A 144,179-nucleotide genomic window follows, 5' to 3' on the forward strand; every position below is an offset into this window, starting at 1 on the left:
GTCCAGATCCGGTCCATGAAATAATAGACTCCGTCTCCCTTGATCTCTAGGTTCTTTTCCATTCCTCTCAAGGCTTCACCCGGCATGTTCTCTGGTTTTAAGGCTTCCAGCTGAGCCTCCTTGATTTGAGCGGATAAATGGGAATGGATAGTCATGGTCAGTGCCTTCACTCTACGACCTCAGTACTCTTTTCAGCTGAGGGCATCTACCACCACATTGGCCTTGCCGGGATGGTAGCGGATTTCGCACTCGTAATCACTGAGTAGCTCAACCCATCGCCGCTGCCTCATGTTTAGCTCCTTCTGGTCGAAGATATGCTGCAAACTTTTATGGTCAGTGAAGATAGTGCACTTGGTTCCATAGAGATAATGTCTCCAGATCTTTAACGCAAAGACCACTGCTCCCAACTCTAAATCGTGAGTTGTGTAATTGACCTCGTGCGTTTTCAACTGTCTCGAGGCGTAGGCGATGACCTTTCCTCGTTGCATGAGCACACAGCCTAGGCCCTGATTAGATGCATCACAGTAGACAACGAAGTCCTCCGTCCCGTCAGGCAGGGACAAGATAGGTGCGCTGCATAGGGCCCACTTCAACGTTTGGAACGCAGTGTCTTGCTTCTCACTCCAACAAAAGGGTATGCCTTTCTGAGTCAGAGTGGTTAAGGGTTTGGCAATTCTGGAGAAATTCTGGATAAATCTGCGATAATAGCCAGCGAGACCCAAGAATTGTCGGATTTCTGTGGGCGTCTTCGGTGCAGACCAATTCTCTATCGCTTTGATCTTGGAAGGGTCCACGTGTATGCCTTCTTTGCTAACCACGTGACCAAGGAAATTCACCTTCCTGATTTGAAAATTTTGCATATAGCTTCTCTTCCCTTAAGGTTTCCAGCACCTGCCTCAAATGCTGTTTATGATCGTTCTCACTCTGCGAATAGACAAGTATATCGTCGATGAACACAATCACGAACTTGTCTAAGAAAGGGCGGCACACTCGATTCATCAGGTCCATGAATACTGCCGGTGCGTTGGTCAGACCAAAGGGCATTACTACAAACTCGTAGTGTCCATAGCGAGTTCGGAATGCTGTCTTGGGCACATCATTCTCGTGAACTCGCAACTGATGGTACCCTGATCTTAGATTGATCTTTGAGAAATAACTGGCTCCCTGAAGTTGATCGAAGAGATCGTCGATTCTGGGTAAGGGATATCGGTTCTTGATGGTCAGCTTATCCAGCTCTCGGTAGTCAATGCACATCCGAAAGGATCCATCCTTCTTTTTCACAAATAAGATCGGAGCTCCCAAGGGTGAGGAACTCGGCCTTATGAATCCTTTGCTGATCAGCTCATTGAGCTGGCTGGATAATTCCTGCATTTCCGCTGGCGCTAAACGGTAAGGAGACTTAGCTACAAGAGTAGCTCCGGGGATCAAGTCGATGCGAAACTCGACTTGACGCTCGGGAGGAATTCCTGGGAGATCTTCAGGGAAGACATCAGGAAAGTTGCAGACTTCGGAGATGCTCTTGAGATCTTTACCCTCTTGTGTCTCATTAATGACATGAGCTAGAAACGCATGGCATTCCTTCCGCAGGTACTTCTGAGCTTTGACGCACGAGATGATACGAAGGTTTGAACTGAGTTTATCACCATAAATCATAAGGGCTTTGCCAGAGGGAAGGTTGAGGCGAATAGCTTTTTCGAAACAAAGGATATCAGCATGATTGGGGCTCAACCAATCCATACCGATAATGACATCGAAACTCTTAATAGATACAGGCATAAGATCGATAGGAAAGGAATGATTTCCTAAGGTAAGAGTACAGCCTATGAATATATCGTTCGCGCTCTCTTTCTTTCCATTAGCCATCTCGACGGTGAACGTTTCGTTTAAAGGTTGGGATTTACATTTGATTAGATGTTTGAATGCATGGCTAACAAAACTCCTCTTCGCACCAGAATCGAAAAGAATGCATGCATGAAAGTTGTCAAGGAGGAACGTACCCGTAACAACGGTAGGATCAGCGACCGCTTCCTCCTGGCCCATTGCCAGCACCCTTCCTGCATTGCCACCCGTTGTTGCCTTGGGACAATCTCTCTTGAAGTGCCCCACCTCTCCACAGCCATAACAGGCGTGGCCAACACCCACCCCAGGAGCCTGATTGGTTGGTTGGACTGGTCCTTTGCAAAATCGAGTTGTGTGTCCCTTCTTGCCACAGCTGGTGCACGACATCTACCGGCACTGTCCCTGATGATGGTAGTTGCACTTGTTGCACAGAGATAGTTTTCCAGCGTAGCGACTGGGGTTTGTTGGAGTAACGGGGACTGCAGCAGGAGTAGTAGCAAGAGTAGTAGCAGCGTGGACTGCCACTATTTGTTGCTTCTTGGAGGGCTCCTAAGAGGACTGGCCCTTGCGCTTGTTTCGAAATTTCTTCCTCCCACTACTCTCCTTCTGTGGTGCAGGAGCAGCTGTCACCTCGTCAAGATCGACTCCATGATCGATCAGAGTTTGAGCCAGATCCTTGGCGCTCTCAAATGTGGTCGGCCTCGTAGCCAAGACATTTCCTTTGGTTGGTTGTGTCAGCCCCCGGATGTACCTCTCGATTTTCTTGCTTTCCGGGGTGACCATTCCCGGACAGAGGAGTGCCAAGTCACAGAACCTAGCAGTGTACGCGGTGATTTCAGAACCCTTCATCTTCAAGTTCCAAAGTTCGTGCTCCAACTTTTGCACTTCTCCCCTCGCGCAGTATTCTGCAAGCATGAGTTCCTTAAGTCTTTCCCAACCCATGGCATTAGTCACCAGTAGGGTTAGGGTTTTGACTCGACCATTCCACCAGGTCAAGGCTCTGTCGGTGAAGGTGCAGGCGGCGAACTTCACCTTGTTTTCTACGGAACAGGCACAAATTTTGAAGATGGATTCGATCTTCTCGAACCATCGAGTCAGAGCGATGACTCCTCCGTTTCATCGAAGGACTTGGTTTTTGCAGTCATGAAGTCCTTGTAGGAACCCTCCTTTTGATGTCCCTAACTTCCGTCTTGTCTTTGCGGATCGGTTCCACCTCCAGCCCCACCAGAGTTTACTTGTGCCATTGCTGCGGTTACAGCGGCGGTAACTGCTATCTGGAACATGACGGTGTCGAACTGGGGAGGTGGTGGTGGTGGCGGAGTGTTGTCCCTTCTGTTAGGTCTTGGTCGAGGAGGCATCTTTTTCTAGAAACAATCAGGAAGAAGAGGATGTAAGTCCTCAAGATATATGAAACGAGATATATTTCATCCTGATGATAAAAGTGTTCTACCAAGCGATAAGCACAGGAAGGTTACTAATGCAAGTAAGTTATCGCTTAGGAAAGAAGAGGTAGCAACACTTGGAGTGATTCTATATATTGAGTTTGGCTCTAGCTAAAATACTCCTATAGTATTTTATGTGAGATGTTTTTGGTAAGTTTTTAGGCTTGCTGCAACACTATAGTCACTCCCAAGCACATGTTGGTCATGTCTCGAATGAATATAGTTTATCAGGCTATATTGACCCTAGACATGATTACATAACTGCCCAGGTTTAACCGCAATGTCCAACATCCAAATACTTTTGTTTTGTTCTACTTACGACACGGATTCTGATACTCGGGTATACTTATATAAAATACTTGTATTTTTGAAAGTATACTTTTTAGTTTAGAGCACTTAGGCCCCTTAATATTTATAGTTGTATACCATGTAAGGTTCGGTATACTTAGTTCGCTATAAACAAGGGCTCTGATACCAATCTGTCACACCCCGAAACCGTGATGGCGGAATCGTTCCGGGGTGGAGGACGTCATGTGTAGTACCACAACATTTGTATAGCAAGCATAGTAAACACAACCAAACATTGAATACAATCATGAAAAGTGTTTACATCGATTTGAAACTTGTTTTAAATACATCTAAAGTATGTAAAATATAGAAAAACATGACTCTTATTGCTCCGGCTCCTCTAATCCAAGAAGTACCTGTCTACGGATTCCCTGAGAATATAAGCAGTTTTGAAAGTATATAAGCATAAAGCTGGTGAGTTCATAAGCATTTAGTTTTGGTGGAAAAATGTTCCTTGAATCCTTTTGAAAAGTGTTCCTCAAGAAAATCCTATATTTTCTTATGAAAAGCGTGTTTGAAAACCCATTCATTCCATGACTTCCAGGTTCGTACAGAACATGTACAATCCAATGAGTCGTGGAATGAATATGAATATCCGTTGGTTGTAAAACAATCCGTTTTGAATAGCCGGTTTATCCCGGGAAAATCCTATATTTTCCCTGAAGGTTGAAGGTTGATTATCCGTTTAAACTGATGTTTGCAAGTATCTACCATACTCGTGTATATAAAAGCAGTTTTCTTTTAAAAACCCTAGTTACACCCAGAGAAGTATATTAGTCTTAAAAATTAAATAAAAGAAAACCGTGATGAACTAAGTCCTGAAGATATTATTAGTAATACCCTCCAGTAATTAAATCGGTTATTACTTTGAGGTTAGTTCACTTGATTCATTATTACAAAAGTAAATATCTGTTATCTAGGTTTTGAGTTTTATAACCATAACTGACTGGATATAGCCCGCAACAGCCTGTATCCTTAATGACTTTGTCACACGCAGACCTGCCGGTCCGACTGTAGCTAGCACTGAGGTGCGGGATTTTCAGTCCCGTATAGATCTATACACAACAGTCACGATCTCCCTACAAGAGACTCTGGTCACAAGTGCTAGTCCTACACTCTGATTCTGTGGGAGTGTTACCAAGGACGTGTCTCAAACTTAGCCTAACCAATTTACAAGTAATAATACAGAAAATCCTGTTTATGATTTGCATGAATCCTTTATAAAATAATACATTTTACTACATGATTCACAAGTTCATTGTTCTAGTTTTGAAAACTGTTTCTACGTGTTGATTTCTTAATCGGTTGGTAAAACCGTTTTCCGTGTTTAAAAGCATACTGAAAATATAATTATCTTAAACAAAATAATATATTTGAGCACAAGTTTCCTTGTACTTTTGCTTGTATTCCCCCCCTGAAAAGATGAAAAACTCGGAAAAAGCGTAGGGGTATGAACTCACTATTTGACGGATGATTTGAGCGGATGATCGGTTACGAGTGTTGAGTGTCAATTGAGGTTTGGCACTCAAGTGGATCCTAGTAACATATAATAGCACATATATGTATTAGATTTAGGTATTCCATGACAAAACATGACGCGAAACCACCCTAAAGACTTGGAAATGCTTGTCGGGACCTCATGTGATCTAACAAAGGAGGTGTATGGTCATTAGGGTATGTGTGCGGCCAGGGTGTGCGGCCAGGTTGTGCGGCCAGGCTGTGTGTGCGGTTGCACACAGGAGTGTGTGGCCGTACAGAGGGTGTGTGCGGCCGTACACAGGAGTGTGCGGCCGTACACTCCTCATTTGTGCCCGAAATGTCGATTTTTAGATGTTCTAGTGCTAATACCAAGTCCTACTAGTGAATGAAGGCCAAACTCTTCACTTTGGAGAGCTTTAAGGTGTGTACGGCCACCTCATGAAGGTGTGCGGCCGTACACCTTCATGTGATGAAGAACATGATGAAATTTGATGGTTAAGGGCTTAGATCAATGGGTCCTTCATGTATGATAAGCTAGGTGATGGAAAACTGACGTTTTTGAGGCCTTGAGAGCGTTCTTGGATGAAGTTTTTAGAGAGAGAAAGTAGAGTGCAGCCAAATGAAAGGAATGAGTGAAAGGGGTCACCCTATATAAATAGGGATGAGTGTGCGGTTGAAGGATGGGTGTGCGGCCACACACTCGTGTGTGCGGCCATACACTCGGGTGTGCGACCACACACTCATGTGTGCGGCCACACACTCGGGTGTGCGGCCACACACTCATGTGTGCGGCCATACACTCGGGTGTGCGGCCACACACTCAAGTGTGCGGCCATACACTCGGGTGTGCGGCCACACACTCATGTGTGCGACCATACACTCGGGTGTGCGGCCACACACTCATGTGTACGGCCATACACTCGGGTGTGCGGCCACACACTCATGTGTGCGGCCATACACTCGGGTGTGCGGCCACACACTCATGTGTGTGGCCACACACTCCTTTTGATGGAGTGTTTGGCCTTTTTGCAACCCTAAATCTTAAGCCAACCCATCCCAAATTCAAACTTTGGTTGTACAAGGCTTTAGATCATCCAAACAGGCTCAAAACAATGCTAAAAGATTGCTGAAACGAGTTTAACATTGATAGAATTTGACTAAGGTACAAGGTAGAAGTTTCGGGTTGTCACACGTTATCATCAAAAGAGCAAGTCCCCTCGTAAGACAATATATTTTGATCGAGGAAGTCCCCATCAGGAAGAGTAAGGATGCTCGAGCGATAACATAGTGCCTTTTTACCCATGATCATCAAACAAGAAAAATAAGAAGAAAGGAACAAGAAATTTACCTTCAAGATAATCGATAACTGTTGAAAGAGAGCTAAAAGACGTAACAGAAGATCGTTAGCGATTAACCCCTATTTATGCGGATCGCAGAGGATAGAGAAGAGATTTGACAACATAATCACATCTTTTGGACGGATACAATTCTATCTGTTAGAGTTTGAACGTCAAATCTTTTATTTCTAATTAATTAAATTATACACTTTAAATACTTGAAATTAATTCAAATATTTTGCAGGTATAATTTAGGGGCAATTGTTAGGGCCAAGATCCTCAATCTTATCCAAGATCCCAGATCTTAAAGATATTTAAGGATCGTTAAACCTATACACGATCTCAGATCTAAAAGGAGTCTTAGGATGTTGAACATACGTCAAGATCCTGAACATCACCATTCTATTTCCTAAAAAGATTAACAACTATATTTCTTGTTTATTCCTCACATGTGCAAAAATGGTCAACATAGGAATCATCCACAACGAAAAATCACTCCAACCAGGCTTAAAACCCAGGAATACCAAGTCAAAACACATTGCAAATACTAGTTCAACAGGATCCTGGAAATCTTGGATTTATAGTTACTTAACCTAGACTATAAATACACTTGTAAAACTCACACAACAGGCACAGTTAGCTGACACCTTACTCATCTAGACTTACTTTATCATTTGTAATTGTATTATCAAGCTCATCTCTATAATTTATGTTCAAATCAATAAGATCATACAAGGAAGGTGATCATTATCACCTCCCACGGTTTTATGTCGGAGATCCTAGCAAGGTTCAAGGGATTTCTTTGTAAACCACATGTGTTATTTTGATCTCAATTCCATATTCACATTAATAACAACACCACAACTGATGGGTTTTGAGCACTACAAAATTCCTATGGTGTACATGCAACCCTAATCCTTTCGATCTAGGTTTTTCTCAAGTTATAATTGCAAATAATCATGAAAAACATAAACCCTAATCTAGCATACAATTTTCGAAATTGATAACATAAAACAAAGTTAGATGAATACCTTTTCCTTGTAGCTTGTAGATCTTGACATTCAAGAGCTCAGTGCCTCAAATGTTGCACCTCTACTGAGTCACAAACACCAAGTAGCAATGGAGGATTATGAGAGAGAGGTGAGAGGCTCCTAAAATCGGCTAGGATATTCTCTTGGAAGCAAGTGGCCGATTTCGGGAGTCCTAAGGGTTCCTTATATAGCTGAGCTGCTAGGGTTTCTGACTGGAACTCTAATTCTCTGCTTAGGCCTTAAGCAACCCATTAGATCCTTCCAGAACCCTCTTTGGACGAAATCTAGGTGGGCTACACATAGAATTTCGTCCATCCCTTCTTAGGGATCCACAATCCCAACTTTGCAACTATTAGATAATTGCAATATCAGTCCCCTTAATTCAATTAGTCTCTTTTAAACACCAAATTAATTCCAAATTAATTTCTGATCAATACTAATTAAATAATATGATTTCTCAATTAATATATTATTCTTGTAATATATTAATAAATCACAATTAATTTATTTCTCCATAATTCATCCTATCAAATTGTTATGGTGAAGGCAACCCAAAAGGACCATGCTACTATCGGGTAAAGTACATACCAATTATAGTTATGGGCTTAGACACCTAATCCAATAGTCTCCCACTTGGATAAGTCTAATAACTATAACTGCAAGTATGACTTCAAAATCCGATTAGCAATCGTAGCTCTCAAAAGCCGCTGTCGAACTCTGACCTAGTTAATAACGCGTCCTTTAGATAAGGGATCATGTAGTCCTCCGTTCTTAAGATATCGGGTGGACAAAGACATGGAATAAAGTCATACTCATTGTCCAATAGTTTGTTTGCCGATTTCTGATTTGTTTGACATAAAACTTAATTGAACACATCAATTCATCCCTGACCGGGCCCGACACATAAGTCAACACAAAATCATTGAGGGGCCCAAGATATCGCTTTTAATCCTCTTAGGATAAAAGGAACAGATAAACTTTGACTTATATGCTTGTACTATTTACTTATTAAATCGTACACAACAATACGTTTTATAACATCAAGTTACTGATGCATTTACGCACTATCAATGCACAACCAACTTGTAAACAACAACTCATATATCTCGGTTCAAAGACTATACAATATTATCGTCTCACAATCACTCGTGATAAATTCCATGAAGTGATTCATATGAGTGTGGGTTTAATCCAATACTCAAATCTTATTTCTGGAGCACTCATGAACGTTGCAGCAAACTTTTGCTATGTTTAAACACTTAGACAATCTACAAACCAATTCATGACAGTCTAACCTCATGGCCTACTTCCAAAGTATGATCGACTGTGGAAAATTTGAATAATCCTATTATTCTGGAAGTCAAAACATCCAAAATTTAAACAATAGTAAACAATTGACACAAGATACTAACTTTACTCATAAATAAAACTCCTTTATTCAATCATCAAATGTCAATTACATTTTATCTATTACAAGTTTCTAAATAACTATCTAATCACTAAAACTAATCTCTTCCTTCAGACCAATGCTCCTCACATGCTGTAAGTGCTTAACCCTGCTCAAACACTTTGTGAGGGGATCTGTTGGGCTCTCTTCTGACGATACCCTCTTTACTACGAGGAATCCCTCTTCTACCCGATGTCTGATGAAGTGGTATTTTCTGTCGATGTGCATGGATCTACCATGATCCCTCCGTTCCTTGGTCAGGGCAACCACTCCTTCGTTATCGCAAAAAATCTCCATAGGCTCCTTTATGCTTCTTTATGGCTGGTACAACTCCAAGGTCTCCAATGAAGTTCTTCAACCATATTTCCTCCTTCGATGCTTCGCTTGCTGCTATGTACTCTGATTCGCACGTTGAATCAGCTACAATCTCCTACTTGGAACTTTTCCAAGTCACTGCTCCTCCATTCAGGGTAAATACCCAGCCCGACTGAGAGCGGAAGTTATCTTTGTCGGTCTGAAAACTAGCATCACTATACCCTATCACTCTCAAGTCTTCTCTTCCACCAAGTACGAGGACCCAGTCCTTCATCCTTCGTAGATACTTAAGAATTTTCTTTACTTCCATCCAGTGAGCTCTACCAGGGTTCCCTTGATATCGGCTGACCATGCTCAAAGTAAAAGCCACATCAGGGCGAGTACACATCATAGCGTACATGATCGAGCCAACGGCGGAAGCATATGGTACTCAACTCATTTCCGCTATCTCAACATCGGTACTCGGGCTTTGAGTCTTAATTAATTTGGTATTGCTCTGGATTGGTAACTCCTCTTTCTTGGAATTCTCCATGCTAAAACGTTTCAACACTTTATCCAAGTAAGTACTTTGACTAAGTCCTATTAGTCTCTTGCTCCTATTTCTCAATATCCGTATCCCTACAATATAAGCAGCTTCTCCTAGATCCTTCATAGCAAAACACTTCCCAAGCCTGGTCTTAACCTCCTGCAAGGTCGGGATATCGTTTCCTATGAGCAGTATGTCATCCACATATAAAACTAAGAAGCTAACTATACTCCCACTAGCTTTGACATATACGCATGACTCATCGTCGCTTCTCGAAAAACCAAACTCTTTGACTTTCTCATCGAAACAAAGATTCCATCTGTGAGATGCTTGTTTCAATCCATAAAGGGATTTCTCAAGCTTACACACTCTATTAGGGTACTTCGCATCTATAAAACCCTCTGGCTGATTCATAAAAACATCCTCAGCCAACTTTCCATTAAGGAAAGCGGGCCTGCCATGGCTGATTCATGTAAACACCCTCTGACTGAATCTCGCTATCCATTGCCTCCTTCCATTTTGCAGACTGCGGGCCTGCCATGGCTTCCTTGTAGATGTTAGGTTCATCCATATTTATTAGTGTACTATCACTAATAAACGTATCACCCTCAGCAGTTATATGGAAGCCATATAATATGGGTGGAACACTAACTCTACTGGAACGTCTTAGAGGTAAGGAATCGTCAATTGGTTCAACAGGAGTTTCCTCCTCGGGTTGAGCGCTAGTGTTTGAGGTTCCTTCATCACTTTATTCTTTAAGCTCTTCAAGATAAATTTTCCTCCCATTGTCCCCTTGGCATATGAGTTCTCTTTCTCAGGAAAACCCCTCTCCTCGCAACGAAGACAACATTGTCACTCGGTCTGTAGAAGAGATATCCAAAGGATTTCTGTGGATAGCCGATGAAAATACATCGCTCACTACGAGGTTCAAGCTTGTCGTGAGTCTCTCGTCTTACGAAATCCTCGCAACTTTGATATGTGCCAACGAGGGAACATTCCCTTTCCACATATCGTGAGGTGTTTTGGAAACCTTCTTAGTTGGGACTAGATTAAGGATATGGGCGACAGTCTCTAAGGCATACCCCCAAAATGAGATAGGTAACGAAGCTCGACTCATCATGGAACGAACCAAGTCCAACAAGGTTCAATTGCGCCTCTCAGCCACACCATTCAGCTGCGGTGTCCTAGGCGGCGTCAATTGTGAAAAAATTCCACATTCCTTAAAATAGTCGTGGAACTCGATACTAAGATACTCACCACCTCGATCCGATCGGAGCATCTTTATCTTCCTTCCCAATTGATTCTCCACTTCTTACTTATAGTCTTTGAAATTTTCAAAAGTTTCTTACTTATGCTTGATTAAGTAGATATACACATATCTGCAATAATCATCGGTAAAAGTCATGTAGAAGCGATTCGCTTCCCTTGTGGTGGATCTAAAGGGCCCACACACATCGGTGTGTATGAGATCCAATAATCCCTCACCTCTTTCACAAGTACCAGCGAAAGGTGATTTAGTCATCTTTCCAAGTAAACAAGATTCGCACGTGTCATCCGACTTTAAGTCAAATGACTCCAACACTCCATCCTTTTGGAGTTGGGCTATGCGCTTATTATTGACATGTCCAAGACAACAATGCCACAAGCATGCATTGTAGAAACCATTGGACAAATCAATATACAATACATTATCTCCTAAGTTGTCTACAACCATCACAATTTCATATATACCATTACAAGGCAATGCTTCAAAATTAAATTTACCATTAAGGAAAGCATTAATAGAACCAATTTCATTATCAGACGAAAATCTAAAACTTGTTTATACAAACCGTGAAAAGAAATAATGTTTCTCACCATTTCCGACGAGTAGCAACAATCGTTCAAATCTAACCCTAACCCATTACTAAGCAATAAAGAATAAACTCCAATCTTGGTGACAGGCGACGCTTTCCTATTCCCCATGATCAAGTTCATCTTCCCGTGCTCCACATCCCTACTTCTTCTTAGACCTTGAAAATCAAAACAAATGTGAAAACCACATCTTGTGTTAAGGACCCAAGAACTAGCATGTGATGAGTTATTAAATTGAATATTGTAAATACCTGCGAAGGTGGGCTTTATCTTCCCATCCTTGATATCTTGCATATACTTCGAGCAGCTTCGTTTCCAATGCCCTTTATCGTGACAGTAGAAGCACTCTGCATCTTTCGGATTAGACGAAGGAGCAGCAGAACCACCTTTGGTTCCACTTGAAGAAGAATCATCATGAGACTTTCCATTGTGGCTCTTAGAAGGGGCTTTCCTCTTCTTCCTCTTCCATTGTCTAATTGCCAAGACAGGGGCAGCAGCAGTAGGAGTTGATGCGACAACTTTGCCTTTCAAGCCGGTTTCAGCAGTTCTTAACAACCCTTGAATTTTGCTCAAGGTCACCTCATCCTTGTTCATATGATAAGTCATCTTGAACTGTTCATAACAAGGAGGTAAAGAGTGGAGGATAATATCAATGGCCAGCTCTTCATCGAAGTTGACATTTAACTTGAGCAAACGATCAACGTATCTCTGCATTCTTTGCAAGTGGGTCGTGATGGACTCTCCATCCTTCATTTTGGTTGTTATTAATGAGACAACAATCTCGTACCTTTCTTGACGCGCACTTTTATGGTACTTTTCCATCAAATCTTGGTACATGTCATAAGGCCAATAGTCCTCATAGAACTTTTGAAGCTCTGGAGTCATAGTGGCTACCATGATGCATGACACCTTTGTCGCCTCTTTGCATCGAGCCCTGTACTCGGTGATTTCTTCGAGAGTAGCAGTAGTTTTATTGATCTCGACGAGTTCTGTGTCGAGAATCTCTTCCTTGTCCTCGTACCTTAGGGACATAGGAATGTTGCGAATCCAATCGTTAAAGTTGGATCCATCAAATGTGACCCTCCCACAAATGCCCAAGAGAGAAAGTGGGGTCGAGGAGTTGGTGTTGGAGGAGTGTGAGCCTGACATCTGAAAAAGAAAAGAGACAAAGTTTAGATTAGATAAGAATCCTTAATATAACACCCGAATGAAATATTAAGGCTAGGACCCAACACAATATTCTACAATTCGGAAGAGGGATGCCATAATCCAAATGCAAAATGTTTGAAGGTAGGTAAATGACGATTTACCAATTTCCACCATGAAAAACGAAAATGAATATTAGGTTTTAAATGAATTGAAAAATCTATATTCTTTGAGATTCATTGAACTTTTCAATGGCATGTTTAATCTCGATTATGCCCTTCAAGTTTGTGACTGGGATACCGAGGATCACAAACAAAGTGTGAATAACTATGCAAATGTGCTTGGTACTCTCGATGTCATTTATCACCTAATCAATGTGCCGGTTAACCACACACGTTCCATTGATCTATGATTAACATCGAGGTACCCTTTGCCACCCTTGTTAATCCAAGATAGTGTGTCGGTTAATCACACACGCTCCACTAATGACTTGGCAAGGTGCAAAGTTCAATTTCATGGAATAGCATCATTTTCACATTTTACCTAAAGTAACTAAGATTTGGAATTTATGAAAATGTTTAGTTACTTTATTATAATCATTATACTTATTAATGAGGAATTAAATGTCCTATCCTACCCATTCGGCTAACGACCATCTACTAGTCAAGAGTGTGGTGGGTAAGAGTGGATACCCAATGGCGGTCATTTTATAGGTCACTTCCTTAAACACCCATTATAGACCAGCTTCGTGAATGAGGCCTACTAACGGTAAGACTGACTCATAGTATACATATATATATATATATATATATATATATATATATATATATATATATATATATATATATATATATATATATATATATATATATAAGTATTAAGCTTTTAATATTATAAGAGTATAAGGGTTGTATTTTAAACTTTTTAAAACACTAGGGTTTTAGAATTTATTATTTCAAACTTAAAAACTTTTTAATTGAATTTTAAATTCCAAAACTTGAGGGCAAGTTTTGAAACTTTTCAAAACCTTCTTGATCAAATTTAAAATAATTAAAATAATCATATAATTTTATCATTATCTGAATTTGACATAATCCAATTTTATCTGGCAAGATTAATACAATTTAAAATTTACAAATAATTAGTTTATCATATAATCTAGTGATTATCTTAAATTTTGACCATTATCTTCCAATTGGATTACGATATCCATTACCATACTTGAAAAATCAGATTTTGACAGTAAAAACAATTTGTGGCAATTATCCAAATCTAATTTAGGCTTAAATTCCGAAAATCATGCATCCCGACGAGTCAACTCGTCGAGTCCCAATATAGACTCGTCGAGTTCATCTGTCAGGCGCCAGAAATTGATTCTTTTCAGCTTTGAAGAATTAACCATGGCATCAAATATAACAGAAAAATAGCCTAAGCTCTGATACCACTGATGGGTTTTGAGCACTACAACATTCATATGGTGTACATGCAACTCTAATGCTTTGGATCTACGTTTTTCTCAAGTTATACATGCAAATAATCATCCAAAGCATAAACCCTAATCTAGCATACAATTTTTGAAATTGATAACATAAAACAAAGTTAGATGAATACCTTTTCCTTGTAGCTTGTAGATCTTGACCTTCAAGAGCTTAGTGCCTCAAATGTTGCACCTCTAGTGAGTCACAAACACCAAGTACCAATGGAGGATTATGAGAGAGAGGTGAGAGGCTCCTAAAATCGGCTAGGGTATTCTCTTGGAAGTAAGTGGCCGATTTTGGGAGTCCTAGGGGTTGTTTATATAGCTGAGCTGCTAGGGTTTCTAACTAGAACTCTAATTCTCTGCTTAGGCCTTAAGCAACCCATTAGATCCTTCCAGAACCCCCCTTTGGACGAATTCTATGTGGGCTATACATAGAATTTCGTCCATCCCTTCTTAGGAATCCACAAGCCCAACTTTTCAACTATTAGATAATTGCAATATCAGCCCCCTTAATTCAATTAGTCTCTTTTGAACACCATATTAATTCCAATTTAATTTCTTATCAATACTAATTAAATAATATGATTTCTCAATTAATATATTATTCTTATAATATATTAATAACTCACAATTAACCTCTTTCTCCATAATTCATCTTATCAAATTGCTATGGTGAAGGCAACCCAAAAGGACCATGCTACTATCGGGTCAAGTACATACCAATTATAGTTATGGGCTTAGACACCTAATCCAACAACAACCTCTCATGCAATTTGGTTAATATCTATCTAGTCAATTTTTGACCAAAACACAACCCATTGTGGAATATCTCCAAAATGGTACCATACCGAAGGAAGAAAAAAGCGACAAGTCATTCAAAATGAGGGTCTCACATTTTGTGATGATCCAAGATAAGCTACACAGGAAATCCATGGTAGGTCCATACCTTAGATGCCTAGAAGATCACGAGGTTACGAAAGTCCTAAAAGACATATATGAAGGAGATTTTGATAACCATACTGGGGCAGATCCTTGTACTCCAAGGTGTTGAGGATGGAATACTACAAGCCAACCATGAAGAAATATTCCTTCTTGTATGCTCAAAGATGTGATGCTTGTCAATAACATAGCAACATCCTACACTGACTAAAGGAACCTTTACATCCTATCATCTCCCCTTGGTCATTTATGAAGTGGGGGATGGATATAGTAGGAAAATTACCTAAGGCACCTGGAGGAAAAGTATTCATGCTAGTAATGACAAACTATTTCTCGAAGTGGATCGAGGCTGAGGCTTTTCTTCAAGTAAGAGATAAGGAGGTCGTGTCGTTTATCATACTTAATATCCTGACTACGTTTGGGATCCCTGCTGAAATTATATGTGACAACGGATCCTAATTCATAAGCAAGAGGACTAGGGGCTTTTGCAAAAGTTGGGGAATCAAAATGATAATGTCCACCTCTGTTCACCCTCAAGCCAATGGTCAAGCAGAATCTTGCAACAAAATCATAGTCAATAACTTGAAGAAAAGGCTAGATGAAAAGAAATAGAGATGGGCAGAGGAGCTTCCTTTTGTCCTATAGGCAGATAGGACCACTTCCAAAGTGGCCACAAGCCAAACTCCATACTCTTTGGTTTTCAGAGCAGAAGTGATGATCCCCATTGAATTGGTGATCCCAACGACAATATATCTATTTCAATATCAAGAGAACAATGATAGGATCCTAGCCCAGGATCTTGATACTATTGATGAACTCAAGGATCTTGCCAAGATCCGCATCGCTACCCATCAACAAAGAATCATCAAAGCATACAACAAGAATATCAAAGTCAGAAGATTCCAGATAGGAGATTTGGTCTTAAGGAAAGCATTCCAAAATACCAAGGATCCTAGTGCTGGTAAATTGGCACCTAAATGTGAAGGACTGTATCTCATAGATGTTGAAGCAGGAAAGGGGGCATATTGGCTAGCTACCCTCGATGGAAATGTCTTGCCAAGATCCTAGAATGTTATACATCTTAAAGCTTATTTCATGTAAGTTAGATTAGTCGTTTTCCAACAAACTCAAGGGAAACATACTCTTTACCTTTTACCCTTTATTTTCATTATTATTATTATTTACTCTCTTGAAAACCATTAGTAACTTCAACATTGGAGGGGCGTTAGCCCATCCTGTTTTGGTCAAAAAATAAACAATCAATAATCAACCAAATTGTATGAGAGGCTGTGATTTTCATGGTAAATCATGTTGGATTAATGTCTAAGTCCATAACTATAATTGGTAAGACTTGACCCGACCCGGCATGGTCCATTTGGGTTGCATGGCATCATGCATTTGGATACACTATAATGAGAGAAATAACACTTAAGGTTGGTTAATACATTATAAGTTCTAATATATTAATAAGGTTATTTAATTAGTATTGATCAAGAATTAATTTGGAATTAATTAAGTGATCAAAAGGAGACTAATTAAATATATGGGTTGATTGTGTAAATCATTCATTCTTATATATGTGGGCTTGTGATCCAAGATTCCTTATGTTGGACTAAGTCTATGGGGTGACCCATGGATACTCCATGGAGGTTAAAATCCATGGAGCATAAGGAATGGGTAAAGTTATGAGTTACATGGTGTAACCCTAATAGCCACCATATAAAAGAATCCCATGGCTCAAGAAATCGTGCACTAGTGTGTGAGTGTAAGGGCTAGACGATTTCAAGGAGTGTTCAAGTTTCTCTCAAGTTATTCCAAGTGCATTTGGTGTTGTTTGAACCATTTGAGGTGTCACACTTGGGGCACTAGGCACTCATGCTTCATGAAGACATTCTACATCAAAGAGGTATGTATTCTATCTTGTTATATTTATTATTTTGTATGCTAGATTAGGATAATACCTTGGATATTCATAATTGTATGTATAATAGAGAAAACATAGATTCAAGGTATTTAGGGTTGCATGTACACTTAGGAGTGTTAGAATGCTCATAACCCAACAGTGGTATCAGAGCCTGATTTTTTTTCTTGTTATACTTGCAAAAGTAGCTGAAAAATCGAGTTGGATGCATATATTCGATTGTTTTGGCTGGAATTGGACTAGGAACATTACCCTAAGATGTTTTTGGACTTATAAACTTGTTTTTGATGTGGTAATGTTCATGCTAATCCAATTTCTAAGATAATTGTCATAATTTCAAGATTTGTATTAGTTTGTATGTTCATGCTAATTTCTTGAAGATTGATGATTTGAATTATCTTGTTCTTATGAGGTTCTTAGATTAATAGAAAAGTTGTGTGAAATAGTTGTTTTCAATCCATTTTAATCTAAGAGTTGATTCCAAAGTGTGTTTTTGTAACTTGTCCTCAAGTTATATGAAAAGTCACATTTAAGAATCATAAAACTCATAAAAGTTGGCAAAGGTTACAAAATGAAGAGTCTAGTTCTAATTAAATGGTTTTATGACTCCATAACTTGTCCTCAAGTTATGGAGGTTCAAGAGTCTCTTCATTAAATTAAAAAAAAAGTGTAACCTTAATTAGTTCCATAAGTTACAATAAAAAAAAGTTATTTTTTTATTAATTAGTTTAAAGTCTTCCATAACTTGTCCTCAAGTTATGGAACTTGAAGAGTTTTTTTTAATTAAAACTACTTTAAACTCATAAGTTATGGAATTAATTAGTTTTGAATAGTTTCAAAACTTGCCCTCGAGTTTTGGAATTTGAAAAGTTTTCACTTATGAATACTTTAATTCCAAGTTAGCCCTTAGAATTTTAAAAGTTAAAATTCAACCCTTATACTTTATAATATTATAAGTTAATAATATTTATATATATGTATAAGAGTAAAGTCAGTCTTACCGTTAGTAGGCCTCATTCACGAAGCCGGTCTATAAGGGGGGTATAAGGTTACTGTATATAAAATGGCAGTTTAATGGGTGTCCACTCTCACCCACCGCTTCCTTGACTGGTGGAGGTTCGTTAGCCGAATGGGTAGGACAAGGACTATAATTCTCCTTTCATTAAAAGTATTAATGATAAATACTAAGTAACTAAACTCTTATTAATACCCAATCTTAGTTACTTAGGAAAATGTGAATTTGGTGCTAACCCATGAAATTACACTTTGCACTTTGCTTAAGTCGTTAGTGGAGCATGTGTGGTTAACCGGCACACTAACCTGGACTTAACAAGGTAGGCAAAGGGTAACTTAATATTTATCATAGTATCGGTGGAGCGTGTGTGGTTAACCGACACACTGATTAAGGAGTAAATATTAAGGGTACCAAGTATATTTGCATGGTTATTCACACCTTGTTTTGTGATCCTCGGCATCCCAGTCACAAAACCTGAAGGGCACACTCGACATTGAAACATGCCTTTGAACAGTTCAATGAATCTCAAAGATCTAGGACTTTCAAATCCAATTAAAACCTAATAAATTATTTTGTTTTTCATGGTGGAAATTGGTGAATCGTCATTCACCTACCTTCAAATATTTTATAGCTTGGATTACGGCATCCCTCTTCTAAGTTATAAAATAGTTTGTTGGGTCCTAGCCTTAATATTTCATATTGGGTGTCATATTAAGGACTTTAAATCAACTATCTTGAATATCTCCCAAAAAGATGTCTGGTCTAGACATTTATGATCTTCCCAAATCTCTTGAAACAAGCTTTCCTAAATGAAGATGATGTCCCATGGATATCATACTTCTTTCACCTCCTCCAATTATTCTCCCTAACCCACAAGTTCCTAAAAAGTTTAAGGTCACTCAAGCCCTATTAGCAAGGCAAGGTCTAGGTGTGATCACATCTTGGAGATGTAGTCACATATTGACAAGCCGGGAGAGTTAGGTGTCAAAGTCTTGAAAAAGTTAGTGACTCAACTACTTTCTAAGTCACATAGTGAGTTCTTTTGGGAATCCTATGAAACAGACTAAGACAAGACCCTTAATGATCTTATCTATTTGCTAAGATCAACTTCCTAAAACGCTATGGACATTGACAATGATGCCATTGGATATCCAGTAAAGCTCTCTCTTCCCAATGGAAAGGGATCGGCCATAGTCAACTCGGTTGACCCAATGGTAAAGAGAGAGGCGAAGTCTGAGATAGTCCCATTATCAAGGGTCCATAGGTAACTATTGCCAAAGGAATGGGCATTGGTTACGAAGCTGCCAAATTTACCTAAGGATGTTAAAGTCAATAAGTTTGGCTCTACTTCAGGTAAAGTCCATTGTCTAACTCTATTAAGTACATGCTGATTCTGATCGCGAAGATGGATTTCAATCGCATGGTTCGGTGATCAGAATTTTGGGCTATTACTTAAGAGTTATGATATTTATATTGCTTAGGAATAGATAACAACAAGGTTTTCATATAGATTGTAAGGATAAGTTTTTCCGCAAAGTTTTAAAATAAAAGAAAAAGGTTTTGATTTTATTTATTTTAAGTATCCTTACAATGGCATTTGTGAAAAGTTGTTGCTTATAAGATTCCATTGATAGCAATATTGGAAAAATGGATTTGATTCTTTCGGTTGTGGTAGTGTCTAATATTACCAAATAAGGAAAGATTCTCATCACCCAAGGTTCAATTGGACCGAAACTTGGAATCATGCAAGTTGTATAGTATGATGAATGAGAACTTTCAACTTGGAAAATTAAGACTAATTCCTTATGTGAATAAGGAAAGGACTAAGGGATCGAGTACACATTCTTGTGCACTGGTTAAGTCCACCACAAAAGATCAAGAAGACTATTCGTCATGATTTACTTAAGTTCAGTAAATATGGTTATACTTATAAGTTTAAGTATAAGTCTGTAGCATTGGAGAAGTTTCAATGTGAGACAGAACGAATAAGAAGAATCAAAGTATGGCAGAAAGATAAAAGTTTCTCAAATCTGAAAAGATGGGAGAGTACTTTAGTATCATGTTTATGATCATCTTAATGATTAAGATACCATATCACAATTGGTCCTCTAAAGTCAAGAAGAGGAGTCATGAATTGTTGAAATGGTTAAATCAAAAAGATGAGTCATACTTCGTTCCAAAACAATTCTTAGAGTCATACTCCAAGATTGTAACTTGAGTGACATATCTTAAAGAGGGCTTGTTAACACTAGTCAAATGTAAGAGTAAAAGGTTATCTACTCTTGTACATTTGAAATTGGTAAGTTGTGATGTTTTGGATAAAACAGAGACCAACTTAGGCCAATTGTGTAAAGTGTTAGTCTTGATAAAGAATCCGCACTATCTCTTGAATATTTGACAAGGGAGTCTTATATGTCAAGAGGACAGTGGGAGTCTTAAAGCTCTTGAAAGTTTCAAGACTTAATCAAGAATAAAACCTAAAGTCCTTCACTAGCACACGACTTGAGGTTTATAACCTATCGTGTTGAAATTTTTGTACCTATTCAAGTTGGCTTTGCATAGGAGTTCTGAGAGTTCTCAATTGGTTGCATAACTACTTGGAAGCAATGGCAGGCACCTGAGCTGCCAAATGGCAAGAATTTAAGATTGCACAAGTTTAATCAATATGAGTTTGGATTTGTCACTAACCTTGTCTTGTGATTATGGTTTTGACAAATTCACATGGATAAGAACACATACACTATTAAATCTAAGTGTCATAAGGTTTCTCTCCGATTCATGAAAATGATGGTAGGAAACACTTTCACTAAGTAGATTTTAGCTAGATAGCAATTGTGATATTTGCATTCTCAAAGTCGTTAGTGGAGCGTGTGTGGTTTACCGGCACACTAACATGGACTTGTGAGAAGTGGAAAAGGTCTAAACAATTGAGACTATGATTACGGCATCCCTTTTCATAGTTCTAAAATTGTTTAGACACACATGTGAGCTATCTAAGAGAGGTGTATGATTTTGATAAAGTTTTATCAAAACAATCTAGTATCAGAAATCTGAACTTTGGTAAGAAAGTCAGCTGATTTCTGAGTACATGTCAAAGCTAGTGGGAGCATAAGTGTTATGCTAATAATCATCATGTTAGTGGGAGCATGATAATTATGACAAAGGTTGCAAGTTAGCAATGTTAATTATAGAAAACAAAAGTTTCAATTCGTGAGGTTGCAGGGGTTGAAAAAGTTGTTTTGCTATAATTAAGGGAGAGGAAATTATACTTCATTTCAATTCTAAAAGCTTAGATTGAGATTTTAATCGTATTTAATCAAGGATATATATATGACTTTCATGTTGGAATGGCTCAACATAAGGAAATTCTATATATGGGTCCATTATTTGCGTTCTAAAATTCGATTATGATTACGGCATCCCTTTTCATAATCTGAATTTTGAGAACTTGGCAAATTGAAATGGAAATATTATAGCAAAAGACTGGTTTAGTCTTTATGTGAGACATCATGAATCGTGTCTCATATGCTTCGGATATAGGATCGATTACATGTGCTATATTCATCCTTTCTAAAATTTTCCAAATGCCTGGGGCATTATGAAGGGAAAAGGTCTAGAATTGGATATGACTAAAATGATTAAGCAATTGTCGAGGACAATCTAAGGTTTACCAAAGATTGGTTGCTTAATGACAGTTGGAAGTATAATGTTAATTCTGGAAGGACCATATTGACATAATCTGTAAGGAGGCAACTCTTGTTCAGAAGTGATAGTCAAAATGGAATATGGAAATGTTTCAAAGTTAGAAATTAGTCAATCTGTGTAAGATTAGGAAACTTAATGAAAGAAGGATGTTTCCAAGGAGCTGATCTCCTTTGGAATGCTCTGTAATGATTGTTGTCAAGTCTTTCTGACTTCGTGCATAATCATTAAGAGGATCAATGCATATAAGTTTAGAATCTAACAGATTTCAGTAAATGGCATGAATTTGGAATTCTTGCATTTGCAGTAAGGATTTGGGACTGTGAAAAGAGGATCATTGGAGTGATGTTTAATTGATGTATTTTACAAAGTAAAGATCATAGACAAAAATAGTATGCATACTTGGTGTATGGCATGACTAGTGTTTAGAAAACATAGTGTACATGCTTGGAGCATGGGAGAACTATTGTTTTAAATTCAAGTATAAAGTTGATAAAACCGAAACAATGAATAATGAGTAATCAGTATGGTGATAAATAAAAGTGTTTATTTATATTCATAGGGTTTGATACCATATTTGATTCATTTATTCTTGTGTTTCACTTTGCATGTTTTGACTTCCAGAATAACTAAGTCGCTCTTCCTGAATGATTAAGTTATTCAAACCATCCACAGTCGGTCATATGTTGGAAGTAGATATGAATCAAGACTGTCATGGGTTGGTTTGTAGAGGTCCAAGTTGGTGGACAAAGTGGTGCTACAACACTCATGAGTGCTCATAAGTTCTGAGTATTGGATTCAACCCGCGCTCATTTGAATCACTTCATGGATTTTATCACGAGTGATCATGAGACGATAATATCTTATATTCTTCAAACCTAGAGATATGAGTTGTTACTATGAGTTGGTTATACATTGATTGCACGAAAACGCATTTGTAACTCGATGTTATAAAACGTGCCTTTGTGTATGATTCAACAAGTAGTAGAACAAGCCATATGAGTCGAAGTTTATCCATTCCTTTTACCTTCGGGATAAAAGCGATATATGTGGGCCCCTCGATGATTTAAAGATGATACATGTGAGTGCTTGGTCAAGCCAGGACTGATTTGATTTGTTCAATCAGTCAGTCATCATGAATCGAAAATCGGGAAACAACAAATGGACAGAGAGAATGATTATAATCCATGTCTCAGTCCATATGATATCTAGAATGGAGGAATATATGATCCCTTATCTAATGGACAAGTCATTGACAAAGGTCAGAGTTCATCGACAAGGTCAGAGTTCGACAGAAGCTTTTGAGAGCTACGATTGCTGATCGGTTCCTGAAGTCATACGCAATAATAGTTTTAGACTTATCCAAGTGGGAGACTGTTGGATTAATGTCTAAGTTCATAACTATAATTGGTAAGACTTGACCCGACCCGGCATGGTCCATTTGGGTTGCATGGCATCATGCATTTGGATAGACTATAATGAGAGAAATAACACTTAAGGTTGGTTAATATATTATAAGTTCTAATATATTAATAAGGTTATTTAATTAGTATTGATCAATAATTAATTTGGAATTAATTAAGTGATCAAAAGGAGACTAATTAAATATATGGGTTGATTGTGTAAATCATTCATTCTTATATATGTGGGCTTGTGATCCAAGATTCCTTATGTTGGACTAAGTCCATGGGGTGACCCATGGATACTCCATGGAGGTTAAAATCCATGGAGGATAAGGAATGGGTAAAGTTATGAGTTACATGGTGTAACCCTAATAGCCACCATATAAAAGAATCCCATGGCTCAAGAAATCGTGCACTAGTGTGTGAGTGTGAGGGCTAGACGATTTCAAGGAGTGTTCAAGTTTCTCTCAAGTTATTCCAAGTGCATTTGGTGTTGTGTGAACCATTTGAGGTGTCACACTTGGGGCACTAGGCACTCAAGCTTCATGAAGACATTCTACATCAAAGAGGTATGTATTCTATCTTGTTATATTTATTATTTTGTATGCTAGATTAGGATAATACCTTGGATGTTCATAATTGTATGTATAATAGAGAAAACATAGATCCAAGGTATTTAGGGTTGCATGTACACTTAGGAGTGTTAGAATGCTCATAACCCAACAAATCAAATACAAGGTGATAATCAAAGTGACACAGGTGACTTACAAGGAAAGCCCTTGATCCCTCCTAGGATCTCCGTCACAAAACCTTGGGAGGTGATAATGATCACATGCCTTGATGATTTTATTGATTAAAAATGTTGATTATAGAGATAAATGTGTAAATGTAAGTACAAGTATCGTGGATGAGCTAATTGTGTGTGTAGTGTGATGAATACAGATGTTTTTATAATCTAATGCTAATAACAAGAAGTCATATAATTTTGGGATCCTCCGAGAATCAGCATATGAATGTTGTTTGACTTGGTATTCCGGGTCTTTTTCCTGGTCAAAAGGATTCTTCATTGAGAATAAGTCTTTATTTGACTATTTTTTCACATGTGAGAAAAATATAGAAGAATATAACTGTTATAAATGTTAGGAAAATAAACGATAAGATTCAGGATCCTGAAGTATGTTTAAGGATCCTGAGGCTTGAGGATCCTGAATGTGATTCTAGGATCCTGACCCTAACAATTGCCCTCAAGTTATTCCTGCAAAATATTGAGCTTAGTTATCCAATATTTAAAGGTATAATTTAAAGCAAAATAAAAAAGAGATAAGATTTTGAAGTTTAACGGATAGGGTAATTTAAATTTGAACGGATAAATTTCTAGCCGTTGGAATAATTCAAATCACCCTTTTACCTCTCCATGATTATTTTATAAATAGGTCGTTCGGCTTTTCAATTTTATCTTACTCTTTCAGCTCTTATATCCGACGTTCATCACGTAATATCGAAGGTACTCTTCTTTCATCATTTTCTATTCATCCCTATTCAGTTCTGATCATGGGCAAGTAAGCAACTCGATCTCGTGCAAGCATCATTGCTATACCTGGTGATGATTTCACGAATCAGAAGATCTTGTCTTATGAGGAAACTTATACCTTCACCGACGATGACATCGAGATCTTGAAGTCGTCCGGAACTTTCCTTTCCGGTACCGTTTTTAGGACTTTCCATGCTAGGATTCAGCGTGATTCCGTTTCTTCTACTTTGGTTTGTCTTCCCGAGTACCCTTTCACCCTAGGACTCTCTTACCCCTTCTCCGGAATCATTTCTGAATTTTTCGAGATCACAAAAATCTCATACATTCAAGTCATGCCAACGATTTGGAAGACCCTCTATTGGATTGATCATTTGAATCATTCCAGGAATCTTTTTGTTCACATAAATGAGCAAGCCTACATTTATGATCTTATGACTTTTGGAACTCCCGTTTCCTGTTGAAGGTTAAATTTAATAGATTTCTCCTTGTTTTGTAGTCCAGACATAATGATGGTGCTCGGAAAGGAATATACTTTTTCGTGAAATGCGCTCCATTCCTGATGGAAATCTCTTACCTCAGTCCTGGGTTAAAAAGGGTAGGATTTCATATTTTTATATTGAGGATCCCGACATTTACGTTTCTTATGTTGTTTGATTTTTTGTAGCTTTCAAGTTTGATGAGTTGGCTCCTCCCGCTGGAGATACAGAAAACATGATCAAAATCTTTTTCACTTTGTCTGAATCAGACAGGTCATTTAAAATCATCCAATTCAATCATCAAAAAAAAATTTCTACCACTGTCTCCATGTAGAAGGTAAGGATCCTATATTTTCTTTTTTCTTTTTTCGTATGGAGGATCCTGACTTTTTATGATCTTTGTTGTTCTGCTTAGGATCCAAGAGTACCTGTTCTGGTGCCCACTTCACCCTTGCTGACTTGGATACGGCGATGTCCAATGGTCAACTAGTGGTGAAGAAAGAGAAGACGTTGCCCTCCATTCCCATCATGATAGCCCCCATAGATTTGACTGTGAAAACTCCGGGATCCAAGAAGAGAAAGAATATAGGTTCCACTGAGTTGAGCTTGGAGAATCTTGGGGCGGAAGATGCACTCCAGAAATTGGTTTCCTTCTCTCAGGTTGTAAGAAGAAATATCCTTCTTCCCTTTACATTTTTACTTTTTTCTATTTCTTATGTCTTTCTTGTTTCCGGTCTCCGACCACGTCTCTGTTGGGTTGAGGATCCGGGATGAAAGATCCGAACAAGCCCTCAAAGAACAAGATAAAATGTGGAAAGCAACCAATGAGGGCCTCCTGAAAAGGGTGAAAATTTTGAGAAATGAGAAGGAAGAAAAGGAAGAGGAGCACGTCGCGAAGATGGAGGAGGTGATCCTCGAGGAAAAGGCTAGCGCCGCCGTGGCCGTCTGGGAAGCCAAGATAAAACTAGCTGAAGACGTGGCCAACGCAAGATCCTGGATCCTGGAAGGGTGGCATGCTGCTCTTGCCCAACTAACTGGTGAACATGTTAAAACCAGTCAGGATCCTGAAGGGCAACAACCAAAGGCGGGCGAGTAGGAGAAGACCCCATGCAATGATGGCCAGTCTACGGTCTACGCCTACAAAGAATTAGTTTAAATAGTTTTTGGTTTTAAGGGGTGTAATACAATTTAATTTTTTGTGGGCATACGACCCTTATAATCCATGGTTATGCTTGCTTTTATATATCTTTCTTTACTTGTATGATTGTCTTGTGATTGTAGTACTAGGATTTACTAGGATCCTTATAATCAGGATCTTAAAGAGTTCAGGATTTGTAAGAAATCTCAGGATCTGAATAACTTGAAAATAATTAGTAACCCATTTAGGATCTCAAAACAGTTGAGATCCATTTAGGATGATAAATCTTCAATCATCGCATAAGAAAGATAACTTTTGAGGAATGAGGTTAGATAGAACATGATTATCTTTAGGCTTGGTGACCTTTAGGATTCACTTTCTTTTAACTTAAGAGAAGTGTAAAGTTACAATTCTCTTAGTTCCATAAGATCCTAAAGTTCGTATATGGAAGGATCCTTGCATTAAGAGTTCAACAGGGAGGATCCTTGATTGTCTTCAACTTAGTAAACTTTAGAGAGGATCCCACCTTAGGAATCAATTGGAAATGACTCCAACTTGGAAAATAACTAAGGGAACTTTTGTCTTGCAACATGATAGTGCTACAAGTCTTGCATATTTTTTTGGTAGTATCCCATCTTCAAGAAATATGTTAGTATCATAATTCTTGAAAAACCTTAGGGGAAATTCCCAATCTTAGCAAATTAATAGGAAAGAATGGGAATTTTGCATCAATTCACTTTTGCCTAAAGTAACTAATAATGAGAATTTTGTAAAAACATTTAGTTACTTTTATAACTTTATTATACTTTTAATGAGGAAAGGGTTTGCCCTATCCTACCCGTTCGGCTAACGACCCTCCACCAATCAAGGAAGCGGTGGATGAAAGTGGACACCCATTAAACGGCCATTTTATAGACCATAACCTTATACCCCCCTTATAGATCGGCTTCGTGAATGAGGCCTACTAACGGTAAGACTAGCATTTAAGTTATATATATATATATATATATATATATATATATATATATATATATATATATATATATATTAATCGTATAATATTATAAAGTATAAGGTTGAATTTTAAACTTGTAAAATTCTAGGGTTTGAAATTTAAATAGTTTAAATTAAACTTTTAATCAAAATTTAAATTTCAAAACTTGAGGGCAAGTTTTGAACTTTTCAAAACACAAAGGATCAAATAGAAAATAATTTAAATTAAACATTTAATTTAATGATTATCTAAATTTGACCTAATCAATTTTATTTGCAAGATAATTCAACAATTAATTTAAATAATCAAATATTATCAAATAAGGAATTTATTATTCAAACAATTGGTAATTGTCTTTTGATTTGGTAAGGATAATCATAAAACAGTAATAAAATTCGGATTTTATTAGTCAAAAACGATTTAGGTAAGTATCCTTAAGCAAAACAGCAAGAAATCCCAAAAATCTCTCTGTCTGACAGCTAAACTCGTCGAGTTTTCATTGGAACTCGTCGAGTTCATCCAACTCGTCGAGTTCTCAATGGAACTCGTCGAGTTCATCAGACAGAAAGCCCAAAAAACGATTTTAAGTTATAAATGAACATAGAAGGCATCGATATAATAGAAACCAAACAAAGCTCTGATACCACTGATGGGTTTGAGCCAAAAGAACATCCTATGTGCTCATGCAAACCCTAATGCTTGGATCTAGGTTTCTCTATTGTACATTCAATTCATCTAAGACTTTCTAATCCTAGATCTAGTGTATATAATCGAAATTAACATCACAAATCAGATCTAGATGTTTACGTTGTTGTTGATTGAAGATCTTGAAGCCTTGAGAACTTTAGCACCTCAAGTGTTGTGGCTCTAGTGAATCACAAACACCAATAGCAATTGGAGAAAACAAGAGAGAGAGAGAGAGAGAGAGAGGAGAGGAGAATTTCGACTCTAGGACTTCTAGGGTTCAAGTGGCCAAAATTCCCATGCCTAGGGGTCCTTTATATAGGTGTAGGAATTAGGGTTTCAATAGTTATCCTTATCTAATTACTTAGCCACCAAGCATCCCACGGATAATTCTAGAATCCCTATCATGGACGAATTCTTAAGGCTTTATCCCTAGAATTCGTCCACCCTATCTATTAGGGTTTCCTTGCCCAACTTTGTAACTATCACATAATTACAGTTCAGCCCCTTAAGTTCAATTAACTTCTTTTGATCACAAAATTAATTCTTAATTAATTATTGACCAATGTTAATTAAACAAATATGATTTCTCTTTTAATATATTAGTCTTATAATATATTAATAAATCATAATCGCCTCTTTCTATATTATTTCTCCAGTCAAGTTGCTTTGGTGAAGGCAACCCAAAAGGACCATGCACAACCGGGTCAAGTACATACCAAATATAGTCATGGACTTAGACAGTAATCCAACATATACTAGGGCCGAAAACGAAGCCGAAAATTGAGGCTGTGAAATGCGAATCGAAAAACTTCCGAACCGAAATCTGTCGCACCGCAAACCCTCGCACCACGCTCCACCGAGAACCCTCGTAGACGCTCCACCACAAACGCTGACCGCAAACTTGTTTTCTACCGCAAACTCCTCGGAAACCCTAGACCGAGACTGAGATTAGCCGTCGGGGTCTCGGAGATTACGACCAAAAACACGATTTTTTCAACTTTTAACGCAAAAACTCGATCAAAAACTCAAAATTATGAAGAACACAAAGAACAAACATCCAATATTTCATCCAAAACAAATCAAAAACGCCAAAACCTTCAAGAAAAAGTCCAAAAACGTTCAATATCTTGCCAAATTAATTGATACGATCCAAACATTGATACCACTTGTAAGTCCCTAGTTCGCTTTGATGTATCAATCTGATCCACTTGATGGTGCGGAATCCCAATCAAGTGGACGATGCAAGATAGAATAGAGAAGAAGAAGAAGAAGAAGAACAAGTTGAATCCGCAATGCACACAATGAATTGATTGATAATTCTGTACACAAGATTCACACACACACACACACACATTCTCTCTACTTTCTCTCTGTAGAACACCCTCTCAACAATGGTAGCCCCTTCCTTGAACCACCCCACCTCTATTGTAATTACCTATATATATATATATATATATATATATATATATATATATATATATATATATATATATATATATGGACCGAAAACCCAAGCCCAAAACCCAATAACTAGACCGAAATCACATGTGATTTTGGTCCAACCAACCTAAAACCCAAGACTATTTTTGGCCCTAAACCGAAAACTATAAATGCCTAGAAAAACAAAGTATAAACCATAAATTTAGACCCAACAACATGCATCTTTCTGAGGATCCTGAGATGATCTGTTTAGGGCTGCAACTCTTCCTGTTAGTTTTTGAATATCTTTTGTCGAGGATGGTGATCTAAGATCGAGGATGGCCATGATTTGCTCCGGGCTTGCTTCAATTCCTCTTTTGGTCGCCATGTATCCAAGGAACTTGCCTGAAAGTGACACTTGGAGGGATTCAGCTTCATGTTATATTCGTCTAGTATGTTGAAGGCTTTTTCAAGATCCTTAAGATGATCTTCAGCTTTCTTAGATTTGACCACCATGTCATCGATGTAGACTTCCATGGTGTCCCCCAGTTTCTCTTTGGACATCTTGTTGACTAGCCTTTGGTATGTTGCACCTGCATTTTTAAGACCAATTCGCATGGCAATATAACAATAGATACCTGTTGGAGTTATGAATGTCGTATCTTCTTGGTCAGATGGTTCCATCTGGATTTGTTGGAATCCTGCTGAAGTATCCATAAATCTTAACAACTCGTGGCCAGCTGTAGCATCTATCATGGAGTCAATATGTGGTAGAGGGGAAGGATTCTTAGGACAAACCTTATTGAGATCTATGTAATCTACACAGACACATGTCATTTACAATTATTCTTTTGTACCACGACCACATTAGCTAGCCACCTTGTGAATTTCACCTCCTTGATCATTCCTGTTTTAAGAAGTTTTTCTACTTCTTCTTGTATAATTTGGTTTCTCTCCGGTGCTAACTTCCTTCTCTTTTGATGTATTGGTCTGAAAGATGGATCAATGTTAAGTTTATGTGTTATTATATTTTTTTTCTATACCTGTCATGTCCTCATGCTTCCATGAAAATGTCTTGCTTCTAGCTTTAGGGAATGTTATTAGATCTTGTTCGATTTGTTCAGGCATTGAGGATCCTATGAGAAATTTGGCTTCAGAATCCTCAAGGTTCAGGGGCACTTCCTTTACATCTTTCTCTCTTGTTTCTAGCACATCTCGTGCCCCTTCTTTAATTTCTATGTTTGTCGTGGTATTGTTGAAGATTTCATCGAAGTCTTGTAGCATTCTTTGGATTCTTGTTGATCTCCTGTGATCTTCACTGTTCCCCATGGGGTAGGCATCTTCACACATTGATGATATGTCAATGGGACAACCTTCATTTCGTGGATCCATGGTGTACCCAACATAAAATTATAAGAGGATAACATATCAATTACACAAAAACGTTGTATAGAGTTTATCTCCTCTATGTAGATAGGTAGCTTTATCTCGCCGACTGTGTGTTTGGTTTCACCGCTGAATCCAATCAGCACTGAGGATGTTCTAACTATTTCGGACTCCGGCATGTTCATTCTTTTTAATGCGTCCAAGAGTATAATGTTGACTGAGGATCCTCCATCGACAAGGATCCTTCTGACGAAATGGTTGGTGTTGTAAAGAGTGATCACCAATCTGTCATGGTGAGGATCCTGGATGTCTTGCCTATCTTCTTCGTCGAAGGTGATCTCTTTTTCGTTTGTGATTCATGTATTATTTCGTGGACCTTCTTCTTTTTCTATTTTTAACACCTTGGCGTGCCTTTTTGCTGTAGAATAAGAGGTACCACAAATGTCAGATCCTCCAGAGATCACATTAATTACCTTGGCATCAGTAGGAGGGGATCCTGGTTTGTTGAGGATCTTCTGAGGATTCTGATCTTTCTCTTTGGATCTTTCCTTTCTTCTTCCAAGGATTTCTTTAAGGTATCCATTTCCTAATAGGTAGTTGATCATCTTCTTAAGAGCTATGCACTCCTCTGTGATATGACCAAAGTCTTCATGGTACACACACCATTTGGATTTGTCTTTCCAGGTGGTGGGTTTTTCTCCCTTTCTTGGCCATATTGCTTTGTCTCCAAGATCCTGAGTAGCAAATATTTTACCTGAAATATCCACAGAAAAGCAATAGCCAGTAATCTTCGAAAAGTATTCTTCCTCTCCTTCATCTTAAGGGCATTAACCCTATGTTGATCAGATTTGGAATATGGTTTTGACTTATAGGATCTTTGGGCCGAGGAGTCGGCCTTCCTGTTGGGGTGGTCGTATGAGTTTGGTGGGTTGCTCCTCTTTTGAATCTCCTTGTCTTCTTCGAGCCTTATGAACCTTAGTGCTCCGCTCCTAACTTCGTCCATCCTTTTGCATGGAGTCATTACGAGGTCTTCGTAGAAAGGAGAGTCCTTCTTTAAGCCCATTTTAAAGGCTTCAACTGCAGTCACCATGTCAATGGTGGGGTTACTCAGAGCTTCCCTGCCAAACCTATTCACAAAAGTCCTAAGGGAATGCTTAGGATCCTGAACCACTCGATAAAGATCACTAGTGATCTTTTCGAATGTTCTGCTACAAGAAAATTGATTGTTAAATAAATTAACTAAGTGAGAAAACGAAGTAATAGAGTAAGGAGGAACGTTCAACAGCTATTTAAGAGTTGATCCTGTGAGGTTTGAACCAAACTCCGAACGTATTTCAGAAAGTAGTATGCTTTATTATGCACTGAACATCGTCCCCATGCTTACCCTGCTCCATTATTTTTACGTGATAATGTCTAGCGGCGATTGACTATATTTTTCCATCCGTCATGGATCGATAGACGTTGCGATGGGCTTCCAACTTTAATCGAGAGGTGGAAAGAGAAATTTTTATTCGTTCATTCATCTGCGTTTCCAGGACCCATGGCTTATGTTATCTCTGCCGATAAGGTTGTTGATCCTACCTTGGATCTGACTACTGAGGAACAAAAGATCGTTGATATTCTTTCAGAGAATTTCGTAAAGTGGGAAGATCCTGATGAAACCATGTTGGGAAAGGATGGTCTGATTTCTTATTGGAATTGAATTAGGAAGAGGTCAATAAAGACCCTAGGGGTAAAACAATTTCCCTTCTAGATCGCTTATATAAAACCGGGTTGTTGGGTCCAGTCAAGTAGTGGAGGATACTTTTACCCCTAATTCCCATGCCCGATCCGAGTCTAGTATGGATTGTTTTGTAAATGCATCTGGTCTTGACCCCGCTATTAATGTTCCTCCTTCTTCGGCTAAGAAATTTGTGAAAACGGAGCGCGGTATCAGAAAACCCCCTTCTTTTCTCCCAAAGCTAGTTTGAAAAGTTTATGTTTAAAAGAAAACTAGGTTTAGGCGGTGAGAAGACTCTTTATTTGGAAGGTTGTTAGGTCATAAATTGTGGTTTATACTTTGTTTTTCATAAGCTATTAGAGTTATCGGTTTAGGACCGAAAACACCATGTTTTGGTGTTGTTTGGACAGAAATCACATGTGATTTCGGTTAGGCTTTATATTGTTTCGTTTGGGTTTTGGGTTGCGCCTTGGTTATTAGGTCTAGGTATAAATAGTGTCATTTGAGCCTTGTAAATAGTGTGGGACGTTTTGGGGGTTTCCATATGCTTAGAACGTGATTTGCAGAGAAACAAGAGAGAACCAAGTGTAATCAAGAATCTTATGTACCCGACTATTTAATAATAATGTGCATCGAAGATTAACCATTGTGTTCTTATTCTATATTTCGTCTTGTATAATTCACTTGATTGGGATTCCGCACCATTAAGTGAATCCGATTGATACATCGTAGCATTTTGGGTCTTACAAAGGTGTGATGAGTTGAACTGATGCTATGATTGACCTTTCCTCTCTAAAGCAAAAAAGAACCGTACGTGCTACCGATGTTAAGATATGAGTTCCTAAGGTTTCGAATTCGGAGTTCTTCGTGGAGGTTACAGACCTTACTCTTTCCTTACAATCATCTGAGACAGTTAAACTTCACGATTATCCTGTTACCTCTAACCCCGAGCTAAAACATGTCGAGGATACACTCCCTACTTTTGATGTTGAAAACTCATAGGAAAACAAAAACGATCAGTGTTGTTCCTGAAAATCAACCCGTTGTGGATTCGGCTCTTATATCTATGAAAGAACACCCGTTGGTTGTTCCTTCTGCCACTGCCGTTTTTCAGCAGAAGCTCTTTTGTTCTGGAATTGGACAATTTCAAGCGGCGACCACAAAAATCACAATTATCATTGTGGATCCTTTTTCCAATCGATTTTGGTGCTCCAGGTAGCTCCAATACTACACCCATAAAGACGATTAATACTAATTTATTTTGGCTATGATACCGTCCTTGATCCCCTGTTAAATGTTGCTAGGAAATCTTCTAAGGTAATTGGTGATCTTTCTCTTTTTTTGTTTTTTTGTTTTGTCTTGATGTGGATTCTCGATAATACTGATTGCTATAAGTTTTTGACAACTATAGTTATTCCTTCTATTGGGAAGGAAGCCCCTATTCCTACTTTGGTTACTATGGAGGCTTATTTTCCTCAATTTCAACGTCCTTTTTCCACGATAATTTTTCCAAGGGGCCCTGAGTGACGAAGAAAGTCTTGATAGGGATCGCTCCTGCTTGATGGTAGGTATTCATCTGGTCAATGAAGTCGCATGTCGTACCCAAAACAGTGCTAGCTAGTCTTCTTGCAAGTTAAGAACTGAAGTTTGAAGAAGCTCTGCAAGCTATGAAAGGTGCACGTTCCAGTTATGAGCATTTGGTAAAAGAATCGGTGGAGTTGCGTGAAGAAGTGGTAGGTCTTTCTGAGAGGAATAGATGTTTGGTGGATGATATGAGTGAGCGTATTCGCTGTCAAACGGAATTGAAGAATCTTAATCAAGATTTGCAGATGAAGGTTGACGATGCTATCATTCGTCGCTTAAAGCTGAGCAAAATCTTGGAGGAGAGATCCCAACAATTGGAGGCTTTAAAATCACACTTTACCGAGAAGGTGTCCCAATTGGAAGTTTCCTGTTCGGACAAGGACGTACACATCAAACTTCTGGAGGAAGAAATTTGCTTCCTACAAAACTGTTATGACTGAGAAAGATGCCCAAATTAAGGCGATGGGTGAGCTACATATGACGACTAAGTAGGATGTGCTCTTCGACCAAACATTGTCTGATCAGAATTTTGCTGACCTTCAATGGGTTGTGCAGAAGGGTATTCCTTCTTTCATCCGGTTTCAAAAGATTTTGGTAACGTGAATGATTCCCTTCAGACTGTGGCCATCCACTTGGGATTGCATCAGGCATGTGTTGAAATGAAGGAGAGGTATTTCGAGGAGCTGGCTGAAAAGAGCGTCCCTAACTCTTACCTTGATGTACAGAAGTGCATATAGGATCGTTTTCCCAAAATGATCAATTACAAGTATTTGCTACTTAAGATTCATGAAGGGAATGAGTTGCCATTGGTGTGCTGAAGGAGAAATTAGAGGCTTTGGATCCGACTCACTTGTCTGGTGATGTGAGTAGATGAGAATCACAGATGGACTAATGAAGATTATTAAACCTAAGAACATAAACAATTCGTTAGACGATGACCGGAAAACGTTTCTAGGCCAACGCTCCGATGCCAAAGTCAGAGATCGATCGAGGTATATGATGAGATTAGTATGTTAAAAATGGTGTATATGTGTCGCGTACCTTATGAATCGGGTGGATATTGTATTTATAGTCGAGACGCATGAACAATGATTTCTTCCTTTACCCGGGCCAATGCTTCGATGCCAAAGTTAGAGATCGATTGAGGTATATGATGAGATTAGTATGTTAAAAATGGTGTGTATGTGTCGCGTACCTTATGAATCGGGTGGATATCGTATTTATAGTCGAGACGCATGAACAATGATTTCTTCCTTTACGGAGCAGGTGTGAAGTCTTATCGCAGTAATGGCTTCGTAGGCCGAAGGTACACCGGTGTGTCTTTTTTATTCGTTTAACAACTGTTCTTTGAGAGTTAAAGGATCTGTCAAACATCACTCACAATACAACCTGTTCCAATGTTCTGTGGTACTTAATGGCGATTTTCCGTACTTAATCGTTATCTCTGAGTGTCAGATTGCTCTTAATCGGTATGTGCCACCTTGGTTCGGGTATTGTCAATTGGCAGCTTATGGTTCGGCCATTTTTATGGTTCGGTTAGGTGAGGGTATATGCATGATCTTGGGCTATATACCCTATTAGGTGGTTTCAAGACCCAAATCTATCTGTTGTATAATTGTTTTTCTTCTCCGGCTAGTTTCTTGCTTTCCTGGTTTTCTTAATATAAATTGTGTCGTTCAAAAAATAATTAAACACTTTTCGTTAAAAAGATTAGAGTTGGTTTAGAAGTGATTGCAGCTGGTACGTATGTGACACTATAATAAGCTACAACCACAACACTAATTATCACAATCCCTGAATCTTTTAGTTTCATTATTAAATTGCAAGAAAACAAAGGCTTATGGAGATAAGTATCGAAGTCACTTTCCTCTTTCTTGTGATCATCAATCACATGTATTACATTAATTTGGCTTGAATATTATCTGATTGCTCCAAACCATTAATAAAACAAAAAATAATAATCAAACAATTAAGGTCCAGGTGGTAAGAATATATTGGTGGAGGGTTGCTTTCTCTGCCCGCCGGCCTTTCTTCATGAGTTCAAGTGTTTTTATGCTCCATATCTTTTATCATTTAACTCCTTCGTACTTTCCCTACAAGACAATTCTCTCATGTTTTGAAAAAAAACATAGTTTCTTTTTATTTGCACCCACTATCCATTCAACTCTTCAAAAATTGAATAGAGTGCTAACTAGGAGAGATAACTCATAATTTCTTTAAACCTTACAATTTTACACTATAAATCTCAATCTCATGATGCCTTCAATGAGCATAAAACTCCACCTTTTCTCTCTGTTTAATATTATACTAGGTGTGAGACCTGTGTATTACACGAGTTTATTAAAAGGACCAAAAATAACGGTGTGAGCAAAAAAAAAATCATTCACGTAAGTTTTGGTAACCACAAAGACCATTTTCATAAAAAAAAATAAGTAACGACTGAGTTTATGACATTTGTTAAACCGCATGGACTATTTATGTAATTTGATTTTAATTAATGTATACTAATAAAATTAATTAATATGAATTCACAAATGGAATGTACTATCTACATTAATATACATATACATTAATTAATATATTAATAGAAAGAGGAATTCATAAATAGAAAGTTATTATGTACATTAATTAATATATTTATAAAATTAATTAATATGAGGTGACATTTAATAGGTGGAATTTTAATAAAAAAAACTATAAAAATGACAAGTGGATATTAAATAAATCAAAAAAATCTAGGAAACGACAAGTGTCAAAATGAAGGAGAAGAAGACATGTGGCAAAATCATTCTTATTTATTAGGGTAGATTCACTTACTAGATGTAAAACCCGTGTATTATACGGGTTGATTAAAGAAAATAAAATATTAAAATGTAAATAATAAGTATTTTTTAAACTAAAATTTTAAAATAAGGAATGAAGAAACATATTAATTGCAATTTATTATAATACTTATTACATTTGATACTTTACATATATAAGTATAAGATTATGTAGCTTTTTAATTTTAAAAATTGAAAGAAACCATAAATTGACATGTGGATATTATTTATTTAAAAAATATCACAAAATGACAAGAGTCAAAACTCATTAGAGATTGACATGTAGCAAAATTATCTTCATTTATTATAGTAGAAGATATTCTATTCAACCCTTATATTGAACCACCATTGTGAATGCCCTTATCTATATGATCAAACATTTTTTTATAAGTGTTCAACTCACTAGTCAACAAGTTGACCATAAATTTTGTTTGACGTTATTAACACAAACTTATATGAATTATAACATTTTAAAGTAACGGATCGAATTTTCATATGCTGTTTATTATTTTCATACAAGTGGGTATTGAGAGTCGAAGACAAGATTAATGGAAGTAAGAGATACAATGCCAAAGTGGTAAAGGAGTTCCAAGTTTCCAAGAGAAGGAGGGTGTCGACTATAAGGATATATTCTTTCAAGTTGTGAAAATTACTGCAAACGGGCTTAGGGCGAAGAATAGAAGTTTAACTGAAAGCTCTAATCTGGAAATCGTCCCCGAGAAGTGAAACTTGCTTAGAAATCTGAAGTGCAACACATTGTGGTTGAAGCGCCCGGAGAAGTCCATTATACTGAATCTTCGAAATAGCGTCTACGGAGTCTCTAGATAGTCTTTACAACGACACAATTCTAGTCAGAGCTTCGGTAATAAATTACTACCTTTGTAAACATGTTTTGACTTTATGGCAACTTGTCATAGGCCCATTGACCAACCCATAATATTAGGTCAACTACATTATTAATACATTTATTATAACTATAGATGTAATCATAAGATCATAAATATCTTATTGTAAGTTGTTATAAAAACCGATCCGGTTTGAGAAAAAAATATGGTTCGTGAGCATATAGTTGCATTGCTATGGTAGATTTTTGCACATTTAGTACCTAAATGCAACATTGACCAAAAAAAATCATGAAATTGGTCCCAAATTAAAAATAACTAGTATGTAAGTCATCTCGTGTGTTGGGACGGAAAAACCCTTTGCAATTACTAAAAACAAAAACTATAAAAAATATATATAAGGAATCAAAAATGTAACTTTAAATTATAATAAGGGACCAAAATTACAAGTTATAAAATACCAATAATTTAAATTTAAAATTATATAGGATAAAAACTGCTAAATCAATTTTTTTTTAAATGACAGCTCATATGTAAAAATATGCTAAGAACAGAAGAAAATCGTTATGTCCAAATAAATGATTATTTTGCATCTTATATTATGTATTTTAAAAGTTGTAATACGATCTGAATTTAGCTATTTATGGTCCGAAAATAGTAAAAACAAATGAACATTAATTTATGTACTATACGGTAACAATTTAAATTTCAAACCCAGCCTCTAAAAGAACACCCCTTTCTCTATTTTCATAAGTTTTCATAATGGTTTTATATGTATAAAACATCCATATGCCATATCTATACGCTAGATGTCTAGGCAAACTGAAAAGTCCTAACATTCCAATCAGGTTAATAAATGACCGCCGTCTATAGAAACTTCTTTTTTTTCTTGTTTTCGTAGACGTATACAAAATAACTTGAGTCTCAAAGTGTATTATATGTTGTTATTTTATTAAGTAATCATAATTTATAATTTTATATATGAACCTTCTTTGATCAAAATTTATTTTACCAAGAATGCCCAATAAATAGACATAAAAAATGAAATATACAGTTGGTTCTATGCGAAGAATGGAATCATTAAACCCAATATAAGACAAAGGTTTTCTCTCGATGCATATGTAGACACATACGTTAGAGTCGTATACACAAGAAGTGTTCAAAACTAAACCCCACAAAGATAGGGTCGGAATGCTCCTAAAAGGATAAGGAAATGGCCCCAAGAATTATCGCCCACAATAATACCAATGCATTGTCTTAATTAATTTTGCTATCTCCCATGTGTAAACATCATATGCTACAACACATAAATTGTATTTATATGTCTACTTCACATTCGTTCTTATCAATTAGATAGTTGAGTGTTCAAATTTGATAAAAAATATATTGATTGATTTATAAGTAGTTAATAAAAGTTATTATTTTAATTAAATATACCATAAAGGTATTAGATTGGAATAATGTATTAGAGTTTGTGCATTAATTTAATATGTATTTATTTGCGAAATACAAATGTTTTAAGTCGATTGGGAGGTATAGTGGGGGTTGTTCCTACGGATTTAGTCTTCGAAACCAAAAAATGCTCCCAAGGGAGTCGGGTGGCGCACGACGAATAAGGGCGGAGACTGGACGGAAGTTAGTCGGAGAAAGCAAGATTCGGCCATCATATCCTACTATATCACCAATATTCCAATAGGAACGAAAAGCGTTGCCATCTATGAAGCTTTGAAGGAGTTCAGAAAGAGTGAAGATGTATACATCCCATGCAGAAAAGACAAAGGCGGTTCTTACTTTGGGTTCGTTAAATTTAAAGGTGTAAGAAATGTCAGGGAATTGGAACAAGCCATGCACACGTGAGATGTGGGCACTATATCCTCAAAGTAAACCTATCTAAATATGGCAAGGAAATCACAAACGCAGAAACTTGACAAACAACAATAGGATGAATTATCGACCCCCTCACCAGTCTTATCCTCCTCAACCCAACCCCAACAACGTGAATCCAGCGAAGAAGGATATTAAAATTTATGCAGAAGCAGCGAGAAAGAGCAGAAATACCCCACAAAATAACACTCCAGTGTCCTTTATAGCAAACCTCAAACCGGTCCCGACTATGGTTGGATGGAACAGCTCAACTTTAATCGGTGAAGCCCAACATCCTTACTAAGATCACAAAACTAATCGAGGCAGATGGGAACAGATCTATGAAGTTATTCTACACCGGAGGTATGAAGGTTGTGTTGAGATTTGACATTGTGATTGATGCTACGAAGGGGGTATCAAATGAGTCAACCGATGAAAGAAATTGAATGGATAAAAATCATATGGGTTCCCATATATTTGAGGGCTGAGGAAAACTATACCACAATCGCAAGCAATTTCAGTAAGGTTCTACAAGTTGACGGACATAATTGGGGTAACATAAATCTTTCTTATGGCACAACTTGTATTCTTCCAACTGAAATCACTCGGATCAATGGGTCACTGACATGTAATTACAACAATGAATCCTACAAGGCGAGAATCATTGAGTATGACTATAAATAGCCCCCACTCTACCACATATCTACAACACCACAATATGATAATGTTCCAGATGTAGATGTCGATTCCACTCAAAACAACTCCGATTCTGGGTCAGGTGATGACGAGGACTCTGAGGGGATCTCTAACACCTGGGAGAACAATCTTGTAGAGGACGAATTGGAGGAGGGAGAAATCGAACAAGATGAAGTCAACAAGAACCATATGATTACCGAAAAATTTCACCGGATAAAACAATAGCGATATCGCCGGCGGCAAGGGTTGAACCGGAGATCGGTAGGGCATGGAGATTCGAACCAAAAGCAGAAGTCGTATCGTCTCCTCGTAACTTGGATATCAGTAATGACATGGTTATTCCCAAAATCAACCTGAATGGAAGTAATGGTATAAAATTTGGGTGCGCAACCCCCCTTCCTCGGTGACCAAGACGTTAGGTTTAAATCAAAATGGGTTGCAATCAGACAAAATGGGATGGACTCATAATACCCCTTTCACTAGTAAATCCCCAATTACAGTTGTGCATGCCCACACAAACAATCCACCAAATTTTGAACTTGGTGAATCTCTAGGTAAGAGACACAAGTTAGATAGAGTCATTGTTGGATTAGTGTCTAAGCCCGTAACTATGTTGGTATGTACTTGGCCCGGTTGTGCATGATCCTTTTGGGTTGCCTTCAGCAAAGCAACTTGATAGGATGATTTATGAAGAGAAAGGTTATTATGATTTATTAATATATTATATGAATAATATATTAAAAGAGAAATCATATTGTTTAATTAATATTAGTCAAGAATTAACAAGAATTAATTTTGTGGCTAAAAGAGATTAATTAAATAAAGGGGACTGATACTGTAATTATAAGATAATTGCATAAATTGAGCTAATGGACTCCTTTGAAGTTGGAGTGGACGAAATCTATGGGGAAACCCATTAGAATTCGTCCAAGGCTTCTAAGGAAGGAGTCCATGGGCTGCTTAGGCCCTAAGCAGTCAGATTACGGTTTCCTAGTTCAAAACCCTAATAGCCTAACTATATAAGGAACCCCTAAGCCCCAAAAAACGTGTGGAAGTAATCCCTAAGGGTTCTTAGACGTTTTGGTGCCTCTCATCCTCTCTCCTCTTCATCATTCTTATGCTCTTGGTGTTTGTGAGCCATTAGAGGTGTGACACTTGTGACACTTAGCTTCTTGAAGATCAAAGAACTCTTGCAACCATTGAAAGGTAAGATCTAAACCCTAATTCATATCTCAATTCGATTATTGTATGCTAGATCTAGGGTTTATAAGCTTTGGATGATTATTGCATATTCATTAGACAAACTAGATCCAAAAGTTATAGGGTTTTGCATGTACACCCTAGGATTGATGTAGTGCTCAAAACCCATCAGTGGTATCAGAGTCTAGGCTGTTTGTTTGATGTATTTGATGCTTGTGTGATCATTCTTGGCATGAAAATCGGATTTTTTGTCCTCTGCATGACTGACTCGGCGAGTCAGTGGATGAACTTGGCGAGTCAGCCTGACTCAGCGAGTCCAGGGGTCAGACAGAGGATATTTCGGGATTTTTTCGGATTTTGGCTGATTTTGATGATAGATAATTACCATAAACGTTTTTTATTGATAAATTCCGACTTTTAATGATATTATGTGATTATCCTTGCCAAAATAGAAGATAATTGTCATTTAATTGAATTATTATTTCCTTATATGATAAAAATTGATTATTTGAATTATTTGATGAATTGTCTTACAAGAAATTGGATTAGGTCAAATTTAGATAACCACCAATTAATTGTTTAATTGTTATTATTTGCAATTTGATCTAGAATGTTCTTGATAATGTTTTGAAAAGTTTCAAAACTTGCCCTCAAGTTTTGGAATTTAAATTTTTTATTAAAAAGTTTAATTTCGAAATATTTAAATTCTAAACCCTAATGTTTTGAAAAGTTCAAAACTTGCCCTCAAGTTTTGGAATTTAAAATTTTGATCAAAAGTTTAATTTTTGAAATATTAAATTCTAAAACCCTAGTTTTTGAAAAGTTCAAATTACACCCTTATGGTTTTATTAAGTTAATTAAGTGTATAATTAAAAGAAAGTTAATAAATCGATAATGATTTGGTTTAGATTTAATTAAATTAGAAGTATAATTTATTAAATTAGACCAGATAGTATTTTAAAAGTGTAAAATACACCCTTATACTATATATAAAATTAAAAGTCTAATATTATATATGTATAAGTAAAGACTCAGTCTTACCGTTAGTAGGCCTCATTCACGAAGCTCGTCTCTAAGGGGTGTTTAAGGAAATTGCCTATAAAATGGTGATTCAATGAGTATCTACTCTTACCCACCGCACTCTTGACTAGTGGATGGTCGTTAGCCGAACGGGTAGGATAGGGCACAACCTTCCATTATAAGTATAATGAAATACGAAATAACTAAATGCTTTTATAAATTCCCAAATCTTAGTTAATTTAGGAAAAAGTGAATTTGATGCAATTCCATGGAATTACACTTTGTACCCATGCCGAGACAATTAGTGGAGCGTGCGTAACGCCCGTGTTTCTGGGCTAGGCATTAATGTTGATGTAATAGTCTAGGTTAACCTTTGTAACTCATTTTGAAATAATAAGAATGTATTATTTGAGTATTATATGATTTATGCCTAATTGTTGTAACTTAATTGAATTAAGGATAATTTGAGCGTTAAAAATAAAATGTTAGATAAACCCGATATCGATACATGAAGTTGTAGTGGTCGTGACAAGGTTTCCGAATTAATAAAGAATGTCGAAATCCGAGTTATAACGAAGAAGTTATGACATGTCGAAGTTTCGCGACAGAACCGACACGACACGCTATGACGTAAAATACGAATTTAAGATAGAGCGATATCTAGCCTTAGTGATCTAAACGGAAGTCGAAGATTTCGTTAAACCGAGAGCGTGCATAAAAAGAACGTCTAAATCTGACTTCGTATGAGGAAGTTATGATTTTTCTAAGTTCCAGCTTAACAGTATGCAGCCCGAACTTCGAATATGAGATCGAGTGATTTCTAGTCGAAACAATCTAAACGAGAATTGAATATCTCGTCGTTAGTAGTCCAACGGTAAAAAGACAGACGAAAACGGATGTCAGATGAAGAAGATATGATTTTCTAACGGAGTTTTCCTGTCTCGGCCTACTAAAAATAATATAATAAAAATAAAGTCAAAATTAACCAACGGAGTCTAAATGAAAGTTGTAGAGCATGATATCACCTACGTGTGGATATAAAAAACGTTGAAAACGGAGCTTGTATGTGAAAGATATGAATTTCTGAAGTTCGGAACACAAACTTCGAGGTCTTTCGGAATTCACGACGTGAGCAGGGTCCTCACGACGTGAGCAGGCAAGTTGCAATGACGCACTGGATGATGATCGAGCTCACGACGTGAGTATTAGAGGCTCACGACGTGAGCATAGCATTTTTGCCCTATAAATAGAAATCAAAGAGGCAGCGGGGTTTGGTTGTTCCTTTCTCACTCTCTCTCCCATATTTCCTCGTTTTGCGTGCAAGAAATACCCCCGAAGCCCCGGTATCATCCCGAGAACCGAAGCGAGTCCCGAAGACCAATGATCCCGAGAAGAAAAGAGTTTCCGAGCCGAAGCTCTGCCCGCGAGAAGCCCGGTGTGTGTGAAGATCTTCCGGTTTCACCGAAGAATACTACTCTTAGAGTCGTAGTGCTATCCGATCATCTTCTGATCAAGTGAGTGTATATTCGTTTTCTTCTAACACATATATTCGTTTTATTTGAACTAGTTGTTGAATGGATGTTTTGTACAGGTTTTAAGCTGTATATAAATGTATATATTTTATCTACTAATATGTTGGGTAGAACATGGGTAGACAGTTGGTGTGTGATGAAATAAAATGATGAGAGGCCTCGTTGTTGTTGCTGATTCAGTCATCTAGGGGAGTTTAGATGACGACCACAGACTTTTCTAGACAGTCCAGTGGAACGCTAGCAGGCTCATAACCTGTAGGTGTTAATGAACTTGGGTGTTCATTTGCTGTACTCCATCCCCCTCATGGTTGCCTTTAGGACATCTATTGTTAAGGAAACCCCTTTGCAGTAACGTCCATCCCGATGAAAATCCTAGATTAGGTCCCTTGTAATAGTTGTTGTTTTAGTGACATAAAGTGAGGATAACGGGAATGGGTAATCGGGTTATTGTTGGTTGATGAACTAAATATATTTATTTATTGTGGGTTGAAAACCCTATATGCTCAACAGGCTCCCAAGCCTGACCCACTCAGTTTCTTTGTATTACAGGAAGTGGCGCGAGAGCATAAGTTGGAGAACTTGTGAAGATGTTTTTGTTTATAGACCAGTAGTTGTATAAAACCGTGTAAGGTCTATGTTTTATTGTTTATGATTTTGTGTCTGTATCGGAACATGACATCCCGAGTTTTGATATATAATGAAAATACATTTCTTTAAGAAATGCTTTGATAAACTTTTTTTTATCATGTATTGTTTTGGGGACAAAATTCCGCAACTCTTTTAAATCAATGGATTTACTCTGAAATTATTTTAAAAGCATAAATGAAACCGGTCTTTTCTGGCCGTGATTTTGGGGATGTCACAGTTGGTATCAGAGTATTAGTTTAAGCGAACTAGGAATTTGTAGGATTTCTAGACTTAAACTTAGAATGCTAAGTGAAGATTGTGAGATGAGTGTCTGCAATATTTTAGACACGAGCACTGGTTTATTTTAGGAAAGTTGCCTAAAATGCTTTTATGTGCTAAATGTTATATGTTTTCCATATATGATATTATTTGTTCGGATCTATGGTTTGTTGCCAACCGGATCTGGAAACCTTATGTGTTTAGGGTCTAAGCGTATGACGACGGTATTAGAACTAGCATGTAAACGTTTCGGAGTGATAAGAATGGTTTAAATATCTATCGTGAATAAAGATATAAATTCACCTTATTCGGTGTATAGATCAAGAATGGCAAGAACAAGAAGTGGCGTTGGAAACGCGAACGAAAACAGGAATCAACCACCTATAATCGAGCAAATACCTGTTGTAGCTGCTGCACCTGAGACGGTGACAATGGCTGGTGTACAATTGATGATTCAGACGATGTTGGATCGTCAGATGGAAGAAACTAGACGTCTGCTTCAGCAAAATCGCGAAGAACTTTCAATTCAAGTTGAAGAGCCCGAACTGAATGGAGGGCCGTCGGAAGGAGGTAACTTCAGTGGGACTGTTGGTCAAGCCAACCCACCAATTGTTAGGCAGAATAACCATGATGGAGGGAATGATGGCCTTGGATGCAAGTACAAAGATTTTCTGACTTGCAAACCATCGACCTTCACTGGAAAGGAAGATCTGATCGGAGTTATGGATTGGATCTCGGAAATGGAGTTGGCCTTTATGACATGCAGTTGCAAAGGAAAACTACAAACCATATATGCAGTACGTCAGTTCAGGGGTGGCGTTGTTCGTTGGTGGAACACTCTGGGAAAGACCCTAAGCCCTAATGAGCCACTGCAACTGACTTGGGCAGAGTTCTTGGTGCAATTCAAGCACAAGTTCTGCTCGGCCCAAAATCTGCTAGAGTTGGAGAACAAGTTTCTGACATTAACAAAAGGCAGCATGTCAGTTGATGAATACACCAATGCATTTACAGACAAGATGGAGTTTGCTTTGCGCATCGTCCCAGATGAGCTAAAAAAAGTTGACCGGTACGCGAAGGGACTCCTATGGGAGTACGCGGTGCCAGTGTGTCAGGCACCTACTCTAGAGGCAGCTATTTGGGCTGCCAAGTCTGTTGAGGACATGATCAAGGGAAGAACCTCCAGCAAAGTTGAAGTTGGTGAAAAGAGAAAGTTCGAAGGAACTTCAGGTTCCAGCAAGAAAAACAAATTTTCGAAGTCTGATTCGAAAAGGTTTGGAGGAGGAAAAGGAGGCGAATCGAAATGGTGTGAGAAGTGCAAGAAAAAGCAGTCGGGGAAATGTAGCGAAGATGTGACCTGCTACAAGTGTGGAAAGACGGGGCATTATGCCAATGACTGTCCATCCAACAAAAGAGTGTGCTTTGGGTGTAATGAAGAGGGGCACATTTTGAAAGACTGTCCGAGAAAGAAGGAGGCAGCAAAACCCAATATTCCCCCAAAGCCTAAAGCAAGAGCTTTCCAGATGACATTGGAAGCTGCTAAAGAAGAAGCTGATGTCGCTTCAGGTACCTTTCTCGTAAACAATTTGCCTGCCCAAGTTTTATTTGATTATGGAGCCAACTACTCCTTTATTTCGCATGAATTTGGTAGAAAACTAGCTTTGCCTGTTGATAGACTAGATAATGCTTTATTAGTCGAAGTTGCTAGTGGCAAGTTTGTACCTGTTAGCCATCGTATGAAAAACATCTTAATCGACCTGAATGGGAATAAGTTCCACGAGGAATTATTGCCTATCGAACTTAACGGTTTTGACATCGTGTTTGGAATGGATTGGCTTAGCGCCAATGATGCCGAAATAATGTGCAAGAAGAAGATTGTAAAAGTAAACCCGCATGGGAAAGAGTCATTTATGGTGTATGGGGACAAACTCAGGGTAAATTCTGGAATCATTTCTCTAATGAAAGCCAGAAAGTGTTTGGCCAAAGGATGTACATCATATTTGGCATTCGTGATTGACGCAAAGAAGGAGAAAAAGGAGATGAAGAGCATTCCTGTCGTGTGTGATTATCCGGAAGTATTTCCCGAAGATCTTCCTGGATTACCGCCTGACCGACAAGTAGAATTATGTATTGACTTGTTACCAGGAACGACGCCAATAGCAAAAGCACCTTACCGATTAGCACCAACGGAGATGAAGGAGCTGATGATGCAACTTCAGGAGTTATTGGACAAAGGTTTCATAAGACCTAGTTCATCACCCTGGGGAGCTCCGGTGTTATTCGTGAAAAAGAAAGACGGGAGTATGAGAATGTGCATTGACTATATAGAGCTGAATAAGGCAACGATAAAGAATAGATATCCGTTGTCGAGGATTGATGACCTGTTCGATCAACTACAAGGTTCAAGTTATTTTTCAAAGATCGACCTAGGGTCAGGATATCATCAGCTGAAGGTGAGAGAGCAGGGTATCGAGAAGACTGCATTCAGAACACGATATGGACACTACGAGTTTTTGGTTATGTCGTTTGGACTAACCAATGCTCCAGCAGCATTCATGGATTTAATGAACAGAGTTTGCAATCTGTTCCTTGATAAATTTGTGATAGTGTTCATAAATGACATTCTGATTTACTCGAAAAGCCAAGAGGAGCATGGCCAACACTTGCGAGAAGTGTTAGAAGTATTGAAGAAGGAGAAAATGTATGCTAAGTTCTCCAAATGTGATTTTTAGATTCGAGAAGTCCAATTCTTGGGTCACGTGGTCAACCAAGAAGGAATAATGGTTGATGCAGCAAAGATTGAAGCTATGATGAAGTGGGAACAACCAAAAAGTCCCACGGAGGTCCGAAGCTTTTTAGGATTAGCCGAATACTACCGAAGGTTTATCCAAGGCTTTTCTTCGATCGCTACTCCATTAACAGCTTTGACTCACAAAGGAGTTACTTATGCATGGAGTGATAAGCACAAAGAAGCATTCGAGTTGCTAAAGAAGAAGCTATGTGAGGCACCGATTCTTTCTTTACCCGATGGAGTTGAAGACTTCGCTGCCTATAGCGATGCGTCTGGTGTTGGGTTGGGTTGTGTTTTGACCCAAAGAGAAAAGGTGATAGCATATGCGTCTCGACAGCTGAAAGAGCATGAAAAGAACTACCCCACTCATGATTTGGAGTTGGCAGTGGTAGTATTTGCTCTGAAAATATGGAGGCATTACCTCTATGGCTCGAAGTGCAAACTTTTCACTGATCATAAGAGTCTCCAATATCTTTAATCAGAAGGAATTAAATATGAGGCAACGACGCTGGCAAGAATTACTTAAGGACTACGACTCTGAGATACTTTACCACCCCGGTAAAGCAAATGTTGTTGCAGATGCTCTCAGTCGGAAAGTCAATCTTGAGAGAAAAAGGCCAAGAGCGTTGAGAATAGAAGTTGTCTCGACCATTGTGGAAAGTATAAAGAAAGCTCAAGAGGAAGCTTCTGAAAAGAATGACCGGAAGGAGGAACGTTTGGGCAAAACGTTGGTGTTTGGTACAAACAGCTACGGACTGAAGGTATTCCAAGATCGTATTTGGGTACCTAAGTCAGGAGGAATAAGAGATCTTCTGATGGAAGAATCTCACAAAACCATGTACTTAATTCATCCTGGTAGCACTAAAATGTATAGGGACCTAAAACCCTATTACTGGTGGGCGACGATGAAGCTCGACATTGCGAAGTATGTGGCGGAGTGTGTGACATGTGCGAGAGTCAAGGCACAACATCAGAAACCATACGGGAGTTTAGAACCCTTATCTGTGCCTATGGGTAAGTGGGAAGACATCACTATGGATTTTATCACTAAACTGCCCAGAACGAAGAATGGTCACGACATGATTTGGGTGGTCGTTGATCGCTTCACTAAGAGTGTGCACTTCATAGCAGCCAATGAGAAATGGTCTATGGATAAGCTTGTGAATTCTTACGTAAAGAAAATTGTGAGGCTTCACGGTATTCCGTTAACGATTGTGTCAGATCGTGACAGCCGTTTCACCTCAAGATTTTGGAAAAGTCTACAAGAGGAATTGGGTACCAAGTTGTGTTTAAGTACAACTTACCATCCACAGACTGATGGTCAGAGCGAACGAACGATACAAACACTTGAAGATATGCTGAGAGCATGTACCCTGGAATTCCAAGGTAACTCGGATGAACATTTACCTTTGGTAGAATTTTCCTACAATAATAGTTTCCACTTGAGCATAAAGATGGCACCTTATCAAGCTTTGTACGGATAGAAGTGTCGTACGCCGTCTTGTTGGCTTGAGGCTGGGAAAAAGCAGTTTATGGGACCGGAAATAGTCCATCAAACTGTTGAAAAGTTGAAAATAATTAGGGAGAGAATGTTTGCAGCTCAGGATCGTCAAAAGAGCTATGCTGACAACAAGCGAAGACCGATGACTTTTGAAGTTGGAGATTCGGTTTTGCTTAAAGTCTCGCCGTGGAAGGGACTTATAAGGTTTGGTAAAAGGGGAAAGTTAAGTCCAAGGTTTATTGGACCGTTTAAAGTTCTTCAAAGGATTGGGAACCAAGCTTACAAGCTCGAATTACCCGAAGAACTGAATAGAATTCATAACACTTTCCATGTGTGTTATTTGAGGAAGTTCACGGGAGAAGTTCCCGATATAATTCCAATTTCTGAGTTAAGAATTGATGAGAACAAAAGGTTAATTGAAGAACCAGAGGCAATCATTGACCGAAAGACTAAGAAGTTGTGACGCAAGATCGTCGAATTAGTGCTTGTCCGTTGGAAACATACGAATGGGCCAAATCTCACCTGGGAAACGGAGAGTGACATGATGAGTCGCTATTCACATTTGTTTGTTGATGTGTGATTCCGGGGACGAAATCATTCTAAGGTGGAGAGAATTGTAACGCCCGTGTTTCTGGGCTAGGCATTAATGTTGATGTAATAGTCTAGGTTAACCTTTGTAACTCATTTTGAAATAATAAGAATGTATTATTTGAGTATTATGTGATTTATGCCTAATTGTTGTAACATAATTGAATTAAGGATAATTTGTGCGTTAAAAAAAAATGTTAGATAAACCCGATATCGATACATGAAGTTGTAGTGGTCGTCACAAGGTTTCCGAATTAATAAAGAATGCCGAAATCCGAGTTATAACGAAGAAGTTATGACCTGTCGAAGTTTCGCGACAGAACCGACACGACACGCTATGACGTAAAATACGAATTTAAGATAGAGCGATATCTAGCTTTAGTGATCTAAACGGAAGTCGAAGAGTTTGTTAAACCGAGAGCGTGCATAAAAAGAACGTCTAAATCTGACTTCGTATGAGGAAGTTATGATTTTTCTAAGTTCTAGCTTAGCAGTATGCAGCCCGAAGTTCGAATATGAGATCGAATGATTTCTAGTCGAAACAATCTAAAGGAAAATTGAATATCTCGTCGTTAGTAGTCCAACGGTAAAAAGACAGACGAAAACGGACGTCAGATGAAGAAGATATGATTTTCTAACGGAGTTTTCCTGTCTCGGCCTACTAAGAATAATATAATAAAAATAAAATCAAAATTAGCCAACGGAGTCTAAACGAAAGTTGTAGACCATGATATCACCTACGCGTGGATATAAAGAACGTCGAAAACAGAGCTCGTATGCGAAAGATATGAATTTCTGAAGTTCGGAACACAAACTTCGAGGTCTGTCGGAACTCACGACGTGAGCAGGGTCCTCACGACGTGAGCAGGCAAGTTGCAATTGACGCACTGGATGATGTTCGAGCTCACGACGTGAGTATAAGAGGCTCACGACGTGAGCATAGCATTTTTGCCCTATAAATAGAAATCAAAGGGGCAGCCGGGTTTGGTTGTTCCTTTCTCACTCTCTCTCCCACATTTCCTCGTTTTGCGTGCAAGAAATACCCCCGAAGCCCCGGTATCATCCTGAGAACCGAAGCGAGTCCCGAAGCCCGAAGATCCCGAGAAGAAAAGAGTTTCCGAACCGAAGCTCTGCCCGTGAGAAGCCCGGTGTGTGTGAAGATCTCCCGGTTTCACCGAAGAATACTACTCTTAGAGCCGTAGTGATGTCCGATCATCTTCTGATCAAGTGAGTGTATATTCGTTTTCTTCTAACACATAGATATGAAGTATTCTTTATAAAACACGTGCTATGTGTTTATATATTATTTGTTTATTTGAACTAGTTGTTGAATGGATGTTTTGTACAGGTTTTAAGCTGTATATAAATGTATATATTTTATCTACTAATATGTTGGGTAGAACATGGGTAGACAGTTGGTGTGTGATGAAATAAAATGATGAGAGGCCTCGTTGTTGTTGCTGATTCAGTCATCTAGAGGAGTTTAGATGACGACCACAGACTTTTCTAGACAGTCCAGTGGAACGCTAGCAGGCTCATAACCTGTAGGTGTTAATGAACTTGGGTGTTCATTTGCTGTACTCCATCCCCCTCATGGTTGCCTTTAGGACATCTATTTTTAAGGAAACCCCTTTGCAGTAATGTCCGTCCCGATGAAAATCCTAGATTAGGTCCCTTGTAATAGTTGTTGTTTTAGGGACATAAAGTGAGGATAACGGGAATGGGTAATCGGGTTATTGTTGGTTGATGAACTAAATATATTTATTTATTGTGGGTTGAAAACCCTATATGCTCACCAGGCTCCCAAGCCTGACCCACTCAGTTTCTTTGTATTCCAGGAAGTGGTGCGAGAGCATAAGTTGGAGAACTTGTGAAGATGTTTTTGTTTATAGACCAGTAGTTGTATAAAACTGTGTAAGGTCTATGTTTTATTGTTTATGCTTTTGTGTCTGTATCGGAACATGACATCCCGAGTTTTGATATATTGTTTTGGGGACAAAATTCCGCAACTCTTTTAAATCAATGGATTTACTCTGAAATTATTTTAAAAGCATAAATGAAACCGGTCTTTTCTGGCCGTGATTTTAGGGATGTCACAGCGTGTGTGGTAAACTGGCACACTAAGTTGGGATTGACATTGGTAGCGAAGGGTGACTCGATGTTTGTCATAGATCAATGGAGCGTGTTGGCTAACTGACACATTGATTAGGTGAGAATGACATTGAGTGCACCACGTACATTCACATGGTTATTCACACCTTATTTGTGATCCTCGGCATCCCAGTCACAAATAAAGGGCATAATCGAGATTAAACATGCCATTGAAAAGTTCAATGAATCTCAAAAGATCTAGGAGTTTCAATTCATTTAAAACTTAAACCTTCAAATTTCGTTTTTCATGGTGGAAATTGGTAAATCGTCATTTACCTACCTTCAAATGTTCTGCAATTTGGATTACGGCATCCCTCTTCCAAGTTGTAGAATATTGTGTTGGGTCCTAGACTTAATATCTCATTTGGGTGTTTTATTAAGGACCCAATCAACTAACTTGAATTTCTCCCGTTTTGTAGATGTCAATGTCTGACAACTATGGTCTTCCTGAATCCGTTGGAAAAAGTTTTCCACATGAAGATGACTTTCCACGACTGGATTGTGGAAATGGAAATCATGCTTCACTTCCTCCACCACCTCCTATAATTCTCCCTGACCCACGTGTTCGAAGACTTGAAAAGTTCAAGGTCACTCAAGCCCTATTGGCGAAAAGACACGAAGATGGAACGTCGGTATGCGCTCATGTCTTGGATATGAATTTGCATATTGATAGATTGGGGATGTTAGGTGTCGATGTCTCGGGGAATTTGGCTGTCGAATTGGTTCTTCAGTCGCTTCCCGAATCATATGGTAAGTTCGTTAGTGAGTACTATATGATGGACCACGACGTGACCCTCATTGATTTGACTTATTTCCTTATTGCTGCTGAATCAGAAATGATTTGGCGTACAGGTCGATCAAATTTGTCTCGTAAATCAATGTCTCAACCTTCTATGGACAATGGCAACATTGGAAATCCAGAAAGGTTTTCTCTACGCAAGAGAAAGGCTAAGTCTGAGATAGTCCCTTGTGCCATTCCCAAAGAATTTGTGTGTTTCTACTGCCAAGAGAAGGGGCATTGGTCACGAAGCTGCCCTAACTACCTGAGAGATCTAAGAGATGGGAGAGTCAAGATGTATGACTCTGCTTCAGGTAAAATCCACTATCTAACTCTATTAAGTTCCTTTTTAGATTCTTAATACATGATGTGATATGATTACATTTGGTGTTTTGTAGGATCGAAGAAAAGAAATGAAGACTAAAAGAAAGAAGTAAGCTGAATCTGGTCATGAAGAAATGGATTTTGATCGCATGATTCAAAGATCGTATTTTTTAGCTGCTACTTTATAGTTAGGACAGATTGCTAAATAATATTTACATAGTTTTCATTTGTAATCGCATTGTAAGGACAAGATTTTTCCGCAATAAAATAAATTTTGATTTTGTCTTATTTATGTTTCCTTGCGATGGATTTTATGAAAATTGGTGTTTGAATGTTTCTATTGTTAGCAATATTGTGAATGGATTTGATTCTTAGTTGTGTTATTTGTGGTAATGTCAGAAATTTACCAAATAAGGAAAGATTCTCATCGCCCAAGTTTCAATTGGACAGAAACTTGGAATCATGCAACTGGTATTGTATGATGAATCAGAAACTTCGTATTTGGGAAATTAAGACTAATTCCTTGTTCACATAAGTATGTGAGTCAAGTGAAGGACTAGGAGATATGGTACACAATGTTGTGTACTGGTTAAGTCCACCACAAAGAACGATAAAATGTTCGTCATGATTTGCTAAAAGATTAGTAAATGTGATTATACTTAAAGGATTAAGTATGATTCTGAATCATTGGAAAAGGTTTCATTGAATAGAAGAACGAATAAGAAGAATCAATTAGGCAGAAAGATAAAAGTTTCTTCAATCTGAAAAGATAGGAGAGTACTTAAGTATCTATTTTATGATTAACTTATTGATTGTGAAACCATATCACAATTGATCCTCTAAGTAAATCTTAGTGTCCTCCAAGTAAATCTTAGTGCACTAGTATGGCTAAGAAGAGGAATCGGAAATTGTTGAAATGGTTAAATCAATAGGTGAATCATACTTCGTTCCAAAATCAAGTCTTAGAGTCATACTCCAAGATTGTGACTTGAGTGACATATCTTAAGAAGTTTTAACACACTCATCAAATGTAGAGTAGAAAATTGTTTTTCTTACTCTTGCACGTTTGAAAATTGGTAAGTTGTGATGTCTTGGGTAAGACAAAGACCAACTAAGACCAATTGTGTGTAGTGTTTTCCTTGATAAGGACCTACACTAACTCTTGAATATTTGTTTTGTCAAGAAATGTTTCTTGACAAGAGAATCCTATATGTCAAGTGGTCAGTGGGAGTCTAAATGATCTTGAAAAGTTTCAAGAACTAATCAAGGGTAAACCTATTGTTAAACACTAGCACACGACTTGAGGTTTGTAACCTGTCGTGTTGACACAATTTTGTTTCTGTGCCATTCCAGTTTAAGTCAACTATGCATATGAGTTCTATGAGTTCTCAATTGATTGCATAGAGGCAATGCATCCTGATCAATGGAAAGTACATTGATAGGTAGGGGTGAGCTGCTCGAAGACTTGGAAGCAATGGTGGGACCCTTGATGGCAAGAAATAAAGAATGAACAAGTCTGTCCATAAGAGTTTGGATTTGTCACAAACATTATCTTATGATTATGGTTGTGACAAAGTCACATGGATAGGAACACATACACCATAAAATCTAAGTGTCATAAGGTTTCTCTCCTTCATGAAAATGATTGTGAGGAAACGCTTTCACTAAGAGAGATTTTAAGGAGTTAGCAATTGTGTAAATTGCATTCTCAAATTCGATTATGATTACGGCATCCCTCTTCATAGTTCGAATTGTGAGATTTGGCAATTAGTCTAAACCTTTAGGACTTATTGCTATAAGTTCTGAATTAGTTTAGACATACATGTGAGCTATCTAAAGAAAGGTGTATGAGTTTGAGAAGCTTAGATAAAGGCTTATCATAGCATCTCGTATCAGAAATATGAACTTTTGGAAGTCAATAATTATTGATTTTTAAAAGTTCAGCTGTTTTCTGAATACATGTCAAAGCTAGTGGGAGCATAAGTGTTATGCTGGTAAGAAGATAATCATCATGTTAGTAGGAGCATGATCATTATGTCAAGTATTGCAATGTAGCAATATTAATTATAGAAAACAAAAGTTTCACTTTGCAAAGTTGCAGGGGTTGAATAGTTGTTTTGCTATAATTAAGGGAGAGAATATTATACTTCGTTTCAAAATCTAAAAGCTTGGATCGAGAAATTTTAGTCAAATTTAGTCAAATATATATGAATGTTATGTTGAAATGGTTCAGCATAAGGAAATTCTATATATGGAAAGGATAATTGCGTTCTCAAAATTTGGTTATGATTACAGCATCCCTCTTCATAATCAAAAGTATGAGAATATGGCAACTAGAAATATTATAGCAGGAGACTGGTAAAGTATCACGTCTTTATGTAAGACATTATGAATCGCGTCCCATACGCTTTGGGTATAGGATCGTTTGCATATGCTATAATATCCGACCGTTCTGATTTTCCAAATGCTTAAGGCATTAAGAGGGAAAAGGATCAGAACCGGATTTGACTAAATTGATTAAACAACTGTCAAGGACAATCTGAGGTTCGCTAAGGATTGGTCGTTTGTACGCAGTTGGAAGTAAAGTATTGAATGGAACATATTGACGTTATTATGAATAGATAAGACTCTATTTAGAATGAGTTGTCATATGGCAAATATGGAACTGTTTCCATATTGGGAGTTGGACGTTAAGAATCTATGTCTAGATTAGAAACTTTTATGCAAGAAGGATGTTCAAAGGAATGTACTTTGAATGTGACTTTGTGCTGTGGCATTACGAAAGGATCGTTGCATAAAATGTTAGAATCTAACATATTCTAGTAGTGGCAAGAATTGGGTATTCTTACACTTATGATAAGGATTAGGAGTTGTGAAATGAGCATCATTGGAAATGTTTTCAATTGATCTATTTCACAAAGTATGGACCATAGCTAAATAGAGTATGCATGGGACCACTGCTTTTATAATTCAAGTAATAAGTTTATTATCTGAAACATTATACAATGAATAATGTGTAATCAATATGGTGACTAAATAAAAGCCAACCAGAAAAAAAGGCTTCTGTCCTCGGAACTCAAGCTGGTTTTAATGCCATTGTCCTATGGCTGCACTAAACTTTGAACTGGACTAAACGGGTTAGCGATCCTCCTTAACAGAGTCGGGAAAGGGATAGATAAAGAAGTTTTATTTATACTCAAAAGTTTGGGGCGATATTGGATTCGTTTACTCTTGTGTTTCACTTTGCATGTTTTGACTTCCCGAATAATAAGATTATTCGAACGTTCCACAGTTGCTCATACTTTAGGAGTAGGTATGAAAGAAGATTGTGATGAATTGGTTTGTATATTGTCTAAAGTGTATTAGACATAGCAAAAGTTTGCTGCAACGTTCATGAGTGCTTATGAATAAGATTTGAGCATTGGATTAAACCCACACTCACTTGGATCGCTTCATGGATTTTATCACGAGTGATTGGTGAGACGATAATATTTTATATTCTTGAAACCGAGACGTGCGAGTTGTAATTTACAAGTCAGTTGCACATTGATAATATGTAAACGCACTAGTAACTTGGTGTTACAAAACATATTGTTATGTGTGATTTGATGAGTAGGTACAAGCGAGCATTGAGTCGAAGTTTATCCATTCCTTTTACCCAAAGTGGGATAAAAGCGATATATGTGGGCCTCTCGATGATTTAGTGATGACACCCTAAGCGCTTGGCTAAGCCGGGACTAAGTTGATGTGTTCAATTGGAGTCTGTTGTCAGTCATCATAAATCTGAAGTCGGGAAACAACATATGAACAGAGAGTATGATTAAAATCCATGTCTCAGCTCATACGATATCTAGAATGGAGCATATATGATCCCTTATCTAAAGGACAGGTTACTGATAAGATCAGAGTTCGACAGCGTCTTTGAGAAGCTACGATTGCTAATCGGATTGTACTTGCACTATAGTTACTAGACTTATCCAAATGGGAGATTGTTGGATTAGTGTCTAAGCCCGTAACTATTTTGGTATGTACTTGACCCGGTTGTGCATGGTCCTTTTGGGTTGCCTTCACCAAAGCAACTTGATAAGATGATTTATGAAGAGAAAGGTTATTATGATTTATTAATATATTATATGAATAATATATTAAAATAGAAATCATATTGTTTAATTAATATTAGTAAAAAATTAATAAGAATTAATTTTGTGGCTAAAAGAGATTAATTAAATAAAGGGGAATGATACTGTAATTATAAGATAATTGCATAAATTGGGCTAATGGACTCCTTTGAAGTTGGAGTGGACGAAATCTATGGGGAAACCCATTAGAATTCGTCCAAGGTTTCTAAGGAAGGAGTTCATGGGCTGCTTAGGCCCTAAGCAGTCAGATTATGGTTTCCTAGTTCAAAACCCTAACAACCTAACTATATAAGGAACCCCTAAGGCCCCAAAAACATTTGGAAGTAATCCCTAAGGCCCCAAAAACGTTTGGAAGTAATCCCTAAGGATTCTTAGACGTTTTGGTGCCTCTCATCCTCTCTCCTCTTCATCATTCTCTTGCTCTTAGTGTTTGTGAGCCATTAGAGGTGTGACACTTGTGACACTAAGCTTCTTGAAGATCAAAGAACTCTTGCACCCATTAAACGGTAAGATCTAAACCCTAATTCATATGTCAATTCGATTACTGTATGCTAGATCTAGGGTTTATAAGCTTTGGATGATTATTACATGTTCATTAGACAAACTAGATCCAAAAGCTTTAGGGTTTTGCATGTACACCATAGGATTGATGTAGTGCTCAAAACCCATCAGTCATATCCTCCTCCATTACGCCTGGGAAAATTATCGATTCTTTCTCTCCCTCCCCTCCCATCTCGAACACTGCACCTACTGATCCTTGTCAAATTTCCTCAGGTTTCAATCTAAAAAAACCATCACGAACTTGGATTCCTCTAGTAGCAACTTCACAGCTGAGGTCAACTCCTCCTCCCACGAAGTCAATAGTGCACTTAGAACGGGATGTGATGTAGGGTTTCAAATTGGGAAAGATTGCGAACTTCTGACGGACATTTTCTTTGGAGATGGTATCAACAATGTTCTACGATGAATATCATAACTCTTAATATTAAGGGGATTGGTAAATCATGCAAAATTGAATGGATTCACCGACTAAAGAGATCACAAAAGGCAGACTTTTTGGGATACAAGAAACAAGGGTATCAGATTCTAACACAATAGACATTTCAGGTTGTTGGGACTCTGCAGAATTTGAGTGTGATTCTGTTAACCCAACTGGGTGCTCCAGTGGTCTAATGAGTTTTTGGGATAAAACTGTATTCCACAAAATAAACACTATATCCACCAGATATTACATTGCTACCTCAAGTTATTGGAAGGGATTCCCTGGTACCACAACTATAGTTAATGTATATGGACCCATATCCATCACTGATAAAAGAAGTCTATGGGAGGATTTGAAGAATCTCAAAAGTGGATTGGATAACTCATGGGTCTTTCTTGGAGATTTTAATATCGTAAGAAATCCCAACGAAAGATTCAATTATGCTTTATGTCATTATACAACTATGGATTTCAACAGATCCATCGCAGAAGCGGGGTTACACGAATACAACCATAGTGGTAGAAAATACACATACCTTCGAGATGATGGGCTAAAAATAAACAAGCTTGACAGATTCTTGGTATGCCAGAATTTTTGTCAACATTCAACCAGTCACTTCTGTCATTGTCCTCCTGCAGGAACACTCCGACCACTCTTCGATGGTCCTAAAATAGTCCAACTTCGATTTTGGTCTCCCTCCCTTTTCGCTTTTTCAATGCCTAGCTGCTTAATAAAGATTTTAACGAGTTATTTGACAATGCCTGGAATGACTTCCAGAGATATGGTGCACCAGGCAGATATATATTGGCGAAATTCAAATACCTAAAAGAAATACTTAGGAAACGGAGGGCATCGGTAGCACAACATCAATCTAGTGAGATCAAAGCATTACTTGAAAAGGTGGAAAAGTTAGAAATCACATCTGAGTCGCGTACAGTATCTGATATAGAGGCTAACACACAAAGAGAGGCAATCATAAAAATCAGTGAACTTGAACATAAAGTTATATTAGACCTAAAAAAATAGCAAAGGTCAATTGGATTTGTGATGGTGACGAAAACTCCCGTTTCTTTCACGGAATGCTGAAAAACAAACATAGAAAAAGTTGGATTCATGGTTTGAACATAAACAGATATTGGTCCTCAGACCCGAAATCAATGAAGAAGGAGGTATTCGAATTTTTTAGCAAAAAAAATTCACGAACCATGTCCCAACAGGCCAAAACTGATCAACCCGTTATTCAAAAGCTTATTCCTGATCAAAGCTCTTTTCTTGAAATCTCCTTCACAACGGAAGAAATCAAATTGGTTGTGTGGGGTTGCGATTCAATAAAGCCCCGGGCCCCGACGGATATACGTTCAAACTTATCAAAAAGAAATGGTGCATTGTGAAAGATGATATCATTGGTTACATCAAGCACTTTGAGACCTCGGGATCTATATCTCAAGGTTGTAACTCCTCGTTCATCACTCTTATCCCAAAAACAAAAGATCCTACTACATTGGGGGACTATCGACGAATAAGTCTTATTGGTTGCATTTACAAGTGAATTGCCAAAATTCTTTCCAATCGATTGAAGAGTGTCATTGGCACAGTTATGAATGAAGTTCAGTCGGCATACATCACTGGCAGAAACATCCTCGATGGCCTGCTCATAATGAATGAAATACATACATGAGCGAATAACTCCAAACTGAAGGCTTTTCTTTTTAAAGTAGATTTTGAAAAAGGCGTTCGACATAGTAAACTGAGGGTATTTAGACTCGGTAATGGAACAAATGAATTTTTGTATGAAATGGTGCAAATAGATTCAAGGATGTCTTTCGAGCTCAAGAGCATTAGTGTTAGTAAATGGTTCACCCATGTATGAATTTCCTATCTCCCGGGGGTGAGGCAAGGTGACCCGCTATCACCTCTTCTTTGTAACCTAGCTATGGAAGGTCTTCACATGGCAATTACATGTGCATGTGAAAAGTCTTTAATCCAGGGAATTCAACTTCCAATTTACAGGCCCATGATCTCGCACCTTCCTTACGTCGACGATGCTATTTTCACGGGTATCTGGGACAGCGGATGCATAAAGAATCTTTCACGTATTCTTAAGTGTTTTCATATATCCCCGGGATTAAAAGTTAACTTTTACAAATCTAGATTGTCTGGTATCTACACTACAGATGTGAAATTGCAAAATATGGCTAAAATCCTTGGGTGTTTAAAAAGCACCTTTCCATTTACGTACCTCGGGGTTCTTGTCGGGGCCAATATGCTTCTTAAAAACATTGGAAGCCTATTGTGGATAAATTTCAAGCCAAACTATCATCATGGAAAACAAACACCTTATCTTTTGGTGTAAGGTTAACTTTCATCAAATCTGTTCTTGGAAGCCTTCCCACGTATTACTTATCATTATTCAAGGCACCGTAAGGTATTCTAGATTCACTCGAGAAAATCATATGCGGATTTTCATGGGGAGGAACCGGAGATAAGTCAAAAATACATTGGGCAGAATGGCCCAAAGTGGTGGCAGACAAGAAAGTTGGAGAACTGGGAGTCGGACCACTAAAAGCCCAAAACTCGGATCTTGTACTTAAATGGTGGTGTAGACTGAAAAATCAACCTGACACTGTATGGGTTGATGTCATTGAAAGCATTCATAACCTAAAAAAAACAACCGGCCATATACCTAGCGAAAAAATGTTGTTGGCATTTGGAGTAACATCTCGAAGGCTATCAAAAACCTCAGTCGCCTCAACATTGATCCATGCAACCTTTTCTCGATGACACCAAATTCCAACTGCAAAATTCTTTTCTGGAAAACTGTAACACCTGCATATTCGGGCTACTCAATTAAGATATAATAAGAGTTAAAAATGCTTTTTTTATAGAAGATTATCTAGGATAAATAATCTTAACCAAAGTAATAGTTATGGTCAGCAATTGTAACCTATTTGATTTAATAAAGAAGAATTATGTGAATATTATGTGTTTCATAATTATTATAATATAATAAAATAGGAGAAATCAGCCGAATTGTCTGTTCGCCAAAACATATATATATATATATATATATATATATATATATATATATATATATATATATATATATATATAGAAAATACACGTCTTCCCGATCCCAAAAATATAAATTTCGTAGAAAATCCGACTCCATATGAATTGTATATGATTTTTATAAGATATAAAAGTCAGTCGCGCACAACGAATGTATGACGTAAAAAGATACGAAGAGAATGGTTGACTTTTAGCTAAAGTCACCAAAAAAAATCGTAGTACTCATTAAAATAAGAATTTTGAGAAAAAGAATGCCAAAAACGGAGTCCGTACGAGAGAGTTATGATTTTAGCAAAATCATTTAATTTTATAAAAATATGAACGAAAAATAAAGTCAAAATTAGCCGACGGAGTCTAAACGGAATTTGTAGATCTCGTTGATATCTACGCGTGGATATAAAGAATGTCAAAAAAGGAATTCGTATAAACGAGTTATAACTTATAATAACATATTTACGTATTAAAATAAAGTTTAAATCATATATACGTATACATATATATACATATGTATATATCATTAGAAATGTATCGACGATTTGGTCGTTATAAGACTAACGTTGACTACTTTCAACATTAGTTTAGAACAAATATCATTAAATCTATTTAAAATAGTAGTATAAAGGGGTGTTTAGTCGTTTAAATAACTATAAGGTTATTTAAGTAACTATAGATGGTGGTTTTTGAAAATTCAATTACTATAAATAAGAGGCTCTAGGCTCTTATATTTCTTGCACCATTCTCTTGATTCAAGAGTCTTCCTCTTCTTATCCCCGAGCATTTCGGTCCCTCATGATTCGACTTCTCTTTCTGTAGCTTTAGTATAGTAAGGTGAGCGCTGAAGCGCTAAAAGAATATTTTTAGAAAAAAAAAAGATTCAGCGACGAAGTTTAGACCACGGAGTTCTAAGTTTTTGCTAGAAACCCTGTAAGTTGAGCTACACCTATTACACTTTAAGTATAGCTTATGTTTAAATTCATTATCGTTATTATGAACCTATAAACAAGATTTATTAGTGATTCCAAGTCGTTATACTGATTGATCTACTTACAGGGATGATGTCTAGGCTGTGATTTAGTGAGGTGTTTAAAGTGGGATTTCGAAACAGTATACTTCGTATACTAAACGAACCCTACCTCCGATATGATCCTACCTGATTGTTCCTTACATGATAGATCATGAAAGTAGACTTTGAGTTAATGATGAAACTAGACTAATAATTAGTCGTAATAAATATTACACTAAAGTTTAGCGATAACACTACTAGGTTTCGTCAACGGAAAAGACAATTGTTAAAAAGCGAAGCGTTGCCCGAATTTCGAGTCATCACTTTAACAAGTGAGTGCATAGTTACTTTCATCTTACATATAGTTATGAAATATCTAGATAATTACATGCTTATATGCTTATTATTTGTGCTAAGAATATTATGTGTTATATAAGATATTATGAGATGGTGTTTAACTAATTTAATCATATAAGTATTATATACTTATAAATATGTATTGGGTAGCGACGGGTGATGAGAGATATGTGATGATAGAAAGGTGATGATAACTAGGTGATGATATACATGCGATGATAAATAGGTGATGCGAGATGAGAGATGATTAGGAGATGCCATAACATTGACCTGCGATGTTGCGATGTAGTCATCTACCAGAGTATAGATGGCGACAACTGACTAATCTAAACAAGCTATGTGGAAACACCGGCAGACTCATAACCTGTAGGTGATGAATTACGAGTTCAGACTATGTAGTAACTACGTATTCATGCGATGATACTCTAACCGTCTTACTGGACACGTATTGAGGGAGTAATCCCCGAATCAATACTGTCTATGCGATGTAGGCGATGATCCTTAGGAAAAGTCATTAGGAACAAACATATAATGAAATGTGATGTATGGCGATGAGAGGTAAATACGATGTAGGAGATGACCCTTAGGATAAATCTTTAGGGAATAATAAATAAATAAAATGAGGATGGGTAATCGAGTTAATTCTTTGACATGAAATATGTGAAGAAAAAATTAACTATATTATTGTGGGTTGAAAACCCTATGTACTCACCAGGTTTCCCAACCTGACCCACTTAGTTTATTATATCACACGTAGCGATATTAAAGATACATTATGTTGAGATATTTAAGGAGATGTAGATCATTAGTGTAAATTAATGTAAGGTCTGTTTATGCTTATGTTTATGTATTGACAATGACATTCCAATGTTTTAATTTAAATAAAATACCTTTCTTCGAAAATGCTTGGATAATATCATTATCATGTTTTCGGGGAACAAATTCCGCAATATTATTCTTCAAAAATGATACTCTGATTTTAAAATAAGCATAAATAAATTTTTTAAAATGACCATGAATTTGAGGATGTCACAAAGACCACCCTACAATCTCGCTTTCCAAATCTATATAAACTGGAAACTGTCAAAAGATGTACCCTACTGGAGCGTTTATGCAGGAACGGCTTCTCATGGCAATAGAAAAACATCCCGAATGACAATGTATGCTTATCGGAACTACATGATTTCCACCTGCTATTCGCCTCAATCGATCTCAGTAATCCGACCAAAATTGGATTCAGGTTTAATCTTAACCCACAAGGAATCTATTTGGTAAACATTATGAGAAGATTATTGGACTTAAAATTGAGTCAAACTCATATATACCCGATATTATGGTCCAAAATCATTCCCCTGAAAATGAAATGTTTTGTTTGGAGGGCTGTAATGGAGAGGATACCAGTGGCAGACACACTCAGTGTAAGGGGTATTATGGTCCAACACAACAACTTTCAAGTATGTGAGTATAACATCGAAACAGTAAATCATCTGCTAGTGGAATGCCCTTTTGCAAATACGGTATGGATTTGGATACTTAGATGGTGTGGGCTACAACATAGTTAATTTGATTCGGTCAATGATTTTTGGACTATGCGGCTAAGTGGGAAAACTGTCCAAGAAAAAAACAGTTAATTAACGTGGTTTTCTATGCCACATTATGGAACATTTTGTTAGCCAGTACTGATAAAAATTTCAAGAAAATTGGCGTCTCTTTGACTAAAATTGCAGATCACATCATTACACAAACATTTGAATGGTGGAAATTTAGGGGAAAAAGGTGTGGTAGTTGGACGGAATGGTACTGCTCTTCCTTTTTAAATTAGTCGTTTGCTCTTTTATTCACATATATCTTTTCTTTTCTTTTTTCGTTCTACTTTGTTCCTGTTCTTTCAAAACTAAGTACTTGCTTGTTTGGTTATTTTATTATTGAAAGTTATTTGCCGTTTCCAGAAAAAAAAATGTTCTACCCTCGAGTGTTAAAATTGGTGCTAGTTTTTAATTTATTTTGATGTTTATGGTTGTCTTAATGCCCACAGGAAATTTTTTGAGTAAGTTTTTTAATTTGATTATTACTTCTTTAGATATTAGTAATAAACATATTTTTTTAACAACTGAATTTTATTAAAAAACGAATTGGTATTAAACATATAAAAGAGAATTGGTATTAAACATATAAAAGAAGTAACTTCCATATGTTTCATCTATAATTTTGTAATAAAATTTAATTCGAAATTGATGTTGCATCATATCATGATTTGTATCATAATAGATTTGTACGAATTTATGATTTAAATGATAATTGTTGTTTGTATTGTTAGGATCCAAAGTCTTATTTTTCTTTTTAACACTAACATCCGTAAGTGAACATAGTAATGATCTAAACTCACTATTAAAACCTACAATCCTCATAAACTAATCATTCAAATATTTCATAATTAAATCATACATTCATACTTATGTATTTATGTTACAAATGTATGATATGATTGTAACTACAGATTTGGAAAAAGAAAATTATATGAAAATATTTCAAATTAATCCCGGGGAAAAAATACGAATTTTTGTATGTTCTTCGCAAGCTTGTTGCTAGTTCAGTTTGGTGTTGGATATTTAAATCTCCTTTCCATTTCGTTTTGAAGGTTCAAGATAGTAGTTGCTTTTTTCCTATTATTTTGTATTGAAGATTTAAGTTTGCTGATAATGTTCTTTTAAGGCTTTTAGCTATTGGTATTTTATTTGTATGATTGTCTAGGCGTTTAGGTGGTTTTCTGATATTAATTTTCTAACATTATATCGGTTGATACTTAATATACTAGGGTAAAAGCAGTTGCGCCATAAAAATATCACAGCAAAACCTTCCATTTAAGCTCCATCTAAGATTTACCATGCATGACAGGAGATGAGGGGTGTCATTTTTGCCATGCCAATGAGAGAGAGAGAGAGAGAGAGAGAGAGAGAGAGAGAGAGAGAGAGAGAGAGAGAGAGAGAGAGAGAGAGAGAGAGAGAGAGAGAGAGAGAGAGAGAGAGAGAGAGAGACGTCATTTTTTTGGGCTTTGTTGTGGAGTGGGGCCGGTGTGCTGTTCGGTATCGGCAAGCCATGTAGGCATACCGAGCTCCACTCGTTCAATCATATGGTTTCGATTATTTATTTAGTTAAGTTTGTACTATTGTTAGTAATCCATTTTTTTTTATTTAATGAGGACCATCATACTCTTAAATTTTATATCTTTTTTTGAAAGTGGTCAAAAGTGATTATTTTAGATAATATTTTAGATGAATCTTAGCCTATGAATTTATGAAATAAGAACATCTCTCTAATGGTTCTCAAAATGAATGTCATAACATCATTTTATTAAATTGACCTCTAAATAAATAAATACTCCAATGGTTGAGCTTATTTAAATAGATTATTTTTTATAAATTTAACTAATATACCCTCATCTATCTCAAATATTATATAAAACACCCTCATTTAGATAGTCTTTATTTAAACACAAAGAAAATTTTAATACAAACGTTTAAATACAAATATATAGGCTCATTATTTATATATATAAAATATAAAAAATTATTATGTTATAGTTACCAAAATAAAAGTAAGACATTGAAAATATTAAATTATTGTCAAAAAATTTTATTTTTTTATAAATAAGATGTTATTAAATATTTAATAGGAATAATTAATATATAGTAAAAAAGTTAATAATATTTAAAATTTAATTAGAATTAAATAGATAAATGAAATGTGGTTAAACTAGAAGGAATTATATATACAAGTTATATAAATGTATTGAACACTCAAATATATTGAATGGTAAAAATTAAAAAAGCAAAAAAGCTATCTACTTCAATGATATTAAGTGCTCAATAAAAAAAATATTACATGAATAAGTTATAAAAAGAAACCTTCCATTGGAGATGTTTTAAGTTGTAAGATTTGTTCTTAGTTCCCATGAATATATATATATATATATATATATATATATATATATATATATATATATATATATATATATATATATATATATATATATATATATGGGTGGTCGAATGCATATATATATATATATATATATATATATATATATATATATATATATATATATGTGTGTGTATGTGTGGTCGAATGCATGTATTTGTAATATTTAATGTATAGACATATATGATATTAACATAAATGTTATCTTATGTAAAGGTGACGCTATTACATGTATAGATATGTATGATATAAATATAAATGTTAATATGTTATCATAAAATAATTATGTAAAGGTGATGCTCAGCGGACCCCAGGACCCCAGTATAGGCCTACCTTGCAACTACCTCCACCTGATATTCTCTCTCAGAGATTTTGTTCGTCCTAACCTGCAACATGCTCCATCTGATATTCACCCTCGAATATTTTGTTTTTATAACCCCTTTATGGCATATTTATTCCAACAAGGAATATGATCTATATATTTGTTTTAACGAGTAATAAATATATTAGTTCCTCAATGTTTCACAACTCGAATTATTATAATCTAGCTTTGCATTCCTGTAAAACTTGGTTACTATTATTTTTGAAGCGAAGGACAACATAGAATGAACATTATTAATGTATGTGCAATATATGTGTAAAATTATAGGCATTTAAGGAATACTTACATTAAATTCGAATTGAAACTTCACTATATATAATCCTTGATAATCGTTTAAATATCATGTATGGCTAAGTGGAATTGATAAGTAGGAGATGTTGGTGAAGGAAATGGGCCCAAAAATCGTGTTATTAAAGAATCAGTACGTCCGATTAAAATGTGAAATAGATTATCAAGAACAAAGCGGGGACAGATAATTATAATCTGAAACAAAAATTACACCGAGGTAATTGATGTATAAGTTAATGAGATGGATAACCAAGTTTTGTAATTATACATATTTAGTCTTTTTGTTTATATTTGATAAATCATCATATATACTTATAAAGCTAGCATTTTTTCTTAAATCTCATGCATTTGAAACCTCATTTTTTAACTTCCTCAAACCACATTCATTTAAAACCCCCTTTTTTAAATAATGCAACTTAAAAGTTTTCTTAATTATGATTTAACACTCAAAAGTTTTATAACTTATATTATGTTTAATTAGCATTTAGTGAAAAGTTTACTATAAAAATGTTAATCTTTTGGGAAGACATGCATATAAATCATATACAAATTTCAGAAAGAAATAAACTTAAAAGTTTTTGTGTTAGGTTGAGGTCTTATGACCACTTTTGGAGATATGCTATTATATTAGAGCTTTTAATTTGTAAGTTTGTTATACTAATTCGTTTTTATATTTTCTTCGTTTTTGGATTATTGTAATACAGTCGTTGTATATTGTGGTTTAATCGTTAATATATTGATCATATGTTATAATAGAGGTCAAAACACTTCAACCAAAATTCATTTAAAATCTAATATTTCAAATGCTTTTTAATAATGATTGTAAAAATTTGAACATGTGTTACTTAATTGATTGATTAATAAAAATATTAATGTTTTGAAACTCCTAACTCTTAAACTTATATTATTTATTTTGTTAGTTAACTAAAATATTTTTCCTACATAAAGATAACATTTTTATGTTTGGTTACTCATATTTGTTTATGTAATTAGAAAACAAGGTGTACATAGAATAACTACTTCAATTTCACATAGGAATCGATACCACTAGAGAGGTATGTTGTCTTTAACCGGTGGTAGGAGATCCACATACCCTTTTTAATTATTTATATTAATGCTTAGTAATATCTATTTTATATTCCTATTCACCTTAATTTTTTGGGTACAAATTAAAGAAGAAGATTCTCGGCGCACCAACATAAAGTCAAACGTACGCCTTGCAAAATATGTAATTAAAATTAGATATCATATTTACGAATTGACTTATTTTAAAACTCTTGATGACATTTATGTATAATGATATATTTTGTATGACTTCATTCTTAATTTCAATGTTTAATATTTGAAAGTTCATATATGAAACCTTGGATGTTTTGGTGTAATATAAATAGTGTAATACAAAGTTTATTAGTTCAATATTGTTTATTAATAGCTCATTCAAAACAACTTATTTCCTATTTTATCCAAAAAATATTATCGGACATAAGAAAAGTAGATTATATTAATATTATACAAAAACTTATAATATATATTGGATATTATAAAAGTAAAAGTAAAGTTTATAAGGTATGGACTATATTAGATAGTATTAAAATATAAGTTGATGGATTTTTATGTTATTTGATAATTCGGTTAATGCCCAAAACATGACTAAAAATGTAAATTTCAACATATTTCTATTTTTTCCCATAATTATTTTAAATAATTACAATAAAAAAAACTAACAATAGTCATCAAATAAAGTTAAATTTCTGAAACCAAATTAAAATAATTAAAAGTTTTCAAATACGTTATTTTAAATAACTTATAACAACCATAGTTAAAACTAACCATTATATATAAAAATTATATTGTTACATTTAAAAACAAAACAATGTTTGATATTTTAAATAATTAAAATGATAGAAATTAAAATCTTAAGCAAATAAACTTGTTAAAATTAATTAATCATAACAAAAACTATAAATGTCACTAAACCATATATTATATTTAATTTTACTCATTAGTAAAATGCAGGTAGAGGCCATCGAGACAATTGAGATTATATAATTTTAAAAGATGTCTATATTATCATATAATTCAAAACAAACAATGATTATACCAACATATTATAAGATTTATTATATAAGAGCTAACAACAATGTCATTGATATATTTAGAAAACATATATTTGTAAAGATTTCAAATATATTGTTGTATTATGCGCAACGCGCGAGCATTCGCCTAGTATACTTATAAAGGAAACATTTTTTTTCCTTTCACCACATTAATTTGAAACTTTCATGACTTTTCAATTTCTTTCTAATAATGATTTATAAGTTTATTAATAAGGTTAAATAAATATCAAACCAATCATATATAAACTAAATTTCAATATTAAAAGAATATCTTTACTTCTAATTATAGTTATGTTTTTAACTTTTAACATATTATACTTAATTTATTAGTTTTAATATGTTGTTTTTATGTAAAACATTATCATTTTAAAGCTGCAATTTTTGAACAATTTGTATAAAATACTTAAATTGTTAATTTAAATATAACATTATAGGGTCAACTTAAATATAAATTTTAGTTCAACTTAAACAACACAAATAATATATTGTAAATAGCTAAAAGTGATAAATTATAGCGTCTTTCTAATAATGATTATAAGTTGGTTAATAAGGTTAAATAAATATCAAACCCAAAGTGTAATCATAAATAAACTTTAATATTAAAATAATATCTTTACTTCTACTTATAAAGTTATGTCTTTAACTTTTAACATATTATACTTAGTTTATTATATTTAATATGTTGTTGTATGTAAACCATTATCAGTTTAAAACTATAACTTTTGAACAGTTTGTACAAAATACTTAAATTGTTAATTTAAATATAAAATTACAGGGTCAACTTAAATATAAACTTCAGTTTCACTTAAAAAACCCAAATAATATTTTGTGAATAGTTAAAAGTAATAAATTGTAGTGCTAAATGCAAAAACTAAATTGTAATCTCAATTTAACTAAATATTTCCTAAAGATATTTTTATAATCGTTAAAAGTTTTCAAATATTTAGCTAAAAGTAACTTAAAATAACAATAGTTAAAAATAACTCTATATAAATGATTATATTGTTACCTTTAAGATCAAAAAATATTGTTTGATGTTTTAAATAATTACAATGATAGAAATTAAAACTTTTAGCAAAAAAATTTTAAAAAATTAATTAACAATAACAACAATTATAAATAACATTAAACCATATATTATATTTAATTTTATTCATGAGTAACCTACGTGTAGAGGTCATTCAAACGATTAAGATTATACAGTTTTAGTAGATGTATATATTATCATATAATTCAAAATAATTTATATATTATATCAACTTAGTATATGAATTACTATATCAAATTTAACAACAACGTTATTGTTATATTTAAAAAAACATATATTTGTAAAGATTTCAAGTATATAGGTGTTTCTGCGCAACGCGCGGACATTCGCCTAGTAAGCTTATATAAAGTGTTTAAAAAATATTATTACGAGTGGAAATTGAAGGTTTATCTGTTTACGGCAAGCAATAAACTTTTAAAATTGTAAATATTTAGTCATTTTTCTTGTATACTTTTGACAAATAAACTTAAGGTTAAAACCAAATTTAGCCAACATACTATTTCAAATATCTTTAAAATACCAATTTACATATTTTATTAGGAAAAATGACTTTAGATTGTAATAAAATTTTCTTCTAGTACGAAAAAACTATTAAACTTTTTTAGCACATATTAACATAAAACTTATTAAATTCTTCAAAAAAAAAAATACCACTATTATCATTAATAAGATGTTTGATGTTAATTTGATATTTTTTTTTGTTAAGTTGGACATCCAGTTAGAAGAGAAAATCTCTTAGAAAGGTAATATCATTCTAGACTTCAGCTGGATGTTTATATTTGACAAATAAGCTTATATAAAGTGTTTAAAAAACATTATTACGTGTGTAAATTGAAGGTTTATCTGTTTACGACAAGCAAAAAACTTTTAAAGTAACCAATTTTTGTAATTGTAAATATTTAGTCGTTTTTCTTGTATACTTTTGACAAATAAACTTAAGGTTCAAACCAAATTTAACCAACATACTATTTCAAATATCTCTAAAATACCATTTTACATATTTTATTAGGAAAAATGACTTTAGATTGTAATAAAATTTTCTTTTAGTACGAAAATACTATTAAACTTTTTAGCACATATTAACATAAAACTTATTAAATTCTTCAAAAAAAAAAATACCACTATTATCATTAATAAGAGGTTTGATGTTAATTTGATATTTTTTTTTGTTAAGTTGCACATCCAGTTAGAGGAGAAAATGTCTTAGAAGGGTAATATCATTCTAGACTTCAGCTGGATGTTGCGAGAGGGATTGAGTTTCGTTAAGATCAGGATGTGTGGATGGTGACAGAGTACATATGTAAGGCTGTGATTGATCCATAATAACTGTTAGTTTTGCAGGGAGTGTTCGGTTAATTGGCAGATGTAGTGATGGTTGTTGACTGGGTTCCTACAGGTAGGTGAGATGATGGTTGTGTGTCTATAGTGTTGGGTTTTCTATGCATCTTTACAATAGATTTAGGCAACAAAAGCATTCAAAAATAATTTTAAGTGTACATGCACCCTAGATCTAGGTTTTACTATTATAGCAACGTACTTTTAACACTAATAATTTCAACAATCAAAAGGGAGAGGATTACTAACATTTCAACTATAATCATATATACTTGTGTTCCACTTGAAGATCTCGAATTCCATGCAATCACTTGGAAGGACTTGCACCCAAAGTAGGAATGTCTATAATGGCTCACACCCAAAATAAAACCGTAGAATATTTAGGAGAGAAGAAAGAAGACCATCAGAACAAAATTCTCACTCTTAGAAAGGTTAGGAACGAAAATCTCAAAACTTTAAGTGTCTATTTATAGCTTAGGTAACTTGTAGGCAAAACAAAGTTGAATCTATTAAATAATCAGATTTAATCCAGGTTCAAATCATTTCTTCATCTATTACCTGGATTGATTCTGGAAGCCTCAAAGACTCCCTAAAATTGTCCATACCCTTTAGGGGTTCTAGAATGTTCATCTTGTTCAAATTTTGAACAATTAACATTTAATCCCTACACCTTTAATAAATTCCTGATTAATTCTAATTAATTCCAATTAATTACAAATTATCTAAATTAATTTTAACAAGTTTTTAATTAATTTATCAAGCTATGATAAATTAATAAATTATTTATCTCACTCTTTTAAATCGTTTCTAACTATTTTAGCTCTTGATAGAAACCCAAAAAGGTCTTTGTTATTATTCTCAAAGTTATACCAATTTAGTTATGATATTGGACACTCATTTGCAATACTTTCCACTTGGACAATTCATCAACTACTATTAGTCAAATAATATCTGAATAACCAACAAGGTGTGCCTTCCACAACAACTGTTGAACTCTGATCTTATCAAGTATCATCCCTTAGATAAGTGATCGATTATTCCTCTGTTTCTACAAGATATCATTGTGAACTGAGTTATGGATTATGAATCAACCTAACAGTTCAACTTTATGTTTCTTGATTTTTGATTTCTGATGACCAAATCAGACTACTAATTGATCGCGTCAATTCAATCCTAACCCGGCCAAGCACATACGATATCAACACAAAATCATCGAGGGGGCCAAGGATATCACTTCTCTTGTTAAGGAAGAAGGAACATATAAACTTTAACTACAAAGTTTTTGTCTACTCGTCAAATCATGCATGGACTCACCGGTTATAACTGCCAGTTACGGATAACATTTAAGCAAGACCAATCCACAACCAACTTGTATGCAAATAACTCAATGTCTCTCCGTTTTAAGAATAAAAGATATTATCGTCTCAGAATTACTTGTGATTGAATCCACAAAGTAATAACTCTGAGTGCAGGTTGTTCCAATACTTAAATCTCCATTTTAAGTACTCATGAGTGTTAACGCAATCTCTGGTGTATGTCCAATATATGGACAATCCACCAACCTCATGATAGTCTTAATTCCTCTACTCACTCCCAAGAGTGTAGGGTTTCAAAGTACTCCATGGATTATGGAAATGGGCCCCCTTGATGAAGTGTAGGTTAAAAGCCTAAGACTTGTCTTTTCCCTATAAATAGTCATGTATTATTCATAATTAGGGTTAAGAGTGAGGCAAAATGTAGCCGCCAAACATTGTGAGGTTTCTTATGTAGAGTTAGATTCTTTAGTCTATTCTGAAAGTGTAATTTATTCCTCATATATTGAATAAATCGAGTGATCATTCGACATATCTTCTTTATTGTGTTTGTTCTTATTTTCTGCATCTTGTTCATCAAATCACAATAGGGTTTATAACCCAACAAGTGGTATCAGAGCGGTTCTTTGAAGATCTATTGATTTTTGAAGTATCGGTTCTTGGTTTGATGATTTTCTAGACAAGTTATTGAAGATTATTGGTGTTTTCGCGTCTTGGAATCAAAATTCTGTTCAAGCTACTGTTCATGAAAATTTATGATATTCCTCTACTGTTCATCGTGGTATTTTTTTTCTCTGTTCTTTGGATCTGATTAATTTGTTTTAAGATCAATAGATCTCGTTTGTGGCCATATAATCGAGTCTTATTTCGTTTTATTACACCGATCCAATTTTTTTTATGTACACTTGGGCATGTTACTGTTTTCATGTACTGTTCATCAACGATGTTACTGTTTCGCTTATTGCAATCGACTAAACATGATTCTGTGATTTTCGTTCCTACAAATCCTTTTTTCTCCTGTTCCTGATTCGATTCTCATAATCAAGCCCTTTATCAAGATCGATTTTGAATTTATCTGGTTTTGTGTTCGATTTATGTCGGTATATTCGTTCATCGAATATCAATTTGGCTTCCTGATTATATTGCTTTGTGAAGATTAAAGATGATATGGACTCTCGTTGATTAAGGGTTGTTGTGTGTAACAACATCTGTTATAGTCACGAATTGTTGAAGGGTTTCACTATTTGGGTGAAAACTCAGTCGGAATGGTTGTCAATTGAACTGGATTGTATTTTGATTTGGAGGGTCAAACCATAGAAAGTCAAAATTGGATTGCAATCTTAATCAGATTCGTGACCGGATGTGTAATGCGATCGAATGAAATCGAAATTGTGAAAACTTTGTTTGGAATCTTGAATGTGATCGGAACCATGTCGATTGGAATCAAAACAATGAAAAGCGAGATGAAAGCATCATTTTTTTGGAATCGGAACTGAATGAACGATGACGAAATCGAATGCTCTAAATTGAAATGAACCTGATATCGGAACGAAGGAATGATATGCGACGAAAGCTTTGTAATCAGAATTGATTTCCTTGCTCTCGCATATTAGGTCTCCTTGAGTTATGTTGATCTCGTAATTTTACTTGGCTTCACATCAGATTGTGTATCAGTGTTGAATGGTCTCGTACATAGAAGCTAATATCGTATTATAATGACTGGTACTCGGAATCAGGACTCAGGTCTCGCAATCAATTGCCATTGTTTTGTATAGTCAAACCATAAAAGTCAAAATTGAGATTTTGAGATTGTTTCGCTTGCGAACAATCGGAAATTGAACAGATGTTCTTACGAGTCAAACCTGAAAGTCAAATTAGTTTGATCGACCTTACCTGCGAACTTTCGTTTACTGTGATTTTCACAAGTGAACCTGTGATTGGATTCGGTTTTACTAGAGATTCGCATTGGGTTTGTGATCGACTGATTCGGAGCGAAACGTCAAGGAATCGGGTTCACACTCATTTCCCATATGCGAAAGTGATTCCGGATTCGCAACTCACAAATGGACCTTGTGCTCGGAACGAAAGTCTACACAAAGTTATTTTGTTGATTGGATTCGTAGTTCACTAATGGTTTGCAGCTTTGAATTTGGAGGTTTCATACACGAGTTTGAGTCGCCGTTCAATTCTTTTAATCAGTCCATATATTAGGGAAGAAGATATTCAAGTTACATTTTGGTCCCTGCAACTTTAGCGTTTTGACAATTCTGATGCCTTTATTTTTCGTGACTTGGTAGTTTTGGTCCATTTCCAGAGTTTGTTACAAATGAAGGGGAGTATGATGTTGAATTATTAATTAGTCCACTGACTTTCAGCAATGTGACAATTTCAACCCATTTCTCGAAAAGTTTGCAAATTTAAGGGCCGGTGAACAGTTTTGGATTTTTTAATGTGCATATTTTTTCGTGAACAGAAAATTAAGGGTTCCAACAAGTCTTGGCGGTTCGAAAATTCGTTTTTCGCGATAATGTCAAATTTTTTTGACTTTTTCGGATTTTAAACTTCATTGTTTATATCATTGTGTCGCAGAGGAGCATAATAATTATTTATCCATTCAAGATCATTCTCATGACCATTTGAAGGTTTTATAATCATGTTTTTTATTATAAATCGGGGGAGAATTTGGTATGGCCATTCGAAATTGGATTTGTGACTTTTCAAATTTGAAGATTTTTGATGAAGCTTGTGGTAGAATTATGGAGGTAGCTTTTACAGTAGCAGTTCTTCATTGAGCTCTTCTAAAGCTTTTACAGAGAAGTAGCCTTTACAGTAGCAGTTCTTCGTCGAGCTCTTCTAAGGCCTTGATATATCTCCGACTTCTAGTATTTTCTCGATCAAGTGGCGTTACCAATCTTAAAATTTGGGTTGTTACATGATATTTTTTGGTGGCTTATATCATTAGCTTATTTGAAGATCATTGTGACTTGGAGGGGGAGTTCTTCAAAGACAAGAATTGATTTTGTTTCTTTATTCTAAAATGGGTTTTTATGGTGAGTTTGGCTTTCTTGAAGATCTTTGGGATTACATTAGAAAATGAAGTTTACAGACATTACTTCAATGCTTGGTTTATATATATATATATATATATATATATATATATATATATATATATATATCCTAGAACCCGTTTTTGAAAACTATTGAAGAATCAAGATTTGTGGATTGCTTCAAATATTCCTCGTCGCGAGATCTTTTCTTATTTGCTAGATACTTGTTTTGGAAGTTGAAGCCTTGTCATCCATTCCATACTTTGAGGGGGAGATTGTGTTGGGTTTTGGTATACTACAACATCCTATGGTGCACATACAACCCTAAATGCCTTGGATCTATGTTTTCTCTAATTATACATGCAATATTGTTTCCAAAGCATTAAGCCTACATCTAGCATAAAATTGACATATAAATCATAAAAGTAAGTTAGAAGATTACCTCTTTGTTGTAGCTTGTAGACATTGGCCTTTTAAGAGCTTAGTGCCTCAAGTGTTGCACCTCAAATGGTTCACAAACACCATGAACAATTGGAGAATATTGAGAGAAACGTTATGAAGCACAAAATCGTCCATCTCATGTCATTTCACTCTTGTGTCGATTTTGGCTAAAGAAGAGTTATATTTATTGTGTGGGCTTCCTAAGATTTAACTTGTAAACCCTAGTCCATTTACTTAAGCCTTTAAGCAATACACTAATCCATATGATGGGCCTTATGGACTAACTCTTCAGGGACTTCCACATAGAATTAGTCCGTCCTAATCAATATGGATTATTGGTCCAAACTATAAATATGACTGATTTACTTAATCAGTCCGCTTTAATTTAATTAGTCTCTTTTGATCACCAAATTAATTCCAAATTAATTCTTGATCAATACTAATCAAATAATATGATTCCTCAATTAATATATTATACTTATAATATATTAATAAATCACAAATAACTTCTTACTCAAATATCCATCCTATCAAATTGTCCTGATGAAGGCAACCCAAATGGATCATGCTACTCTCGGATCAAGTACATACCAATTATAGTTATGGGCTTAGACACCTAATCCAACAGTCTCCCACTTGGATAAGTCTAATAACTATTATTGCAAGTACGACTCCAAAATCCCGACTAGCAATCGTAGCTCTCAAAAGCCGCTGTCAAACTCTGAACAAATCAAATGACGCGTCCATTAGATAAGGGATCTGTAACATCCCATAAAATTCAAGCCAATTTAAAACTTTTTAAAACATTTAAAATCATTAAGTTGTTACAGTTTACTTGTAAAACAATTTAAACATTAAAGTATCCCCAGAATCAATCATGAAAATGTAAGGAGGTGCACGATCACGCCTTCGCCTTCCCGCGATCCTCAGAATACCTGAAACAATAATCGATAAATGTAAGCTCGAAGGCTTAGTGAGTTACCCCCAAAATACCAACTCCATACAGATATAACCATATCATATAAACATATAAGCAAACAGCATGCATAATGAGCCTTCGGTATGACTAGACCAAATCCCGGTCCTCAGTCTATCTGGACCGCTCTCCGAGCCATCGACACGTCTGGACCGCCCTCCTTAGGGCCTTCAGCCTATCCGGACCGCTCGCTGGGCCTTCGGCCTGACTAGATTTGCCCGGCCCGGGCCTGCAGTATACCCGGTCCGCCCAGGGTGTCTTGGCCTACTACACACAGCAGGACCTGCCTCAACCCTCTCCCCAAACCAATAAACATGTGCACATAAATATCATACGCTAGCATGCAATAACAGATAGTCATACAGATCTAACCGATCTCTAACATAGAAACCATCCTACAACCAGGATATCAATCAAACAGATTACTAGCATAGCAACCATCCTAAACCAGGATGTAATCTAACATAGCAACCATCCTTAAACCATGATGAAATCTAACATAACAACCATCCTAAACCAGGATGTAATCTAACATAGCAACCATCCTAAACCAGGATGAAATCTAACATAGCAACCATCCTAAACCAGGATGTAATCTAACATAGCAACCATCCTAAACCAGAAAGTAAATCATAAAGGGTCGGCCTTGGTGCCGTAGATCCTATTGATATAGTGAAGAGAACTCACGTGGCACTGCCGAAGTCCCACAGATAAACTCCAGCTGCTGGTTGACAGATTCCCGAACTGTCAACATCAAACAATACCCAATTAATAATTGGGTTCCAAGCCCAAAGTCCAACTCACACTCCAAAGGCCCAAAAGTCAAGTAATGGGCGAAAGCCCAATATATGGCCCAATTTTCCAAATTGGGCCCAGACCTCTACATGGTCTTTCGTTAAGGCCTATCCAATTATTCTAGTCCAAACTCTTGGTATTCCCGTGGTCCAATATCACATAATCATAAAGGCCCAATTATGGCCCATCTATGGCCTAATTTTCCAAATTGGGCCCAAGTCTCTCACATGGGCCTTATCCTCAAGCCCATCTAATTATTTTGGTACATTTACTTGTTATTGGATAGCCCATCAATAGTCCAATCACCAAGTCCAATAGAGGCCCAACTTAAGGCCCAAGTGAAATTAGGGTTTTCACATGAAATGATCATTAGGGTTAAGTGTTCCTACTTAACCCATTAAGGACTCAATCCATTAAGGACTTAATCCATTAAGTCCAATATTGCCTTAAGTTAATTTGCCAATGATTATTAGTTAATATTTTAAGTTTATTAAATAATTCTTGTGCAGTCCCGATAAATCCCAAAATTAGGGTTTTATGCAATTAGGGTTTTCCAAACCCTAATTAGGGTTTCCAACCCAATACTAGCCCATTAGTCACATGGTTGGGGTTTTAGGTCCATTAGGGCTTCCTTGGGCCCATTAAGGTTTCATTGGGCCCACTAGGGTTTCTTTGGGCCTATTGGGGTTTAGTAGTCCCTTGTCCAAACATCCAAACGAGTCACAACCAAACAAGGCACACCGCCACCCGACACGGCGGTCGGTGGCGGCAGCCACTACCTCACGGTGGTGGTTTGAGTTTCTTTTCACTATTCTTCTTTCTAGTTACATTTACAATGCTAAACCCCAAATAATCATACACACACAGAGCAACCTAGTGGTGGCTGGCGGTGGTAAATGGTGGCAGTTGGCTTGGCTACCGATCTGAGTGTCAGCAGCGACACGGAATGGAGGACAACAGCGACGCTCGCGGCGGCGGTGAGCCACGGTGACATCAGTGGTGGTCGGCGGAGCTCCCTAGCGGCCATTTCGTGATACCGGCGAACATAAGAAGAAGAATATAACAGGAGAGGGGATGAAATAAATGCTAGCAGCAGCAACAACAAAAGCAGATGGAGACGAGGACGGAGGAGGGTGGCAGCGGACACCACAACCTTGACAGCGGTCTTCAACGGAGCGAAAGCAGCGGCGGTTCTCATCATCGACGTCAGCGATGCAACAACGAATCTGATGATTGTCGAGCTCGATGACGCCAACAACGGCGGAGGGGGATTGCTAAGGTGGTAACGGCGACCAGAGGTAAAGAAGGGGGAGGCGGCCGGTGGTGGGAGGCATAAGGGTGGAGGTGGCGGCTGGGAATAGGAGTTCGGGTTAAGGTTTAATGCTTTTTATATGAAGGCAGCCAAGAGGGTGACGGGTTCCTACCCGGTTATGCACATATTCCCCCATAATTACATTTCCAACCCCACCATCCCAAATCTCTTCAAAACAAGTCCTTAATTTACAATCTAAGCCCTCCCTTATGAAAATCATTACACATCAAGTCCGAATACTTACCATATGGTCCCTCCATGACCAATTATTTTCAACTTAGGTACATGATTTACCCTTTTAGCCCCAGCCATCCAAGATCCTTTCAAATTAAGTCTGATATTTATTCTTTAACCCCCGAAACTAACATTTCGATAATTATTATTATTTGACTTTGGACTATAATAATCTAAAATAATAATAAAATTACTTCTCGGGGTTCCGGATTTACTATTTAATTATTCTACTTAAAAAGGGATGTTACAACTATATATTCCTCCATTCTAGATATCGTATGAACTAAGATATGGATTATAATCATTCTCTCTGTTCATGTGTTGTTTCCCGATTTCTGATTTGTGACGAACGACTAACTGAACAAATCAAATCAGTCCAGGCTTGGCCAAACACTTAGGGTGTCATCACTAAATCATCGAGGGGCCCACATATATCGCTTTTATCCCCTTAGGGTAAAAGGAACGGATAAACTTCAACTCATATGCTTGCCCTATTTACTCATCAAATCACACACAACAATACATTTTATAACACCGATTTATCGGTGCGTTTTCATATTATCAATGTGAAACCAACTTGTAAACTGCAACTTACATGTCTCCATTTCAAGAATATAAGATATTATCGTCTCATGATCACTCGTGATAAAATCCATGAAGTGATACAAATGAGCGTGGGTTGAATCCAATACTCAAATCTTATTACAGGAGTACTCATGAATACCGCAGCAAACTTGTGCTATGTCTAACACCTTAGACAATCCTACAGACCCATTCATGACAGTCTTGCCTCAATACCTACTTCCAAAGTATGATCGACTGTGGATGGTTTGAATAACCTAGTTATTTGGGAAGTCAAAACATGCAAGGTGAAACACAAGACTAATACTAATCCTATATGGCCCCAAAACTTTTGAGTGTAAATAAAAACACCTTTTATCTAATCGCCATATTGATTACTCATTATTCATTGTATAATGTTTCGAATAATCAACTTAATAATTGAATTAAAAAAATAGTTATCCCATGCTCCAAGCATGCACACTATGTTTGCCTATGGTCCTTTCTTTGTGAAATAGATCAATTGACAACATTTCAATGATGCTCATTTCACAATTCCAAATCCTTATGATAAATGTAAGAATACCAAATTCTTGCAATTTACTGAAATCTGTTAGATTCTAAACTTATATGCAATGATCCTCTTGTAATGACTATGCACAAAAGTCACAGAGACTTGGCAACAGACATTACAAAGTATTCCAATGGAGAGCAATTCCATGGAAACGAAGTCTCACATTCAAAGTACATTCCTTTGAACATCCTTCTTGCATTAGGTTTTCTAATCTTACACAGGTTTAAAGAACAACTTCCACTTATGGAAACATTTCCATATTCCCATTTTGACTATCACTTCTGAACAAGAGTCACATCTTTTCAGAATCTGTCAATATGGTCCTTCCAAAATTTTCAAAATACTTCCAACTGTCCAAATACTTCCAACTGTCCATGAGCATCCAATCTTTGGTAAACCTCAGATTGTCCTCGACAATTGCTTAACCACTTTAGTCATATCTTGTTCTAGTCCTTTTTTCCCTCTTAATTCCCTAGGCATTTGGAAAAATTAGAACACGATAATATTATAGCATATGCAATCGATCCTATACCCGAAGCATATGGGACACGATTCATAATGTCTTACATAAAGACATGATACTTGATCAGTCTTTTGCTACAATATTTCTATTTGCCATGTTCTCACAAATCGAACTATGAAGAGGGATGCCATAATCATAATCGATTTTGAGAACGCAATTAACATTTCCTTATATATAGAATTTCCTTATGTTGAACCATTCCAACATAGCATTAATATATATCCTTGACTAAATTTGATTAAACTCTCAATCTAAGCTTTTTAGATTTGAAATGAAGTATGAATTCCTCTCCCTTACTTATAGCAAAACAACTTTTCAAGCCCTGCAACTTTGCGAATTGAAACCTTTTGTTTTCTAAAATTAACATTGCTAACTTGCAACACTTACCATAATAATTATTCTCCCACTAGCATAATAACTATTATCTTACTAGCATAACACTTATGCCCCCACTAGCTTTGACATGTACCCAAAAATCAGTTGGACTTCTAGAAATCAATACTTGTTGACTTTCTTACCAATGTTCAGATTTGTGATCCGAGACGCTTCGATAAGACTGTATCTAGGCTTCTCAAACTCATACACCTTTCCTTAGATAGTTCACATGTGTGTCTAAACAATTTTAGAACTTACAACAATAAGTCTCAAATGTTTAGATCTTTTCCATTTCTCATAATTTGAACTATGAAGAGGGATGCCGTAATCATAATCGAATTTGAGAATGCAAATATCACAATTACTAACTCTTTAAAATATTCTTAGTGAAAGCGTTTCCTCACAATCATTTTCATGAATTGGAGAGAAACCTTATGACACGTCGATTTTATGGTGTATGTGTTCCTATCCATGTGAATCGTTCATAACCATAATCACAAGACAAAGTTAGTGACAAATCCAAACTCATATGGACTAAACTTGTTCAATCTTAATTTCTTGCCACCTGGTAGCACCAGGGCCTACCATTGCTTCCAAGTTATTATGCAAACAATTGAGTACTCATAGAACTCACATGCGTAGTCAACTGGAATGGGTACAGAAACAAGAATATGTCAACACGATAGGTTATAAACCTCAAGTCGTGTGCTAGTGATTAACAATAGGTTTACTCTTGATTAGTTCTTGAAACTATTCAAGATCATTAAGACTCCCACTGACCTCTTGACATATAAAATTCTCTTTTGTCAAGAGACATTACTTGACAAACAAATATTCAAGAGTTAGTGCAGATTCTTATCAAGACAAACACTTCACACAATTGGTCTTAGTTGGTCTTTGGTTTATCCAAAACATCACAACTTACCAATTTCAAATGTACAAGAGTAAGAAAACATTTTACTCTACATTTGATAAATTTTATAAACCTTCTTAAGATTATGTCACTCAAGGCACAATCTTGGAGTACGACTCTAAGACTTGATTTTGAAACGAAGTATGACTCATCTTCTTGATTTAACCATTTCAACAATTCAAGATTCCTCTTCTTAGCCATGAAACACGATACTAAAGTACTCTCCCATATTTTCAGATTGGAGAACCTTTTATCTTTCTGCCTACTTTAATTCTTCTCATTCGTTCTGCTATACATTGAAACTTTTTCAATGATTAAGAATTATACTTAATCTTGTAAGCATAACCATATTTACTACGATTTAGTAAATCATAACGAATAGTCTTTGTGGTGGACCTGACCAACGCACAACCAAGTGTACCTGATCCCCTAGTCCTTCACTTGACTCACATATACATGTGAACAAGGAATTAGTCTTAATTTCCCAAAGATGAAGTTCTCATTCATCACACAATACAAGTTGCATGATTCCAAGTTTCTATCCAACTGACACTTGGGTGATGATAATCTTTCCTTATTTGGTAAATTTTGACTCTACCACAAATGAAAGAATCAAATCCTTTTTCCAATATTGCTATCAATGGAAACATATAAACAACAATTTTCACAAATGCCATTGTAAGGAAACCTAATAAGACAAAAAACTTTTCTTTATTTATAAAACTACGGAAAAACTTTTCCTTACAATGCAATTACAAATGAAAACTATGTTGTTATCTATTCTTAAGCAATCTATCATAACTCTTAAGCAACAGCTCAAAATTCTGATCATTGAATCATGCGATCGAAACCCATCTCTTCGTGATCAGAATCAGTTTATTCTTCCTTTAAGTTACTTTTCTTTTCTTCGATTCTCCAAAAACATCAAAATGTAATTACATTACATCATGTTTTAAGAATCTCCAAATAAGAGCTTAATCGAGTTAGATAATGGACTTACCTGAGGTAGAGTCAAACCTTTTGACTTTACCATCCTTGCAATCTTTCAGGTAAAAATGGCAGCTTCGCAACTAACGCCCCTTTTTTTAGGAAACAAAACATATGGACTCTTTGGGAATGGTACATGAGACTATCTCAGACTTAGCCCTTCTCTTTGCCATTTGGTAAACCGGGTTGACTATGGCCGATCCCTTTCCATTGGGAAGAGAAAGCTTTTCTGGACTTCTAATGTTACCATTGTCAATGTCCATGGAAGTTTGGGGAGTAGACCTTCCAATCAAATTTGCTTTACCAGTGCACCAAATCATTGCTGATTCAGCAGCAACAAGCAAATAGGTAAGATCAATAAGGGTCATGTCATGGTCTGTCATATAGTAGTCCTTCATGAACCCGCTATATGACTCAGGAAGTGATTGAAGAGCCCAGTCAACAACCAACTTCCTTGAGACTTTGACATCCAACTCTCCCAGCCTGTCACTATGTAACTTCATCTTCAAGATGTTAGCACATACAAACTTCCATCTTTATATTTGCTTGCCAATAGGGCTTGAGTGACCTTAAACTTTTCAAGTCTTTGAACTTGTGGGTTTGGGAGAATAATTGGAGGAGGTGGAGGAAGTGAAGTATGATTTCCAGTCCCATTAATGCACGACAAAGGGATTAATCTTTCACCTTGATCGCCATGTGGGATGTCATCTTCATTACAAAAGCTTTTTCCAAAAGGATAAAGAAGACCATAGTTGTCAGAACTAGACATCTATGAGGGAGAAATTTAAGTTAGTTGATTTAAGTCCTTAATATAACACCCAAAATGAAATATTAAGGCTAGGACCCAACACAATATTCTACAATTGCGAAAAGGGATGCCGTAATCCAATTGTAGAATATTTGAAGGTAGGTAAATGACGATTCACCAATTTCCACCATGAAAAATGAAATAGATTATTAAGTTTTAATTGGATTTGAAATTCCTAGATCCTTTGAGATTCATTGAATTTTTTTCAATGGCATGTTTAAATCTCGATTGTGCCTTCAAGTTTGTGACTGGGATGCCGAGGATCACAAACAAGGTGTGGATAACCATGCAAATTAGCTTGGTACACCCAATGTTACAAATCACATAATCAATGTGTCGGTTAACCACACACGCTCCATTGATCTATGATTAACATCAAGTTACCATTTGCCACACATTGTCAGTCCCAGATTAGTGTGTCGTTTAACCGCACACGCTCCACTAACGACTTAACAAGGTGCAAAGTGAAATTTTACGGATTAGCACCATTATCACATTTTTTTAAAGTAACTAAGATTAGGAATTTAATAAAAGTTTAGTTACTTTATATTTATCATTATACTTTTAATGAAGGGAGAATTAATGTCCTATCCTACCCGTTCGACTAACGACCCTCCACCAGTCAAGGAAGCGGTGGGTGAGAGTAGACACCCATTAAACTGCCATTTTATAGGCAGTAAGCTTATACCCCCCCTTATAGACCGACTTCGTGAATGAGGCCTACTAACGGTAAGACTGACTTGTCTTATATATATATATATATATATATATATATATATATATATATATAATTATTAAGCTTATAATAATATAATAGTATAAGGGTTGCATTTGAACTTTTAAAACTCTAGGGTTTGGAATTAAAGTATTCAAAAGTGAGACTTTACAAATTCCAAAACTTGAGGGAAAGTTTTGAAACTTGTCAAAACCTTTTGGAGTTCCATAACTTATGAGTTTAATGTGGTTTTTATGAAAAACTTTTCATGTTCCATAACTTGAGGACAAGTTATTGAAGACTTTAAAACCATTTAAAATGACTCTTAAAAATGAGACCTTTCATTTTCCATAACATATATGTTGTAATAACCTTTTAAAAGAAAACCTTTTCATTTTCCATAACTTGAGGACAAGTTGTGGATTTCATTAAGGCAATTAGATCATATTTTTAACTAACAAAAAATTATCAAATAATTTATTCATAATCTAACTAAACTCATAATAACAAGATAATTCATATCATCAATCATCAAGAAATTAGCCTAATCATATAAAATAATACAAATCTTTAAATTATGACAATTATCTTTAAAATTGGACAAGCATGATAATTACCTTATGAAAAAAAACATTTCATGGTTCAAAAAACAGTTTGAGGTAATGATCCTAATCCAATTTCTAGTCAAAACTCGAAATTCTGCACCCTGGAGCACCTACTCGACGAGTTCATGAAGTGGACTTGCCGAGTTCATGCTTTACTGAGTGGAATCGTCGAGTCTGTTCATGGACTCGGCGAGTTCATCAGACAGAATGCAGAAAATCAATTTTTCCATCTTTGAGAATTAAGCAAGCATCAAATATAATAGAAAACAACCCATGACTCTGATACAACTGTTGGGTTTTGGTATACTACAACATCCAATGGTGCACATACAACCCTAAATGCCTTGGATCTATGTTTTCTCTAATTATACATGCAATATTGTTTCCAAAGCATTAAGCCTACAACTAGCATACAATTAACATATAAATCATAAAAGTAAGTTAGAAGATTACCTCTTTGTTGTAGCTTGTAGACATTGGCCTTTTAAGAGCTTAGTGCCTCAAGTGTTGCACCTCAAATGGTTCACAAACACCATGAAAAATTGGAGAATATTGAGAGAGAAGTTATGAAGCACAAAATCGTCCATCTCATGTCATTTCACTCTTGTGTCGACTTTGGCTAAATAAGGGTTATATTTATAGTGTGGGCTTCCTAAGGTTTAACTTGTAAACCCTAGTCCATTTACTTAAGCTTTTAAGCAATCCACTAATCCATATGATGGGCCTTATGTTGGATAAGGTGTCTAAGTCCATAACTATATTTGATATGTACTTGACCCGACTTGGCATGGTTCATTTGGGTTACAGGGCATCAGAACAATTTGGATAGACTTTTGTGAGAAGAGGATATTTATGATTTATTAATATATTATAAGTTCTAATATATTAATATGAATTATTTAATTATTATAGATCAAGAATTAGTTTGGAATTAATTTTGTGATCAAAAGAGACTAATTAAATAAATGGGAATTGATTTGGTAAATCATTCATTCTTATATAGTGGGCTTATGATCCATAGTTCTTCATGTTGGGCTAAACCCATGTGGTTACCCATGGATACTCCATGGAGTCTAAAACCCATGGATCATGAGGAATATGGAAAGACACGAGTTACATGGTGTAACCCTAATATGCACAATATATAAAGAAGCCTCATCCTTGTAAAATCGGCACTTAAGAGATACTAGTGAGGGCTAGCCGATTTGGTGCATATCAATCTTCTCTCAAGTTATTCCAAGTTGTTGGTGGTGTTGTGTGAAGCATTTGAGGCATCACATTTGGGGTGCTAGGCTCACAAAGTCTTAAGGAATCCAAGCTACAAGAAAGGTATGTCATTCTACTAGGTTTTATATTACATATACCCCATGATATGCTAGTTAGGATGAAACCTTGGAAAAAATGAAAGTTTGCATGTATAATAGAGAAAACATAGATCCAAGGTTTCTAGGGTTGCATGTACACCACAGGAGTATTAGAATGCTCAAAACCCATCAGTGGTATCAGAGCCTAGGCTTGTTTTTGAATTATACTTTATGCAAATTGCTAAAAAAATCGATTTTTCTGTTCATTGTTCAGTGAAATCGCCGAGTCCACGGGGGGAATCGACGAGTCCATGTGAAAACTCATCCTACTAGTCGAGTAGGTTCTTGCACTCGGTGAGTAGGAGGCCCTAAGTGCAGAATTTCGAGTTTTATTGCTAGAATTGGACTAGGATCATTACCCTAAACTGTTTTTAGATTGTTAAACCTATTTTTGATGTGGTAATGATTGTGTTTATCCAATTTCAATGATAATTGTCAAAGTTTCAAGTTTTATATTAAGTTCATATGATTCTTGAAAATTGTTGATATGAATTATGCATGCTTATGAGTTTTGTTAGATCATGGAAATTATTTAACATGATTGTTAGTTTAATTGTTGATCTAAATGCATTTTAATGGACTCCATAACTTGTCCTCAAGTTATGGAATTCCAAGAGTCTTTTTCATTAAAATCATTAAAATTCATAAGTTATAGAAATGAAAGGTTTTGAATAGTTTCAAAACTTGCCCTCAAGTTTTGAAATTTGTAAAGTCACACATTAATACTTTAATTCCAAACCCTAGAATTTTAAAGTTTAAAATTCAACCCTTATACTTTATAATATTATAAGTTAATAATATATATATATATATATATATATATATATATATATATATATATATATATATATATATATATATATATATGTATAAGAACAAGTCAGTCTTACTGTTAGTAGGCCTCATTCACGAAGCCGGTCTATAAGGGGGGGTATAAGGTTGTTGCCTATAAAATGGCAGCTTAATGGGTGTCCACTCTCACCCACCGCTTCCTTGACTGGTGGAGGGTCGTTAGCCGAATGGGTAGGATAAAGACTATAATTCTCACTAAAAGTATAATGATAAATATAAAGTAACTAAACCTTTTATAAATTCCCAATCTTAGTTACTTTAGGAAAATGTGAAATTGATTCTAACCCATGAAATTACACTTTGCACCATGCTAAGTCGTTAGTGGAGCGTGTGTGGTTAACCGACACACTAATTTGGACTAACAAGGGTGGCAAAGGGTGGCTTAAGGTTTATCATAGATCAATAGAGCGTGTGTGGTTAACTGGCACATCGGTTAGGTGATAAAATTAAGAGTACCAAGTTAATTTGCATGGTTATTCACACCTTGTTTGTGATCCTCGGTATCCTAGTCACAAACTTGAAGGGCATAATCGAGATTTAGACATGCCATTGAATTGTTCAATGAATCTCAAAAGATCTAGGAGTTTCAATCCAATTAAAACCTAATAATTTGTTTCGTTTTTCATGGTGGAAATTGGTAAATCCTCATTTACCCACCTTCAAATATTTTGTAGCTTGGATTACGACATCCCTCTTCCAAGTTATAAAATATTGTGTTGGGTCCTAGCCTTAATATTTCATTTGGGTGTCTTATTAAGGATTCTGTATCTAATCTAAACTTGTCTTTCTTCTTTTTCAGATGTCTTCCAACAATGCTTCTGGCTCGAACCCTACTGGCTCCTTCTCTCTCATGAACCTTTGTGGGAGAGTCATCTTTGATGGAACTAATTTCAATGATTGGATTAGGAACATAAGGATGGTCACTCGTTATGAGGACAAGGAATATGTCCTTGACAAGGAGCTTAAGGTCATCGATGAGTCTTCTACTACTCCCGAGGAGATTGCTGAGTACACTAGCCATGAGAAGGATGCCACTAAGGTGTCTTGTATCATGTTGGCTACCATGATAGCAGAACTCCAGAAATCCTATGAAGATTTCTACCCTTATGAGATGCACCATGACCTGATGGAGAGATACCATCAGAGTGCTCATCAGGAAAGGTATGAAATCATTACCTCTATGATAACAACAAAAATAAAGGATATAGAGTCTATCACGGGCCACCTGTAGAAAATGCAGATATTCGTGGACCGTTTGCTAAAGTTAAATGTGAATTTTGATGAAGAGTTAGCAATAGATATTATTCTACACTCCTTACCCTCTTGTTATGATCAGTTCCGCATGACCTATCATATGAATAAGGAGGAGGTCACACTTAGAAAACTTCAAGGACTTTTGAGGACTGATGAAAGTAGTCGCAAAGGTAAGAATTTTGTTGCTACTCCTACCGTCTCCCATGTCCTGGAAATCGGGCAAGGTAAAGTGAAAAAAGAGGAAGACCCCTTCGAAGGGTACCAAGGGAAAGTCTCTTGATGGCTCCTCATCGAGTGGAACCAAAGGTGGTTCTTCCACTCCCTCTTCCAACCCGAAGGATGCACAATGCTTCTACTGTCAGAAAAAATGGCACTGGAAGCGAAGCTGCCCCAAGTACTTGCAGGATCTTATGGATGGGAAAGTGAAACCCACCCATGTAGGTATTTACACTATATTGTCTAATAACTCACCACATACTAATTCTTGGGTCCTTGATACAGGGTTTGGAATTCACATTTGTTCTGATTTGCAGGGCCTAAAAAGAAGTGAGGATATGGAGCACGGGAAGATAAACTTGATCATGGGGAATAGGAAAGTTTCACCTGTCACCAAGATTGGAGTTTACTCTTTATTTCTTAGTAGTGGATTAATATTAGATTTGAATAAATGTTGTTACTCGTCTGAAATGGCGAGAAATATTATTTCTTTTCATGGTTTGTACAAAAAAGGATTTATTTTTTCATTTGATAATGAATGTGGTGGTATTAATGCTTTTTATAATGGTGTTCTTTATTTTAAAGCATTACCTTGTCATGGTGTATATGAATCTGTGTCGGTTGTAGACAACTTAGGAAATAATGTTTTGCATATTGATTCTTCCACTAGTTTGGATAAGGCATCCTTGTGGCATTGTCGTCTTGAACATGTCAACAAGAAGCGCATAGGCCAACTCCAAAAGGCTGGAGTCTTGGAGTCATTTGACTTGAAGTCAGATGATAGTTGCGAATCTTGTTTACTTGGAAAAATGACTAAGTCACCCTTCACTGGTTCTTGTGCTAGGGGTGAAGGTTTGTTGGGCCTCATACACACTGATGTGAGTGGACCCTTCAGAACCGCCACAAGGGATGCTCCGATCCGATCGGGGTGGTGAGTATCTTAGTATCGAGTTCCTTGACTATCTTAAGGAATGTGGAATTATTTCAGGAATTGACACCTCCTAGGATACCACAGCTAAATGGTGTGGCTGAGAGGAGCTAATGAACCTTGTTACACATGGTTCGTTCCATGATGAGTCGAGCTTCGTTACCAATCTCATTCTGGGGGTATGCCTTAGACACTGCCGCCCATATCCTTAATCTAGTCCCTACCAAGAAGGTTGCCAAAACACCTCACGACATGTGGACTGGGAAAGTTCCCACTTTAGAACACATCAAGATTTGGGGTTGCGAGGCTTTCGTTAGGCGCGAGACTCACAACAAGCTCGAACCTCGAAGTGAGCGGTGTATTTTCATCGGCTTCTACAGACCGAGTGACAATGTTGTCTTCGTGGTGAGGAGATGAGTCTTTCGTGAGAGAGAATTCATAAGCCAAGGAAATAGTAGGAGGAAAATTGACCTTGAAAAACTTCAAGAGTCAAGCGGTGAAGGAACCTCAAACACTAGCAATCAACCTGAGGAGGAAACTCCTGTTGAGGAGATTGATGAGTCCGTAGCTCTGAGGCGTTCCACGAGAGTTAGGAGCACACCTAATTTTTATTATGGTTTCCATATTACTACATAAGGTAATGCATTTATCAGTGATAGTACACTGGTAAATTTGGATGAACCTAACAACTTTAAGGAAGCCATGGCAGGCGCTGAGTCTGCCAAACGGAAAGAGGCTATGGACTGTGAGATTCGGTCCATGTGTGTGATGGGTTTTGAGCACTCTAACACTCCTATGGTGTAAATGCAACCATAGAAACCTTGTATCTATGTTTTCTCTAATATACATGCAAATTTGATTTTCCAAGGTTCTCAACCTAACTAGCATGTTATGGGGTACTTGTAATATAAAACCTTAGTAGAATAACATACCTTTTCTTGTGGTTGATTGATTGGAGCTTCAAGAGCCTAACACCAATAATGTGGATGCCTAAGTAATGTGGAAAGTCATGGGTATTAGGGTTTACCCTAATCATGCATACTATATAAAGGAGTCCTTAGCTCATAAAATTGGCACTAATGTGTGAGTGAACAAGAGGTGACCGATTTCTAGTGTGCTTACTATTGTCTCAAGTTTTACAAGTTGTTTTGGTGATTTGTGATTCCATTTGAGGCTTCCACACTATTGGAGCTAAGCTCTTCAAGGTTCAAGACTTCAAGCTCCATAAAAAGGTATGTCATCTAACTAGACTCTTGTAGTATAGTTGCTCCATAATATGCTAGTTAGGATGATGCTTTGGAATTTTGTATATTTGCATGTATAATAGTGAAAACATAGATCCAAGGAACATAGGGTTGCATGCACACCATAGGAGTGTTAGAATGCTCAAAACCCATCAGTGGTATCAGAGACTAGTTTTTAATTATACTTGATGCAATGTTGTAAAAAATCGAATTTCTAGGCTTCTGTACTGTGGACTCGCGGAGTCCACTGGGGGGCTCGCCGAGTCCAAGAATAAAATCATCCTACTCCTCGAGTAGGTTCATACATTTGGCGAGTAGGAGGCCCTGAGTGCAGATTTTCGACTTTTAAGGCTGGAATTGGACTAGAATCATTACCCTAAGCTGTTTTTGAACTTATAAACCTGTTTTTGATGTGGTAATGATCATTCTAATCCAATTCAAAAGATAATTGTCAAACGTTTCATGTTTTGTATTAGTTTGATGGTTAGGCTAATAAATGAAGATTGTTTGATTTAAATTGTCTTGTTCATGTGAGTTTAATCTAGATCATTGTTTTTCTTGACATGTTTGTTTGTTTATTAGATGATCTAAATGGCCTTTAGTGGATTCCATAACTTGTCCTCAAGTTATGGAAAACCAAAAGTTTTTCTTTAAAAGAGTTATTAAAGCCATAGGTTATAGAAACTGGAAGAGTCTTTTCCCATAAATTGTTTTATGACATCCATAACTTGTCCTCAAGTTATGGATTTTCAAGAGTCTCTTCATTAAAGTCTTGAAAACCTATATTAAACTTATATGTTATGGATTTCAAAAGTTTTTGAATTGTTCAAAACTTGCCCTCAAGTTTTGGAATTTGTAAAGTTTCCCCCCATGAATACTTTAATTCCAAGTTAAACCCTTAGAATTTTAAAAGTTAAAATTCAACCCTTATACTATTATAATATTATAGGTATAATATTTATATATATATATATATATATATATATATATATATATATATATATATATATATATATATATATATATATATATAAGAGTAATTCAGTCTTACCGTTAGTAGGCCTCATTCACGAAGCCGATCCATAAGGGGAGTATAAGGTCACTGTCTATAAAATGGCAGTTTAATGGGTGTCCACTCTCACCCACCGCTTCCTGCTGCTGGAGGGTCGTTAGCCGAACGGGTAGGACAAGGACTATAATTCTCATTAAAAGTATAATGATAAATACTAAGTAACTAAACACTTATAAATTCCCAATCTTAGTTACTTAGGAAAATTTGAATTTGGTGGTAACCCATGAAATTACACTTTGTACCTTACCAATTCGTTAGTGGAGCGTGTGTGGTTAACCGACACACTAACATGGACTAGTAAGTGTGGCAAAGGGCAACTTAATGTTTATCATAGATCAGTGGAGCGTGTGTGGTTAACCGACACATCGATTAGGTGATAAAGTGAAGGGTACCATGTTAATTTGGATGGTTATTCACACCTTGTTTGTGATCCTCGACATCACATACACAAACTTGAGAGGGCACAATCGAGATTTAAACATGCCATTGAAAAGTTCAATGAATCTCAAAAGATCTAGGAATTTCAATTCATTTAAAACTTAATAATCAATTTTGTTTTTCATGGTGGAAGTTGGTAAATCGTCATTTACCTACCTTCAAATATTTTGCAATTGGATTACGACATCCCTCTTCCGAATTGTAAAATATTGTGTTGGGTCCTAGCCTTAATATATTCAATTTGGGTGTTATATTAAGGACTTAAATCAACTAACTTGAATATTCTCCCATTATAGATGTCTAAGTCAGATAACTATGGTCTTCCCGAATCTTATGAAAAAAAAAACTTTCCTCATGAAGATGATATTCCACAAGCCAATCAAGGTGAAAGATTAATCCCTTCTTTATGTTGTAGTGGAACTTGACTTCCTCCAACTCCTCCAATAGTTCTCCCTAACCCACAAGTTCAAAGTCTTGAAATGTTTAAGGTCACTCAAGCTCTATTGGCAAGCAAACATGAAGATGGAAAGTCTATATGTGCTCACATCTTGGAGATGAAGTTGCATATTGACAGACTGGGAGAGTTGGGTGTCGAAGTATCGAGGAAGTTGGCTGTTGACTGGGTTCTTCAATCACTTCCTGAGTAATATAGCGGGTTCATTAAGGACTACTATATGACAAACCACGACATGACCCTTATCGATCTTACCTATTTGCTTGTTGCTGCTGAATCAGCAATGATTTGGTGCACAGGTAAAGCAAATTTGATTGGAAGGTCTACTCCCCAAACTTCCATGGACATTGACAATGGCAACATTAGAAGTCCAGAAAAGCTTTCTCTTCCCAATGGAAAGGGATCGACCATGGTCAAGTCATTTGACCAAATGGTAAAGAGAAAGGCTAAGTCTGAGATAGTCCCGTGTACCATTCCCAAAGAGTCCATATGTTTCTATTGCCAAAAGAAGGGGTACTAGTTGCAAAGCTGCCATATTTACCTAAAAGTTGGTAAAGTCAAAAAGTTTGACTCTACTTCAGGTAAAGTCCACTATCTAACTCTGTTAAGTTCCTATTTGAAGATTCTTCATACATGATGTAATGTAATTACATTTTGATGTTTTGTAGAATCGAATGAAAGAAAGGAAACTTAAAGGAAGAGTAAGCTGATTCTGATCGTGAAGAGATGGATTTCGATCGCATGGTTCGGTGATCAGAATTTTGAGCTGTTGCTTAAAAGTTATGATAAATTGCTTAGGAATAGATAACAACATAGTTTTCATATGTATTCGCATTGTAAGGAAAAGTTTTCCGCAATTTTTATAAATAAAGAAAAGTTATTGAAATTTATCTTATTATAAGTTTCCTTATAATGGAATTTGTGAAAATTGTTGTTTATATGTTTCCATTGATAGCAATATTGGAAAATGGATTTGATTCTTTCGTTTGTGGTAGTGTCAAGATTTACCAAATAAGGAAAGATTCTCATCACCCAAGTTTCAGTTGGATAGAAACTTGGAATCATGCAACTTGTATTGTGTGATGAATGAGAACTTCATCTTTAGGAAATTAAGACTAATTCCTTGTTCACATGTATATGTGAGTCGAGTGAAGGACTAGGGGATCGGGTACACTTGGTTGTGCACTGATCAGGTCCACCACAAAGAACGATAAGACTATTCTTTATGATTTACTAAAGTTTAGTAAATGTGGTTATGCTTACAAGATTAAGTGTAATTCTGAACCATTGGAAAAGTTTCAATGTATAGCAGAACGAATAAGAAGAATAAAGTTAGGGAGAAAGATAAAAGTTTCTCTAATATGAAAAGATAGGAGAGTACTTGAGTATCATGTTTTATGATCATCTTAATGATTATGAAAACCATGTCACAATTGGTTCTCTAAGGATATCTTAGTGCATTTGTATGGATAAGAAGAGGAATTGTGAATTGTTGAAATGGTTAAATCTAGAAGATGAGTCATACTTCGTTCCAAAAACAAGTCTTAGAGTCATACTCCAAGCTTGTGCCTTGAGTGACACTAAATTAAGAAGGTTTATAACACTCATCAAATGTAGAGTAACATGTTTCTTACTCTTGTACATTTGAAATTGGTAAGTTATGATGTTTTGGATAAAACAAAGACCAACTAAGACCAATTGTGTGAAGTGTTTGTCTTGATAAGAAACCGCACTAACTCATGAATATTTGTTTGTCAAGTGATGTCTCTTGACAAAGAGAAACTTATATGTCAAGATGTCAGTGGGAGCCTTAATGATCTTGAAAGGTTTCAAGAACTAATCAAGAGTAAACCTATTGTTAATCACTAGCACACGACTTGAGGTTTGTAAGCTATCGTGTTGACATATTCTTGTTTTTGTGGCCATTCCAGTTAAAGTTGACTATGAATGTGAGTTCTATGAGTTCTCAATTGTTTGCATAACAACTTGGAAGCAATGGTAGGCCATCGTGATGCAGGGTGGCAAGAAATTAAGATTGAACAAGTTCAGTCGATATGAGTTTGGATTTGTCACTAACCTTGTCTTGTGGTCATTGTTTTGACAAATTCACATGGATAGGAACACATACACCATAAAATCTAAGTATTATAAGGTTTCTCTCCAATTCATGAAAATGATTGTGAGGAAACGCTTTCATTAAGTAGATTTTAAGGAGATAGAAATTGTGATATTTTCATTCTCAAATTTGATTATGATTACGGCATCCCTCTTCATAGTTCGAATTGTGAGAAATGGCAAAAGGTCTAAACATTTGAGACTTATTGTTGTAAGTTGTAAAATTGTTTAGACACACATGTGAGCTATCTAAGGAAAGGTGTATGAGTTTGAGAAGCCTAGATAAAGTCTTATCGAAGCATCTCGTATCATAAATCTGAACTTTGGTAAGAAAGTCAATAAGTATTGATTTATAGAAGTCCAACTTATTTCTAGGTACATGTCAAAGCTAGTGGGAGCACAATTATTACGTTAAGGGTTGCGAGTCAGTAATGTTAATTATAGAAAACAAAAGTTTCAATTAGCAAAGTTGCAGGGTTTAAAAAGTTGTTTTTGCTATAATTAAGAGAGAGGATCTCATACTTCATTTCAAATCTAAAAGCTTAGATTGAGATTTTTAATCAAATTTAGTTAAGGATATATATGAATGTTATGTTGAAAAGATTTGAAATAAGGAAATTCTATATATAGAAATATTATAGCAAGAGACTGGTAAAGTATCATGTCTTTATGTGAAACATTATGTATCGTATCTGATATGCTTCAGGTATAGGATCGATTACATATGCTATAATATAAATCTGTTCTAATTTTCCATATGCCTAGGGCATTAAGAGAGAAAAGGGACTAGAACGAGATGTGACTAAAATAGTTAAGCAATTGTCAAGGACAATCTGAGGCTTACCAAAGATTGGTTGCTTATGGATAGTTGGAAGTATATTGTAAATTTTGGAAGGACCATATTGACATACTCTGAGAAGAGGTAACTCTTGTTCAGAAGTGATAGTCAAAATGGGAATATGGAAATAATTAAATCTGTGTAAGATTAGAAAAACTTAAATAAAAGAAGGATGTTCAAAGGAATGTACTTTGAATATCAGACTTCGTTTCCATGGAATTGCTCACCATTGGAATACTTTGTAATGTATGTTGCCAAGTCTTTGTCACTTTTGTGCATAGTCATTACAAGAGAACCATTGCATATAAGTTTCAAATCTAACAGATTACGGTAAATGGCAAGAATTTGGTATTCTTATGTTTACGATAAGGATTTGGGATTGTGAAATGAGTATCATTGGAATCATGTTCAATTGGTCTATTTCACAAAGTAAGGATCATAGACAAACATAGTGTGCATACTTAGAGTATGGCATAACTATTGTTTGGACAAACATAGTGTGCATGCTTGGAGCATGGCATGACTATTGTTTCAGTTCAAGTATTAAGTTGATTATTTGAAACATTATGCAATGAATAATGTGTAATCAATATGGTGATTAAATAAAAGGTGTTTTATTTATATTCATAAGTTTTGAGACCATATTGGATTCGATTGTTCTTGTATTTCACTTTGCATGTTTTGACTTCCTGAATAACTAGGTTATTCAAACTCTCCACCGTAAATCATACTTTGGAAGTAGGTATGAATCAAGACTGTCATGAATTGGGGTTGTAGATGTCTAAAGTGTTTAGACATAGAAAAAGTTGCTGCAACATTCATGAGTGCTCCTGGAATGAGATTCGAGTATTGGATTAAACCCACGCTCATTTGAATCAGTTCATGGATTTTATCACAAGTGATCATGAGACGATAATATCTTATATTCTTGAAACCAAGATATGTGAGTTGTAATTTACAAGTCCGTTGCACATTGACATATGTAAACGCACCAGTAACTTGGTGTTACAAAACATATTATTGTGTGTGATTTGATGAGTAAGTACAAGCGAGCATTTGAGTCAAAGTTTATCCATTCCTTTTACCCTTAGAGGGATAAAAGCGATATTTGTGGGCCCCTCGATGATTTAGTGATGACACCCCTAAGTGCTTGGCCAAGCCTGGACTGATTTGGTTTGTTCAATTAGTCGGTCGTCATAAATCGGAAATCAGGAAACAACAGATGGACAGAGAGAATGATTATAATCCATGTCTCAGTCCATATGATATCTTCTAGAATGGAGGAATATATGATCCCTTATCTAATGGATGCGTCATTGATTTTTTTAGAGTTCGACAGCGGCTTTAAGAGCTACGATTGCTAGTCGGGTTGTGAAGTCGTACTTGAAATAATAGTCGTTAGACTTATCCAAGTGGGAGACTGTTGGATTAGTGTCTAAGTCCAAAACTATAATTGGTATGTACTTGACCTCACCCGGCATGGTCCATTTGGGTTGCACTTCACCGAAACAATTTGTATCGATAGACTTATGAGAAAAGGTATTTATGATTTATTAATATATTATAAGTTCTAATATATTAATATGAAATCATATTATTTAATTAGTATTGATCAAGAATTAATTTGGAATTAATTTAGTGATCAAAAGAGACTAGTTAAATATGGACTCATATAGTATGAGCTAATGTTATTTAGGATGGGCTAAGCCTACATGGAAGTCCATGGATAGTCCATGGAGCTTTTAACCCATGGATCCTAACTAATGTGGAAAGTCATGGGTATTAGGGTTTACCCTAATCATGCATACTATATAAAGGAGTCCTTGGCTCATAAAATTGGCACTAGTGTATGAGTGAACAAGAGGTGGACGATTTCTAGTGTGCTTACTATTCTCTCAAGTTTTCCAAGTTGTTTTGGTGATTTGTGATTCCATTTGAAGCTTCCACGCTATTGGGGCTAAGCTGTTAAAGGTTCAAGACTTCAAGCTCCATCAAAAGGTATGTCATCTAACTAGACTCTTGTAGTATAGTTGCTCCATAATATGCTAGTTAGGATGATGCTTTGGAATTTTGTATATTTGCATGTATAATAGTGAAAACATAGATCCAAGGCACATAGGGTTGCATGAACACCATAGGAGTGTTAGAATGCTCAAAACCCATCACAATAATGTGGATGCCTCAAGTGGAATCACAAATCACCAAACCAACTTGGAAAACTTGAGAGAATAGAATGCACTTGTAGAAATCGGCCCAACTTTGTTCTCACACACACTGGTGCCATTTATGTGCCAAATACCTCTTTATATAGTATGGTGGATTAGGGTTACATCCATGTAAACCCTAATACCAATGACCTTTCATTTCCATAGGATCCATGGGTTAAAAACTCCATGGACTATCCATGCAAGCTTAGCCCACCCTGAATGAACATTGGCCCATTCTTGTAACATCCGGATTCCCAGGTATTCTATGTTATTCATTTATTTTGAGTTTGAGAGAAGGACTCGTCGAGTCGACGCCTAGACTCGTCGAGTAGGATCGCGATTTGCTAATTGGATTAATAAATGGACTCGACGAGTCGGCAGGGTGACTCGACGAGTCCGTGCTGGCGGCAGAAACCCTAAATCTTTGGGCATGTGCCCTATTGAAGGGTCCTTATAGCCCTCATTTGCGGCTACCAGTCGAGAGAGAGAAAGCCTAGAGAGCTTGGGCGAGTTGTGTGTGAGAGTAAGCCATTTTAATCCTTTTTGGTGTTGTTTTGCAAAGAAGAAGGTTTTTCCAGCTAGAGGAGGTCAAGAGGATTGCTAATCCGTGGTTTTCAAGCTTGGATCTGCAGTATTGAGGTAGCAAATCAAACTCTCCTTCTGTTTTGGTTAAGATCTATGAATCTAGGGTTTTCTATACCCTTTTTATGGCTTGAATTGATGAGTTTATGGTCCCTTTATGTGTTAGACTTCAGATCTGGACCCATAGAGGTCCAGAGAGCATTATCCATCTTGCGTTATGAAGTGTTATGGAAGGAATGAACTTAGGTTGCCATTTTTGAGGCTATTTCTTCAAAAGGAACCATATATGTGTTGCATGAGTGTAAAGGTTTCACCTTTACGTGATTAGTGGGTATGGAAAGGTTAGATCTATAGGTTAGAGAAGTGGATCTGACCTCAGAAGGTCATTTCAGTGTTGTCATGGGCGCTACTCACCGAGTTCATTAGTGGACTCGACGAGTCGAGTCGGGGTTGCCCCGCGATTCGTGACAGGAATAACCCGTCGAGTGAAGGGATGACTCGACGTGCCAAGTGAGGCTAGAAGGATTAAGAGGACCCGCATGGACTCGCCGAGTCGCCCATGTGCACTCGACGAGTCGGGTCAAAGTTTGACCGTTGACTTCAGTTGACCTTAGGGTTTTGGTCAAGCTGATTCAGGAGAGTTCAGGGAGGGGTAGAATGGCCTTCTACCCAATCTTTAGAGATGAGACTATGAAAGGGTATTGATCAGAATGTTATTCGGATGATAGGAGGAGGCTAGGTCGGGACGTCAAGCACGAGAGTTTATCCGACTTCGTACGAGGTGAGTCTTCTCACTATACTGTACCTAGGATGGTACCTATGTGTGACTGGAAGGTCTTATATGCTATGAGATGTATGTTCTGTATGCTGTTATATGATATGTATGTGTTATGTATGTTATGAATGAGAAGGACCGGAAGGTAATTATGATGTGGACCGGAAGGTCATGATGATATGGACCGGAAGGTCATTATGGGTAGGACCGGAAGGTCTACCAGGGTTGTGGGACGAAAGTCCTCTGAGACACAGTGACCGGAAGGTCTTATAGGCTTGAGTGGCGTATGTGCGTATGTGATATTTTGGGGAACTCACTAAGCATTTATGCTTACAGTTGTTGTGTTATGTGTTTCAGGTACTAGCGAGGATCGCGGGAAGGCGCCGGCATGATCCGTACACACTCATGGTGTTTATGTCTTGAGATTCTGGGATATGTTTTGTTATGATAACATTGGATACATTATGTTTTGATATTACCTTATGAATAAAAGTATTTTTTAAAAATGAAAAATTGTTTCGGAAATTTACGTTGTTACAAGTTGGTATCAGAAACTTGGTTTGAGGGATTCGGATACACCTTCGGGTGTATTTGAACTCAAACTGAGGATTTAAGAATGTTTTTCGTAAACTAAACAATTTTTCTAAAAAGTAAAAGGATTTGAGAAAAGCAGAAGGAAGCAGTGTGTACGATCAGCCAGCGCCCGAACGGTGATTTCCCAAATTACCCTTACATTACGTGTTATGAGATATGTTATGATATGTTATGCATGCTAGAGTAGGTTAGGTATTCATATTAGGACTAGAGTGGCCTGATTTGTGATGCCTTTGCCTAGGAAGATTTCTGCTGCTATGTGATGCTTGAGAGTGAGTAGGTAGCAATGAGGAGCTTATGAGAGGTCTACCGAAGGGTAGCCTATGCTAGCGAGATGTAGAGTACTTGTGATCTGGGATCCTAGGAGGAGGAGTTGGGGTGAATACTGATGCGGTGTGGACGGTAGTATAGGGCCCGTACTACTGAAGACACCGGATCAGTGCGCAGTCCAAGTAAGAATCCTTAGGGTACTAGGGAACAAGTAGGGTTGAGTGATCGAGTGCGAGTATACTCGAGCGAGTAAAGAAGTGATCTAATGACCCTCATCGTATGATGCAATGCTTAGACTCATGTCTCTTAGAGTCAAATTCCAGAACAAACTAAACCTTCCTTCATGTTCTAATGTGATATAATCACATTTTAGCAGGTAGCATTTCTAGGTACTACTTCTTTAACAACAAGCGCGATGCTATCGGTCGCATTGATTTCAATCTTCTGACTTGCGTCAGATGTTACCTCGAACTTGGTTCTATGAACCACGTAACAAACTCATCGTAGTCGGACTCAATTTGATATGACCGCTAGGGTCAGAATATCAATCATCTTCTTAGTCACTACCGAAACAATGGTAACGACATACTTGAATAAAAACGAACTCAATTACAAGTTTCTTGGTAACCTTGTGACTTTCCCTGATCCAAGCGTGAGTCCTATGCTTCCAGTAGTATATATCTCTACTACTATTCACACCTACTCATACTCGTCCCAAGTATTGTCTCGCAGTCCCCAAGTCCTAAAATCACAAAACAATTTAACACATACGAATGTGTTCAATTAATCATAAAAATTATCTTAGACTCTACTAGGACTTCTTCCATGCGTATCTTCAATAATCAATTCTACTTTAACTCGGTTGGTGATGGAAATTCCAGACGATGGGACAACTTCAAGAATTACACCAATCGTTCCACCATCCTGCCAATCGAAGGTGTACTTCAGACGTACCGTACTCCTCTAAACATTTTGTTATTTATCATACATATTCTAAAGGCAAGATACCACTCTTACGATATCTTCCGATAGGTGTCATTCACTATAATAAGCCTTTCATTTCCTCCATTTTCTCAATTCTCTACGAGTCTCCACCATAACGTTTTGTACACCCAAGCAGACGTTCGGTGTACCGGGCGAGAATTTAAGATAAGAAAGCTTTATTTACGATAGACGTATAAATCTCCTTATCACTCCGAAAAATTTACATGCTAGTTCTAATACTGTAGTCGTACGCTTAGAATCCTAAACACATAAGGTTTCCAGACCCGGTCGGCAACAGACCATAGATCCGAACAAATAATATCATATATGGCAAATATATAACTTTTAGCACATAAAAGCATTTTAGGCAACTTTCCTAAAATATATTAGTGCTCGTGTCTTAAAATATGGTAGACACTCATATCACAATCATCGCTTATCATTCTAAGTTTAAGTCTAGAAATCCTACAAATTCCTAGTTCGCTTAAACTAATGCTCTGATACCAATTGTGACATCCCCAATTTCTCGGCCAGAAAAGACCGATTTGTTTATGCTTTGTTTTATAAATCAGAGTAATCTTTTAAAGAAAACAGTTGCGGAATTTGTTCCCAAAACAAAAGGTGATAAGAATTTTTCAAAGCATTTCTTCAAAGAAATGTATTTTCATTAAATAACAAAATCTCGGGATGTCATGTTCCGATACAGACCAAAAGCATAAACAGTATAAAATAGACCTTACAACAGTCATTTATAACTACTGATCTATAATCCAAAATCTCTCGTCAAGTCCACCAACTTATACTCTTGTGCCATTACCTGTAATGCAAAGAAAATTGAGTGGGTCAGGCTTGGGAGCCTAGTGAGCATATAGGGTTTTCAACCCACAATAATATAGTTATTATATTTAATCATCGAACAATCAACCCAATTACCCATCCCCATTATCTTCATTTAATCTTCCCTAAAGATATTATCCTAAGGGTCATCTCCTATATCATATTTACCTCTCATCTCCTTACATCTTATTTCCTTATATGTTTGTTCCTAAGAACTTTTCCTAAGGATCATCGCCTACATCGCATAGATAATACTAATTCGGGGATCACTCCCTCAATATGTGTCTAGTAAGGGTTAGGGTATCATCGCATGATTACGCAGCCACAACATCGCCTGGACTCGTAAATCATAATAAGGGTTAGACTATCATCGCATGAATACGCAGCCACAACATCGCCTGGACTCGTAATTCATAATAAGGGTTAGACTATCATCGCATGAATACGTAGCCACAACATCGCCTGGACTCGTAATTCATCACCTATCTATCATAGCCTAATTATCATCACCATTATATCCTCACCTATCTCTTATCACATTATTTCATCACACACCAACTATTTCATCTACCCATGTTCTACGCAACATATTTGTAGATATAAATTACATATACAGTTTAAAACTATTTAAAAACTCGTATAAAACATTCATTCAGCATCCATCTCAAGTAAACAAACAATGTAGAAACACATAGCAGGTATTTTATAGCAAATACTTCATATCTATGTGTTAGAAGAAAGTAACTACACACTCACTTGATTAGACGATTCTCGGACAGCACTACGGCTCGTAAAGTAGTATTCTTCGGTAAAACTGGAAGATCTTCACATACCGGGCTTCTCGCGGGCAGAGCTTCGGCTCGGAAACTCTTTTCTTCTCGGGATCTTCGGAGCTTCGGGACTTGCTTCGGGTCTCGGGATGATACCGGGGCTTCGGGGGGTTAAAATAGGGCTTAGAGAGGGTATCGGGAGTGGGAGAGTAAGGGAGGAGCAACCAAAATCGGTTGACCCTTCATTTCTATTTATAGGGCCATTTTTCTGGATTCACGTCGTGAATCTCAACTATTCACGTCGTGAGTTCAATCGTCATCAGGTGCGTCATCGCAACTTGCGTCTGTCAGGCTCCAGAAGTCATAAATACTGAGTTCACGTCGTGAACACTGTATTCACGTCGTGAACTCTGACCGTTTTGGGGTTTCGCGCCCCGAACTTCAGAAATTCATAACTTTCGCATACGAACTCCGTTTTCGACGTTCTTTATATCCAAGCATAGGTGAGATTTTTCTCTACAACTCTCGTTAAGACTTCGTCGGCTAATTTTGACTTAATTTTTATTATATTTTTATTATATTATTTTTAGTAGGCCGGGACAAGAAAACTCCGTTAGAAATCCATAACTTCTTCATCTGACGTCCGTTTTCATCTGTCTTTTTACCGTTGGACTACTATCGATGAGATATTCGATTCTCGTTTAGATCGTTTAGGCTAGAAATCACTCGATCTCATATTCGAACTTCGGGCTGCATACTACTAATGCTGAAACTTTGAAAAATCTTAACTTCCTCATACGAAGTCAGATTTAGACGTTATTTTTATACACGCTATCAGTTTAACGTATTCTACGACTTTCATTTAGACCGTGAAGGCTAAATATCGATCTAACGTAAATTCACTATTTACGTCGTGCTGTGTCGTGCCGGTTCTGTCGCGAAACTTCGACATGTCATAACTTCTTCGTTATAACTCGGATTTTGGCGTTATTTATTTGTACGAAATCCTTGTAACATATACAATAACTTAGTTAAGATTAATCCTTCTGAATAATCTTCCATCAAAAAGTCATTTTTGATGCTTATCGTCTCTAAATTGACTAGCCCGGATCTACGTGCGTTACAATTATCTCCCCCTTAGGATGATTACGTCCCGAAATCATCAACGAAATAGGACTTTTATAATGATTCCATACGTTATCTCTTCATCCTAGGTAATAACTGTAAGTTCTATGTTTCCTCGAAAGAGTATCTAACTCTTGGACTTCTCGATAGCAGGTAGTGCTCAATCCTGCATCTGCTCTTCGTACTATGTTGGACTTTCAATCGTAACCTACGAGTTACAAAATAAATCCTTATTGAGGACTCCTTCTTCTTGTTGTTGGGTTTTGAGCAAACTAACACTCCTAAGGTGTTCATGCAACCCTAGAAACCTTGGATCTATGTTTGTCTAAAATACATGCAAAATAATTTTCCAAGGTTCATAACCTATCTAGCATACATGGGGTACTTTTAAACATAAAAGATACTAGAAGAATTACATACCTTTGTTAGTGAGTTGATTCCTTGGGAGTTTGAGAGCCAAGCACCAATAGTGTGAATGCCTCAAATGGAAATCACAAATCACGACAAACTTGGAAAACTTATGAGAGAGCACTCTAATACTCTAGAAATTGGCCACACCTTATGCACAAACACATAGTCCTTTTTCAAGAACTATAAGCCTCTTTATATAGTGTAGATGATTAGGGTTATGATCCATGCAAACCCTAATAACCCATGTCTTTTCCTATTCCAAGGATCCATGGGTTAAAAGCTCCATGGATCATCCATGGACTCCCATTTAAGCTTAGCCCATTCCCTAATGAGTGTTAGCCCACACTATATAAGTACAATAGCCAATTATTTAATTAGTCACCTTATGATCACTAAATTAATTCATAATTAATTTAAGATCAATACTAATTAAATAATACAATTTCATATTAATATATTATAACTTATAATATATTAGTAGGCCGTAAATATACTCTTCTCATAATGTTATCCATATAAATAGTTCGGGTAAAGTGCAACCCAAATGGACCATGCTAGGTCGGGTCAAGTATATACCAAATAAGTTATGGACTTAGACACCTTATCCAACAGTCTCCCACTTGGATAAGTCTGATGACTGTATTTGCCTATATAGCTTCAGGAACCAACCGGCAATCGTAGCTCTCGAAAACTCTGTTGAACTATGAAGCACCATTTTAGATAAGTGATCACATAATCCTCTGCTCTCATGATATCAGCCGGACAAATACATGGAACAATGTCTTACTTATTGTCCAGCAGTTTGTTTCCCGATTTCCGATTTGTTTGACAAAGAACTTAATCAAACACATCAATTTAGTTCTGACCGGGCCCGGTACATAGGTCAAAACAAAATCATCGAGGGGCCCAGATATCGCTTCTATTTCTAGAAGGAACAGATAAACTTCGACTTATATGCTTGTTCTACTACTCATTGAATTGCACACAAAGTCACGTTTTATAACATCAAGTTACTGATGCGTTTACGTGCAATCAATGCACAACCAACTCATAGGTAACAACTCATATCTCTAGGTTTGAAGACTTATATGATATTACCGTCTCACGATCACTTGAGATAAATTCCATGAAGTGATACAAGTGAGCGTGGGTTTATTCCAATACTCATAACTTATGAGTACTCATGAATGTTGTAGCAACCATTGCTATGGCTAAACACTTTTAGTCATCTACAATCCTAATTCATGACAGTCTTGATTTATACCTACTTCCGACATATGACCGACTGTGGAGAGTTTGAATAACCTTATTATTCTGGAAGTCAAAACATGCAAAGCTGAAACAATAGTAAATAATTGACAATGATAGCAACACCTTACTCATAAATAAATCACAACTTTTATTCATCATCAAACGTCGATTACATTTTACAAGTTTCAGTAATAACTATCTAATCTGTAAAACTAATATCGTCCCTCAGCCCGATGCGTCTCGCATGCTGCAAATGCTTCACCCTCGTCAGTCCCTTCGTAAGGGGATCCGCAAGGTTCTCATCTGACGATACCCTCTTTGCCACGAGGAGTCCTTCTTCTATCTTGTGTCTTATGAAGTGATATTTTCTGTCAATGTGTCGGGATCTGCGATGATCTCATGGTTCCTTGGCTAAGGCAACCGCACTATTGCTGTCACAGAAAATCTCCATAGGCTCCTTAATAGCTGGTACAACTCCAAGGTCTCTGATGAAGTTCCTCAGCCATATCGCCTCCTTTGCCGCTTCACTCGCTGCTATGTACTCTGATTCACAAGTCGAATCAGCTACAGTCTCCTGTTTGGAACTCTTCCAAGTGATTGCCCCTCCATTTAAGGTAAAGACCCAGCCCGACTAAGAGCGGAAGTTATCCCTATCAGTCTGAAAGCTAGCATCACTATACCCTACTACTCTCAAGTCATCACTCCCACCAAGGGTAAGGATCCAATCCTTAGTCCTCCGCAGGTACTTTAGAATATTCTTTACCGCAGTCCAATGAGCCTTGCCAGGGTTCCCCTGATATCTGCTGACCATGCTCAAAGCGAAGGCCACATCAGGACGGGTACAAGTCATAGCATACATGATCGAACCAATAGCGGAAGCATAAGGTAATCGACTCATCTCAGCTATCTCATCTTCTGTACTCGGGCTCTGAGCCTTGCTCAGTTTGGCATTGCTTTGGATCGGTAATTCTCCTTTCTTGGAATTCTGCATGTTGAACCTTTTCAACACCTTATCCAAGTAGATACTCTCACTAAGTCCAATTAGTCTTTTACTCCTTTCTCTTAATATCCTTATCCCTAGGATATAGGCAGCTTCTCCAAGGTCCTTCATAGCAAAGCACTTCCCAAGCCAGGACTTAACCTCCTGCAAGGTTGGGATGTCATTTCCTATGAGTAGTATGTCATCCACATACAATACCAAAAAGCTAACTATACTCCCACTAGCTCCGACATACACGCAGGACTCATCTTCACTTCTTGAGAAACCAAACTCTTTGACCTTCTCATCGAAAAAAGATTCCAGCTGCGAGATGCTTGTTTCAATCCATAAATGGATCTCTCAAGGTTGCACACTCTATCAGGGTACTCTGCACTGATAAAACCCTCTGGCTGAGTCATGTAAACATCCTCAGCCAACTTTCCATTAAGGAAAGCGGTTTTGACATCCATTTGCCATATTTCATAATCATGAAATGCAGCAATGGCTAGCATAACCCTAATAGACTTAATCTTTGTTACTGGTGAAAAGGTTTCATCATAATCAATACCCTGAGTCTGAGTAAAACCCTTTGCAACCAGTCGAGCCTTATAAGTGTGCACCTTCCCATCCATGTCGGTCTTTTTCTTGAAGATCCATTTGCACCCGACTGTCTTACGGCCTGTTACATTCTCAACCAAGTTCCAAACTTGATTGTCATACATGTACTGTATCTCGCTGTCCATAGCCTCCTTCCATTTAGCAGACTGTGGGCCTGTCATGGTTCCTTAACACTGTTAGGTTCATCCAGATTTACCAGTGTACTGTCACTGATAAATGTATCACCTTCCGTAGTAATGTGAAATCCATAATAAAATTCAGGTGTGTTCCTAACCCTTGTGGAATGTCTCGGAAGTATAGAATCGTCAGCTGGATCAACAGGAATTTCCTCCTCAAGTTGATTGCTAGTGTCTGAGGTTCCTTCACCAATTGAGTCTTGAATTTCTTCAAGGACAATTTGCCTCCCACTGTCTCCTTGGTTTATAAATTCTCTCTCTCGAAAGACCCCTCTCCTAGCCATAAAGACCACATTCTCACTGGGTCTGTAGAAGAGGTAACCAAAGGATTTTTGCGGGTAGCCGATGAAAATTCACCTTTCACTTCGAGGTTAGAGCTTGTCATGAGTCTCGCGCCTCATGAAAGCCTCGCAACCCCAAATCTTGATATGGTCCAAATTGGGAACTTTCCCAGTCCATATTTTATGAGGTGTTTTGGCAACCTTCTTTGTAGGGACTAGATTAAGGATGTGGGCGGCAGTCTCTAAAGCATACCCCCAAAAAGATATTGGTAGCGAAGTTCGACTCATTATAGAGCGAACCATGTCCAACAAAGTTCGATTACGCCTCTCAGCTAAACCATTCAGCTGTGGTGTCCTGGGAGGTGTCAATTGCGAGACAATCCCACACTCCTTAAGATAGTCGAGGAACTCAGTACTAAGATACTCACCACCTCGATCGGATCGAAGCTTCTTAATGTTCCTGCCCAATTGATTTTCTACTTCCTGTTTAAACTCTTTAAACCTTTCAAAAGTTTATGACTTATGTTTGATTAAGTAGACATAACCATATCTACTAAAATCATCAATAAAAGTCACATAATAGCGATTAGCAGCCCTTGTGGCGGTTTTGAATGGTCCACATACATCAGTATGTATAAGGTCCAACAAAACCTCACTCCTTGCACAAGTACCAGTGAAGGGTGATTTTGTCATTTTTCCAAGTAGACAAGACTCACAACTATCATCCGACTTGAGGTCAAACGACTCCAAGACTCCATCCTTTTGGAGTTGGCCTATGCGTTTCTTGCTTACATGTCCAAGACGACAACGCCACAAAGATGCTTTATCCAAGCTAGTAGAAGAATCAATACATAATACATTATTTCCTAAATTATCTACAACCGATATAGCTTCATACACACCATCACAAGGTAATGCTTTAAAATAAAGAACATTATTAAAGAAAGCATTAATACTACCAATTTCATTATCAAAAGAAAAGGTAAAACCTTGTTTGTACAAAGCATGAAAGGAAATAATATTCCTCGCCATTTCAGACGAGTACACACATTTATTCAAATCCAACTTTAACCCACTATCTAGCAACAAAGTATAAACTCCAATCTTGGCAACACGTGCAACCTTCTTGATCCCTATAATTAAGTTTATCTTTCCGTGCTCCACATCCTCACTTCTTCTTAGGCCCTGCAAGTCACAATAGATGTGAATACCACAACCTGTGTCAAGAACCCAAGAATGAGAATATGGTGAGTTATTAGACAATATAGTGTAAATACCTACATGGGATGGTTTCACTTTCCCATCCTTGACATCCTGCAAGTACTTTGGGCAGTTTCGCTTCCAGTGCCCCTTGTTTTGATAGTAGAAGCATTCAGCATCCTTAGGGATGGCAGAAGGAGTGATAGAACCACCTTTGGTTCCAGATGAGGAGCCTTCAAGGGACTTTCCCTTGGTACCCTTCGAAGGGTGCTTCCTCTTCTTCCCTTTGCCTTTCCCGATAGCCAAAACAGGGGTAGTAGTAGGAGTAGGAGTAGTAACCGACTTACTCTTAAGATCACTTTCGGCAGTCTTCAGAAGTCCTTGAAGTTTACTGAGTGTGACTTCCTCCTTGTTCATGTGGTATGTCATACGAAATTGATCATAACTCGAGGGCAAGGAGTGCAAAATGATATCAATTGCCAACTCCTCAGGGAAGTTCACATTCAGTTTCATTAGACGGTCCACATACCTTTTCATTTTCTGCATGTGGCTCGTGATTTGTTCGCTATCCTTCATACGGGTAGTGATCATGGAGGAGATTATTTCATACCGCTCTTGACGAGCACTCTGATGGTACCTTTCCATCAGATCCTGATGCATCTCAAAAGGGTAATAGTCCTCATAGGACTTTTGGAGTTCAACTGTCATGGTGGCCATCATGATGCATGCCACCTTGGTGGCATCTCTTTCATGTGCCTGACACTCAGCGACCTCCTCAGGAGTAGCAGTGGACTCATGAAGCTCCTTTAGCTCCTTGTCGAGGACATATTCCTTGTCCTCGTAACGAGTGACCATCCTGATGTTCCGGATCCAATGCATGAAGTTGGAACCATCAAAGATGACCCTCCCACAAAGGTTCATGAGGGAATAGGAGCCAGTAGGGTTGGAGCCCGAAGCATTGTTGTTGGAAGACATCTGAAAAGAAGAAAACAAGTTTAGATTAGATATATCGAATCCTTAATAATACACCCAAATGTAATATTAAGGCTAGGATCCAACACAATATATTATAACTTAGAAGAGGGATGCCGTAATCTAAGCTATAACATATTTGAAGGTAGGTGAATGGCGATTCACCAATTTCCACCATGAGAACGAAATGAATTATTAGGTTTAATTGGTTTTGAAATTCCTAGATTCTTTTGAGATTCATTGAACTTTTCAATGGCATGTTTCAATCTCGATTGTGCCCTTCAAGTTTTGTGACTGGGATGCCGAGGATCACAAAACAAGGTGTGAATAACCATGCAAAATTCACTTGGTACCCTTAATATTATCACCTAATAAATGTGCCGGTTAACCACACACGCTCCACCGATCTATGATAAACATTAAGTCACCCTTCGTGATCCTTACTAGTCCAAGTTAGTGTGCCGGTTAACCACACACGCTCCACCAACGACTTGGTAAGGTACAAAGTGTGAATTTCATGGGTTAGCACCATATTCACATTTTCCTAAAGTAACTAAGATTGGGAATTTATTAAAGGTTTAGTTACTTTATAATATTCATTATACTTTTAATGAGAATTTAAAGTCATTGTCCTACCCGTTCGGATAACGACTTTCCACCGATCAAGGAAGCGGTGGGTGAGAATGGACACCCATTAAGTTGCCATTTTATAGGCAACAACCTTATACCCCCCTTATAGACCGGCTTCGTGAATGAGGCCTACTAACGGTAAAACGACTTAATCTTATACATATATATATAATAATTAACCATTAATGTTATAAATAGTATAAGGGTTGAATTTTAACTTTTAAAACTCTAAGGGTTTGGAATTAAAGTATATTAAAGTGTGTGTAACTTTACAAATTCCAAAACTTGAGGACAAGTTTTGAAACTATTCAAAAGTTTTCATTTCATAACTTATGAATTAAAGGTTCATAAAATGAAGACTCTTCATTTTCATGTAACTTATGTGTTTTAAGTGTGCATAAATGAAAGTGACCTTTGGAAATCCATAACTTGAGGACAAATTATGGACTCCATTAAAACACATAAATGATCAAGAATTATCAATAAACAATTTAGCAAATAATTCCTATGATCTAACAATAATTCATAAGAACATGAACATCATATCAAAAATTCCAAGAACATATGAACACATATCATCATGCAATTTTGATATAAGCCATTGTAAATGGATTAGCATAAACATTACACCATCTAAAACAGGTTTTATAATACAAAAATAGTTTAGGGTAATGTTTCTAGTCCATTTCCAGCAGCAAAACTCGAAAATCTGCATTCTGAGGCTTCTACTCGTCGAGTGCACGAACCTACTCGACGAGTAGGATGAATTTACTCATGGACTCGGCGAGTCCCCCCATGGACTCGGCGAGTTCATGCTGCAGAATGCAGAAAACTTGAGTTTTTCAATAATTTTGCATCAAGTATCAAACAAACAAGCCTAGGCTCTGATACCACTGTTGGGTTTTGAGCAAACTAACACTCCTAAGGTGTTCATGCAACCCTAGAAACCTTGGATCTATGTTTGTCTAAAATACATGCAAAATAATTTTCCAAGGTTTATAACCTATCTAGCATACATGGGGTACTTTTAAACATAAAAGATACTAGAAGAATTACATACCTTTGTTAGTGAGTTGATTCCTTGGGAGTTTGAGAGCCAAGCACCAATAATGTGAATGCCTCAAATGGAAATCACAAATCACCACAAACTTGGAAAACTTATGAGAGAGCACTCTAATAATCTAGAAATCGGCCATACCTTATGCACACACACATAGTCCTTTTTCAAGCACTATAAGCCTTTTTATATAGTGTAGATGATTAAGGTTATGAACCATGCAAACCCTAATAACCCATGTCTTTTCCTATTCCAAGGATCCATGGGTTAAAAGCTCCATGGATCATCCATGGACTCCCATTTAAGCTTAGCCCATTCCCTAATGAGTGTTAGCCCACACTATATAAGTACAATAGCCCATTATTTAATTAGTCACCTTATGATCACTAAATTAATTCATAATTAATTTAAGATCAATACTAATTAAATAATACAATTTCATATTAATATATTATAACTTATAACATATTAGTAGGCCGTAAATATACTCTTCTCATAATGTTATCCATATAAATAGTTCGGGTGAAGTGCAACCCAAATGGACCATGTCGGGTCGGGTCAAGTATATACAAAATAAGTTATGGACTTAGACACCGTATCCAACACTTCTTAGGATAAGTACTTTCCTTTATCTATTGTAACAGACCGATGGGTCATGTTCTAATGACCCTCATCGTATGATGCAATGCTTAGACTCATGTCTCTTAGAGTCAAATTCCAGAACAAACTAAACCTTCCTTCATGTTCTAATGTGATATAATCACATTTTAGCAGGTAGCATTTCTAGGTACTACTTCTTTAACAACAAGCGCGATGCTATCGGTCGCATTGATTTCAATCTTCTGACTTGCGTCAGATGCTACCTCGAACTTGGTTCTATGAACCACGTAACAAACTCATCGTAGTCGGACTCAATTTGATATGACCGCTAGGGTCAGAATATCAATCATCTTCTTAGTCACTACTGAAACAATGGTAACGACATACTTGAATAAAAACGAACACAATTACAAGCTTCTTGGTAACCTTGTGACTTTCCCTGATCCAAGCGTGAGTCCTGTGCTTCCAGTAGTATAGATCTCTACTATTATTCACACCTACTCATACTCGTCCCAAGTATTGTCTCGCAGTCCCCAAGTCCTAAAATCACAAAACAATTTAACACATACGAATGTGTTTAATTAATCATAAAAATTATCTTAGACTCTACTAGGACTTCTACCATGCGTATCTTCAATCATCAATTCTACTTGAAGTCGGTTGGTGATGGAAATTCCAGACGATGGGACAACTTCAAGAATTACACCAATCGTTCCACCATCCTGCCAATCGAAGGTGTACTTCAGACGTACCGTACTCCTCTAAACGTTTCGTTATTTTATCAGACATATTCTAAAGGCAAGATACCACTCTTACGATATCTTCCGATAGGTGTCATTGACTATCATAAGCCTTTCATTTCCTCCATTTTCTCAATTCTCTACGAGTCTCCACCATAACGTTTTGTACACCCAAGCAGACGTTCGGTGTACCGAGCGAGAATTTAAGATAAGAAAGCTTTATTTACGATAGACGTATAAATCTCCTTATCACTCCGAAACATTTACATGCTAGTTCTAATACCGTAGTCGTACGCTTAGAATCCTAAACACATAAGGTTTCCAGACCCGGTCGGCAACAGACCATAGATCCGAACAAATAATATCATATATGGCAAACATATAACTTTTAGCACATAAAAGCATTTTAGGCAACTTTCCTAAAATATATTAGTGCTCGTGTCTTAAAATATGGTAGACACTCATATCACAATCATCGCTTATCATTCTAAGTTTAAGTCTAGAAATCCTACAAATTCCTAGTTCGCTTAAACTAATGCTCTGATACCAATTGTGACATCCCCAATTTCTCGGCCAAAAAAGACCGATTTGTTTATGCTTTGTTTTATAAATCAGAGTAATCTTTTAAAGAAAACAGTTGCGGAATTTGTTCCCAAAACAAAAGGTGATAAGAATTTTTCAAAGCATTTCTTTAAAGAAATGTATTTTCATTAAATAACAAAATCTCGGGATGTCATGTTCCGATACAGACCAAAAGCATAAACAGTATAAAATAGACCTTACAACAGTCATTTATAACTACTGATCTATAATCCAAAATCTCTCGTCAAGTCCACCAACTTATACTCTTGTGCCATTACCTGTAATGCAAAGAAAACTGAGTGGGTCAGGCTTGGGAGCCTAGTGAGCATATAGGGTTTTCAACCCACAATAATATAATTATTATATTTGATCATCAAACAATCAACCCAATTACCCATCCCCATTATCTTCATTTAATCTTCCCTAAAGATATTATCCTAAGGGTCATCTCCTATATCATATTTACCTCTCATCTCCTTACATCTTATTTCCTTATATGTTTGTTCCTAAGAACTTTTCCTAAGGATCATCGCCTACATCGCATAGCCAATACTAATTCGGGGATCACTCCCTCAATATGTCTCTAGTAAGGGTTAGGGTATCATCACATGATTAAGCAGCCACAACATCGCCTGGACTCGTAAATCATAATAAGGGTTAGACTATCATCGCATGAATACGCAGCCACAACATCGCCTGGACTCGTAATTCATAATAAGGGGGTTAGACTATCATCACATGAATACGTAGCGACAACATCGCCTGGACTCGTAATTCATCACCTATCTATCATCACCTAATTATCATCACCATTATATCCTCACCTATCTCTTATCACATTATTTCATCACACACCAACTATTTCATCTACCCATGTTCTACCCAACATATTTGTAGATATAAATTACATATACAGTTTAAAACTATTTAAAAACTCGTATAAAACATTCATTCAGCATCCATCTCATGTAAACAAACAATGTATAAACACATAGCACGTATTTCATAGCAAATACTTCATATCTATGTGTTAGAAGAAAGTAACTACACACTCACTTGATTAGACGATTCTCGGACAGCACTACGGCTCGTAAAGTAGTATTCTTCGGTAAAACTGGAAGATCTTCACATACCGGGCTTCTCGCGGGCAGAGCTTCGGCTCGGAAACTCTTTTCTTCTCGGGATCTTCGGAGCTTCGGGACTTGCTTCGGGTCTCGGGATGATACCGGGGCTTCGGGGGGTTAAAATAGGGTTTAAAGAGGGTATCGGGAGTGGGAGAGTAAGGGAGGAGCAACCAAAATCGGCTGACCCTTCGTTTCTATTTATAGGGCCATTTTTTTGGATTCACGTCGTGAATATCAACTATTCATGTCGTGAGTTCAATAGTCATCAGGTGCGTCATCGCAACTTGCGTCTGTTAGGCTCCAGAAGTCATAAATACTGAGTTCACGTCGTGAACACTGTATTCACGTCGTGAACTCTGACCGTTTTGGGGTTTCGCGCCCCGAACTTCAGAAATTCATAACTTTCGCATACGAACTCCGTTTTCGAAGTTCGTTATATCCACGTGTAGGTGAGATTTTGCTCTACAACTCTCGTTTAGACTTCATCGGCTAATTTTGATTTTATTTTTATTATATTTTTATTATATTATTTTTAGTAGGTTAGGACAAGAAAACTCCGTTAGAAATCCATAACTTCTTCGTATGACGTCCGTTTTCGTCTGTCTTTTTACCGCTGGACTACTATTGATGAGATCTTCGATTCTCGTTTAGATCGTTTCGGCTAGAAATCACTCGATCTCATATTCGAACTTCGGGCTGCATACTACTAATGCTGAAACTTCGAAAAATCATAACTTCCTCATACGAAGTCAGATTTAGACGTTCTTTTTATGCACGCTATCAGTTTAACGTATTCTACGAATTTCATTTAGAGCGCGAAGGCCAAATATCGCTCTAACGTAAATTCACTATTTACGGCGTGATGTGTCGTGCCAGTTCTGTCGCGAAACTTCGACAGGTCATAACTTCTTCGTTATAACTCGGATTTCGGCGTTCTTTATATGTACGGAATCCTTGTAACATATACTATAACTTAATTAAGATTAATCCTTCTAAATAATATTCCATCAAAAAGTCATTTTTGATACTTATCGTCTCTAAATTGACTAGCCCGGATCTACGGGCGTTACACGCAGGATCCGATTGCTGCGATGAGATGGATTTCTGATATCGAGGGATGCTTCTACACCTGTTCGTGTGCGGAGCATTTGAGGGTTCGGTTTGCACTGAACCAGCTTCGCTTGGGAGCGAAGGACTGGTGGAAGTTTGTGACGGCGAACTTCACTCTTGCAGCGATTTCGGAGGTGACCTGGGAGAGGTTCACCATCATGTTCAGAGATGAGTACGTTCCCCCGGTGGAGAGGGAACGGTTGGCACATGAGTTTTTGTCCCTCAAGCAGGGGACGGAGTCAGTGACTGTGATCACACGGATGTTCCATGAGAGGGCGTTGTTTTGCCCGGAAGAGGCACGCATGAGTCGGTACTTGAGCATTTTGAGGAGGGATATCAGGGAGTTTGTGGTGAACTCGTCATACCGGACATTTTCTGAGCTCCAGGCAAATGCCCGGAAGAGGGAGATCGAGCTGGAGACTCAGGCCCGGGAGGAGGCCGAGTCTCAGGGGAAGGATCGGCGGCCGGCACAGTCTCAGCCGACAGCCAAGCGGGCAAAGCCCGCCGATTCAAGATCTGGAGGTCAGAAGGGCCGCACTTGTGGGAAGTGCGGCAAGGGACATGATGGGGTTTGTCGATCAGGTGCTTGCTACAAATGTGGCAAGGAGGGACACATAGCCAAGGAATGCCCCAAGGGGTTCATGGTTTGCTTTCATTGCAACCAAACCGGACACCGGAAGGCCGAGTGTCCCCAAGGGGATCTGCCCCATGCTGCCGTGCGAGCTACCGAGGTTCGGCCGGTGAAGGCCGAGGCACCAAAGGCTCGCGGGAGAGCCTTCCAGTTGACAGCGGAGGAGGTCCACGCAGCGCCCGATGTCGTGGCTGGTATGTATTCTTTCATTTATTTATGCTGAGTTTGAGATATTGTGCTTATATTATGATATGCGTAGGTACTTTTCTTGTGAGTTCTGTACCTGCTTTGGTGTTATTTGATTCGGGTGCGAGTCGGTCATTTGTGTCTTTAGCGTTTACTCAGCACATCAGTATCCAGCGGGAGGCGTTGAGTCGACCTCTACGAGTTTCCATAGCTGACGAGCAAGCGGTGTATGCTACAGATGTGATTCGAGGATGTGTACTCGAGATCTTCGGTGTTGAGTTCCCGATAGATCTGGTCCCAATTGCGATGGGGGACGTGTGTGTCATAGTGGGCATGGATTGGTTGAGCTGATTTAGGGCCGTTATAGACTGCGAGCGACAGTTGGTGACGATACGAGACCCTAGTGGGGGAGTACTTACGGTGTACGGCGAGGGTACCCGTTCTGGGTCACCATTTTGTTCGGCTGCTAGAGCGAGGAGGAGCCTACAGCAGGGCTGTAGCGGGTTTGTGGCTTATATGATGGATTCACGGGTGGTCGCAGAGGGGCCGGGTTCGGTTAGTGATGTGCCGATAGTGCGTGAGTTCCCAGATGTTTCCCCCGAGGAGTTTCCAGGTGTGCCTCCCGTGACGCAAGTGGAGTTTCGCATCGATTTGGTTCCGGGAGCGGCGCCTATCGCCAAGGCGCCCTATCGCCTTGCGCCACGAGAGATGCAGGAGTTATCCTTACAGCTTCAGGAGCTGTTGGGGAAAGGATTTATCGGGCCGAGTAGCTCACCTTGGGGAGCGTCGATCCTTTTGTCAAGAAAAAGGATGGTTCACACCGGATGTGCATTGATTACTGGGAGTTGAACAAGTTGACGGTCAAGAACCGTTATCCACTACCGAGGATTGATGATCTGTTTGATCAGTTGCAGGGAGCATCTTGGTTCTCCAAGATAGATTTGAGGTCTGGATATCACCAGATGAGGGTGCGAGATGAGGATATCCAGAAGACGGCGTTTAGGACTCGTTATGGGCACTACGAGTTTGTGGTGATGCCTTTTGGGCTCACCAATGCACCAGCAGCGTTCATGGATCTCTTGAACAGGGTATGCAGACAGATGTTGGACAGGTCGGTGATTGTATTCATCGACGATATCCTGGTGTATTCGAGATCTAGAGAGCAGCATGAGGAGAATCTGAGATTGATTCTCGGAGCTTTGAGATCGGAGAGGTTCTATGCCAAATTCTCTAAGTGCGAGTTCTGGTTACGGGAGGTCCAGTTCTTGGGGCATCTCGTTAACCAGAATGAGATATTGGTCGATCCGGCCAAGATTGAGGCTGTGATGAGTTGGGAGGTGCCGAGATCACCCACCGAGATCAGGAGTTTTCTGGGGTTGGCAGGCTACTATCGGAGATTTATCAAGGATTTCTCCAAGATTGTCGTGCCTCTCACCAAGTTGACCTGGAAGGGCGTTGCTTTTTCGTGGGGTCCGGAGCAGCAGACCTCGTTTGAGACTCTTCGCCAGAGGTTGTGCGAAGCCCCGGTGTTATCCCTTCCAGAGGGAATGGAGGATTTTGTGGTGTACTGTGACGCATCGATATCGGGGTTGGGTGTGGTGCTTATGTAGAGAGGGCATGTGATAGCGTATGCATCGAGGCAGCTGAAGCCTCATGAGATGAGGTATCCCACCCACGATCTGGAGTTGGGGGCAGTGGTGTTCGCCCTCAAGATATGGCTTCACTATCTGTATGGGATTCGGTGTGCCATATACATGGACCACAAGAGTTTGAAGTATTGGATGGATCAGCCCAACCTGAATATGCGCCAGAGGAGATGGTTGGATGTGGTTAAGGATTACGATTGTGAGATCCTGTACCACCCGGGCAAATCTAATGTTGTAGCTGATGCTCTGAGCCGTAGGGCAGAGAGTGCCCCGATTCGAGACACTTGTATGCGATTGACGGTGATGACTCCGGTGTTGGACACCATTCCGGAGGCCCAGGCAGAGGCCGTGATACCAGAGAACCGTAAGAGGGAGCGGGTGATCGGGCAGGTGTCTGAGTTCGTTACCGATAGCTGAGGGCTGATGACCTTTCGAGGTCGGATTTGGGTGCCGTATGCAGGCGGGGCACGTACCATTCTGATGGAGGAGGCGCATAGATCGAGGTTCTCGATCCATCCCGGGGCCACTAAGATGTATTTGGATCTGAAGAGAGACTATTGGTGGCCTTGTATGAAGAGGGATATTGCGTGGTTCGTTGAGAGGTGCTTGACCTGTCGCCGGGTTAAGGCCGAGCACCAGCGTCCGCATGGCAAGTTGCAGCCACTTGAGGTTCCCCTGTGGAAGTGGGAACAAATTTCTATGGATTTTATCACCAAATTGCTGAGGACCGCAAGGGGCGTCGATGCAATTTGGGTGATCATTGACCGGCTGACGAAGAACGCTCACTTCCTTGCCATCAGTGAGAGCTCTTCCGCAAAGAGGATGGTCGAGTTGTATGTGAGAGAGGTGGTATCGCGTCATGGAGTACCGATCTCGATTGTGTCAGATTGAGATGTACGTTTCACTTCCAGGTTCTGGAAGAAGTTCCATGAGGAGTTGGGTACGAGGTTGCATTTCAGTACCGCCTACCACCCACAGACGGACGGACAGAGTGAGCGGACGATTCAGACGCTCGAGGACATGCTTCGAGCATGTGTGTTAGACTTCGGAGGAAGTTGGGACACGTACTTGCCGTTGGCTGAGTTTTCCTATAACAACAGCCACCATTCGAGTATTGGTATGCCTCTCTTCGAGTTGTTGTATGGGAGGAGATGTCGGACTCCTATTTGCTTGGGAGAGGTAGGGCAGCGCGTGATGGGTAGCATTAAGATAGTGCTTCAGACGACTGAGCAGATACAGCAGGTCAGACAGAGGTTGTTGACAGCTCAGAGTCGCCAGAAGAGTTATGCGGATAGGCGACGATCCGAGCTTGAGTTTCAGGTGGGAGACTTCGTACTCCTGAAGGTGTCTCCTTGGAAGGGAGTGATCCAATTCAGGAAGAGGGGCAAGCTGGGGCCCCGGTACATTAGTCCGTTCAGGGTGACCGCGAGGGTGGACAGGGTAGCGTATCGTTTGGAGCTACCTGCGGAGTTGAGCCAGATTCATGATACCTTCTACGTGTCTCCGTTGAGAAAGTGTATAGCCAAAGAGTCGGCGGTGGTACCACTGGAGGATATTTAGGTGGATGCGAGCCTGAATTATGTTGAGAGGCCAGTCGCGATTGTGGATCGTAAGATCAAGGTTCTGAGGAACAAGGAGGTGCCCCTGGTTCAGGTCCAGTGGCAACATCGGAGAGGGTCCGAGCTGACTTGGGAGCCGGAGCTGGAGATGCGGGAGCGGCATCCAGAGTTATTTGCAGAGCGAGACTTCAAGGACGAAGTCTGATTCTAGTAGGGGAGAATTGTAACATCCGGATTCCCAGGTATTCTATGTTATTCATTTATTTTGAGATTGAGAGAAGGACTCGACGAGTCGACGCCTAGACTCGTCGAGTAGGATCGCAATTTGCTGACTGGATTAATGAATGGACTCGACGAGTCGGCAGGGTGACTCGATGAGTCCGTGCTAGCGGCAGAAACCCTAAATCATTGGGCCTGTGCCCTATTTAAGGGTCCTTATAGCCCTCATTTGCGGCTACCAGTCCATAGAGAGAAACCCTATAGAGCTTGGGCGAGTTGTGTGTGAGAGCAAGCCATTTTAATCCTTTTTGGTGTTGTTTTGCAAACAAGAAGGTGTTTCCGGCTAGAGGAGGTCAAGAGGATTGCTAATCCGTGGTTTTCAAGCTTGGATCTGCAGTATTGAGGTAGCAAATCGAACTCTCCTTCTGTTTTGGTTAAGATCTATGAATCTAGGGTTTTCTATACCCTTTTTATGGCTTGAATTAATGAGTTTATGGTCCCTTTATGTGTTAGACTTCAGATCTGGACCCATAGAGGTCCAGAGAGCATTATCCATCTTGCTTTATGAAGTGTTATGGAAGGAATGAACTTAGGTTGCCATTTTTTAGGCTATTTCTTCAAAAGGAACCATATATGTGTTGCATGAGTGTAAAGGTTTCACCTTTACGTGATTAGTGGGTATGGAAAGGTCAGATCTATAAGTTAGAGAAGCGGATCTAACCTCAGAAGGTTAATTGCGTGTTGCCATGGACGCTACTCGCCGAGTTCATTAGTGGACTCGACGAGTCGAGTCGGGGTTGCCCCGCGATTCGTGACATGAATAACCCATCGAGTGAAGGGATGACTCGACGTGCCAAGTAAGGCTAGAAGGATTCAGAGGACCCGCATGGACTCGCCGAGTCGCCCGTGTGCACTCGACGAGTCGGGTCAAAGTTTGACCGTTGACTTCAGTTGACCTTAGGGTTTTGGTCAAGCTGATTTAGGAGAGTTCAGGGAGGGGTAGAATGGCCTTCTACCCAATCTTTAGAGATGAGACTATGAGAGGGTATTGATCAGGAATGTTATTCGGATGATAGGAGGAGGCTAGGTCGGGACGTCAAGCACAAGAGTTTATCCGACTTCGTACGAGGTGAGTCTTCTCACTATACTGTACCTAGGATGGTACCTATGTGTGACAGGAAGGTCTTATATGCTATGAGATATATGTGCTGTATGTTTTTATATGATATGTATGTGTTATGTATGTTATGAATGAGAAGGACGGGAAGGTCATTATGATGACCGGAAGGTCATGATGATATGGACCGGAAGGTCATTACTGGTAGGACCGGAAGGTCTACCAGGGTTGTGGGACGGAAGTCCTCTGAGACACAGTGACCGGAAGGTCTTATAGCCTTGAGTGGCGTATGTGCGTATGTGGTATTTTGGGGAACTCACTAAGCATTTATGCTTATAATTGTTGTGTTATGTGTTTCAGGTACTAGCGAGGATCGTGGGAAGGCGCCGTCATGATCCGTACACACTCATGGAGTTTATGTCTTGAGATTCTGGGATATGTTTTGTTATGATAACATTAGATACATTATGTTTTGATATTACCTTATGAATAAAAGTATGTTTTAAAAATGAAAAATTGTTTCGGAATTACAATTATATATATATAAGAGTCCATATTTAATTAGTCTCTTTTGATCACTAAATTAATTCCAAATTAATTCTTGATCAATACGAATTAAATAATATGATTTCATATCAATATATTATAACTTATAGTATATTAATAAATCATAAATATACTATTCTTAAAAGATTGTCCATACAAATTGTTTTGGTGAGGTGCAACCCAAATGGACCATGCCGGGTCGAGTCAAGTACATACCAAATATAGTTACGGACTTAGACACCTTATACAACAGTCTCCCACTTGGATAAGTTTGATAACTATAGTTGCAAGTATGACTTCAGGAACCGACCAGCAATCGTAGCTCTTAGAACTCTGTTGAACTATGAATTGCCATTTTAGATAAGTGATCATATAATCCTCTGTTCTAGATATCAGCCGGACAAATACATGGAACAATGTCATACTTATTATCCAGCAGTTTGTTTCCCGATTTCCGATTTGTTTGACATAGAACTAAACTGAACACATCAATTTGGTTCTGACCGGGCCCGACACGTAGGTCAAAACAAAATCATCGTGGGGCCCAGATATCGCTTTTAATCCTCCAAGGACTAAAAGGAGCAGATAAACTTCGACTCATATGCTTGTTCTACTAGTTGTTGAATCATACACGAAGGCACGTTTTATAACATCAAGTTACTGATGCGTTTTCGTACAATTAATGCACAACCAACTCATAGGGAACAACTCATATCTCTAGGTTTGAAGACTTATATGATATTACCGTGTCACGATCACTCGAGATAAATTCCATGAAGTGATACAAGTGAGCGTGGGTTTAATCCAATACTCAGAACTTATGAGCACTCTTGAATGTTGTAGCAAATTTTGCTATGTCCAACACCTTAGACATCTACAAGCCCAATTCATGATAGTCTTGATTCATACCTACTTCCAAAGTACGACTGACTGTGGAGAATTTGAATTAAAGTAATTATTCTGGAAGTCAAAACATGCAAATTTGAAACAATAGTAAACGATTGACACAAGATAGCAACACCTTACTTATAAATAAACAACAACTTTTATTTAATCATCAAATGTCAATTACATTTTACAAGTTTAAGAAATAGCTATCTAATCTGTAAAACTAATATCGTTCTTCAGCCCGATGTGCCTCGCATGCTGCAAATGCCTAACCCTAGTCAATCCCTTCGTGAGGGGATCTGATGGGTTCTCTTCTGACGACACCCTCTTTGCCACAAGGAGTCCTTCTTCTATCTTGTGTCTTATGAAGTGATATTTTATGTTAATGTGTCTGGACCTGCCATGATCTCTTAGTTCCTTGGCTAAGCAACCACACTATTTTTGTCACAGAAAATCTCCATAGCCTCCTTTATAGCTGGTACAACTCCAAGGTCTCCGATGAAGTTCCTCAGCCATATCGCCTCTTTCGCCGCTTCACTCGCTGCTATGTACTCTGATTCACAAGTCGTATCAGCTACTGTCTCCTGCTTGGAACTTTCCAGGTAATTGCTCCTCCATTCATGGTAATGACCCAGCCCGACTGAGAGCGGAAATTATCCCTATCAGTCTGAAAGTTTGCGTCACTATACCCCACTACTCTCAAGTAATCACTCCCACCAAGGGTAAGGACCCAGTCCTTAGTCCTCTGCAGGTACTTGAGAATGTTATTCACTGCAGTCCAGTGAGCCTTGCCAGGATTCCCCTGATATCTACTGACCATGCTCAAAGCAAAGGCCACATCAGGGCGGGTACAAGTCATAGAATACATGATCGAGCCAACAGCGGAAGCATATGGTAATCGACTCATCTCAACTATCTCAGCCTCTGTACTCGGACTTTGAGCCTTGCTCAGTTTGGCATTGCTTTAGATCGGTAAATCACCTTTCATAGAATTCTGCATGTTGAACCTTTTCAACACCTTGTCCAAGTAGGTGCTCTGACTAAGTCCAATTAGTCTTTTACTCCTTTCTCTTAATATCCTTATCCCTAGGATATAGGCAGCTTCTCCAAGGTCCTTCATAGCGAAACACTTCCCAAGCCAGTAATTTATCTCCTGCAAAGTTGGGATGTCATTTCCTATGAGTAGTATGTCATCCTTATACAGTAGCAAAAAGCTAACTATACTCCCACTAGCTCTGACATATACACAAGACTCATATTCGCTTCTCGAAAAACCAAACTCTTTGACTTTCTCATCAAAACAAAGATTCCAGCTGCGAGATGCTTGTTTCAATCCATAAATGGATCTCTCAAGCATGCACACTCTATTAGGGTACTCTTCATTGATAAAACCCTCTGGCTGAGTCATGTAAACATCCTCAGCCAACTTTCCATTAAGGAAAGAGGTTTTGACATCCATTTGCCATATTTCATAGTCATGAAATGCAATAATGGCTAGCATAATCCTAATAGACTTAATCTTCACTAATGGTGAGAAGGTTTCATCATAGTCAACTCCCTGAGTTTGAGTGAAGCCCTTCGCAACCAATCGCGCCTTATAAGTGTGCACTTTCCCATCCATGTCGGTCTTCTTTTTCAATATCCATTTGCACCTGACTGTCTTACGACCCGGTACATTGTCAACCAAGTTCCAAAGTTGATTGTCATACATGGACTGAATCTCGCTGTTCATAGCCTCTTTCCATTTAGCAGACTCGGGGCCTGCCATGGCTTCCCTATAGCTGTTAGGTTCATCCAAATTTACCAGTGTACTATCACTGATAAATGTATCACCTTCCGCAGTAATATGGAAACCATAGTAATGCTCAGGTGTATTCCTAACTCTAGTGGAATGCCTCAGAGGTACAAACTCGTCAGTTGGTTCAACAGGAGTTTCCTCCTCAGGTTGATTGCTAGGGTTTGAGGTTCCTTCACCACTTGACTCTTGAAGCTCTTCAAGGTCAATTTGCCTCCCACTGTTTCCTTGGCTTATAAATTCTCTCTCGCGAAAGACCCCTCTCCTTGCCACAAAGACCATATTATCACTGGGTCTGTAGAAGAGGTAACCAAAGGATTTCTGTGGGTAGCCGATGAAAATACATCGCTTACTTCGAGCTTCGAGCTTGTCGTGAGTCTCGTTGTTGAGAGAAAAACTTGAGACACACTTGAACAAACGTTAGAACAAGTATAGTTGCGGAATAGTTTATCTCAAAAGATCTAAAAGCTGAAAAATAATAATAAGTTAACGAGTTAGATAATTAGAGAGTTAGTTGCGGAAATGTAAGAAATATAAATGACAGCAGGTGTTATATCAAGTATACACATAAGTTGATTCTTAACAAGGAATGCATTCAGACCAAGTTAGTAAGTGAGATCAAACTTAGTGATTAAGTCACGAATGACTTGCTCCGAAGAGAAATAATATTCAGTTATATTCAAGTGAACTTTGAGAGTAAGAAGGAGAGAGTATAAGATTCAAGATGCGTAATCAGATAGATGTAAGAGATGTAATTGATGTCATGTAGTTTTTTGAATAAGAAAGATTGAGCTCTATATATAGAGACTCAAGAATTACATTGGATCAATTCTCTAAGCGTAGCAATGCAAGGCATACTGGACAATAGAGAGTATTCTAATAAAGTAGATAAAAAGTTAAACTAAGAAAGCTAAGGCTGCTGATGATGATAACTTCGGATGGGGTTGCTGACCGAGTTGACTGCGGATCTTCAATGACTGCGGTAGATCAAGTTAAAGAGGGTCACTTTTATGATTCAACAATTTCCCCCTAAGCGACCTCTTTAACTTCTCTTCAGTTATCAAGTTTTAGAAACTTGATGAAAATCCACCAAAACTTTCTGACATTCTCCAACCAAGTGATCCTCCTTAAAATTTCGAACTTTACTTCGGCAGTTGTGTGTTTTGACTTTTGAACTACGGTTCGACAAATTTCAATTTGATTCCTTGTGAGACGATTCATGGCAGTCATAGGAATGAAGTATTTGGTTTCATTGAGCTTTTGCTTAAAGATGACTCCAAGATCAGGGAAGCTTGTTGCACCCAAAGATCTTTCTTGATAACCTTCAGTAAGCATCGGTGCAGGATCTAGTGGTGGTAGATCGAACTTTTTGGCAAGGACAGGGTGAATATCTGCATCAATTTTTGTGAAGTCACAGACAATTTCCCTTAGGAATGCGCTTGCCATTTCAAATGCTATCTTCATCTTAGGATACTTCTCAGATTTGATTTGGAACACCTTAGCTATCAGGAAGACTTCTTCTGGATTCATGCATGGGAAGTCAGCTTGGGTGTGGACGTAGTCCTGAATCCTTCTTGTAAGAGTATACTGGATGAAGTCAGCTTTCATGAATTTCTGGGGCTGAAAGTTCTTGACTGCGGATGGTCTATCATGAGACCATATTTTTTCTATGGAAGAAGCATGTTTGGCATAGAATCGATTGAGTCTTTCGAATTCCATAGGCAGTCTCTTGTGATCAGGTAGGCTGCGGTCAAACTGCTCAAATACAGTGAAGTATTTAGCATTTCGGGAGATTGGAACATCCTAATAACCATTAGAAGGGGGTTCAGCAAAGGTAAGATAGGGTTTATAGTCATCATCCAACAGTCTTCGGTGAGGATTGATCCAGGAATTGACTAAGGATTCATCCATGGTGATGTCGAATCCGTTTTCTCTCCAGATGAGTTCAGCAAATTTGTCTGCTTTCCAATCTGCTTTCTTCTGTTTCGTTGTGGGAGAGTCATTGGAATGTTCGGATGACATGTTGGATGCTAGATTCTTGAAGTGGGGAGGAGTCTCCGGCCGCTTAGGAGAAGTTTCTTGAATGATTTTCTGTTGCGGTGGTGTATGATGACTTGGATTCTCGTGAGGAGATGGTTGCGGAGAGGGAATTTTTTCATTGATGACAGGGGGGCTCCTATATTGAGAGATGTTGTTTGAATGATGGTCTTCATCACTTCCCTCTCTAGAGGAATGCAAAACCGGAGCATCCTCAAGCTATTGCTTAAGACCATCGACTTTGGCACACACCTCCTGGAATTGAGCTTTGAGAGCATCAGCCAGTTGCTGATTGTCTGGGATGGTGGTGTTGAAGAGTAGTCGATGAATCTCCTTGGTAAGTTGAAGAATCTCAGGACCATGAAAGTTTGAAGACAGGGAGCGTTGAAGTCTGTTGATGGTAGATTGAAGAACCGAGATGGTGGACTCATAGGCAGTGTGAGTTTCAGCTATCAGCTTCTGTGAGTGAGTTGACTGGTCCGCAATGGCTGTTTGTAAATCTGCCTTAATTGCGGATACCTCAGAGATGAGGCGCTCCGCAGCAGCCATAAACTGCTTATGATCAGCCTGGCGACTTGTATCTAGGGATTGAATTCCTATTTCAACTTTTAAAGAAATTCGCTCAGCAGCTAGGCGTTCACGAGTTTCCAGTCATTCAATTCTTTTAATGAGTGACTGCGGTCCAGGTAAGTCTTCAGATTGCGGTTGAGTGGGCTTAACCGCAGCAAGAATCTGATCTACTTTGGCTTGTAGACTCAGAAATTCTTTTTTGGACACAACGATCTTCTTTTTCTTCTTTTTCTCTTTCGGCTTGGAGGTTGAGTGTTGAGAGCCACTCGAATCTTCTTCCTCATCAAAAATCATTAAATCGTCATCAGAAGGGTTAGGCTGATTTACCTCATTGAGATCAAAGTCATCGAATCTGAAGGTAGGAGCGGAGCTAACTTCTATTGCGGTGCCCTCGTCTTGAGAATCTCTAACATTTGGAGTTGGAGCTGGAGCTAGAGGGAGTTTAGATGTACCTTCACCACCACGAGTGGACTGAGCATTGCGGATTGTTTCATCCATTGTGGACATCCACTCTTGTACTTTCAGAATGGTGGCTACGGTATTGGCGTTATTGATGGCGTCCGCTCAATACTTGGCTACTGATTGAATCTCTTGTTGTTTCTGTTGAAGTTGCTTGATTTGCTGGTCCTTCCTTGCTTGAAATGCCCTACGGAAAGCGGCATATTTCTTGATATCGGATTCGGAGACCGGATTGTAGTGTAACCATGAATCATTTGATTCGTCACCGTCAAATCCTTGGAATCGCACCGAGGTGTCCCTCGGGTCCACGGATCCTTGCACAATGGTGCTCACCGTGCCTAAACCACCTGTAAAATATGTAAGTAGAGTAGGATTTCCTGAGCTTCCTCGGTCTCCTTGACCCGTGGTCAAGTCTGGCCTCGACTCAGTTCTGGCAAGGGCGGAAGAATTGCCCTGCGGTTGGGAAGGTGTTTGCAGTGTTTTGGTTACAGACAAAAGGATGGAGTTCAACTCTTCGGGAGAAAAAGAAATGTAGACGGGAAGCCCTGGAGACCTTAGGGCGAGAACCAGTTCCATCCCTTTAGGAGTGAGCTGGGGGTGAGTCTCCACGTTCAGTTGAAACAGACACACTTTCTGTGTCTGAGTGGAATTTGATGGTGGTATTGAATGGGTCTGCGGCCACCCCAAGGACTACCGGAGCCTTTTGAGAGGCTGCGACATCAGTCTGGTCACGCATTTGTTCTATGGGATTGGTCTTTCTTTTCTTGAGGATAGAGATGGGTTGTGCATCCTCATCATAATCACTCATAGACGGAGAGTGAGATCGATTTTTGGTTGATTCGTCATCTGAGGACACAATTTGTTTGAGTTTCCGTTTCTTTGATGGTTCAGTTTGTTTGGGAGCATCTTTCTTCTTCGGGGTTCCATGTTTCTTGGTGATATTGAGGGGGCCTTGGTGGACAGAGGATAACTGCTTGCGTCTTTTTGATAAAGACAAGTTGGATAGAATGGTGGAGGATGGGACTGCGGTACTACCAGGGATGGTGAGTGCGGATGTGGCTTGTTTAGGTAGAGGCGGGGTAGGAAGGTATGGGTCAATACCTTCCGTAGCCTCTATATGGCCTGTAACATCAATGGTTTCAAGTCCAAGGGTAGACAGAATGTGGACTGGTAGCCGTCTAATGGGTCCAAAAACAGATTGATCCATAGAAGGATTGTACCTTTTTAGATCTTTGGTGATGAGGAGGTTGACATCGTTGCCCATGCTAAGTCTTGCATCCACATGAAGATCTGAGATGCATAGAGACCATAATCTAGCAAAGGTAAGCTCGGTAGGGTTTTCTCTTGGACTTTCCTTGGGAATGCACTGCAAGAAGTCATCCCACAAGATTTGACCGTAGTTGACATCGTGGCCAGTGAAAATACTCCATACTAACTCTAACAGCTTGAGGCCCATGTTATTAGTGCCTCCGGTTCTGCCTGATAGGCTGCGGATCACGAAGTGGCAAACGAACTACCACACCGCAGGCAACTGATTTTTCTTGAACTCGCCTATGCCTTTAAGCTTCTTTTTGTAACCCATTTGGTAGAGTGCAGAAAGAATGTCCGCCATGATTGGAGTGAAGACCTTGGTTGAAGGATGAACTAACAGGTTGATGGCATTGAGGAATTTTTCTTTGGTCAGAATAACCAAAGAATCGTTCACCAGATTCAGATGCACTTCTTGAAGATTTTCGAGGGGTCGTTATGCAGAGAAGGCACATTTGAAGAGGGTTGATAGGGGAACCACACATGTGAAGGAATCGAAGGGACCAAACAGTGGGTGATTGGACAGGAACTTGATCATCAACTTGATCGGAGCATTATAAGAGGAATGCTCTTCGAACACAGCCCTAAAATTGCTTGAAGCAATTGATGGCATTTGGTTTCTTGACGCAGAGTCTGAACCAGTTGGGTGTTTCTTCGAGATCCCGGATTTCACCATTTTTGAGGAGTTCAAGAACTTGTAGGAAAACAGAGTGCAAGAAGATGAAGGAGAAGAAGTTCGTCGAGTTTTCAGAAAGCGTAAAACTTTCTTGGGGAAGAAGAAGGGGGTTTTATAGTGGCGGATTTGAAACAGTTATTGTTTTTACCCTAAGTGAAATTGAATAAGGTAAAAAACGTTTGGGTTGTTTTCTTTGATTAGGAAAGGAAATCTCAGCCACAGATAAGAAAAGGTTTAATTTATTTTTGAGATTTTCCAAAAAGGGGTTAGCATTTAATGAAATGTCAGTCCCTAAAACATCACGTCTAAAGAACGTGTGGTGAGGGGGGGGGGGTTTAATCCGTTGTATAAAAGGGGGAAGATGTAACGGATTTGACGTTTTGGGGTAATAGGAAGAGACAGTTTAAAAAGGGATTTTTTATGGAAAACTGTTCTTTTTGTCATCATGCCCAAAATAGGTCTGACACAAAGTTTATTCAAAAAGTGGAAATGAGACAGTGATATGGTACACAAGGAATGTTTTTTTTTTTGAATATTTTTCTTATTTAATGAAGGATCATTAAATAGCACATCACGTTTCAAGAATTTATGAAACAGTTGAGAAATCAATCAATGTGATTGCGGATTGAGACTTCATTGCGGATGGATCTTTTGTCATTGCGGATGGATGGTTACATGACTGCAGTAGAGGAACTGAGGAGAACACTTGAACAAAAATTAGTAACAACAAACAATAAGGACCATTGAAAGATAAATATGATAAATAGTTGCGGTACATAGAGTATACTGCGGTACACAGGATATACCAACACTATCTATCATAAATAACTTCAATTAGGACCGCAACAGAGACCAAGGATGGTCTGCGGTACCTATCAATTCAAAAAGAATTGTGGGTCCGGATTCATCATTCCTAACATTTGTAAGAAACTGTTGAGTTTTGTAGAGTCAAGTGCCTTTGTGAATACATCAGCAATCTCTTCATGAGTATGGACAAAAATTAGTTCAATGTTACCTTTCAGGATGTGGTCTTTGATGAAGTGATACCGTAGTTCAATATGCTTTGTCTTAGAGTGCTGAATTGGATTGTGAGAAATCGCTATAGCACTCTCAGAGTCACAATAAATTGGTATCCGCAGCATTCTGTAACCGTAGTCCATCAGTTGTGTTTTCATCCATAAGACTTGTGAACAACAGCTGGCTGCGGCCACATATTCAGCTTCTGCGGTAGATAGTGATACACAATTTTGTTTTCTTGATGACCAGCTGGCGAGTCTTCCACCCAGAAATTGACATCCACCGGAGGTGCTTTTTCGATCTAGTCTGCATCCGGCATGATCCACATCAGTGAATACTTGTAGGCTGAAGTCATTCCCTGCGGGGTACCGTAAACCAAGAGTCTTGCTACCCTTTAAGTATCTTAGAATCTGCTTGGCTGCGGTCATGTGTGACATTTTTGGATCAGCCTGGTACCTTGCGTATACACCTGTTGCAAAGACAATGTTTGGTCGGCTTGCGGTGAGGTACATCAATGAGCCAACTATACCTCTATAAGTCTTGTGATCCACTGATTCGCCTGAGGGATCAGCAGATATCTTATATCCGATGGCCATGGGGACCTTAGCCGAAGAACAGTTGTCCATTTAATATTTCTTTAACAGTTCAGTGGTGTATTTCTCCTGATGGATAAATATCCCTTGAGGGACTTGTTTCACTTGAAGTCCTAGAAAGAAGTTAGTCTCTCTATTCATGCTCATTTGAAACTTGTTGGTCATGAGCTTAGCAAATTCATCCACCATTTTTTGATCAGTTGATCCGAAGATGATATCATCCACATATATTTGTACAAGCATAAGGTGATTACCATTTTCTTTTCTAAATAAAGTGGGATCAATCATTCCTTTTTTGTATCCGGACGAGATAAGAAATTTAGAGAGAGTCTGGTACCACGCTCTTGGGGCTTGCTTTAGACCGTAGACTGCTTTTTCAAGCTTGTAGCAGTAGTCTGGGAATTCAAGACTTTCAAAGCCCGGAGGTTGCTGAAGATAAACCTCCTCTTTTAATTCACCATTGAGAAAAAGCACTTTTCACATCCATTTGATGTACCTTGATGTTCTTGTGAGCTGCGTATGCTAAGAAGATTCGGATGGCTTCCATTCGTGCCACCGGAGCATACGTTTCATCATAGTCAATACCTTCAAGTTGACTATATCCCTTGGCAACTAGCCTTGCCTTGTTTCTGACGACCGCACCGGATTCATCCAACTTATTCTTGTACACCCATCTAGTACCAACAATAGTGTGACCTTGCGGCTTCGGAACGAGCTGCCATACTTTGTTTCTTTTGAAGTCTTCTAGCTCTTCTTGCATTGCGGATATCCAGTCTGGTTCTAGTAATGCTTCTCTGATCGTTCGGGGCTCGACCGAGGACATAAACGTTGTGTAGTGACAGTGATCAGATAAATCCTTGGAAGATCGAGTCTGGATACCTGCGGATGGGTTGCCGATGATTTGACTTGGTGGGTGGTCCTTCGTCCATACGTGTAGACGGGGTTGCATATGATCAGCAGCTGCAGTAGAGGGAATGTCTTCAATATCGGACGACTCTGCGGTTGGAGATGGCAGTTGCCCCTAGACTTGAGAACATCCTGCTGAATTGTCTTGAACTGGAAAGGTGGGATCAGAGTTTTCTTGGGCAGATGGTGAAGGTTTCCCCTGGATTGCAGACGGGAGCTCCCCTTGAATCTGAGAAGGTTCCCCCTGGATTGCGGATGGGAGTGTGATAATCCTCGAGTCTGTTCTTGTGTCAATGTTCTCTATGTTTTCATCATCCGAGTCTGAAGAAACGTTTGATGATTGAAATCCTCTGCGGATAGGGATTGGAGCTGCATCTTCTAGTACTGGAACCTCGATGGTTGTTGTATGGTCCGGAGTTGAGTTTTCCCCCTCAACCGGCGAGGTGGAAGTATTTAGTGATACCTCATCGGATGGTGTAGGACCAGATACGTCAACATGCTGCTGTAGAGCTTCCGGGGACACAAGAACTTCGGATAACTTGGCTGTTTCTACGGGGTCGAAGAGATCGTCATAGTTTACTTCAACTAGGTTTAGTGGACCCGAAGAAGCAGGAATATCACTTTCTAGGATTGCTGTGGTTTCGGTTGATGGAGCGGTGTTGCGGATGTGATAGTCATCAAATTTCACATCGAAGCTTTCAATTATTAGCCTTGTGCGTCTAATGAGAACCCTATAAGCAACTTTGTTTGTGGAGTATCCAAGGAAGATGCCTTCATCAGACTTTGGTGCGAATTTATTAAGGTGGTCTCTGTTGTTGATTACGAAACATCTACACCCAAATATATGGAAGAATCGGACATTTGGCTTGCGGTTGTTAAGGCCCTCATAAGGAGTTTTACTGAGACGCTTGCATACAATGCTTCGGTTCTGTACAAAACATGTTGTGGCCACTGCTTCAGCCCAAAAGTAGAGAGGAAGGTGGGCGAAGTTGAGCATAGATCTGGCTGCTTCTATTAGAGTGCGGTTCCTTCGGTCTACTACCCCATTTTGTTGCGATTTGTATGGAGCTGAGAAGTTGTGAGTGATGCCCTTCGAAACCAAGAAACTATTTAAGAGATGGTTGGTAAACTCAGTTCCATTATCACTTCGGATGCGTCGTACTGGTAACTTGATCTGAAGTTCAATTTCCTTGATAAAATTGATCAATATCTGCGGAGTTTCGGATTTGAGTCTTAAGAAAGAGACCCAGGTGAACCGTGTGAAGTCATCAACTATAACCAGTATGTATTTCTTGTGATGAAGACTGACTACGGTAGATGGACCGCAGAGATCAATGTGCAAGAGTTCCAGTGGTTCAGAAATTGAGGAGTCAATCACCATGGGGTGACTTTCTTTGGATTGCTTTCCACATTCACATACAGGACAGAGAGTATCATTACTGAATTTGAGGATTAGAAGACCTCTGACTAGTTCTCCGGTGACCAAATTGTTGATGTATCTGAAGTTGAGATGAGCTAGCTTGCGGTGCCATAGCCAGCTGACTTCGGATACTGCTTTGGATAGGAAGCATAACTGCGGTTTGCCTATGATCAGAGACACGTCCAGAGGATACATAGTACCTTCGGATCGGGACTTGATCAGACACGTGCTCCTATCGCTTGTCATTACATAGCAAAATTGGTCATCAAATTCAACTCGATGGCCTGCCTTACATAGTTGACCAACACTGATGAGATTGTGTTTAAGGCTTTCTACATAAGGAACCTTTTGAATATAGAAGTTTCCCGTAGTAAGAACACCATAACCTCGGATTATCCCATTCACATTGTTGCCGAATGTGACATTTCCACCGTTGCAAATTGGCCTGAAATCCCAAAGGTATTCTAACCTTCCGGTCATGTGCAAGGAGCAGGCACTGTCGATTAACCATTCTTCTTTTTGTTCCTCCTTGCCCAAGGCCTGAGAATTACACAGTTAGTTTAGGCATCCAAACTAGTTTGGAGTCTGGGACAAAAGATGAGTTCCTGATTGATGCATGAACCGAGGTTGCAGGGACTGGTTTCGTGTCAACTTTTAATCTCAGTCCTGGGTGTTAGTGAGTTTTTGGAGTGTTGCGATTTTTAGAAAAGTTACGAGGTTTCTGAAAAGGACCAGATTTGACATGAGATGAACCATTTTGACAACTACATTGACATTGACATGCTGAAATTTTGTCTTTTGCTCTGACACTTTGTTTGGTCAGCGGTCTAAATGATGAGGTAGGCTTGTGACGGGTCCGAGGGTGGTAAGATCTGAAAGAAGTTTGTTTCGAAAAAGATTTAGCACGTGTAGATTTTTTGGACCTTTTTGTTGGGTTTGGTAAAATACCCTTCCACTTGTTAAAATTTTGATGTGATTTTAAAAGTGTTGGAGTGGGTAAGATACCCTTCCATTTTGGATCATCTGAGGAATAGATTTGAAAACCATTGCTTCGAAAAGACCTTTCTTTCTTTTGGGTTGTGTCAGATGAGTTTGGAATGACTGTTGAAACTGTACATTCTTTTTTGTATGTGTTCTTGATGGGAGAGTTTTTTGAAAAATAGTGCGAGAAAACAAACTTTTCTGGACTCTTAGATTTTGGAAATCTAATATGTCGTTTGTTTTTAGAAAAGATTTGTCGATTTATGCCTCGGGATCGAATTTCCTCTTTGAAGGCCTTTTTAGCTAAGGTTTTTGGAGAACCGCAGTCATTGGTGTTCAGATGCGGTTTCCTGGAAACCTTTGAAAATTTTTGAAAACGAGGGATTGATTCATCCGAACTTGAAGATTCAGGGTTTTGAGAGCATTGACCCACTTCAAAGTTTTCTATGGGTAATTCATGATGAATTGGCTGAAGAGTCACAAACTTTTTATTGAGGACTGCGGTAAGGATGATTTGACTACCGTAGAGTAAGACTGATTTGGGACTTTAGTGGGACTTTTGTGGGACTTCTGCAGCTCATGACTACAGTGAGAGACACTACGGTCTGAGGGAAGAGATGGGAAGTCCTGTGAGACTTCGGGACTCTCTATGATAATTTCTTCATCAACCACTGATGAAGTCTGAGAATTTAGATAGATTGTGCCACAGATAGGAGTTTGATCACTTGAGTGACCCAAAACATCAGGCACAATTTCCTCTATGACATAGTTATTACATAGATTATGAAGTCTACCGAAGTGTGTTCTGATGTGTTCGGGAAAAGTTTTGTTATTGACTGGGAAATGAAATTATCGGTCCGAAGAGACATACAGTCGATCTTTGGTAAACCGGGGTGAGGAATCCTTTGCGGTAGGATATCCATTGGACCAGCCCCAATTGTATGTATTGTCCACAGTTCCATTATTAACCAAATTTTCAATAGCTTCACTTTCATTAAACAGTTTTTCTATTAATAGATTTAAGCGTATAATCTCACTCTGGGCTAAATCTCTTTGGTTCAAAGCTATCTCTAGTTGTGTTTCACTCAACATTCTTGCATCTTTTTCTAACTCTAAGTCCTTTTCTAACATAGCCATTTTGAGTCTTTTTTTGTCCAGTCGTCCTCTTACATGAAACATCTCTTGGGACGCTATGTTCTTCTCATCTAAAGCTTTGTTATAGTCTGTAAGGACGGCAACACATGTGTCATTGAGATTGTCTATGAAGGTTTGACAATCATGCATGCTATAGTTTAGAGTTTGAATCATGAGTTTTACCTATTCGAGGATGCTTAGAGTTCCATCATTTGCCATGTAGCAGTAGTTCTTTTCCAGCTTTGTAGACCCATCATCATCCGCAGTTGCCAGCATGCAGATTTTGCCTTTTCCTTTGACATTGTTGATGGCTTCTTCTTCATCTCCGGATGACCAAACTTGACGGTCTTTTTTGACATGGGCTACGTATGCCCTAGCCTTTTCCTTTTCTTCCAATTCTTGAGCCATTCTTAGGTAGAATGCTCTGTCTTTCACTACATTTTCCTTGCAATCTTTTGCAAAATGATTCTCTTTGTTGCACTTGTGACAAATCACAACATCACTTTTGTCTTCTGAGGGAGTACCAGAGTTAGTGGCTTGGATGGACTGCGGTGCCTCCTTTGGTTGAGTATTTTGAGATTGAGGTGGTGGATGAGAACTTTTGGGATATCGAGAATAGTTATTCTGCGGGTTGAAGTTACGGTTGAATGGAGGTTTGTTGAACTGCTGATTCTTACCAAAAGAAGGAGGTGGTAGCCGGTTGAACTGTTGACTAACAAGAGCAATAGCCTTCTGAAATTCTTCTTCATCATCATACTCTGAGTCGGCTTCGTATGACTGCGGAGTAGTGTCAAACGAGGGAGAGTAGGATTGATTATGTGGAGCTTGTGCTATAAGAGCAAGTGGTCCTCCGAAGTCAGCACAGTCTTTGAGTACGGTGGATTCTTGTGCTTGTAGTTCCCCGTAGAGCTTGTAGAGAGACAAAGAATGAATCTTTCTATCCCCTTGAACTATCATCTTAGCAGTAGTGCAATGTCTTCCCAAACCATTGAGAAACTGAAGGTTTGTTTCATGGTTACTGCGCATGGTGCCAGCATTCGATAACTTGGCGACTATCAGGTTGAACCTTTTGAAGGAGTCTTCTAAACTTTTGCCAGTATGAGCTTTGAAATTGTTGAACTCATTGAGTGCAGTTGTGATCTTCTTATCTTGAGCTTGTTCTGAGCCTTCGTACAAATTCTTGAGAACTTCCCAGATCTCTTTTGCTGATTTGCAGTTTATGATAATGTCGAAGTTGTCAGGAGCAACTCCACAAGAGTTTTCATAAAAAGCAACATCATCATTTTCCATTTTATCGAGGTCATGTTTAGTGGGACGGTTCATGACTGGTTGACCTCCTCCTAGTCTGGCTGTGGCGCCATCAGTTTGAACTGGTGTGAGAACAGGGATATGTGGTCCTTCTTCTACGGACCGCCATACATCTCTATCAAGTCTCCTTAAGTATCTTTCCATTATCTGAGACCAGTGATGATATTCATTTGCCACCAATATTGGGGCTCGGTTTGAACCACCAACACTGTTGGAAACATTCAGAGATAATGCTTGTGCCATTTTTCCTTGTTTTTTTTTTTTTGAAAAGTTTTTTTTTAAGAAATGAGCTTCAGTGGTATAGAAGGCCATTTGAAAATCAGAGTTTTGTTTTTCAAAAAGCAACCACTATGGCTCTAATACCAATTGTTGAGAGAAAAACTTAAGACACACTTGAACAAACGTTAGAACAAGTATAGTTGCGGAATAGTTTATCTCAAAGGATCTAAAAGGTCAACAATAATAATAAGTTAATGAGTTAGATAATTAGAGAGTTAGTTGCGGAAATGTAAGGAAATATAAATGACAGCAGGTGTTATATCAAGTATACACATAAGTTGATTCTTAACAAGGAATACATTCAGACCAAGTTAGTAAGTGAGATCAAACTTAGTGATTAAGTCACGAATGACTTGCTCCGAAGAGAAATAATATTCAGTTATATTCAAGTGAACTTTGAGAGTAAGAAGGAGAGAGTATAAGATTCAAGATGCGTAATCAGATAGATGTAAGAGATGTAATTGATGTCATGTAGTTTTTTGAATAAGAAAGACTGAGCTCTATATATAGAGACTCAAGAATTACATTGGATCAATTCTCTAAGCGTAGCCATGCAAGGCATACTGTACAATAGAGAGTATTCTAATAAAGTAGATAAAAAGTTAAACTAAGAAAGCTAAAGCTGCTGATGATGATGACTTCGGATGGGGTTGCTGACCGAGTTGACTGCGGATCTTCAAAGACTACGGTAGATCAAGTTAAAGAGGGTCACTTTTATGATTCAACACTCGCGCCTCACGAAAGCCTCGCAACCCCAAATCTTGATGTGGTCTAAATTAGGAACTTTCCCAGTCCACATCTCGTGAGGTGTTTTGGCAACCTTCTTGGTAGGGACTAGATTAAGGATATGGGCGGCAGTCTCCAAGGAATACCCCCAGAATGAGATTGGTAACAAAGCTCGACTCATCATGGAACGAACCATGTCCAACAAGGTTCGATTTCGCCTCTCAGCCACACCATTAAGCTGTGGTATCCTAGGAGGTGTCAATTGTGAAACAATTCCACATTCCTTAAGATAGTCAAGGAACTCTGTACTAAGATACTCTCCTCCTCGATCGGATCGAAGCATGTTAATGTTCCTGCCCAGCTGATTCTCCACTTCCTGTTTAAATTCTTTGAACTTGTCAAAGGTTTCTGACTTATGCTTGATTAAGTAGACATAACCATATCTACTGTAATCATCAGTAAAAGTCACATAGAAGCGGTTAGCATCCCTTGTGGCGGTTCTGAAGGGTCAACACACATCTGTGTGTATGAGGTTCAACAAACCTTCACCCCTAGCACAAGTACTAGTGAAGGGTGACTTAGTCATTTTTCCAAGTAAACAAGATTCACAACTATCATCTGACCTTAAGTCAAATGACTCCAATACTCCAGACTTTTGGAGTTGGCCTGTGCGCTTCTTGTTGACATGTCCAAGATGACAATGCCACAAGGATGCTTTATCAAACAAGTGGAAGAATCGATATGCAACACATTATTCCCTAAGTTGTCTACAACCGACACAGTTTCATATACACCATCACAAGGTAATGCTATAAAATAAAGAACATTATTATAAAAAGCATTAATACCACCACATTCATTATCAAATGAAAAAGTAAACCCTTGTTTGTACAAACCGTGAAAAGAAATAATATTTCTCGCCATTTCAGACGAGTAACAACACTTATTCAAATCTAACACTAACCCACTACTTAGCAACAAAGAATAAACTCCAATTTTGGTGACAAGTGAAGCTTTCCTATTCCCCATGATCAAGGTTATCTTTCCGTGCTCCACATCCTCACTTATTCTTAGGCCCTGCAAATCAGAACATATATGAATACCACAACCTGTATCAAGGACCCAAGAATTAGTATGCGGTGAGTTATTAGACAATATAGTCTAAATACCTGCATGGGTAGGCTTGACCTTCCCATCCTTAACATCTTGCAGGTACTTGGGGAAGTTTCGTTTCCAATGCCCTTATCATGACAATAGAAGCATTCACCTTCCTTTGGGTTGGAAGAAGGAGTGACAGAACCACCTTTGGTTCCACTCGAAGAGGAGCCATCAAGAGACTTTCCCTTGGTACCCTTCGATGGGGTCTTCTTCTTTTTCCCTCTACTTTGCCCGATTGCTAGAACAGGGGCGGTGTTAGGAGTAGGAGTAGTAACAACCGATTTACCTTTGAGACCACTTTCGGCGGTCTTCAAAAGTCCTTGAAGCTTGCTGAGTGTGACCTCCTCCTTTTTTAATATGAAAGGTCATTCAGAACTGATCATAACAAGTAGGTAAGGAGTGCAGTATGATGTCAATAGCCAACTCCTCGGGGAAGTTCACATTCAATTTCAGCAAACAGTCGACAAACCTTTGCATTTTCTGCATGTGGCCCGTGATGGGTTCACCATCCTTTATTCGGGTTGTTATCATGGAAGAGATGATTTCATACCTCTCTTGACGAGCACTCTGATGGTATCTGTCCATCAGGTCCATGTGCATCTCAAAAGAGTAAAAATTCTCATAGGACTTCTGGAATTATGCTGTCATTGTGGCCAACATGATACATGACACCTTGGTGACATCTCTCTCATGAGTCCTAAAGTCAGCGATCTCCTGTGGAGTAGCAGTAGACTCATCAATTTCTTTCAGCTCCTTGTCAAGGACATATTCCTTGTCCTCGTAACGCGTGACCATCCTGATGTTCCTCATCCAATAATTAAAGTTTGAACCATCAAAGATGATTCTCCCACAAAGATTCATGAGAGAGAAGGAGCATGTTGGGTTTGAGCTAGAAGCAGCATTGTTGGAAGACATCTGAAAAAGAAGAAATACAAGTTTAGATTAGATATAGAATCCTTAATAAGACACCCAAATGTAATATTAAGGCTAGGACCCAACACAATATCTTATAACTTGGAAGAGGGATGTCGTAATCCAAGCTATAAAATATTTGAAGGTAGGCGAATGACGATTCACCAATTTCCACCATGAAAAACGAAATAAATTATTAGGTTTTAATTGGATTGAAACACCTAGATTCTTTTGAGATTCATTGAACTTTTCAATGGCATGTTTAAATCTCGATTGTGCCCTCTCAAGTTTGTGATTGGGATGCCGAGGATCACAAACAAGGTGTGAATAACCATGCAAATTAACTTGGTACCCTTAACATTATCACCTAATCGATGTGCCGGTTAACCACACGCGCTCTACCGATCTATGATAAACATTAAGTTACCCTTTGCCACACTTACTAGTCCATGTTAGTGTGTTGGTTAACCACACACGCTCCACTAACGACTTGGTAAGGTACAAAGTGTAATTTCATGGGTTAGCACCAAATTCACATTTTCCTAAAGTAACTAAGATTGGGAATTTATAAAAGGTTTAGTTACTTTATCATTATAATTTTAATGAGAATTATAGTCCTTGTCATATCCGTTCGGCTAACGACCCTCCACCAGTCAAGGAAGCGGTGGGTGAGAGTGGACACCTATTAAGCTGCCATTTTATAGGCAACAACCTTATACCCCCTTCTAGAACGACTTTGTAAATGAGACCTACTAACGGTAAGACTGACTTAATCTTATACATATATATATATATATATATATATATATATATATATATATATATATATATATATATATATCATTAACTTATAATAGTAAAAAGTATAAGGGTTGAATTTTAACTTTTAAAACTCTAGGGTTTGGAATTAAAGTGTGTGAGACTTTACAAATTCCAAGACTTGAGGGCAAGTTTTCAAACTATTCAAGACTTTTCATTTCTATAACTTATGAATTTTAATGGTTTTAAAGAAAAGACTTTTGGAATTCCATAACTTGAGGACAAGTTATGGAGTCCATGAATTGGCATTTAGATCAAGAATTACACTAACAAACAATTTGCAAATAATTCCTATGATCTACTAAAACTCATAAGCATGAACATTCATATCAACAATTTTAAGAATCATATAAACATATATAAAACTTGAAACTTTGATAATAACCTTTGAAAATGGATTAGCATAATCATTACCACATCAAAAACAAATTTTATAAGTCCAAAACAGTTTAGGGTAATGATTCTAGTCCATTTCCAGCAACAAAACTCGAAAATCGGCACTCTGGGCCTCCTACTCCCCGAGTGCAAGAACCTACTCGACGAGTAGGATGAGTTTTCACTTGGACTCGTCGAGTCCCCCCATGGACTCGGCGAGTCCACTGAACAGTGAGAAGATTTTTGACATTTTCAAGCAATTTGCATCAAGTATAATGAAAACAAGCCTAGGCTCTGATACCACTGATGGGTTTTGAGCATTCTAACACTCCTATGGTATACATGCAACCCTAGAAACCTTGGTTCTCAACCTAACTAGCATGTTATGGGGTACTTGTAATATAAAACCTTAGTAGAATAACACACCTTTTTTTGTGGTTGATTGCTTGGAGCTTCAAGAGCCTAACACCAATAATGTGGACGCCTTAAGTCGAATCACAAATCACCAAACCAACTTGGAAAACTTGAGAGAATAGAATGCACTTGTAGAAATCGGCCCACCTTTGTTCTCACACACACTAGTGCCATTTCATGTGCCAAAGACCTCTTTATATAATATGGTGGATTAGGGCTACATCCATGTAAACCCTAATACCCATGACCTTTCATTTCCATAGGATCCATGGGTTAAAAACTCAATGGACTATCCATGCAAGCTTAGCCCATCCTAAATGAACATTGGCATTCTATATATATATAAGAGTCCATATTTAATTAGTCTCTTTTGATCACTAAATTAATTCTTGATATCAATACGAATTAAATAATATGATTTCATATTAATATATTATAACTTATAATATATTAATAAATCATAAATATACTATTCTCAAAAGATTATCCATACAAATTGTTTTGGTGAAGTGCAACCCAAATGGACCATGTCGGGTTAGGTCAAGTACATACCAAATATAGTTACGGACTTAGACACCTTATCCAACAGTATGACAATCAAATTTGGAACTTGGTTGACAATGTACCGGGTCGTAAGACAGTCGGGTGCAAATGAATCTTCAAGAAGAAGACCGACATGGATGGGAATGTACACACTTATAAGGCGCGACTAGTTGCCAAGGGCTTTACTCAAACTCCAGGATTTTACTATGATGAGACCTTCTCACCAGTAGCAAAGATTAAGTCTATTAGGGTTATGCTAGCCATTGCCGCATTTAATGATTATGAAATATGGCAAATGGATGTCAAAACTGCTTTCCTCAATGGAAGGTTGGCTGAGGATGTTTACACGATTCAGCCAGAGGGTTTTGTCGATGCAAATTACCCTAATAGAGTGTGTAATCTTGAGAAATCCATCTATGGATTAAAACAAGCATCTCGGAGATGGAATCTTTGTTTTGATGAGAAAGTCAAAGAGTATGGCTTTTCGAGGAGCGATGATGAGTCATGTGTATATGTTAAGGATAGTGGGAGTGTAGTTAGCTTTTTGGTATTGTATGTGGATGACATACTACTCATAGGAAATGACATCCCAACCTTGCAGGAGGTTAAGTCCTGGCTTGGGAAGTGTTTCGCTATGAAGGACCTTGGCGAAGCTTCCTATATCCTAGGGATAAGGATATTGAGAGACAGGAGTAAGAAACTAATTGGACTTAGTCAAAGTACCTACTTGGATAAGGTGCTGAAACGATTCATCATGCAGGGTTCCAAGAAAGGTGACTCACCGATCCAGAGTAATGCCAAACTGAGTAAGACTCAGAGCCCGAGTACAGAGGCTGAGATAGATGAGATGAGTCGAGTACCATATGCTTCCGTTGTAGGCTCGATCATGTATTCTATGACTTGTACTCGCCCTGATGTGGCCTTTGCTTTAAGCATGGTCAGCATATATCAAGGGAATCCTGGCAAGGCTCACTGGACTGCGGTGAAGAACATTCTAAAGTACCTGCGGAGGACTAAGGACAGGGTCCTTACCCTTGGTGGGAGTGATGACTTGAGAGTAGTGGGGTATAGTGACGCTGGCTTTCAGACAGACATGGATAATTTCCGCTCTCAGTCGGGCTGGGTCTTTACCTTAAATGGAGGAGCAATTACTTGGAAAAGTTCCAAGCAGGAGACAGTAGCTGATTCAACTTGCGAATCAGAGTATATAGCAGCAAGCGAGGCAGCGAAGGAGGCGATATGGCTGAAGAACTTCATTGG

This window comes from Lactuca virosa, chromosome 4, assembly GCF_052849685.1.
Source record: "Lactuca virosa cultivar CGN04683 chromosome 4, Lactuca_virosa_CGN04683_v6, whole genome shotgun sequence".
NCBI lineage: Eukaryota > Viridiplantae > Streptophyta > Magnoliopsida > Asterales > Asteraceae > Lactuca > Lactuca virosa.